The 108,038-nt window shown below is 33.0% G+C and overlaps 1 protein-coding gene and 1 long non-coding RNA gene across 4 annotated transcripts; both read left to right on the plus strand.

Annotated features, from left to right (window-relative positions):
* The first annotated feature begins 14,376 nt into the window (after nt 1-14,376).
* Nucleotides 14,377-65,928, plus strand: LOC140435585 (uncharacterized). 3 transcript variants are annotated; one of them, XM_072524332.1, is made up of 3 exons: nt 14,377-14,530; nt 27,968-28,212; nt 28,323-28,696. In XM_072524332.1, exons 1-3 carry the CDS (start codon nt 14,476-14,478, stop codon nt 28,614-28,616), a joined length of 594 nt encoding a protein of 197 aa, XP_072380433.1. In that variant the 5' UTR covers nt 14,377-14,475; the 3' UTR covers nt 28,617-28,696. The 3 variants fall into 3 exon arrangements, with proteins under 3 accessions (XP_072380433.1, XP_072380435.1, XP_072380434.1); XM_072524334.1 differs by lacking the exons at nt 27,968-28,212; nt 28,323-28,696 and adding exons at nt 61,240-61,457; nt 65,572-65,928 and having other exon boundaries at nt 14,390-14,530; XM_072524333.1 differs by lacking the exons at nt 14,377-14,530; nt 27,968-28,212; nt 28,323-28,696 and adding exons at nt 46,424-46,539; nt 61,240-61,457; nt 65,572-65,928.
* A 15,683-nt stretch (nt 65,929-81,611) lies between these two features.
* On the plus strand, nt 81,612-98,355 carry LOC140435587 (uncharacterized). Its single transcript, XR_011950180.1, has 3 exons — nt 81,612-81,675; nt 97,949-98,100; nt 98,157-98,355. It is a non-coding gene; the product is annotated as an uncharacterized lncRNA (long non-coding RNA).
* The last annotated feature ends 9,683 nt before the right edge of the window (nt 98,356-108,038 follow it).

Consider the following 108,038-nt stretch of genomic DNA (forward strand, 5'->3'; position numbering starts at 1 on the left):
ATATACTTACCGGAAAATGTATTCCTTGCTTTGCCTGATATACCGGCTACTACACACTGGGATATTTTTCAGCCATCAGTGTACCAGGTAGCTTCTGCTTGTATAAGTTCACCCTCCTTTCAGTCTTTCCTGCCTGGTATATTAATTTTAAATTTATTGTCAAAGCTATGTCTCGTAGCTGTTTCATCGATGGGTTGCCTTATTATGATATCTGCTTTTAGCTCATTTATTAGTTTTCTATTTTCAGCACTATACGCCTAGCTTATGTGTTGCTGACTATTAATAGTCTGTGCATCACAGATTTGGCTTTGTTCTATATAAAGATACGAAGTGGTGGAAGATTAATTAGGACTTCCAACGCCGCTCTAGGAGTTATTTGTTACTTGCTGTATTTTGTCCACCAAGTCACAGAAACATAGATTATCATTGGTCTAATATCTATTGTGTATAACTAAAGGGTCATTTTGGTTGAGCCCTAAATTTTTACCACACATTCTTATATATCTACCCAAGGAAATAGTAGCTTTCTGTGAATTTTCAATATGTGAGTATTAGAAGTTAGCATATGATCAAAATATACCCCTAGATACTTTGTTTCTTTAGCAAATAGAATCTCTGTTCCTCATGTCACTGGCGGGTTTAGGTCTTGTATTGCTGTCTTTTTGTGTTGGTGATTTGTGTTTTTTGCATAGAGTCTTCTTCTTGCAGTACCGTCTCCTATCAGGGGTTGTCTACCATCACAGCAATCTTTACTTTGTTGGCTGCAGCTCTGAACAACTGTATTGAACTGCACCCATACCAGTCTCTTAAATTTCGCAACCAGGAAATCCTCCTACGTCCTACATTTCTCTTTTCCGAGATTTTTCCTTGGATTATTAATCTAAGCAGAGAGTACTTTTCTCCTCTCATTATGTGTCCGAGATATTTCAGTTTTTTCATTTGTATGGTTTTTATGACTTCGCATTCCTTCCCCATCTTCAGCAGAACATCTTAATTTGTTATTCTTTCTGTCCATGGTATTTTCCACATTCTCCTGTAACACCACATCTCGAATGCCTCAATGTTTTTGATGTTTATCTTTTTCGGTGTCCAGGCTTCTATACCGTACAGCAGAACGGAGAAAACATAGCATTTTAACATTCTCGTTCTTAAGTTTATATTTATGTCCCGGCTGCATAGGAACTTTTTCATTTTGACAAACAATTGTCTCGCTATCTCTATTCGCCTCTTGATTTCTCTTGTCTGGTCATTAGTATCAGTGAAGCAAACCCCTAAATATTTGTAGGGACGTAACTCTTTCAACTGGCTGATTATTTATGGTTAAATTCACATTGGTGTATAGCTTCTTTGTTACAATCATGAAGAGTTACATCATGCTTAGAGTAGGTATCAACTATATTTATTGCTACTTGCATTCTTTCAGATACAACCTGGGCGAATTGATAGAACTCCTCCTTGTGGACAGCCTTCACTTGCTCTGGCTTTGATGGTAGCTATACCCAGAGTTAATATTAGTATCTTATTTTCCAGAGATGCCCTTATCACCCTGTATATTACAACGGGTGTGCCTCGTCTCTGTATTGTTTTAACCAAAGAGTTCGTGGTAACATTAATAAATGCTCCTTTAATATCCAAAAAAGCAGCCATTTCTATCTATTTGTCTTCTATTGACTTTTAGATAAGCCTGTTTAGATCATCCAACGCTAAATCCGTAGATTTAGCAGGTTGGTATACATATTGACGATTGCATAAAAGAGTATCTTTTAGCACTTCGGCTTTTATGCACGTATCTAGAAGTCTTTTCAGCGTTTTTAACAACTGTGACTATTTTCTAATCTATAGATCTTGGCTTGGTCAGCCTTTGGTTTATGTTGGTTGGCTTATTTGTACCATACAGAATGTTAAGGCCGAATAGTGGGTGTTTATAAATTCTCCAAGATTTTCCTCTTTGATCTCCTTAAATTTGCCAGTTTTAGGAAACCTTCGAGAGCAAGTCTAAAACTCTGTAATTGCTTTAAAAAACTCTTTTCATTAATTCGTTATAGAACTGCATATTAAAAACAGAAATAATACCCAAAAAAATGGCTCCAATCGACATTTATATTGCTTCCCAAAAAATCCAATGGAAATAAGTGCAATAAAAATCGCACCATAGGCCTAAAAAGTCATGTTTTGAAATTATGTTTTTAAGTAATTCACAATAAATAACATAGGATAATACACGAAGACGTAAGTCATTCACAAATGTATTTTAGAAAAGATCTGGGGACTCTGTTTGCAGTGGGTATTCTTTCGCAGAAATGCCAAGATATAAATCAGGGATTATATGCCTGTTTCTGTTATTTCGAGAAGTCTTTTGACAGAATGTAGCATAATCGTCTTAAAGAAATTTTTTTAATTAAAAACATAGACGGTAGAAATATTAGAATTTTATAAAATCCAAACTGAAACCAAACATCGAACGTGAAAGTTTAAGATGAACTAACTGAAAACATTTTTGCCGTGGGGTACTTCAAGGGTATATTATATCAAAATTCTTGTTTAGTTTATATAGTGAAACCACATGTGAATATGCACTGGTCCAAGTCAGTAAGGACCAAATAATAAACTGGGAGCTACTTAATAACATAAGATATGCGAGAACACTGGAAGAACTGCAACACATTGCTTAATAACACAATATGGAATTACAATAATAATGAAATTTAAATAAATACAAAGCAAAGAAACATAAGATAAAGAAAAAATATCCTTGTACAAATACTTTTCGAAGGAAAAACAAAAAACAAAACACAAGAGACGCCATATACAGTGTGGCGCACCGAAAACGAAACAGAGGCATTTACTGGCAGATGATTCCTTTTTTGAAAAAACGCTCGGACCCGTCGATTTTGTTTTCGAGGGGGACACAAAATTGGCATAAAATCACTTTAACATTTGCAGCCCCTTAAGCGGGGGTGGCATCATCCCTAAAATCTTAAATGAAAAGGGGGGTCGAATGATCCATTATTTGAAAGATCTTTCAACTCCTTTTATATTGATGTAAAATTCATGTATTCAATTTAGTAGTTTTGGAGATTTATTGATTTAAAGTTTAAAGTAGACTTTAATGGGTACATCAAATTAGTTTGTACTTCTTTCAGAAGAAATTTGAGTAAAAGCATTTTCTTGATAAGTAAATGCTTTTATTTACTACGCCCATGGTTTATTAATAATAAAAATAGCAATTGAAGTGTCCTTTGTGACAAAAAAAGTTGTTTCTTAAAGAAAGATAAGTAGAAAATGCCACGTACTTATTTTAAATAGGAAATAGTACATTAGTTTGCGATTGATTTGACCAATCTTTGTTGTTAAAATATCATTTATTGCTTTATACATAAATTAACCATGGTATATTCCACGGCAGATAGGGTTGAAATTATTGAAATATTTTTCGGAAATAATCAGTGCGCTAATAGAACAGCACAAATTTTTAATGAGCGACATGATAACAATAATGTGCACCGAAAATATGTTCTAGAACTTGTACCTAATTTTCGTGAAACTGGATCAGTCGCCAATAAAAAACGTAATATTGAAAATCCTATAAGGAACGAATCAACAGAAGTGGGGGTTTAGGGCAAGTTATTGTAGATCTTACATTCTTCTTCTTCTCGTGCCACTCCTAGCGGAGATTGGAAATCATCATGGCCACTGCGACTTTGTTAACAGCGCGCCTAAAAAGTTCAATCGAACTACACCCGAACCATTCACGTAGATTACGAAGCCACTATATTTTTCTTCTTCCCACACTTCTTTTGCCCTTAATTTTGCCCTGCATGATATTTCTTAAAAGTTCGTACTTTTCACCTCTCACAATGTGCCCCAAGTATTCCATCTTTCTAGTTTTTATCTCATTTAAAATTTCGCATCTTTTGTCTAAAGTTTGGAGTACTTGCGTGTTAGTGACGCGGTCCATCCATAATATTCTGAGAATGCGCCTATAGCACCACATCTCGAAAGCTTCGATGTTTTTTGTGGTCAACTGTTTTAGTGTCCAAGCCTCTACTCCATACAACAGGGTAGAAAAGACATAACACCGCAGCATTCGTATTCGTAACTTTATATTGATATCACGATTGCAAGATCCCACATTAAGTACCCGCAAATTGCAAACTTCGTGTGGTGTTAGTCGACGTACTATCCAACGGATTCTAAAGGCCCATAATTTTCATCCGTATAAAATTCACCTTGTACAAGAACTTAATGAAGACGATTTTGATAAGCGATTAGAATTTTGTGAAGTTATGAGTGAACGAATTACAAACGATGAACAATTTTTATTTAACATTTGCTTTTCCGACGAATGTTCCTTTTTTTTAAATGGCGAAGTAAATCGTCATAATTGTCGATATTGGTCGGACTCTAATCCCAGAATTTCCATGAGATGCACACACAGCAGCCACAAAAATTAAATGTTTGGGCTGGCATTTTTGGCGATCATTTGGTTGGTCCTTTTTTCTTACCTGGAAATTTGACTGGTGAAATGTATTTGGAATTACTGCAAAATGCCATAGATCCTGCGCTTACAGATATAATTGAAAATCAGAATGATGGTCGATACGTTGAGAATATGTTGATGTTCCAACAGGATGGTGCCCCACCTCATTACGCATTAAGAGTTGGGCAATATTTAGATCAGACCTTTCCAGGTCAATGGATTGGTAGAAGATGTGCCGTTGAATGGCCCCCAAGATCGCCAGATTTATCACCTTTGGATTTCTTTTTGTGGGGTTACTTAAGAAGCAAATCTATGCTACTTAGCTAACATCCTTAGAAGATTTACGACAAAGAATTGTGAATGAGTGCCATCAAATTACTCCTCAAATATTGCAAAATGTCCGGCAACGTTTTCAGCAAAATCTTTATTATTGCATGGAAAGTAATGGTGGTCATTTTCAACATTTACTCGGCTGACAGGTCAGTTCATTCTTTATTTTTTAACAACTTTGCTGCTATGTATTGATCTCCTCTTACGATGATGTATTTAAACTTTAAATCAATAAATCTCCAAAACTACTGAATTGAAGTACATGAATTTTACATCAATATAAAGGGAGTTGAAAGACCTTTTAAATGATGGATCAATCGACCCCCCTTTCCATTTAAGATTTTAGGGATGGTGCCACCCCCGCTTAGGGGGCTGCAAATGTTAATGTGATTTTATGCCAATTTTGTTTCCCCCTCGATAACAAAATCGACGGGTCCAAGCGTTTTTTTTTTTAAAGGAATCATCTGCCAGTAAATGCATCTGTTTCGTTTTCGGTGCGCCACCCTGTATATAATTTGCACGGTAAACTTCTAATAGAATGAAAAAACTTTTTTGTGATCTAAATGTCAATATAATGAGAGAATGCTACGATGTTGTATTTTCTCCACATTCCTATAGAATTAGGGCTTGAACACTGAGACAATCAAACATTAAAAACCTGGAAGCATTTGAAATTATGGTGGTGTTATTAATGTATTCTGCAAATATCATGTACGGATCGCAAAACCAACGCACAAGCTATTTAACAACTAGGAAAATAATATAAAAGATTGAATGGAAAATACCAGTACTTTAAAAGTGTGGAAAATTCTATAATTCCGAGCTAAGCTCTTATGGCTCCATCGTCAGAGCAATGGTCAAGAGTTTTAAAATTACTCTTACTAAATATAGATCCCATTGGTTAAAAAATACAAAATTTCTTTAAAACTTAAAAACCGTCGAAAGTTTGGTTGCAACTATGCAACCATCTGGATGTAGTTGAGGCGACAGACGGAGATGTACGTACTAGGGAAATCTAAGTGACACATTATGAGAAATGAAAAATGTGAACTGTTAAGAAGTACAATACAGGGCAAGATCAAAAACAAAAGTAACGGCGAAAAAGTAGGTAACTAATTTAAAAGGATAGGGTATTTTCTTGCGTTTTTTTAATTTTTTTTATTCAATAGTATATATCTTCAAAAGTATTCAGTTAAAATTTCAGAGTGATGGGAGCAAAATTAATGAAGTTATAGGCATTTTTATAGACATAGTGAGTGAAATAAGTTAATAAGATGGATGATTGGGGTGAGTCATTGAGGTGAGTGATTGAAGTGAGTGAGTGAGTTGAGTGAGTAAGGTAATTGAGTGAGTTGAGTGAGCTTGGTGAGTGAGTGAGATAAGTGAGTGAGATGGGTGAGCAGTCGCATAGAAGTTGGAATAAAAACAGTGTCAAATTCTGATAATTATGCACTTGCAGTAGATAAACAATCGAATTAGCAGAGGTGATAAAATGGCTGCAGATGAAACGAAAAAGGCAAAGTTCATTAAAAGCCGGAGCAAAAACATGCTCTAGATATTTTAGCTATAGTATTTTTCATATAAAAAAGCGTGCACGTCATTCAAGATTTACGACGTCAGAACCCCACAGCGTTGTCAAAACATCAGAATAGTTAGTAAGTGAGGAATTTTTAAAATGTCAACTATTTGTCAAACTATTATATTAACAGTAAATACACTTAGTTTTAAGATTACTGCAACACACTTAAATACATAAGAAAACATTTTAATACAAAATTAGTTATTCTAAATTTTAAACTTACCACTTTAGAGCATTAATAATAAAAACGTCCCGCCATTATTTCTTGTTCAAAATAATCTATCTTATATGAAAGCCTATCAGCTTTCTACAGAATATTTAGTTGTTTTGGCATAGCACAATCACAATACACAACAATAATTAGTTTTTAACGCTATTAATCTAAATTTAATATGTATTTATAAATACAATTTATTAATATATAATATATTATGTACATGGCCGTATTATATTAACTGTTTTGTTTTTATGTCATCAACTATTGTATGCTTGACTCCCATCATTTCTCGTATTCTCTCATTTGGTATCCGATCTCTTCTTGATTTGCCTGCTGCTCTTCTCCAGAAGTCCATTTCTGTTGCTAGTAACAGTTTCTCTGTTCTTTGTTTCATTGGCCAAACTTCACTGCCATATGTGATTACACTTTTAAGTATGGTGTTGTATATGAGTTGTTTGTTCGCTTTAGATATTGTTTGGTCCCACAGAATGCCGTTCATCCTGGATATGGCTTTTCTATCCTGTATGTTTCTGTCTTTTACAGCAGCATCGAGTGTTCCTTCTTGAGTTATTTTCATACCTAGGTACTTGTATACATCACAGTGTCTAATTTCTACCCCATCGTCTAATATAATGGACTGCTTTGTCCCTCCTTTCAGTTTTCTTAATGTTGACTTCGAGACCACATTTGTTATATTCTTCTATTAGATTCCAAGGCATTTAACTCAAGTCATGATTCTGAGCAATCAGTATTTGGTCATCAGCGAAACATAAGGTGTACAGTGTAGTCTCGTGGTTGAGAGAGATTCCCATGCCATAACATTTTCTTTTCCACAGCTTGGGTGCTTGTTCCAGATAAATTTTGAAAAGGGTAGGCGAAATACAGCAACCCTGCTTTAGTCCTTTCGTGACCTTTAATCCCTCGGATATCCTTGATCCAGTTTTAATTTTTGCAGTCGTTCCATTATACAGACTTTGAAGTGCTTTGATAAGACCACGCTTAATATTGGTTTGCTGTAGGGTTGACCATTGTTTACTGAGGGGTACACTGTCATATGCTTTTTAACTTAACATAACTTCTTTATTGACGGCTGTTTTTTTCTCAATAACTTGCGTAATAGAGTACAAGTGGTCTACTGTGGATCGCCCAGCTCTAAAACCAGTTTGCTCCTCTGCTTCGTAATCTCTATAGTCATTTTCTATTTTGTTCTTAATAAGTTTCCCATACATCCTACTTATTGTGCTGTTTAGCGCAATTCCTCTGTAATTTTTACACTGATCCTTACTGCCCTTTTTGTGGATAGTTGACATGATAGATAATTGCCATTCTTTTGGTAATTCGGCCTCGTTCAAGCAGTTTTGAAAGACTGTTTACTTAACTGTTCCTGGAGTTTGTCTGTGCCGGCTTTCACTAATTCTGCAGGGATGTCACTAGGACCAGGGGATTTTCCATTTTTGAGGTATTTGGTTATTTCTTCCATCTCTGATTTACTTATTTGTAATGGTGATGAATTTATACGTATACCTATCGTGTTGTCTTCCATGTTAGTAAATACTGGTCTTTGTTCTGTTAGTAATTTTTTGAAATATTCTTCCCATTTTTCTGTTGTTATTGGTGATATAACGTCTTTTTTCTTATTATTTCTCATACTTTTAATAAATCTCCAACTCTCTGTGCTTCTTCTACCTCCTACGTAGGTGTTGATCTTTTGGCAGTTCTGTTTCCATGATTCGTTCTTTTTTTGAGTTATCTTTTTCCTTACTTTGGCTTGTGCTTCTTTGTAAATTGTTTTATCGTTTTCTGTTTTTGTTGTTAATAATGTTTGGTATTTCTGACGTTTATCTCTAATTTCCTTCCTTATTTCTTCATCCCACCAGTACGATTTTATTCCTTTATGGTTTTCGTCACATTTCCCCAGTGCTTCTTCTGCTGCTAAATAAATCGACCTTTTGATGTGTTCGTAGTGTTCTTCGGTATTTTCAAAATTACCCATTTCTTATTTTTGGTCTAATCGTTTTTTATACAGAAGCTTTACACTGTCATGGTTTAAACTGTCTAGGTTGTACCGTACTTGTTTTATTAACTGATTTAACTCGATGTGCTCTTTTTCTTTTTCGTATCTGTTTGGGAATACCGTTTAAACTTTTAGCAGGTGATGACCGGTGCCACATGATGGCCCTCTGTCTACTCGCACATCTTGTATTTTAATTGTAGTTCTCTGTCTCACAATGCTATAATCTATTATAGATTTCAGATTTCTGGTCTGTTGTATCCACGTGTATTTGTGTATATCGCGATGTGGATAAAATCCATTTAATATTTTCAAGTTATTTTGTGTGCATGTTGTTACTAATCTGGTTCCATTATCATTTCTGGTATTTTCACCGTGTGCTCCTACCACTTTGTTGTTCAATTTCCATCCAACTCTGCTGTTGAAGTCTCCTAGAATAATGATCTCCCTTGATGTTCCTACTTTTATAATTTCATCGTTTAGTTGTTCAAAAAATGCATCTTTACTGTTGACCAATGCGTCCTCAATAATTCCATATACACCTAGTATGGCTATTCTGCTTCCTTTTATCGTGATGTTCATTTTTATCAATCTCTGATTAATTGCTTCCCAAGGGGTAATTTGTCTTCTTAAAGTTTTGCGAATAACAATAGCAACACCTTGTTGTGCACTTTGGTCTTTAGTTACTCCACTATAGAACAGAGGTCATAGTGACCCCACTTTTCAGAATCTATACCCTTCTTTTTAGTTTCTGTAAGCACCGCGATATCTATCTCTGCATTTTTGAGTTCTAACATGATTTCTAGTGTTTTTCGGGAGATACCTTGCACATTCCATGTACAAAAATTCATTAACCGTTTTCTTTGCTGTTTTCCTCTACTCTGTGTTTCCAATCTTTTGTTCCGAGGCTTTGGTTAGGCTTCTTAACATTGTACGTGTTTTATGAGTACCAAGGAGTTGGCCCGGTGCTTCATCCCTCAACCTAGAGGGCCAGGGATTTTACATCAGAGTATCCTTCTCCTATGCGAGTTGCTTCCCCTACAGCTAGAGAGTCTCACCTACCCTTCGATTTTAAACAAGCCCTAAAACCAGGGGCTGCCACTTCCGTCCTCCAGATCGTTGTGAAGATCTTCTTCTCCGCCCTGGATGTCGTTGTGCACTTCATCCGTGACCCTGGACAATGAACCCTTAGCAGGTACTAGTTTCCCGGGTAACGAAATACCTGGAATCTGCGGAAGGCGGGGATTGATTCACTTTCCCTAATAGGACTATCCAAAAAGGAGTTCCTACCCGTACCCGTATTATGATTAAATTGTATAAGAAGTCAAAACATAAACAAAATTCTCACACAATACAAATAAACACATAAACAAATTTTACCACACGCTGAACTGTCAAAAAATTTGAAGTATTCCCGTACCAGTTGCATACAATTGCGTCTAATATATTAAATTAAAGTTATTATTTTGTGGAATATTAGACTTAAAGAGTTATTTAATTTATATTATTAATAATAACAAATGTTTTTGGTTATTTAATCAATATAATTCTAAAATTCCCAATATAATGATGAATACATTTTTCTGATTATTATACCATGTTGACGTCTATGACAGATTTTTTGAGAAAATTTTTCTTTAAAAGTTAGAAACCATCAATTCCGTGCGCTCACCTGCCATAATACATGCCCAAAACAAACACTTCCACCAGCGAAAGGATGCATGGGACGGGCATGTGCTAGTTGGGCAGCTCATGTTGGCTCTCGACAAACACGAGTTCGTCAGTTATTACTATTTAAAGAGATTTTGGTCTCGTCTGAAAAAAGTAAAAAATTCCAAAACTGTTGAGGGAGCTGTATGTATTTTTGGGTCAGCTGCCTGAAGGCGGTGCAAATCATATATAGGTTGTAGCTGAGGAACTCTTATTAATCGACGACTCCTCAAACCTCACACTAAACTCCTTCTTCCTATTGTAGCCAACGATACTCTGACTTCTGTAGGCTTGAAGTCTCTTTGGAGGACTGGTACAGACATAGAAGAATTTTTTCGAAAAGAAATGTCGATATATTTATTTGATGGCTCATTGGTACCTCGGGGTCCACCAGAGCGAGCTCTATTCTATATCGAATTTGTCTCCAGAAACCTAAGGTTTCTGGGTAAAACAAAAAGGTAATTTATATGAAAAAAGCCTATTAAATACTAGTATATGATAAGGACACAGATTTATAAAAGTATAAAAATCGTTAATATAAGGGGTGATGCATAACTTCTGAAACCACGTATATTTAAATAAAACGTTATCTATATCCTTCCTACTCGTATTGGAGAGACGGATAACGCAAACATTTTCTCAACAAAATTCTATTGTTAAGACTTTGAATAAATGACCCAGGTGTGTTATCAGTCATTTCAAGTGTAACTTCCTGTTACATTTTATTCAATCCAATGCAAAATCAATAATAAACTACGGAACTGGTTGAAGTACACTAATCTATTTTATCTTATAAGTGACATTTTTAAGACTATTAATTTACATATAAATATGAATATATATAATCTCTCTGATGCACAATTCAGTATTAATTTGTACATTATTTATTAAGATTAAATAAGATCCGTTTTAACATTTAACAACGAAAAGTTTGATTTAACAAAAAGTTCCGCATGAAGTAACATACTCATTGGTTTTTAAAAAATTTATGTTTCCTTTTGTAACAGTACAGGATAAACCTCGTACAGCCCCGGTGATTTATATGGTTTGTTATATCGTTGTCCTACACCGATATCTTATGGTGTCTTGTCCGTGCTGCTGTTCTGAGTCTGGTATTATCAATTTTGCTAGACCCTTGCAAGTGAACCCTAAAGACATCCTTTAAAAAGTGGCTGGAAGCACTCACCTGCAGAACAAACAAAAAATAGATCTTAATACTTTACAACAAATGACTGAAAACAGAACAAAGCTAGCCGACTTTGAGTTAATTTTAACTCTGGAACAAAGATCACAAAAATATATTCGAATGCATATTTATATTAAATAAAAATAAAGGACAACATTCACAGTAAAGGATCGACTTAAAACACATACAACGCAATATCATAAACACAGTGTAATTGAAGACAAAGTGAGAAGAGCTCCTTATCCTTCCCCAAAAAAGAAAAAAAAACCTCAAAATTGATCTATTATCCAGAACATTCTCAGAAGTATAGTAATCTCCGTGCGGTATAATAGTACGTAGGATAGGATATATAAATCAGTAATTATTATTAACATAAATTGTTACACTTTTATTCGCTAGAAAGACATTGGGACTATTTGACAACATAGGAAAAAGGTATGGACATTCTCATATGCGTTTAAAATGTATTTTCTGATATCATATAATTAACGTATTTTGTATGTATACTTTCCTTTGCAAAAACTACTCACCATTATTGGCGATATATTGATTTTTAATTTACAATTTGTGAAATAGGTAAATTTCTTTTAAAAAATTTAGAGTGTATTGTTTATATTAAACTACTTGTCTTATAATGTTTTTATTATCGAAATATTTGTGATTAGATTATTTTTGAATAAATTTTGAACAGCTTAACAAGTGTTTTACGTTAAGAGTTGTATTAAATGGCAAAATGGTTTAATTTTTTTAATCGAATAATTTCAACTACATTAATATTTTGTGAACTAAATATTGTTGACTGTATCTTTGGCACAATAATCTGTTTCTGTGTCTTTTCGAATACCTTCGTCCAATTTAACCCAAAGTATTATGATGCTTGTGTTTTTTATCTAAAATATTAATTTGGCTTTCACGGGGGACCTGCTGAATCGTCTGAATGGAACTTAAAGAGTTGCAGTTGCAGGTTGCAGATCTATAATTACCAGCGTGTCATTACTCATATTTACAAAATTATAAATTTTGATGTTTATTTTTCTTCTCTGCAGCTATTGATTTTGGAAAAAAAATTAAGAATAAAAAAGTTTTAAATAAAACAAGAATTTTCTCGAAAAAAAGTCTTGACATAAAATAAAGTAAGAGTTGCTAATTTCACCCCCCTATAATGTTACAAGAATATTAAAAAAATACCCGTAGTTAGTCCTTTGCGACTGTACCAAAATTAGAGAATTTCATGTTCAGCTATCTCCAGGATTTATTATGATGGGTTGAATATCAATATCAACTATATTTTGCTCTCGGACACACCGCTTTTGAATAATTTCATGAGTATGTCTTACACATTTTTCCCAAATGTCTCCATTACATTGATTAAGCGCCTCTTTCCACATATTTATAACAGCTCTATCAGAATAGCCGTCCCTACCAATATGCTTATTCTAATATGATTTGCAATTTGTCCAAATTAATTCAATAGCGTTGAATTCGCAATTATAAGGAGGTAGTCTCAACACTTCATGACCATGCTCTCTTAGTAACTCATCAATAACATACACATTTTCTTTTTTAATAATTTGTGCAACTTGTAATAATTCAGGTTTTGTAAATTTTGGGTCAAATTGGATGTTATTTGTTGTCAGCCAGGTAACAATTTTATCTTTCTTTGAAACAGTGGTAGGTTGCTTTTCTATCTTTGCCTTATCCACTTAGTTGCTTTGCCTTATCCACTTAGTAAAAATGTCGTTGTTCATTTTCCATGGTAATTAATATGTTTAGACTTAGAAAAAAACAATAAACTTGCTTCGGAAACAAATCCTTTAGAAGAACCAGCGTGAACAATTATGAAACGTTTACCATTAAAACCTTCTGGTTTACGTACACTTTTGCTACTAGTGTCTTGCCAGGAAGTTCTTTTATTTCCTTTTGAATAAATCCATGTTTCATCCAAAAAAAAACCAAGTTCTCTTGGATGCACACTTTCCAGGTTTTCAAAGTACTTACCAAAGAATTTTGCTCTTAAAGCGGCAATATTGGTTCGTTCGAATAATGATCTTCGATTGTCATTCTTTTTATATTTTAATCCTATATTTCTCAGTACAATGCTCAAGGATGTTTTTCCCATAATAACAACTTCTTTTTCCTCTAATTTCTATTTCAAACTTCGTAGACTAACATGCTTTTCTAAGAAAAAAGATAAAAACTAGTAATAATAGTTAAAACTTTATTTTAGAAGTGTTAATTTTGATGTGAAACACCTATTGGCTGGGGTATAATCCAGATCGTTTTTATTTTGTACAATATCAACTTATCTACTCCTGATACTTACTTTGTAGGTACATATTGTACACAGTGTTTCGTATTGCCATTTTAGCTCCTTCAGGCAGATCAGTTGTCTTGCTTTTACGACGACGTCGACAAATTTATCACAAACTGTTGTTATATTACTGTCTTTGTCTCATGTATTATTAAATTTTGGACAAGCGGCTTAATTTCAACATTTTATATTCTGTAAGTAGAAATGAGATAAAATTAAAAAATAGTTCGTGAATAATTTCATACATGTGCAAAAATACAGCGAACGAACTGTATGTATGTTTTATTTTGTTTCTATATTAGAATTGTTAATTGTTTACCACTTTACCTAAAACCTTTTATTACAATAACAGGTGCGCCATTTATATACAAATTTATACAAAATATACCAAAAAATGCATTTGGCATATATTCTGGTCTATATTTATCAAGAATTTTAAGTTAATCTATATTTTCAATCTAATACAAATTCAATAGTAAACTGCTAATCTGATTAAAGTATACTAATAATATATCTTATCTTATAGGTGATATTTTGAAAAATAATAATTTGCATATAAATATCAATCCTATATGTGCTCTCTGATGCTGCAAAATTCAGTATAAATTCATACGTTGTTTGATTAAGTAAGATCCGTTTGAATATTTAACAATGAAAAATTTTGTGGTTCTAACAGTAGTTTTTGCACTTGCTTATGCTAACCAAGGTTAGTATAGATAATAGAATTTTATTTGTCATTTAACGTATTACTAATACTTTCTTAAAAAGATATTGTTCTATCTTTGCATAATGGTGTTTTTTAATATATTGTTATTATAGATCTAAATTTGTTGTATTTACCATTTACTACTAACACCACTCTAAAAGACTAAAATAATGAATAATTATATTTAAATATTGTTACTACATATCTCTATTTTAAGTTTCTAATATTATTTTGAATTAACGATATGGTTGTTTTGTTTTGCTTCATTTTGCTACATATACAGTACTTTTTAGATAAAACTATCCACCGTAAATAACTTTTGAACTTCTTATTTTTAGGAAAAACGCAAAAACACGTCAATTAATATTTGAAGGGGGAGACATTATGTCATATTTAATGTTGCTGGGAAATGCACCCTCTCAGCCCCTGTATCATCCCTTTATTGTTTTTTAATTACTTCCCCCTCTTTTTATTTTATATTTGGTTTTTCTTTTTCGTACCAATTTCAAAAATGTTTAATACATTCGGTTTGAAGTGATTAGTTTATGAGATAGACAATGTATCTTTTAACAAGATAATATCTCTCTCACCTTAATTAAATCTAACAAAATAGATTGTTGCGTAATTTAAACTTTTTAAATATTTAACCGTACTATTTGTAGTACCTTCAAAAACCAATAAACAAAAAACTTTACTTTTGATTAAAGTTTTATCAAAGGTTTTCGATATTATTTCGACATTCATTTTAATCGTTTAATAGCCAATGACAATTTATTATAACTTGTAACAGACTATTTTGATACGTGTGCAATTTGATCGCTGAAATGGTTTACACTTTGTAAGAAAGAATCGAAATTGTACGTTTATACTACAAAAATAATAATTATGCAAGAGCTGCTGCTCGAGTTTTTAACGAAACACACCACAATAGGCTTTCGGGGGTAAAAGTGGTAAACTTTCAGACGACTGGACTACTTGTAAAATAAATAACGAAGCAATCCAAGTAGCCGTTTTAGGGCAAGTTAACTTAGAGGTTGAGCAATCACTTTTATCTTCTACAGCCTTTCGAGTCCTCCATAAATTAAAGTTTCATCTATACAAAATTAAATTGGTACAAGAGTTAAATAAAGAAGATTTTGATCGTTGTCTCGAATTTTGTGAATTAATGACGAAATGATGATAACCTTTCTGAAGATTTGGTTAAATTTCAACATGATGGAGCTCCACCATAATTTGCTTTACCTGTGCGACAATTTTTAAATGAAACTTTTCCCGCTCATTGGAAGGATTGAAGAGGACAGAAGATGGATTGCCACCTATACCCGGTTCCCAATTTGTTGATAGCTCACTACAAGTTTAACCCTAATTAGAAAACTGAAATATAGAGAGGATAAGTAATACGATATAATAGTAAAAATCAACCTAAAACTGACGGTTTAAGACGTTTTCGACTAACCCACCTTATATCTGAAGGAATACAATACCTAATAATCCTATTACGGGGGTATTTTGAATGGTTAGATATGAACGACCAGTGTCGTAGAGTATATGATTGAAACATTTATTTGAACTAAATAAATATATTTTTTAAATTGTACTTATGTAAATTGTATTTTTTAATAAAACTTATTTATTTTATTCAAAAATAAAAAGTTTCTTTCCATTTGTAAAAGATACATTTATTTAATTAAGGAAAAAGGCGCCAAATGTCGCCTGGCAAAATTTCCAATGTGTTTTAAATGTATCCATTATTTTCGAATCCGTAGAAAACTAATAAATATTTTTGAAAAATTTAAACGCAGAATGAAAGATTACATTATTACTCAGGGCAGAAAGTCTCTGAAAACTTCTACAGTGTTTATTTTAATATTTTATGTAACAGGTGTGAAAATAAAAGAGAAAATATAGTATAATTTTTAATTGAAAATATTGCATGCAAAAGAAACTTTTTATTTATTCTAAAAAATATTTCATTCTGCTTTTAAATTTTTCAAAAATGCTTTTTAGTTTTCTCAGGATTTGAAAAAAAAAATGGATACATTTAAAACACATTGAACATTTTGACAGGCGACATTTTGCGCCTTTCCCCTTTAATACCTTACGATTACAACTACTATTACTTACCTTATATAATTACGATTAGAAAACTATTTAAATTCGAAATAAATAGGATCAACTTCGGAATCCGAGTCGTCTTGAGGGTTAATAATTAGGTTAATAATCTCTACGGTCGCATCAATTATGTTATCAAGATCCCACATTTTATGTTCTTCTTCTATTACATGTCTTACTGCATCTTTCCAGTTTTGTTTTGTAATATGTTATAGAGACTCGTATAACAATTCACGTACAACTTGTATTTTATATGACTTATTTTTTCTAGCCACATAACTTTTCATTTGTGCTCAAATGAGGTCAATTAGATTTATTTCGCAGTGGTAGAGTGGAAGTCTAAAGACTGTGATGTTTCGCCTTTCCGCCATTTTGTCAACTACGTATTTCTTGAACTTAGATTTGTGTTGCCGGGCAATTTTTAAAAGTTCTGCTTTTACCATTCCATCTTCGTAAGGCAGATACTTATTCCGCAGCCAGTCAAGAATATTCTGTTTCTTCCACGCGTTCGTTAGAAGTCTTTCTACTAGTCGTGAATGATAAGGTGCATTATCTAATACTATAATTGAATTTGGTGGTATGTGCTCATTCATTTGCTCAAAATACTCTTCGAAAACATCAGCTGTCATCTCCTCGTGATAGTCTTTTGTGCTTTTGGAATGAAATTCCAACAAACCATGCTTAACAAATTCTTTTTCACTGCCAATGTGAGAAATTATTAATCTACTGCCTTTACCAGAAGGTGGGGAAATACCAGTAGACCAACCTTCCATAAAGGCTTGCCTGGAGCTTAATATATTTTTATCTGACCAATTTTTTTTTAGAGTATGACCTGAGTTTACCCACGTTTCATCCTGGTAGAAGATGGGCCTTTCTTCAGCCCGCAATTTTCGTATGAATCTTAGATAATTTCTTCTCCAACATCATCTTCTCCTCCCGGTCAATCAAAAGTGATTTTCGGTCTGATTTCTTCCACCGGAAATTTAATTCTTTTTAAAACTTGCCACAATTTAGTTCGTCCGATATGAGGCAAATCCGGGTAGTCTGTAACTTCTTGTAAAATTTTTTTTAGGTTTGGTATTTCTTTTTTGAAAAAAAAAATCCATGAATTTTCCTTCGAATACCATTTTTGGCAAATTCATCAATTTCAATAGGCTTTTTCCCGCTCTTTAAGTGTTCGTTTGTGTTTAGGTTAGCTATACCGTGTTTTTTTTTCTTTCTGATATGAACCTATATAAAGTTGACTCTCCTACGCCAGTCATGTTGGCACAACTTTCGACTATGTTGCGAACAGTGTTTGTGGGATTCTGAGAAACCAGAGCATCGTGAACATTCAGGACAATAGTCTTCTCTCTTGGTGAATAGACAGACTTACTGACTGTACGCAACAATACCGGTGTAAAACTTGATGATGAAGCCATCACAAACAATCCAACAAAACGAGCACGAGCGAAAGGTACGTATATGTTCGTAGGTATATGGAATAAAAAATCACTCATGAACTGCATATAATTCGCAAAAGAAATATTCGAGACGCTAATTACTGCCGTAGACGCGAAAACACCGACGAGCCGTAAATTACATGCGATCAAAAACGTACTAAATAAAAAAATTGTTTTCGTTCGTAATAACTTCACCCTTTCAAGTTAAGTTTCGAATATAATTATATTATTAAAAATCTGGGGAATTCCATCTTAATTATCTTGCAACGAATAGTACCTTCGGATATGAATTCCAGGTTTTCTAGTAAAGTGATTAAACGCGAAGATTAGTATTGAAATATCCAAAGAGATAAGGTATTCTTATTAACAAAATTGTTAATGGTTAAATATTTTTATTAATATAATATAATAACCAACATTAGTCGTGAAAGTTTTAATTGTTTTTTTGCTAAATATATTAGTATTAAAATATTATCAATATTATATAACAGTATTAAAACATTATATTATTATTTAATGAATAAACACCTTAGGAACGCCTATGGTTTACGACCGTTTTATGAGTTTGAGGCATATTTCGTGCTCTCAACAATTTGTGAAGGAAGAATAGTTCATCGAATTTAACACCCCTAGACTTCTTCTTATGGGGTATTTAAAAACAAAAAATTAATCAACAATTGAATGCGGACGTGTTAAGCGATATCAGAGAAGAATTTTAAAATTGATTGTACCATTGTATGGAAGTGAATGGCAGTCATTTTGAACAATTATTGTAAAAAAATTTAGAAGTGAACTGTTCATTCTTAATGTTTGTAAACAAAATTGTTAAAAAGTAATTTTTTGTTTTAAGTAAGTCTTCTTGCTTTTGTATTTATTTTTCTCATAAACTTATCACTAAAAGTATTATGTGTTATACATTTCTGAAATCACAAAGAGGAGAATCCGAATGTCAAATAAAAAAGGTAGAGATAATTAAAAATTATTAAGGGATGATACAGGGGTGAGAGGAAGCCTTTCCCAGCAAGCTTAAATATGACATAATGGCTTCTCCTTCAAATATTAATTGACGTGTTTTGCACTCTTCCTGAAAATTAGAAGTTTAAAAGTTATTTAAGGGGGATCATCAATTAGCCTATATTTGTCCACTGCTGAACGTAGGCCTCCCGTAAAATTTTCCACCTATTTCTATTTGAGCTTCTTGCATTCAGTTTGTGGTGATGCGCTTGATATCATCCGTCCATCTAGTCGGTGGTCGTCCTCTGCTTCGATATGCCTCTTGCCTTGGTCGCCATTCCAGAATCTTTCTGGTCCATCTATCATCCGTTAATCTGGCAACATGTCCGGCTCAAGCCCATTTAGCCATGGCTATTTTTTCAACTGCATCTGTGACTTCTGTTCTTCTTCTTATTTCTAGGTTTTAAGGGGGATAGTTTTCTCTAAAAAGCAACTGTATATTCCACCATTTTATTCTATATAACAGGAATACATAACAGGGAAAAGTTAAATAAAATGTGTATACTTACAAATATTTATGTGTTCGCCAAAAATCTCAATTAATTTTTAGCTTATATTTTATTGTTTTTATTTTATATTTAATTGAAGCTTCTTCTTCATTTCTTAGTAATTGTCCCTGCATAGACGGTTATAATTTTATATTTCTGAAGTTACGTCTTACAGTAATAAATTCTTAAATCGTGCCGACAGTACAAAACATGAACTCTAGTGATCGCCCTGCCAATATTGCGTTGTAGGCGAGGAAATAAAGCTCTTAAAAGCACTAAACCTACCAATTTTCCACAGCAATATGAATCAATATCCAACTTTTTTTATACGATTTGAAAACGTGTCAGGAAAGTTTGTGAATAAAATTCAGAGTAGTAAAATAAAAATTGCATTTAAAAAAAATGCATTTTCAAAGTACATTGAAAATGAAAAAAATTTTAAACTTTTTAAAATTCTATTTTAAATTAATTTCAAAATCTAAAATTTTCTAAAATTTTCAAAACTAAGAAAATGTCGATAGGAATCAGTTCAATTTTGTTATACAGGAGTTTTCAGGGTCGTTGAATACAAATATAATAACAAAGATGGTCTTCGAGCCACCTGAAGCTCAGGATGGACCTCGTCTCCTGGTGTATGTCAATTTCATTCTAAATCAGTCGTTACTCGTGGGGTTTTCGAGGTCACTGAATACGAATATGATAACGAGATAGTCCTCGAGCTACCTGAATGCGAATATTATGACGGCAATATTTCTCGAGCTACCTGGTGGAGGATGGACCTCGTCTTCTAGAGCTTTATGTTATTTTTATTCAAAATCAGTCAAAAGTCATTACTCTAGGGTTTTATGGGTTGTTGAACCAAAATATTACGACGACGATGGTCTACAAGGCATCCGGTGGCCAGGGTGACATCGTCTTCTGGAGTTTCGATAATTTCATTATATATTAGTCAACAGTCATTAATCGGGGGTTTTCATGGTCGCTACGAATATTTCGTTATTAAATCAAGCTACTCATGCGACTTTATGTACACACACACACATAATCGTTTCTCTTCTACCGTTAGATATCACGGGGGGTAATTCTAGCTTTTAATAAACTTTTTGTTCATGCTTTTCTGTTTTTCTCCAACTGTGTTGCTTCTTGCCAAGATTTGCCCTTATTTTGTAATATCTTTCCTATGTCGCTGTTACACTCTTATATTGGTCTGGTTTTTCTGTTTTTTCCTAGTGGCTTAGCTTCCCACACTCTTTTTACTTATCTGCTATTGTCCATTTGTGTTATATGACCGAACCATGCTAATTTTTTATTCTTTATTGCGCCAACTAACGGTTTAATTTTAGGCCTGTTTCTTATTTCTTCATTTTTGAGTCTGTCTGTCCTTCTTGTCCCGATCGTTCTTCTGATATATTTCATCTCTGCTACTTATATCTTGCACTGGTGTCTTCTATTTAAGATCCAGTTCTCTGCTCCGTATGTCATCGTTGGCCTATATATTGTTTTATATATTGTCATCATTATTTTCTTTGATAATTCTTTGTTGTTGAAAAATTCTCTATTTAGTGCCTGGAATAGTTTTCCTGTACTATCTACTCTATTGTTGAGATCGTCCTCGATGCTTCCTCTGTTGTTTATTACTGTTCACAGGTATTTGTATTTGTATGTTTGCTTTATTTTTTTTATCTATTATCACTTTGATTTGGTTATCCGCGTCATTTTTATTGTTATTTTTATTATCTCTCTCTTCTCTTTATTTACATTTAGGTTGTATTTGTTTGGCTCCTTAGTTCCATTTCTTTAAATTGTGAGTTTTTTTGCTCTTTCAGCAAATAATACTAGGTCATCTGCAAATACGCATATCTCTACATTTAATATTTGCATTCTGATTTATATTCCATAATTCTTTTATATATTTCAATATATCTGGACACTCCATAGTACCCAAGAGCTTTTCCAGTCTTTATCTTTCACATTGCTTCCTCTAGCTCGTCTTCCTATATAGCTCCTTGTTTCTTTCTGATCCATCAATTACGTTGTTTTTATTTTCCTTTGCTTTTCCTTGCTCTCCGTTTAATAGTTGTCCTCTCCGTTTTTCCATTATATCCTTGTCATAGGTTAATTATTCAACGGGTCCATTATTTTTGTGTATATCCGTTTTTGGGCATTATTTAATTTAGTTTTATTTCTTTGTTGCTTCGTAGGTTTTTCTGTGTTCTATAAAACAATTTTACTTTTTCTTTAATATTTTTCTCCATTTGTTCTCCAAACATGTCTCGGCTTTTCCTTTCCTCATTTTTCACTATTTCTTGAGCTTTTATTCCCTGTATTTTGTATCTTTCATATTTTTATTGCATTTTGTCTTGTATGTACTTTTTCCATAATTTTTTCTTTTCTTTAATTTCGATTTTTACCTCCTTATTTTACCATAGTGTCTATTTATCTTTCCTATTATAATTTGTTGTCCCACATACTAGTTTTGATGTATTTGTCATAGCATTTTTAAATTTTCCCAATTCTTCTTCTACTATTTCTGTCATTTCTTCTTCTTTGTCCATTTCCTGCTCTAACTCCTCCTTATATCTAATTTTTGTTGATCCTTCCCTTAGTTTATGTATTTTAATTATTACCTTATATTTCTTATTCTTGTCTTTTGTGTTTTTTCTTCCTATTCCTTTGCTGTTAAATGTAGTTTCCAGCAGGCAGTGATCATCGTCTGTTTCATAGCTTCTTCTCACCCTTACGTCTCTTGTTCAGCTTCTCTCTGTATTTTTGACTCTATAGTATAGTCAATAATTTATTGTTCGTTTCTTTATATGACTTCTCTTGTGGTATTTTGCATCTCTTTGAGAATGTGTATTCATGATCATCATGTTATTATCTCAACAAAATTCAAGTAATAGTTTTCCATTATTGTTGATTTTGTCATCTCCATAATAATATGGTCCTATAACACCATTTCATTTTTCTACTTTTTTCCCACTTTAGCATTTAAATCTCCTGCCATTACTAGATTCTGTGTGCAATTATTTATTACTTCTTGCAGTTTGTCCCAGAATTCATTTTTTTTTTTTTCATTTTTTGTTGCATCTTCATCACGTTCATAGGTTTGTAATTGCTTTCTCGGTGCCCATCCCTATGTCAACTCTAACTATACAATCGTTAAAATATATCCAATTCCTCACTTTATTGATAATATTTTTCTTTACAATGCATGCAACCTCTGCATGTGCTCTCTTTTTCTTTTCTACTCCACTATATATTAGTAAGCTTCCGTTTTCCATAGTCGTGATTTCTTTTCATTTTCTTTTTTTTTTCTGTTATATCTACTAATTCAATTTTTTTGTCTTCTAACTATTTCCCCAGTTCTACTTCTTTTCCGTTATATACTTCTTACATTCCATGTTGCCATTTTTAAAATGTTTTTCATGTTTCTTAATATGTTGTCTTTTAAATGTGGTGCGTGCCTTTCTGTCTGTGTTTATCATATTTATATCAACTCATGTTCTTATTCTATACTTTTTTTTATTTCCCTTTTCATCCACTTATTTTCTTCCACTAGTTTTGTTAACTAGCTTGCACTGTATTATTTGTAGCTTTTCCTATAATGTGTATTTTTTTGGTTCCAATTCAATCTTTCTTATTATTATAATTATAAATCCATAACCTACTTTTATCCTTTTTCCATTTAATCTGGAAGTTTTCTTTGTATTTCTATCTCTTTTAGTGTCAGATCACATTCTATGTATACCCGGTGTTGTTGTTCTGTTTCTTCTTCTTCTTATGGTGCCCTATCCAATTAGTGGATGTTGGCGTCAATTTTGGCACACTCCTCTCGGTCTTATGTGGCCCTAAAGAGTGCATGGACATCGAGGTTTGTCCAATCCCTTATATTTTTAGGTCATGAGTATTTCTTGATCTGTCCGGTTCCGAGGCAAAGTTGCAGTTTTTATATCTAGTTTTTTTTTCGAGGGTGGGTAGATAACCCTCCGCTTAACCATCCTCTTTTATCCGGGCTTAAGACCGGCTACAGTAAGGTGATTTCCGAGCTACTCAATCAACCCGTTCCTCACCCTAGCCCAGGCAGTTTTTGTATAAACTGGTATGGGAGGAGATTCCCACAGGCAAAAGACCACTCGGTCGTCCCAGAATGCCAAGTCAGCCAAGACCCACACAGGGTTGTAGCGCTACGTGATGATGATGAGTATTTCTTTCTTCCGATGCCCCGTTTTCCCTTCTATCTTCCCTTCCATAATAAGCTTTAAAAATTGGTACTTGGAATTTCGAAATATATGATCCAAATAAGCAGTTTTTCTTCTTTTTATTATTGGCAGTAATTATCGTTCTCTGTCCATTCGATTTAATACTTCGACATTTGTTGTGTCATCTGTCCAGGGAATTTTAAGTAGTCTTCTAAATACCCACATTTCAAAGGCTTCCAATCGGTTCATTACATTGGCCTTTATTTGCATGTTCTTATTGTTTACTCCTATATGTAATTGCATATTTCGTGTTCTGCTAACCACCATTACCTTCGTCTTGTCTATATTAATCTTCAAGCCCAGTCGTTCTCCTTCAGTGTTTATTCTATCTATTATTAGTTGTAACTCTTCTTAGCTATCAGCTATTATGACTGTATCACCAGCATAGCAAAGATTACTAATAGTCTGTCCGTTGATTTTGATTCCATCTTCAGTGTCACTTAATGCTCTATCGAAAATCTTTTCAGAGTAAAGAATAAAAAGAAGGGGTGACAGGACACAACCCTGTCGTACACCTTTTTCGATTGAGAAATATGATGTAGATTCCAGTCCTACTCTCACAGATGCCACTTGATTCATATAAAGGTTTTTTATTACTTTAAGCTCATTCTCATCTATCGAACGTTCCTGGAGCAATGTTACTAATTCTGAATGATTAACACAATCGAACGCTTTCTGGTAATCTATAAAGCATAGGAAGACATCTTTTTGCTGATCTCTGCATTTCTGAAGTAGGACAGTTAAGCTATAAAGTGCTTCTTTTGTGCCAAATCCTTGTCTGAAACCGAACTGTGTGGGAATATGTCTCTTTCACATCTATTGTATATTCTTGTGTGAATTATCTTTAAAAAGAGTTTTTGTTCTGTTTATTTTTGTTGTTATACGCAATTCTTTGTTTGTAACATTATATATATATATATATATATATATATATATATATATATATATATATATATATATATATGTATATATAAATGTATATATATATATATATATATATATATTTATATATATATATATATATATATATATATATATATATATATATATGGTGAATAGAGTATCTCTATCATAGAATATCATCAAATCGACAAACAAGGAATGATTTGACCAAGATTGCCAACAATTAATAAAAGCAAAAACATAGCTGGGCAGAAACGTATATAATGGAATTCCCGATTGAATATATTGAAAACTAAGAAAGGATGCCAGCAGAATGTGTAGAAAGAAAAAGAGAGAAATGTTAAATAAAAAACTACAACAAAGTATAGAATATAATAACAGAAGAGAGGCTAGGAAATTTTACAAGGAAATCAAGCGATACACTTAAGAACACATGACAAGAACAACAGTGTGCAAGAACGAGAACGGGGCAATTATTAGCTAGAAAGAGAAAGTAATGAACAGGTGAAAGGAGCAATTTCAAGAGCTCTTAAACCCAAAAACAGAACAAAACCAAGAAGAGAAAAAATTCATCATACAGCGGAACAACTAGTTGAGGAACCAACATTGAAGGAAACTATTTACGTCATAAAATATTTAAAAAATAACAAAAGCGCCTGGCACATATGAAATAACTGCAGAACAAATATAGAATGGTAGACATGTGCTAGGAAAACGTATCAGTAAAATAATCTGCCGTATATGGACACTAGAAGTCATTCCAAAATATTGGAAAGTAGTATCATATTTCCTATGAACAAGGGAGAGACAAACGACTCTGCGATTAACAAAAAAAAAACGACAAACAAGTTATAGGAGCATAACAGTGTTAAATGTCGACTATATAATATTATCAGGAATTATATATAGCTTTCTTGAATCATTTTCGGAAGAAATAATTTGTGAATACTAATGTGGTTTCATACCAAAGAGATCAACTATGGACCAACTACATATGTTAACATGAAAAACGTGCTGAATGTAACAGACCAATTTACAACTTATGTACCGATTTCAAACAGACTTTACGTTTGGTGGAGTAGATAGACAAAAAATGTTAAAACAACTATCCATGTTAATAATACCAAAAAAGTTAGTTAAACTTATACAAATGACTTTGTAGGGTTCCAAGGCTACGGCGAGAATATATGGAGATATAACAGAGGCATTTGATATTAAAAATGGAGTTAGGCAAGGTGATGCATTATCAACAACACTTTTTAATTTACGTTTGGAGGATATTATCAGAAAACTAGATAGGAATGGCTATATTATTACAAGATCGACTCAAATATGTGCATATGCGGATGATGTTGTCATAATAAGCCGCAATAGAAAGGTATTAACTGAAAAAGCTATATATTTGAAACGAGAAGCAACTGTGCTTAGTTTAAACATAAATGAAATAAAAAACAATATATGGAGGGCACAAAGTCCGATTGTCATGAGCGTCAGAAGGTAGACAACCTAGGTACGGATTCTTAGAGGTAATAAATGATTCTATACATACAAAGACAATGAAAAGGAAGTAAATCTACAGAATAGTAATTAGACCAGTGGTCACATATGGATGTGAAACGTGGACCCTTTCAACCACTGATGAAAATTAATTGAGAATATTTGAGCGCAAAATATTGACAAACATATTGTAGCAATGATTCATGGAGAATGAAAAAGGACTATGAGCTGGATAAATTTATGCAGAGCGCACATATCGTTAGATTTGTAAAGTCACAAAGACCAAACTGGCTTTAAAACTTACAAAGAATGCCAGATAATCGAGTTGTTAAATTAATCCAGAGATAGGAACCTCAAGCAAATAGGACAAGAGGATTCTTCTTCTTCTTGTAGTGCCTATTCGTTTTGGATGTTGGCGACTATCATGGCAATCTGTGTTTTGCAAATTGCGGCTATGAAAAGATTTGTGATTATTGTGTTAAACCACGTACACAGATTTTTCAGCCAGGAATTTTTTTGCCTTCCTGGTCCTCTTTACATTTTACTTTTCCTTGAAGAGTTAATTGCAGCAACCCATACCTTTCTCTGTTCCTCATGATATAGTCCAGGTAGCGTCTGTAAGAGTCCACGACTCAACTCCGTACAATAGTATATGAACGATATAACATCGTAGTAACCTGATTTTTATGGTTACTGATAAATCGTGACATTTGAATAGCTTAGCCATTTTTTGAAATGTAGATCTTGCTTTCTCTATCCTAGATTTTATTTCTAGGAAATAGTCCCAATTTTCATCGATGTTTGCACCAAGGTAGGTGTATGTTTTTACTCTTTCTATTGGTTGACCATTTACACTGATTCTTTCGATTTGCTGTTTCTTCTTAGAGATCATCATACATGTTGTTTTCTTAATGTTCAGTCCATATCTCTGACTCACTTCTGTGATTCTATTCATTAACTCCTAAAGGGCTTCGTAACTGTCAATACCACCGTGTCATCCGCGTATCTCATGTTATCGATACAGTCTCCGTTAATTCGAATTCCGAAGAATGTTTCTTGAAAAATTTCCTTAGAGTATATGTTAAACAGTAAGGGCGATATTATACATCCCTGTCAAACCCCACGTTTAATTTTGATATCATCGGACAAGAGGATAGGCCCCGTAAAAGGTGGACAGACGATATAAAGGAAGATCTTAAAACCATGAACATCAAGCAGTGGCGAAGTAAAGTATCCAACAGGACTGAATACAGCACCCTCTGAAAGAGATGATGCAGTGTCGTTTTCGTGGAGAACTTTACTTTATACGCATATTGTCTCTGATATTTAAATGTTGTAACCAATTCATTTTTTCTAATAAACACAAAAAAAAACAAAACCCAATTAAAATCATATTTCAGATCTGTTAAATTAAGAACTATTCACAAAGGACTACCTTCTACTCCTTAATAACTTAAAAAGTCGATTCTTAAATTTACTGGAATCAAAACCATCTTGATTGTTGTCTTAATTGTTTTTTTTTATTTTAAAAGCCCTCTGCTCTTACATAAATAACTCACCAAAAGAAATTACTACATTGGACTACCTTTAACGGATAAATCGCTATATCTCTTCATTTTATTTTTATTTAATCCTATATTTATTTGCTTAAACAATGCAACTAATGGTTGGCAAAAATCGTCACATATTTACCTAATTTTAAATCATACTTATTTATTTTAGATGATTATCTTCGTTGGGTAAGCTACGATGGAACAATACCAAACAATGCTGTACCAGCTGGAAACGATGCTAATAACAACACTCTTTATATTGGTCGAGTCTATCTAAACACCAATCCAGACAACGACAATTGGGATTGGTCCAAAGATGCAAAAGGCTACGTTCCCGGGAATCTTAAAAAAGGAGTTGTATCTTTAGATACTGTACTGTTCCAAAAGGTACATACAGCTACAGAAGGAATTGAGGTAATTATTAGCAATGTTTTTAGTATAATTGGAAGTATAAACAATAAATGTTTTAAAGCAAGCAAATTCAAAAACAATAACATGACTAATATCCTATGTCTGTGTTTTAGATTTTAACAGTAGTAAACAATGCAAAAATAGAATGGAAATTCGTTAAAAGCTATCAGTTTCCACAACTTTTTGACTCAGAAGAATATCATGTTGCTAGAGTAGGTTGGGAATATGAAGGAATGGAATTTAATTCTACTACATATCTTGGAAAAGCTAATTTTAACGATCAACCAAATATAGGAAAAATTTTCAATGCTGCTCTTTATTGGGCAGATAACAACATTTTATATTTCCCTTCACAGGGAACAGTCTTAAGGGGATCCTCATATTATGCTTTAGTTTATTATTATTAAGCATGTTTTAAGTAAAATTGAATATTTAATATATTTTAAATGTTTAATTAAATAAAAAATATGAATATAAAATAAAAGAATTTTTAGTTACCTAACGAAACCAAAATATTTTGAAAAATCTGGCTAATAAGCTAAATCGAATATTCATATGGTGCAAATATAGAACAAGTCATAGATTTTAAACTAATTCCAATGAAGCAAATATATCGAAATTATAAATGGCATTACAAATAATATATTATGTCTGCATTATTACAGAGTTCGCTGTTTAGGTCAGTTCTCTCTACCTGTTTCGATTAAAAGTTACACTCTGAAAAACTACAAAATCACCACGAAAAGGATTTACGTGTGTTTTGACATATATGAAAACTAATACTAACCTACTAGAACAACTGTAGTTCTTGTTTTCTTCACATCTACTCTATCACAGATAGACTAGACATGAAGACTATGGCTTTAGAAATGATATGGGCACAAGAGATGCTTTGTTCAGCTGGAATGAGCTGTCCTGGAGATGCATGAATATGAATCAGAACATGTATTTGTAGATTTTGAAAATCTACATTAACATTTACTTAAACATAAAAAGCTTGTAGAAATATTAAAATGCAAACATATTGACAGTGGTGATATGAAAATTAAATCTAATCTATACTGGAATAAAACTACCAAGGTGAAAGTTGATAACCAGAACACCCGAGATATCAAAATACAGAGAGGAGTCCGCCAGGATTGCGTCACCACTAGTCTTCAATGTCTACAGTGAAGCGGTATGTAAAGAAGCGCCCTTAGATTCAATAGAAGGTAAATCTATCAATGCAAACGTTTTGACTAACTTGTGTTTTACAGACGATACAGTAGTAATGACGGGTAACAACAATTATTTATAGAACGTAATGCAATGACTAAATGAATGCTGTCATGAATGCGGACTAAGGATGACTTTTGAAAAAAACTAAATGCATGATCATGACTAAATCAGCAGATGCAAACATCGAAATGATTGTTAAGGATACTGTAATTGAGAGGATGGATATCTACAAATACTTATGAACAGGGATAACATCAAGTGTAGACCAAACTAAAGAAATTAAGACACGGATTGAAATAGCACGTGAATTATTTGTTAAACTTAAAAAGTTTCTTTGTTGTCAGGATATAAGATTATGATTACGCCTAAGAATGCTTCGGTGTTACGTATTCCCTAGTCTTCTTTATGGTTTAGAAGCATGGACATTAAAACAAGTGCATTAAAAAGTGACTTAAAGAATATCAAACGCAAAAGTTACTAGAAGAATAGGAAATAAAGCTGAAATAATAGTAACTATCAAAAGAAGAAAACTTGAGTACTTAGTCCATGTTATGAGAGGGCAAAGATACTCATTGTTGCAGCTTATGATGCAAAGCAAAATTCGAGGAAAGCAAAATGTGGGAAGACGATGAATATCGTCGCTTAAGAACTTAAGGGGGTGGTTTGAATACAGTAGTGCAGAACTATTTAGAGCGGCAGTTACAGGGTCCACATAGCCATGCTGAATTTCAACCTTCGATAGAAGATGGAACTTAAAGAAGAAGAAGTCTATCACAGATTCCCTGTAATAGATTGCTCTCGAAGTTCCTTCCTTGGTCACTTTTCAAAGGAACTAAAAATTAGCTAATGTACTCTTTGATTAACAAATATCCAATACCGACAGCCTTCTAGTCTCTAATTGCACAGATCATGACCCATTTCGTCACGTAACCAATTACGGCCGACATGTACTTACATTTATTTCCACTGTTTAAATATAGCCCAACAATGTCCAAAGGTATTTTTTCAAATGGACTTCCAACATTGTACTGTCTTATAAAAGCCTTTCTTTTTTGGTAACGAAGTAGGTCCGTTACTAGGTAAGCTTAGCATAAATAATTCCTTTCTTCCACCAGTCCTATACAGCGTGAGAACTATTCATCCAATAAAATTGTTCTCGAATCCTCTTAAGTGTTTTCATTACACGCAAATGTCCCACCTCATGGACTGTCGTGTAACTGACAAAGTACTTTTACTATTCTGCTTTTTGGAATCGCCAACTGTAGTCTCTTTTCTAAACGATCATTTTGATTATTTTTCAGTTTTCTTTTAAGCAAGCAGTCTTCCATGATATAAGAGTTTCACTGGGCACAATACGTCTTAGCTGGTGAGCTTAGACTTAATTTTTCTTGCGAAGACGGTCGATAGTTTTCTTCTTTTTATTTTCAAGATTGCTCCAAAACTGAATCCTCCTCTTGTTCTTTTCTGATCTTAGTAGGCGTCCACTCGTCATTGACCGCTATTGTTCTTAGCACTGCTGCTTCCTTGTATTCCGTTTTGTTGCAGTGATAACACTCTATAAAAAGAGAATCAGCGTTTCTGTTGTTAACTCCGGCCCGATACTCAATCTTAAAATCGTATTCTCTTCTCCTAAGGCAATATTTTGGCTCAGGTTTTGAAAATAGTTTATTAAAATATCCAAAGACTTGTTGCTGTCCTTTTTTTCTGTATCTAATATAAATAAACTCTTCTTCTGGCAGTGGATACTCTAATATTGGTGCTGTGATTAAATGCTTCTTCGAGGTTTCAAACGCAGTTGGACAGTATGCATCCCAGTAGTATTCTCTTTGATCCTCTGTAAGTCGTGTTAATGGCTTAGCGATATCTGTAAGCTTCTTAATAAACCTCCGATAGTAAGTACGAGCCCAAGAAAACTTCACATTTGATCTTTGTCAATCGGTTCTGGTCATTCCTTAATGGAATCTATTTTTTTCTAATCCACGGCTACTGAATTTTTGCTGACTATATAACTTAAATAATTACCTTTACTTTTAAATAGCTGATACTTCTTTATATGTCTAAATATACCAGGTAGGTTTTCCAACATAAACCCTTCAAACAGATTTTCCATAATATCTCAAATGTTGCAGAAGCATTACAGAGTCCAAATGGCATAACTTTGAATTGTCACTGTCTTATCTTTATCGACTGTGTTCATTTCTACCTGCCACTAACCAGACTTTAAATCGAAAGTAGAAGAGACCCATGGGCTAGTAGAAGGTTCTCTTACCCCATTTTTCTTTATTTCCTGAACAATCCTTTCAGCTTCTTTTCTCTTCGTCTGTGGTAATCGTCGACCTGTTTGACGAATTAACGTAGCATTACCAGCAATAATTTTATGTTTGATAACGCTATTTCTTCTTGTCTTTTCTCCTTTCGTTACGAAAATGTCACGAGACTGCCAAAAAAATTACCTCAATGTCCGTTTTTCCAACTGATTTCGAAACTGGTCAAAAAATGCAATTTTTTGGTCGAATTTGTCGTTCGAATTATTAGATATTGTCGTTTGACGAATTATTAAAGTCACAGGTACACTGGTTCCTTTTCTTTTCTTTTTCTTGATGGTCACTGGGTAGTCATTAATAAGTCTTACAGGAATTTTTTTAGCAGAAGTAACCAATCCTTTTCTATTTATAATTACCTTCATTCCTAATATAACATCCTGTTTAGTATCAGCAACCACGAGTATGTCAGTATGGACGAACTTTTCTGCCTAAATTCCTATTTGTATCTGGATTTCTCCACGAATGTAGGCAAAAAAATCGAAAAACTAGTAAATATAATTTAGTGATTAAATAAATTAATTCATTTAATTTATTAGTTTAAGAGTTTTTAATTTTGGTAACCTTACTCTACCTAATTACCAATTCAGAGGAGGAGAATTATTAGTTCTTAATAAAACAACATCATTTTCCTTTATATCTGCTTGTACTTTAGACCATTTGGATCTACTATATAACCTACTTAAGTATTTCACGAACCAGCGCTTTCAAAAAGATTTGTTGGACCTGAGTGCATCGATGAAAAAAAAAGTTATATTACCGAGTAAATTATTCAAAGTTTTTTTAGGATAGGGGGTAAGATTCTCGCTTATAAGAAAATGTGTAGGAGTAAGACATTGTAAGTCTGAAGGTTCATTCGATAAGAGACATAACGGTCGCGAATTGAGAATAGCTTTAATTTGTGAGAGAATGGTACTGAGTCTATTGACTGTAAAATGTGCAGAACCAAAAATGCGGTGAAGATGGTATTTGGTATTCTTAATCACAGCTTTCTAAATTCCACTCAAATGAGGACTACGAGGAGGAACGAATTTCCATTTTATGAAATTTTTCTTGACGAAGTTCTGTAACTCTTTTGTAAAAAAAGGGTTTTGAAAAAGATGTATAAATCGCGAAGTTGATTTTTGGATCCATTAAAATTTGTAGCAATATTACTGTATAATAATGAAGGAAGTCCTCGACGTGATATAAATATTTTACAGCAAAGTGTTCACTGAGAATAGAAGATACTAATTCCATATGCACGGTTTCCATAGATAAGCAAACAAATACACATATATACGATTCAATCAAAGTTACTTAATTTTGCGTAATTTAGATTTAATTAAAAACAGGCCACCAAAGGCGCGTCCAACATTCTGAAATGGCGAAAGGGAGTGACTCTTAATATTAGAAGAGCAGCCATAATTTGTTGCAAAGGTTTAGCACGAAACCTAAAACATATGTGGCAACTATTTACAATGTTTTTAATAGTTCATACACCATTTAAAGGCCAATATTTAAGCCTAATGTTTGATACGAGTAGTCTGATGTCCAGTAGCTCAAACGATTGTGTTCATGAGTGAATAATAAAGTAGTGACAAGAGAATTTGCGGGTAATAGCATAGAATACGGGTATGTTAACGTTACTTATTCGACCACTGACGCAAAGGAGGCCTTCAGAGTTTAAAAATTGATTTAGAGGTTTGGTTAGTGATTGGTAGAGGTTAGAAGTAAATGACTTTTAACTGATTTCAGATAAAAAATAACATAACAATCCATAGGACGAGGATCATCGCTGTCATAATATTCGATTTCATCGACCTTGAAAATTCCCGAGTAACGACTGATTTCGAATGAAATTAACATAAAACTTTAGAAAACTAGTTTCGCCATGGGCACCAGTTAGCTCGAGGATCATCGCCGTCATAATATTCATGCTCAGAGACCTCGAAACCCCCGAAGTAATGACTTTCGATTAATTTAGAATGAAAATAACATAAAACTCCGGAAGACCAGTCTACCCTGCGCACCAGTTAGCTCGTTATTGACGTTATCTTATTTGTATTTAGCGACCTTCAAAAATTTCTCGACTAATAAAGTTAAACTGAGTCCTGTCGATGTTATCTTAGTTGTAACGTTTTTATTTTTTAAGCACTTTAAAAATACATTTTTCTTAAGCATAAAAATGCAATTTTCATTTTACCAATATAAATTTTGTTTAAAAACTTTCCTGACACTAACCCGAATCGAATGCAAAAGTTTAAGAGCAAGTCATCTTGTTGCGAACAATTGGTAGGTTTAGTGTTTCGTTTCGTCGCCTAGTTGTCGGGTAGGTTGTTAATGTTACCTTTCTTCAGGTAATTTTATAAGGAATATATAATTTATAAAGGTATTTATAAGGAAAATAGTAAGGGCAACGGCTTTATTTTCACCTACAAACAGTTATTTTTTGCTCTTACACAAAATATTTTATACGGTCTACTGTTACAGTGGTAGTTCATTTAAACATAAAGTGATGTTTAATTACTTCAGGGCCTATTTACTTCGTTCATTTCGCTTAAACTCTAGAAAATCTGATAAAATTGTAAGGAAAATAGTAAAAGCAGTTTTATTTACTTTATTTACTTATAATATATACTAATCTATACCATATACAATCAGATATCAAATTTTATTAGTTGTATATAAAGTGTTTAAAAAAATGTGACTTTTACTCGAGCTTAAAATATTTTTGATATTGAAAATTAGTACAAAACGAAATACGTTTAGAATTAAAAATAATTTTAAAATGTTTAACATTGTTTATTTACAATAAAAAACTATTTTTTATATATTTTCTCTGCAATAAAGTTAAAAATTTTAGTTTGTGCAACTATTCAATACATAATTACTATTTAAATGGGAATAAGCCACAATTAAAGGTTAAAGTACGTTTATTGACGTTTCAATTTAATATTATTAAATTCCATTATTCCCATTTAAATAGTAATTACTTTAAAATGCCCCAAGAAAATAACTTCAGAACAATATTTAATACATTTTAATAATTATAAATTTAATGAGACAATTCTTAATAAACTTAATTTCTAAAATCTACTGAGAATGTTCAAAAATGTTTAAATCTAATTGAGTATACTCAATTTATAAAAAAATTTATATTATATTTTTATCGTATGTATGAAAAAAGTAAGCTTTTATCTCTAAAAAAAAGTATATTTTATAAAAAAATTATAATAATTTACAGTGGTTGAGTTGCACCAAATGTAGACAACTTACAGTTGTTTGCAATCTGGACAGGTGAGATATCATTTTACTTAATATTTCCTTAAAGTAATAAATAAAATTCATTATTATTTAATAATACCATCTCAAATTCAAAGTAATTATTCCAAATGAATTTCATTAGTTACTGAAAATCGAGTAACACTGTTTTGTGATTTAATATTTCAAATTATTATACAATTTCAAAAATATAAAAATTAAACTTTTGATTTATTGTTTTACGCACAGTTTTATTTTGCATGTGTTAGTAGTGAATAATTGTTTACAGGCAGACAGACAGATGAGATTAATCACCAATTAATAATTACTTAAATTATAATTGACTTCTAAATTAACTTCCAGATTCAACAGTTGTTACCAGATGATCTGGTATGTTTTAAATAAATCGACAGTATTGTTAATGAAGACGAAGCCGTAAATTATCCAAAAGAATTTTTAAATTCTCCGGATATACCGGAGATGCCATCACGAATTTCATTATATTTACTTAACTGTTAAATAAATTTCGTATTAGTAGTAATAAATAAAACATAATATTAGTCGTATAATAACCAAGTTATAGCAAAGCGTGGCCGTGATAGCTAGTTTTTGTATGAAAATGTTTCCAGTGATTGTAAATGCATCAAGAAGGCAAATGGAGTAAAACATTTTTGACAAAAAAGATAGATCCGTTCGTTTATTGTATAGAGAAGGGTGTTCTGGAAAAATACAGACCGAAATCTAGATGCATGTGGTTGTCTTTTCAAAAACAAGTCACACTCTATGATTTTTCGGAAGGGTATTATTAAGTTAAAGTTGTTTCACGTAATCGAATGAACTATCTTCCAAGTCGTTCCAAGAATGCAACTCAAAGTATTGACAATATCATTTTATCATCAACTACTTCAAAGTATATATTATATAATATCTAAATTATCAACAAACAAATAACAAAAATTTGTTTAATTTATTAATGTTTTGTATATAAGCTCTAAATTTCTTCAGAACAATATATAGGTCCGATTGTTCGAACGCTAATCAAAACTTGATTGTAATCAAATATTTAATTACAATCAAATACGTCACAGCAGCTTTCAAAATGAATAAAAAGTGCTTATTATTATTATTGATTTGTAAATAAAAACATGAAATTAACATAAAGAGTTAAATTATGGTTTATTTTAAATTAAAACGGAAAATAATAAAATTGAATAAAATAAATCAGTCAACATAACCTCAAAATGTGACGTATTTGATTTTAATTAAATATTTGATTACAATCAAGTTTTGATTAGAGTTCGAACAATCGGCCCTCAGTAATATAATTTATATACATCGTAATTAATGTATTAAAGGATAACAATTTTAAGGAAATAGTTAGGAAACTTTGTACTCGAAGTTTGAAAAGTATACCTAAAGAAATAAAGTCCAGATTGACATTAAAGTTAAATACAATCACTATTTTATATCCAAATTTATCGTTTGATTAAGATCGATTTAAAGTTGATTAGAGACAATAATTTGTATATCATATTTTGAATCTTATCTCAACATAATGAATATTATTCCGAGAATAACTTGTTAAAAACAATTGGATACTTCAACAATTCATTTTTTTATATTGCTTGATTTAATCTTAATATTTGAAGTAAAGTTTTAATAGTCCCATTCACGATTTAGTTTAGCAGTTTATCCAGAAAGTAATAAATGAAGTATTTATTAAGTTTAATATTATTTATTATTACGCGTATTAAAATAAAATAAAGAAAGCACTTTTTGGACTTTTCTTTTTTTTTTGACTCACACTATTTTTCTATTTGCAGCGGTAAACAAAACTTTCGCTTTCAAAAGTGATATATGTGCTCGAAAAAATCAGCTAAACAGCGGATGATACGTTTTGTATTTGCTGTAATATCAGTGATGAGAAAACTCTACTAGTTATTAGAAAACCCAAAAAATTCACGCTTTTTCAAGGAGATACATATACATGAATTGCCAATAGAATTAGATTAGAATTAGGTGCTTGAGATCTTCGTGACTGAGTTTACCTGAAAAGATTGCTGTCCATCTCTTTTAAGTAACTACCTGTATTTTTTATCCCCTCATTTACATATCTTTCAAATTTTCCTCCTAATCATACAAATAAGCTTAGAACGTCCTTTTCTTGTTCTTCTTCTAACAATTTTGTTTAGTATAGTTATTTTTTCAGAGTTACCTCCATCCATCCGTAACAGGTAGTTGACTCATCTCAAGCGGTTTATTATAATGGTTTTAATTATATCTGCATTACCAAAATTGTATAGAGTTAAAAACTATATCTTCTTCTCCATATGCCCTTTTCATCTACTCCTCCACATATGGTCCTCAATACTTTTAAATATTCGCAACAGCTCATCGCATGTCCTCATTGCCCAAGTTTGCGATCCATAAGTGAGCACTCGGAGTATAAATGTTTTATAAAGTTTGCATTTTGTTGCTGTTGGCATACCTCTCGCTCTTAATCAAGTATTGTTTTTTCAATTTACCAATGACCCTATGCAGTAGAGTTCTTCAGTCTCTTCGATATTTTTATGTTGATGAGCGTTGTATATAGTTTAGATTATTTTGTTGGAATCTTGATATTGCCAGCATTAAGTATATAGTGTTCTAATTTTGTGTTACTGTTAAAGTGTTTAATATTTAACTAGATTTGGTTTCTATATTTTTGCTACAATAAACAAAGTAAATTAGTAAATAAATTATTTTATGGTTTGGTATATCGTTATATCATAAAATATTTTGGTTTTATAGGTTTTTATTATATTATTATTATATATATATACAAACAACACAGTTTATTAGGGCTGCAGTTAGTAGGTTTGGCCGGGATGTTATAGAAACACTCTTTTGACATTTGGTCGAGCTTTCGGAATTCTTTTATTCCTTCTTCAAGACACTGTAATTAGAAGAAAGTGTAAATATTTCTTATATATATATATATAGTATTTCTTATATATATATATATATATATATATATATATATATATACATGCTTTTGTAAGGTAACACACTTTGGTTATAACTTCTCTATGGATGTTTGGTTTCATATTGTTCTTTTTAGATGAACTGATGATGCTTTCTGAGCAGAAAGCGAAACGTCTTCAATAAATAGATGAAGTAGCCATCGTCTTTGTCTTTTATTTCTCCACTTTGACCGAAAAACCCACCACTCTTCGAGTGTACCTTAGTTTATATATATATATATATATATATATATATATATATATATATATATATATATATATATATATATATATATATATATTTGCTATATATATTGCTTTTGTAGTGATCATTTTCCGAGTTAACATGCTCCTCTTCTAACTTGGCTGCACCGTAATGAAGACGACCATTAGTCAGAAATACGTATATACGTATAAATGGTTGCCTTCCATCTTATACATATATATATGAAAGACCGTGGCGCACCAGTACAATTCGTCATGACAACATTCTGTTTTTTCCTCATATTCCCTGCTTCATCAGTTATCCGGGAAAGATACAAATTCATTCACCAACGGTCGGCGAATGTCACTGCTTGTTTTTCGTACAAGTCGTGGAACCTACAAGAGGTGCCACCTATTGTGGTGATGATGAACGAAACACGATTTAACAAAATCGGTTTCTATCCTTTTGAGCTATTCGAAGAATGTGAAGTTTACACTTCAGCAAAAGCTTTGCTATCGCTATGATGATTTGAAAGGCCATATGGCCATATATATGGCCTATTGCCCCTGTTTATATGGTCTGTTGCAATTAGATAATTAATTTTTACTTTTGAAGTAAGACAAAATATTATGTTGAAGTAACACGATTTCCCCTATATTTCATCAGTTTTTTCGTAGAATAAAAATAGATATAACCAGTGGTACAATTCTAGGCATCTATGTCATAGATCCGTTTCATAATACAAGAAACTAACAAATGGTTTTAAAGCTCCAGCTACAAATCAGCGCTGATGAAAACCTATTAAGTTGGATAAAGCCCATAAACTCCTCTGCAGAACTGTATATTCGTTTTTCTTTGAAAATAGGGCTCCAACTCTCAAATCTACCTGAATTATTATGAAAAGCATTATAAGATCCTAACTTTCCATATACAACACGATGCCAGAATTCCATGATAACAGATCAGAAGGAAATTACATCATGGCGATGTAATTATCTATCTATTGGCTACTTTACTTAACGCCGGACATGGAGTCGCTAAAGTTTGGCAAGATAGAACAGTAACAAATGCACAAAAATCATTTATTAAATCTTTATTGACAAGATTGCGAGCGCCGTCAGGAAAGTGCCAGCGTCTAACTGTCGCTCATATTGGCAGTGATACTGGTTTTTTGCAAAATGATGTTCTTGTTTTTATATCGAAGAAAACTGGCAACTATTATGAAGACATGAACTTCATATGATTCGAGAAGTGGTTCGAAAACATTCTCCAGGGTGCAACTAGTAACTCTGTCATAGTATTGGATAATGCATCTTATCACAGCCGCCTTGTTAAACGCATTCCAACGATGACTGATAGAAAATCCATCATGCAGAGTGGGCTACGAGAAAAATGTTTTTCATTTACAGAGGATATAGTCAAAGTAGAACTAATGACAATAATCAAGGAGCATCGTGGTAGATATCGTAAATATGCTGTTGATTTAATGGCTAGACTTTAAATTTCTGTTTTGAGACTTCCACCTTCAATTGCAAGTTGAATCCAGTTTGATTAATTTTTGCTCAAATGAAGAGATATGTTGCTCGAAAGAATGTAACATTCAAAATTAGCGATGTTCGGCGCCTATTACAAACCATTATAGATTGCATACATCCTACAAATTGAAAGAACGCTACTGGCCATATATTAAAAATAGAAGAGAAAATGTGGAAGCCGGATGGTATAATGGAAAATGTTCTTCTTCTTCTTAAGGTGCCATGCATTTCTGCGTAGGCGTCCACCGTACATCGTCTTGTCAGGTGAGATGTTAAATATTCTGGATTAAATAATTCTGTTTTTAGCAGCATTGCGAAGCATTTCATAGCTGTGGATTCCTGTCCATTGTCGAATATTGCGCAGCCATGACATTTTTTTACGTCCGAGACCTCTCCTACCCTCTATTTTCCCTTCGAGTATCAGTTGCTGAACAGTGTATCGTTCTCCTCGTATAATGTGCCCCAAGTATGCAGTCTTCTTACTTTTTACATAATTAAAAAGTTCCCTATCCTGTAAGCCCGCTCTTCTGAGTACTTCCTCATTTCTGACCCTGTCCGTCCATGATATTCTGAGCATTTGACGCAGGCACCACATTTCGAACACTTCAAGTTTGTTAATGGAACTGGCCTTTAACGTCCATGCTTCCATTCCGTACAGGAGAACAGGCCACACGTAACACTTAAGCATCTTGTATCGGAGGTTGAAGTCCAATTTGCGATCAGTCAGAAACTTACGAAGCCTCAAAAAAGCATTTCTGGCTTGTTCAACTCTGCTCTTTATTTCATTCTCGGGGTCCCAACCCTCATTCAGCAAACATCCCAAGTATTTGAATTGCCTGACTTGTTCGATTTCTTCTCCAGAGACATATATCTTTGCGTTGGGGTAATCATTTCTACTTATAATCATTGATTTTGTCTTCTTGATATTTATTTTCAAACCCCGAGCTTCACTTGCAAGAGTTAGATCATTCAAAAGGCACTAAAGATCTTCGATGTTATCTGCCACTATGGCTGTATCATCGGCATACCTGATGTTATTAATAAATATGCCGTTAACTTTAATACCCTTATTAGAGTCTTCCACTGCTTCTGCGAAGGCTTTTTCTACGTATAAATTGAACAGCATTGGAGACAGTATACAACCTTGCCTTACTCCTTTTTTAATGGAGAAATCTTCTGTTTCGTTGGAATTTTGAAGACGTACTGTTGCTGTCTGATTCCAATACAGATTGGCAATGATTCTTATATCCTTTGCATCCAATCCCAACTCTTGTAGGTATTTTATCATCATTTTTATAACATGGAAAATGTTATTAAACTTTTAATAGTAAGGATCGTTGCCAACGAGTCAAAAGACTCAATGAATTCTCAGGATTCTGATGATTTATAAACCAAGCTGTAACTAATAAGTTTAATGGGGCTATCGGCTATCAAAGGGGAATCTAACAATCCATTTTTCTGCGGTGAACCAAACATTGCCTCATGAGAGGTTCTGTTTCCTCATGAGGGGTTCTGTTGATCTAACTGTGGTAACTGTTGTGTTCTTAGTATTTTGAATGATCCTGAGACTATTTGCCCATCCTGAGGTGTTATTATCAGCCATCCAAGCCACAAGACTATCTCGAACGTCTGGATTGGCCTTTTCGACAGACCCTTGACTCTACGAGTATCTCGGTTTTGCAAGTACTAGTTTAGGAACAAATGGCACTCCATTTATTGGCTAGGTTACCGTATCATTACTTAATTAAAAAAAAAACAAATTTACCCACTCTTTACAGATGCTCATATTGGAGAGGCTCAGAGTGTGATGTGACTTGGCTTTCGGAAAATCAAAAGACAGGAAATATTCATGACCTATTTTATATACCGGCTACGGTCAGTGAATCTTTAAATTTTTACTACAATAATTTGTTTTTACCACTTACCCGGTTACCAAATTTCCGTCCATTGCTACTGTGAAATATGTATGGAGCCCCAAATAAGCAAAATACATCCAAAGGGATGTCGGATACTTCTTCAGCAGTTTTAGTTTTAAAAAGACGCAAAACTAGATCCACTTAAAATACAATAAAAATACAAAAATCGGATTATGGTATAAAATGTGACATGATATGATATCTTACCTGCCAACGTGAATTTAATGGTGTCATAAAGATGGAATTAACAACTTGCCATTTACTTTTTGACTTTTTGTTAAGTGCGCAAGGTTCGCAGATATCCAAATATATTTTAATTACCTTCCTGGTAATGTTACAAAATTTCTTTTTTAGCTCGGCTTCCAAAGCATTTTCTTTTTTATGACCAAGTCGTAAGTGGGCTGAATGAATTGTGTCACAAATTTGATCAATGCGACAGAAATATTTTATATCTGTCAATTCTCCAGTTGCTTTTTCAATTAACGTTTCTTTATCGCCAATGTTTATGACATCAAATTGATTGAACAGGAGGTAATCTTTAGACATTAAGGACTGACCATTTTCCTCTTCTCTTTTGCCTCTTCTACTTTTTTGATAATTTCTTCATAACGTGGCTAGTCGATAATAAAATTTCGACTTGTGTGACCATACTTCTTGGTCTTCTATTTTGGTGTCAAATGATTTCTTCGTTTAAAAAAAAATCACAAAACACAACAGCACTTTAAATCCACACACACCACTTACGCGCATAACAAAGAAAAACTTAACTGCTGGACCTGCACGTCAGAACCGTGAGCAATAAATTTCGGCGTTTGCGCAAACTAGAAATACCCACAACCCAACACGGGTAAAATTAAGTAATTTCGTTTACCCACAACGCGTTCTGGATATTTCATTCGGCCAATGTCCTAATAAAATGCTCACTCCACGACGTGGGTATATAATTCAAGTTGTCCACATAGCGAAGTGAGTAAAAATTCAGGACGTTGTCCGAATTCGGATGTATGTATACAATTATTTTTTTAATATAACCTCAATAGTTTCAGTTCATTTAAAGAGTACACATTTCTATAAACGACCAGTATTTTATAGCTTTTGTATTGACTATCCTTGAGAAGTTTTACTGAAGAAATCAATGTATATATATAATAAAAAAATATATATTAAATTATATTTTATCAAAGACCATTGTATCTAAGCCAACAAACTTTGACAGTTTAAAATCATTTTAATCCTTTGTTACAACTAATTAATAATTACGCACGCACGAAGGGGATTTCCAAATGATTTATCCGACAGCTTGTGTCCCGATGATCCGGAATGTTAAATACCAAATCTGTTAATACTCACAAGCTATGCCTGACAGAATGTGGGACTGTTCGTTAAGTTGTTAACTGTAGAACTGTAAAAGCTTTTATTTGGGTTATTCAATCAACGCTTTTATATTATAAGATAATTGATATGCAGGTGTTATGTTTTATGTCCCTAAATTCGTGATTATAGACTATTTGTTTGTTAAAAAGAAAGACGTTTTCAACAAAAAAAGTAAGAAAAAATTTAACATTTTCGAGTTTATATACGTTGTAAATGATAAAATCTAAAATTACCTGTAAATAGAACTAAATGAATTAAAAACTGTGAGTTGACTAGAAAACTATTAAAACACGTATTTTCAAAATAAGACAAATACTTTTTGAAAAAAATTTTTAAATTAATAATTTTAGATAGCTTTAAAACCTATTTTGTGTTATTTCATTTGGTTAAGAATGTAATAAAGTCACTTTCTACAATTATTTTGTAAACAGGGATCTATGTAGATACAATCGAGCCATAAACGTATTACTTGGAACTGGGGTATATGGAGGGAAACCAAGGCTAAGCCTTAATGAAAGCCTAGTTAATCACTCTACTATTTTCCAAGCTAAAATTTAGGCTATAGGAATGTGCGTAAATGAACTAATCACAAGAAACTGCAGGGACAAAGCTGTCAAAGTTATTTCTGATAGCCAGGCGATATTAAAGGCACTGGAATCAAATCGGATTGACTCCAAATTAGTTTGGTACTGTCTTTAGAATTTGATTCGGATCGAAAAAAGTTCTAAAGTAAGGTTAGTCTGGGTGCCCGGCCATAGTGGTGTTAAAGGTAATGGAAAAGCGAACCTACTTCCTAGAAGAGGGGTAAATCATACATTCATATACCCAGAACCTGTCTTAGGCATAGCAAGAAGCATAGCCTGGGTGGAACGGATGAAACGAATTACGATACATTAACCCCGATTGTCAGCGGTATTGCAGTTTAATAGTCTAGCCGATCAGCAGTTTCGACACATTGCAGACAGGTTATCATCAATTAATTTCTTATAATTACTATAAATTTTTATTTTAAAGTCAGTTGTAATTATTATTAAATAAAGTGCTGTGACTTTGTTAGTTGTACCTTTAAAAGGGCCTTTTAAAAAATACCTTCGGGAGTGACAATGCTTAAGTAACGTAACTACTGGTACAAACAAGTGGTCCCATACTAGAAGGCTTTTACACATTAACCTTATAAAGAGAGACCGAAATATCTACTAGATATGAATAGAAGTTATCTGCGCATTGTCGTAGGTCTTCTAACAGGACACTGTCGCCTCAAGGGGTACATGAACAAAATCGGACTAGCAAAAAGTGCGAATTACAGATTTTGTTAAACTGATAACGAGACGGTGGAACACGTTCTGTGCAACTGCCCGAAGCGGGATAGGATAAGGCTCAATCTATTTAAGCATTATCAACTAGATCACCACGACTTCGTAGAAGTGTCATCTAAGGTCATAATAGACTTTGTTAAAAAGGCTGGTCTAAAAGGACAACTTTAACCTAGGTATGAGCGACAATAGATCTCCTAGGTCAAGTAGAAGAGTGGTAAATCGTCCACTCATATTTACCAGAAATTCATTATTTAACGTCGTAAATGATTTATAATTAAAAAAATATTAATTATTATTTTCAATATTATTGTTTAGATTTTCACCATTTATCTCGATCCCTTCTGTACAGTTGTTAAGAGCTTGTATAAAAAACTCTTTAAAATATATATTAAATAGTAATGGTGAATTACTATTTAATATAGCTGTGTTATTTACATCTAATGTTACCACAGCCTGTTAGTGCCAATAGAGATTCCTCACTATGTTAATATCATATTTGTCGAGGCCTTTTTGTTTTAGACATTCCATGTAAATATTATGTTTAACTTTGTCGGAAGCTTTCTCATAGACTATAAATGCGATGAAAAGATCTTTTTGTTGGTCTCGATACTTTTGAGCAAGAGTTGTGAAACTATAGAGAGCTTCCACTGTTCCAAAGCCATTACGAAAGCTAAACTGTCTATTAGTCATATCTGCTACACATTTTCTGAATATTATTTCATGCATAACCTTTAAAAATAGTTTCAAGGGTTGTGGAACTAAGCTGATTAATCTATAGTCATTACATTGTTTGGGATTTTTGGTTTTTGGTAGTCAAGCAAAGCTCGATAATAGCCATTCTGTAGATATCTTACTAGGTGTCGTTTTCTAATTTTTTTATTTCTAAATATCTATAAGCCAACCACTTTTTTATTCACTCGTATTTTTTAAATTTTTTATTTTATTTCCCTTTGTTTTCTTTTATGTGCGCCTGTTTGTCCTTGTACTGTCTTCTTTGGTCCGTGAGGTCTAGTATTTCTTCCATTATCCATTGTTGCCTCTTAAATCTATATGTCACAATATGTGCTTCTATTATCTTGATCACTTCTTCTTCTTCGTGTGCCTCATATATTAAGGACATTGGCCATTATTACAGTCCATTTTATTCTGCCTGTCGCAGTTCTAAAGAGTTCTATTGTTGCTTTACCACTCCACTGCTTTAGGTTTTTAAACCACGACGTGGGTCGTCTACCCGATGCTATTTTTCCTTCTACTTTACCTCACACAACGAATCGCATTACCCCATATTTTTCATTTGTTAGTGTGTGATCCAAGCAGCTCATTTTTCTCTCCTTTATGGTGGTGAATATTTCTTTTGATTTATGTTATTAATTTCTTAATCACTACTACTACTACTTGTCGGTTTATAACGTTCTCCGCCGTTTTCCGACTTCCAATCGCCACTTAGACCGGTCGTTCCATAGATCTTCTTCTATGGCCCTCTCTCTCAGTTCTTTATTTATTCCTTCGCTCCAACTTTTCCTCGGTCTACCTCGTTTTCTCTTTCCTTCTGGTTGCCACTTTAGTATTTCTTTTGGCATTCGTTGTTCGTCCATTCTTTGTAAGTGTCCGAACCAGATAAGTTGTTTTGTTGTTAGGTCATCTGTGATTGTTCGTTTGATTCCCATTATTTCTCTAATGCGTTCGTTGGTAATCCTTTCTCTTCTTAATCACATGTATACGAAAAAACTTTCATGTTTGCTTAACATCTTCGTTTGTTCTAAATTTTTTCATGTAATTGTTTACACCATTTTCTACTTTATTTGTGTTACCTGCTATTCTCGGTGATGAATTGATGTATGTTCCTTTAGGTAGGAGATTAACCAAATTGTTAATTTTAATTCCGGAGACTAGTTACTGCACGTCCTTATAATTAGGTACTTCTTAAATACGATTGTCATATTCATTAATACATAGTTTAATAATTAACACTATAATTGAACATTTAAGGACATTATATGAATTTAAAAGATCTATTTGAAGTGACAGAGATAAGATTGTCGACTTAATAGAAAAAACTGATTATCTGCTTAATCGATAACATAAATTCGGTTTAAACTCCTAAACGGTAATTCCTACTTGCTGATGCAATTGTGTATTTAAAAAATGAAGACCTTTATTTTAACTCTGAGCCTTCTGGCGTTAGTCTACGGTAACCAAGGTACGTCACAATTGAACAAAGATCAATATTTTTTAAATAATTTAAATTGTTATTCTCAGTAAATCAACATACCGTTATTTGCTTTCTTCTTTTTTTATAATTTCAATAATAGACAGCATTCATACAACATGTTGATTGGCCCCCTTAATGGTATTTTATTATCAACTGTCCTATTTTCTATCAATTTGGGCATCTTCTTTTAACTGTTTCTTATTTAAATAACCAATACTTTTATTTCTGCTGTTAAAAACTAAACCTAATTGTTAAATAACCTACTGACACGGAATGATAAAAAAAACGGGTGTGGCAGTCCAGTGGAACTGCCGGTAGAAGTTATACTTCTATACACGCGTTCGTCTTTACAAATTTATATAGGACTCAATCTACACAATCATTACATATGTCATGCTATAGGTAAGAGAGAGCAGAAAGAGAAAAAGAATTAGGTATACAGGTATATGGTGCATCGTTTGCTTTATATAGTAAGTAAATTAAGGATTAAATCAATATTTTAATGAAAATATATATTTTTATTTTCATATATGTATAAAAGGAGTTGAATGCAAAAAAAATTTTTTACACGTACTCTGCAGTAAAATTCATTGTTAATTTTGTTATTAATATAAAAATACAATACAATACACTGCCACATAATTCAATATTATAATACAATACAAATTAAAATGAAATATTCATAAATATTTAAAAATGACAATATACGTAACTTACTTACGCATATGTTTAATTTACCATGATAACAATATTAATAAAAAAATATTGTTTGGTGATACAACTGTTACAATATTTAATTGTTGTTTGTTGTGTATATAAGTACACATTTGAACTTTCTTGAGATATTTACAAGTTTTAATTTATAATTTAACATGCCCAACGAGGCTTGTTACTTCCGTGCAAATTTCCGATTGACTCCTGTGCAAATTTCCAAAGCCGAACGCGCGTATAGAAGTATAACTTCAAAAACCAACAACTCGGATTATGTTGTAAATTTTTATTTTATTTTAAAATTTAGCATTTTTGCGTATATTACATATATTTAATAAAATTAACGTGGGGATTTCAAATATTTTGAAAAATAAAAAAGAAAATTCATATTGGGATTCGAACTCACATACACCAGCGTATGAACCAAACACGTAAAATATTTGCCAATTAGACATGACACAAACGTATTTCAAAATTGACAGTTCTCGGTCATACAGTGATTTATTGAGATTATTATTTTGAAATACAAAAAACTAAAATAATTATGAACATTTGATAAATAATACAAAACATATCACTTAAATAATAATATTAATAAATATTATATTATATATATATATATATATATATATATATATATATTATATATATATATATACATATATATATATATATATATATATATATATATATATATATAATATATATATATATATATATATATATATATATATATATATATATATATATAAATATATATACAAAGGGAACATTTTTATTCTAGAAAGAGAAACAGATAGAAAATATATCTTCTGTCTCTCTCTTACTCATTATCTTACATATGTAATGATTTCACCGATTCACTCCCGTACAAATTTCCAACGTGGAGCGCGCGTATAGAAGTATAACTTCAATAATAGTTTTTTATCCTTGGATTCTCTAACTTATCGATTCTCTAAAATTTGTAACACGTTTTTTGTTTTATTTCTAATTCTCCGCATTCTCGAAACTTGGCATTTTGTTTTTTTCAAGCCAAATATTCTTCAGTATAAGTTGTGATGGATTATATTCTCACTTTGTATATAAAGGGTATTTTTTTAGAGGTATAAAAGTTTAAAATAGAATAAAACAACGATATTTTTTTTAAATTGACATGAAATTGTCTTTATTCGAAAGATTATCTTTTGGCATTATAAATTAAATATGATTGCTGACATATGATGGTAATGGCTGGCTCTGAAGTAGTCTAATCTAGAGGTCCAATTTTTGATGACTTTTTTCAATATTTATGGCTGTATATTAGGATGGAGCGAAAAAATCGATATTTTTTTGACATGTAATACCTGCGAAAAGTTGACCCTACCTATAGTACACTTGCTCCTAAAATTTCAGTAGAATATAAAAATATCTTAAGGGCTCTACTGCGCATCAAAAAAAAAAGAAAAAAAAAATCAAGAAAAATTGATTTTATTTATTTTTTACTTTTAATAAATAAAAGAAACTGCTTTTATCGATGTCAAAGAAGTAAGCCAAGGAGTATGAAAGAATTTCAAAAGAAAAAGGGAAAAATTATCCTAAAGATCACAATCCCCAGTATAATGTACAAGATAATGTTACAAATATCAAGGAAGACTATATATCCTATTCATCGGATTCTGAGTTGTCGAATGAACTTGAGAATATTTAAGACAAACACGAGGTTAAACCCAAAACTTCAACAATCATATCACGTCGCAGTATCAGTCAGCAAATGAGACTATCTATTCCCAATTTAGCACGGATTTTGGATCAATCTGGCATATCAAACCGGTCCGCAGCAGCACTTGCATCTGCACTACTGCAAGATCTGAAAGTTATTTCGAAAAATGACACCTCTTCCGTTATTGACCAAAGTAAGCTCCGAAGAGCACGTCAAAAACATCGCTCTGCTCTGCAAAGTGAATTGGAATCATCCACCGCAGAAATAAGAGGATTATACTTCGATGGCAGAAAGGATAAAACTCTGTGCCAAGAAAAGGTTGGAAATAAACTTCATCGCAAGATAAAAACCGAAGAACACATTTCGTTACTTGAAGAACCAGGTTCTAAATATCTAAATCACATTACTCCAACGTCAGGTATAGGAAGACATATTGCCACATCTATATTAATTTTTTTTGAAGAATCCGGTATTGGCACAGGTAATCTTTTAGTAGTAGGCTGCGACGGTACAGCAGTCAACACTGGGAGGAGAATATGGTTTTACAGTTTTTAGAGACAAAACTGAAACGTCCTCTGCAGTGGTCAATTTGTCTGTTACACATGAATGAATTGTCCCTTCGGCCTAACTTTCAATATCTCGATGGAGAAACTTCGGGACCTCGTGAATACTCTGGCACTATAGGTAAACTATTGGAGTCTTGCGAAAATTTGCCAGTAGTCTATTTTGTTCCTATTCATACCACTCTACCACAATTAGATGCTGCAGTTATAAGGGACTTTAGCAGTGATCAAAAGTACTTATACGAAATTTGGCATTCGTTTTCTAGTGGAAAGTGCTCGATAGATTTAGCAACTCGTAATCTGGGTAAATTATTACATGCACAATGGGTTACAAACGCAAATCGTATATTGCGTGTTTACGTCGGAAGTGATAATCCGTCTTTGGTTTTAAGATCTTTGGCTGAATTTGTGGTAAAAGTTTATGCGCCAGTGTGGTTTAATATTAAAACAAAGCCATCGTGTAGTAAAAGAGCAAGACACGTCTTTAAAATATTTCAATTGTCGCGCTACCTGACTAACGAGTTAAAAGTCCTTATTGATCCTGTTATCAAAAGAAATTCGTATTTTTGTCATCCGGAGAACCTTCTCCTAGCAATGCTTTCTGATGATCGTCCTGCCATAAGACAACTTGCCTTACGCAGAATGTTGAAGACCAGCACAAAAATACCTACTTTGGACACGAATGTAAGAGAATTTCTAATTCCTTATTTAAATTTCAATGCTATTGAATATTATGAACTTATTGATTAGTAAAATTGATCTGTTACAATTGCTCCCCTTTTATGTGCTACAACTGATGAGCATATTAGAAAATGTCTTAATGGTGAAAAAAATTTTCCAACAAATTTTCTGTCATTTCCTTGTCATACTCAAGCAGTAGAAAGATGTGTGAAGGTTGTAACAGAAGCTTCCAATTCTGTCCTCGGCTATGACTCCAGAGATAAATTTATTCGGGCAAGGATTCATTCAATAACCATATTACTTCGATTTAACACTAAGGCGCAATACAGTGCATACATTTTTTAGGAGTTTAAAGACAAGTAGCAGTTTAATTTCCATTTAATAGTCTACGATATGATATTTAGTTGAACTTTTTTTTACAAGAACCTGTTTATTTAGTAAATGGTTTGGTTTTTATATTAAAAGTATTTAATAAATAAGATATTTTTATTGTTTTTTGTATTAAAAGTTTTTATAAAATAAGGGATTTGTATTTTCTTTTCCATTTAAATGAAAAAGACTTTTTAAAACTATAAAAGTTGGTAAAAAGCCTAATAATCATTAATATATTTAGCTTCTGCGCTATTACATTAGTAGATAAAAAATTTATTATTTTTTTTTGTTTCACCCTGTAGAACCCTGAAGATGAAATAGTAGAAAAAAATAAAAAAAACATGGTACTTCTCTATCCACTAAGCAACTTTTTCGCGCTATTACATTAGAAAAAAAAATTTATTTTTTTTTGTTTCATCCGTAGAACCCTGATGATTAAATAGTAAAAAAAATAAATAACATGGTACTCCTCTAAGCAGTAAGCAACTTTTCCGCGCTATTACACTTTGAATAAAAAATTTTAAAAAAATTCTTCATGATTCACTTCACCCTACTGTATATAGGCAATAACGCGGCGAGTGTTGTCCTTTAAGTGGTCAATCGTTTCAGGCATCAATCAGCGTAAACTAGCGATTTCACACATCCCCACAAAAAGTAGTCTAAAAGTGTTAAATCGCACGATCTTGGAGGACACTTCACGGGTCCGAAACGTGAAATTATGCGGTTACCAAACGTTTCCTTTAATAAATCCATTATGGTAGGAGCTCTGTGAAATGTTGCGCCGTTTTGTTGAAACCACAGTTCCTCCATTTAAAAATGAAAAAGTCAGTATTCATGGCTTTATAGCGGTCATCATTGACTGTAACGTTTTGGCCAGCATTGTTTTTAAAGAAGTGCGGACCAATGATTCTACCAACCCGTAAAACATACCAATCTCTCAGTTTTTCTAAATGTAATGATTTCTCAACATACACTTGAAGATTATCGTCACTCCAAATAGGATACTTATGTTTGTTGACTAGATATTCAACCAAAAGTGAGGTTTGTCGCTAAACAAAATTCGCTTATGAAAATTGTGATCAACAGCAATATTGTTTTGGGTCTATTTACCGCATCTACGCATTGCTAGGTCATCGTGTAGCTTCAATTTATGCACGAATGGGATTTTGTAAGCACGCAAACCAAGATCTTTTCGCAAATTCTTCCATAAAATGGATAAAAATATATCCAACTGATGTGCACGATGACCGAGAGACTGATTCGGGTCTTCCTCTATGCTACTCTATACCAGCAACAACTTCTTCTGGACGCACTGTATGACGTCTCTGTGGATCCGTATTATTATTTAGAGTAAACGTAGCGCGAAAACGTTCTATGGTTAATTGAATTAATTGCTCTGGTGGACTATTATTTTGATCATAAAATGGACGTAGTACGCAATACGTATTTCAAAAGGAACCATAATTTTCAAAATCAATTTGCATAATTTGGAAGCGTTGTTTCGGCGCCAAAACAAACTTAACAATAATCACTCGACAGCTGTCAAAATGGCCGACAGTTAAAACAGTGTTGCCAACTTACATTTCTATACCTCTAAAAAAACACTCGTTACAAAGATTTACAAAATTCAAATTGACACTAATAAAAAAATAACCAAATCTTTGCAATCAATACCTTGGGGCATATTTTTATAAAAATGGATAGTGAGAAACAAAAATAAAACACAGCATTCAACAAGCTAGAAAAATCTTGAAGAATCTTTATTTATTCTGGTGGGATAAAATTATCTCAGATAAAACTAAGAAAATAGTTGATAGAGACATCTATTAATTGCGAATTCTTAATGCTTAATAGAAAGAACAAATGTAATGAGAAAGTAAAAACTCGAATTAGAGCAAAAGAAAATAGTGATGGACGAGCAAAAAACGATCCTCGAAGTGGTTTGGACATTTATTAGCCCTAGAACATCCAAGGAACCAACGTATCCATAACATTGCATTACATCCGATTTTCTAAATACCTTTATTCCTAAAAACCCCAAATAATTAATATTTATTGGCATCTATTTATCTAATTAGCCTTCTTCGGTTCATCTTTAAACATAGGCCTCCCCAATCCTTTTCCATTCTTCTCTGTCTGTCGCTGTAGTCATCCACCTAGAGCCCACGTGCTTCTTGATATCATGTGCCCCTCTCATTTGGGCCTTCCTCTGCTTCGTTTATATTCCCACGGTCTCCAACTTATAAGAATTTTGTTCCATCGGTCTTCTTTTTGTCTTATATTGTGTAGATTGACAAATATCCATTTCAATTTTGCAACTTCTTGTTTAACACTTTTGTTTTTTCTCTTATCCACTCGTTTCTCTTTTCATCCATTAGTCTTATGTGCAACATTTGTCTTTCAATTGCTCTTTGGGTTTTTATGATTTTGTCCATATTTGCTTTTGTAAATGTCCACGTTTGGGAACCATGAGTAAAAACAGGGAGTACTCATTGATTGTATACTTTGATCTTAAGATGCTGTGAATATCTTTTGTTTTTAAAAATGTAGCCTAGTTTGCCAAATGCCGCCCATGCTAGTCTAACTCGTCTTTTTATCGCTGTTTGGTTTTCTTTGTTAAGTTTTATAGTTTGACCCAGATATATACAATCCTGCACTTGTTCTATTTCATCTTGTCCGATCCTCATTACGATGTCTTCATTGGTATTTGTTATGATTTTGGTCTTGCTGTAATTCATATTAAGGCCTATCTTTCCAGCTTCTACGTCCAGTTCTTTCATCATTTCAAATAATTCTTCTTTTTTATCGGTTATCAATGCGATGTCATCAGCGTACCTTAGATGGTTCAAGCGTTGTCCACAAATTTTTATACCTTTTTCTTCCCATTCTAATTTTTTAAAAATATCTTCCAGAGCCTGATTGAAAAATTTCGGTGATATTGTGTCACTATGTCTCATTTATTGGTATACTACTGCCCTATTAGATGCCATACTTAGCATTTGTATAATTTAATTCATCTCCTCTTACTTATATAAAAACTTTACGGTGGTCTATAACTAACCCCCCTTGGTCTATCATGGATTTTACAGTTATCTAGACTGCTATGTAGTTTAAGGCTTACAACGTTGTAAATACGAGTAAACAGTTACGTCGAAGTCGAAATTAAATTCTGCAGTATTTGAACTGCCTCTGTTAGGCTGCCGTCTTGAGCTTATATATTGTTTAACGCAGTTTAAAGCATGTTTTTATACATATATAGTGTATATGTGATAAGAAAACTGCAAATAAATAAATATTTGAGGAAAAAAAATTAGCAGAAGTGGTAGCAAACCTCTTTGATTTTGAGGTTCGGTCATAGATTAGTTCTGACAACAGTGAAAATTCAACTGAGAATAGTTCCAGTGATACAATTGATAAAAACTATGACACGCGACATGTATATATCAAAGTTAGGATCGATCCAATGTTTTAACCTTGTTTAGGCTATTGCTTCTTCAAGGAAGCGGTACTCCTTTTTTGCATAGCAAGGGGATGTGATAAACGTGATGACGAATGCTTGTAAAGTTGTAGAGGTGGAGTGCTAAAAAGCTGGGGTTCAGAAGGTGGCATGTGTGATATGGATGATATGGTATGAAGCGCAAGAGGAATTATTGGCGAAGAAGGCAAAACAAGTCAAAGGGAGGTATCTCAAGGTGTTACCAGCCATACTTGCAACGGCTCTGAATCAGCGTTTTTGGCTTGCAGTTGTTAGTTGCGATATTTAATGGGATTAATTTTAATTTATCAAAATACTTATCAAGAAGTTCGGTTCCAGTGTTCCAGTGTAGAAGTTTTGCTGGAGGGAATGGAACTTTTCTTTTAGGAACCCTGGTGTAATAGTAGTATCTTAGTATTTGTTTGGCTCGGTTGTTCGAGCCTGCAATAGTGCCATGGACATACCCCCTGCTGAGGGATATGATTCTGTCCTTAATCGGTGTTAGATTGGCTACCTGATATATGTATGCTGATGGATAGTATCTGCACTTCCTCATGCAGAATCTAAAGATTTTCCTTTCAGTGGTCATGATGTTATGTTATCTAGGTCTTATAAAGGTTTTGTAGGTGTGCAATAATGTTTTGTTTTCCTAAGTTAATGGTACTGGCAAAACCAAAAGGCCAGTCATGTTTTCTTATAGTTTCATTGTAATAATGTTTTAGTTGGCGTCTTGCCCATTTTACCGGACAGCGCTGCCAGGAGTTTAAGCCTCTTTCTTACCCTGTCTAGGATGTTTTGTATGTCAGTTTTTCAGTTGAGAGTCCTGTTAAAATGAACTCCCAAATAGAAAATTGAGTTTCTGAGAATAAGATCTTCTAGCAAGGTTATTCGGCCATGAACATCACGGCAGTTGGAAGATTTGAATAATATAAGTTTGAATTGAATAATATTTGAATAATATAAGTCAGGAAGAATCTAGTTAGCCCGCGTAATGGATGATGCGGCGAACTGTAGCAAACATTTTTTGTGAGCAACCATGACTTCGACACGAGGGCAAAGTAGAAAATATATTGCTGTAATTCAAAAAATTATTTACTCCAAAAATATTGCAAAATCTTGTGCGACATACCAATGAAGAACTGAACGTACAAACGTACCAAAAACAAACGATACCGAAATTTTGGCTTTACTTGGTATTTTCTTTTTGACGGGAACTAATGATGACACCAAATTAGATTATCACAATTTGTGGTCTAAAAAATTCAACAGATCATCGTATATTGTCGCGATTGGTCGAAACATATTCCGAGAAGTGACAAAATTTTAAGATTTGACGATAAAACCACCAGAGCCGAGAAGAAACAGGCAGACAAATTTGCACCCTCACGTTAAATGTTTCATTTGCTGAACGATACCTTTTTGAGATATTTTACACCAGGTATAAACGTCGTAATAGACGAAATGTTACCTTTATTTGTAGGCATATGCCCGTTCAAAGTTTTTATGAAGGACCTGGTAAATATGGTGTTCTTTTCCTAATACTTGCAGATTGTTTAACTCGTTACGTTTTGTGTATGGAGGTTTATGTAGCAAAATATGAAGGCAGCACATCAGCATCTAGGAGTCCACATGGAACAGTAAAATGATTGCTGTCTCCGACAGATACTACACTTCTGTTGAACTTGCACAGTATCTCCACAAAAACTTTGGTCTGACTTCAGTTGGCACTCTCCAACGCAATCGCAGGCATACACCTGAAGTGACAAAATTTATCAATAGAAAATCAATTGTATTCAAATATGTTGTTTCAGATCCTAAGTCTGGAAACCCACCAGTTACTCTTCTTCTTATGTAATACGTCGGAAGTTTACAAAGATACTTCTCTTTCTATCAACCGGGCATTCTGATGATGTAAACAGCAAATATAAAAATAAATCAGATATCAAACTTTTTTAAAATGAGACTTAAGGCGTTGATACTTTAGACCAGATGGCGAGAAAATATACGCGAAGATGACCAATCTCATTATTTTTTTTCACTTTGTTGAAGCCATCAATGCGTACTCTCTATTTATTCTCATTTTTTCAAATTGGAATAAAAATAAGAGTAATCGTCGTCGTTTATTTCTGCAAGAATTAGGACTTGTCGTAACGCTACGTCTTATTGAAAGAAGAACTGCAAATTTAAATGGATTTTAACAGTTTGTACTGCATGCCATGGAAAATATACTCGAACGCAAACTTTTCCAAGTTTTTCCTTTTGTTCACCATCCCCAAATGAAAAGGGAAGATGCCATTTATGTTACAAATTAGCAAAATCTAAAAGTTAAAAGACCAATAAGTTGGCAAAAACAACCATAGTTTGTTCAAAATGCCAGAAGAATGTATGCCGTAAGTACAGCAAGAAGTCAAATGTTTGTATTAATATAAACCCAAGCACTGTTTAGTTTTGCGGTTGGTTACGCAAGTACTCCAAAAGTAAGTAATATAAACCACATCTTTTCATCTAACAGTAAAAATGTTACACTACGTTTTTCTTAACTGAGTGGTATTACTTACTTTTTAGGTTCACTGAAAATGAACTGATTAGTCAGAAAACATTCTGAACTTCTCAATCCATTGGAATATTTTAATTAGTTTTTTAATTAAATATACCACTTACAACCGATGTTTTTTTCTTCGATGTTCGAGGTTTTTTATGGACCAGTAAAGTTGCAGTAATATTATATGTTCACCTATATTCCATATTAAATACACAGCAAAAGTAGCAGCTGTATTTAGAATCATCCGAACTAGCGTCCAAGTCATTTTGAAGGAGAAGAAATTCTAGTCATACAAAATATACTGAGTGTAGGAACTAATAAGGATGCTTATGACAGCCGTTTACGGTTTTATGGAACAGTCAGATAGCAAGCAGTGACCAATCTACAGTTTTGCTTTAATTTGTATTTCTCCGATGAATATTCTTTTTTCATGAATGGAACTGTCATCATCATCATCAATGGCGCTACAACTCTTCGTGAGTCTTTGCCGCGTTTACTATTGCCTTCCATGTTTGTCGGTCCTGTGCCAGTAATTCCCATTGTCGCACTCCCATTTGCTCTAGATCTTCTTTGACTGCATCTTTCCACCTTTTTCTAGGCCGCCCTACAGACCTTCTTTCCTCTGGCCTTTCCCAGAACACATTGTTTATAAGGCGATTGTCGTTACTGTTATTCTTTTCCGAATAGAGACTCTAGCTCGTTATTGTATCTGCCCCTCCTTTCGTTTGTCACGCTGTCTCTGCAAGGGCCATATATCATTCAAAGAATTTTACGCTCCCACACCAGCAATTTATTTATTTCTCTTTTTGTTAGCGTCCATGTTTTTTCTTTCATACGCGACTGCTGATCGTATTATGGTCTTATATATCCGGATTTTTGTACCTCGTGAAAGAAGTTTTGACTTCATTAGATGTTGCATTGCAAAGAAAGATCTGTTTCCTGCCATTATTCTCGTTTCAACTTCTCGCTCTAATTTGTTGCCATTTGTGATTGTTACTCCTAGATATTTAAATTCTTTAACCACTTCGAAGTTGTGATCATTTATAGTAATGTTTTGCCTTATTCGCCGTCGTTCTTGTTTTGAGACGACCATCTATTTTGTCTTGTCTTCATTTATTTTGAGACCGATGTTTAATGCAGCTTCTTCAAAGTTCGAGAAAATATCCTTAATTTCTAATTTCTAATGTTGATTGTGCTACTGCATCTACGTCATCGGCAAAGGCGAGTATGATTTTTGCTCCCCGAGCAGTTATGTCTGGTTTAATTTTTGGATATATTTTTCGCATGACATATTCTAAGGCCAGGTTAAACAACAATGGGGACAACGGATCTCCCTGTCTCAGTCCAGAATTTACGCAGAAAGCATTTGATATTTTTCACCCTATTCTAACTTGTGCAAAAGAGTTACTTACACACATTTGTGTTACCGCAGGTAGTTTCTGGGTACGCCGATCTCGATCATTGCCTTCTATAATGTTGCACGATTAATTGAATCATAAGCATGTTTGAAGTCTATAAAAATCTGATGCACGTCGTGATTATATTCCCAATACTTTTCAATGGAACTGTAAATCGTCACAATTGCCTTATTAAACTTTAATTTATTATATTATATTACATTATATATTAACTGTATATATATATATATATATATATATATATATATATATATATATATATATATATATACACTCAGGTGCAAAAAAATCGATCCATGGGTATTATTTGCTGAAAAAAGAAAACGTTTGAAGATATTAGTTTTAAATCAGGTATATATGTAAAAGTATATGTTAGATTAAAATAATTTTTACAGATTATCCAAAAAATCATTTATTTATAGAAACATATATACAAGAATATTTAAAACTTTATAAGAAAAACATTGATAATAAATCAATATCTAGTGTTTCACCCTAGGGCCCTTATAACAGCCTGTACACGTTTAGGCATTGAGGTAATTAACCTCTGGATACCAAATTGATCCAATTGGTCTCATATTTTTTGAAGAGCCGCTGTAAGTTCAGTCAAGTTGTTTGGACGGGGTATTCGTGCTCGAGGACGTCTTTCCATCATATCCCATAGATGTTCAATGGGATTGAGATCGGAGATCATAAAAATAAAATTAGGTCAAATGAAAGGAGCAAAAGTACCACATGCTGATCTAAAATACTTGTTATGTATCTTGCAGCAGTCATAGAACCTCTATCTACAATAACTAAATCAGTATGGGCTTCTGAACTGATACCAGCCCAAACCATAACCGAGCCCCCCCGATAACTTATTCTTTTCGCAATATTATATTAAAAATATCGTGTCTCCGTGTCTTCTCTAAACCCTTTCTCGGCCGTCTGGTGACCTTAGACAAATTCTGGACTCATCTGAAAACAATACATTGCCCCAATCTGCATCACTCCAGTTTTCATGTTCTCTTGCAAAAGCAAGGCGTGCTCTGCTATGTTCTGGATAGTATTGGAGATAGGGCTGGCTTTCTGGATAATAAATTACCTTCTACTAGTCGTCGACGAACTGTCCATCTGCTTACATTAACATTTCTCACTTCGCTCTGACGATTTGCTAGTTCAACTGAAGTTAGATGCCAATTTTTCAAACATGATGAGACCAGAAATCGATCATCTCTTTCGGATGTTACCCTTCTACGACTTGATCCTGGTCTTCTTGTGAAGTTACCGTTGTCGCTAAAACGCTGAACTACTCTTTCAACCGAAAATCAACTAACACCCAACATTTCAGCTGCATAATATTGGCTATGACCATCTTGAACTAAAGTCACCGCCCTTGCAGCATCTGTCGTAGTTAGAGACATTTAGGAAGGATAATTAAATAAAAATATAACACGTTTTGAAAATAAAATCATTACACTAGTATGGTTGTTGAATTAAAAACAACATTCAATAAATATCTACTTGCTTCAGGCTCTTTTTGACAAAAACCTGAAATAGCAATTTGTTTTAAGAAATATAAAAAGCAATATTAAAAATATTATTTTATTTCTCGTATACGAGGGTACACATAAATTTACATACGTAATTTAATGTCTCTAAAATTATACAACTTCAAATAAATAAGAAATAAGGAATGGATCGATTTTTTTGCACCTGAGTGTATATATATATATATATATATATATATATATATATATATTATATATATATATATATATATATATATATATATATATATATATATTTAATTAATTGTCTTACTAAAACCTTAGAGTTTTTCACGAGATGCATACACAGCAATAGCAAAAATTAAATGTATGGGCTGGTATTTTTAGGGATAGACTGATGGGACCATTTTGTACCTGGCAATTTGATTAGTGCGTAAATTATACGCACTAATCAAATAGTAGTAAAATACAATTACTAAAAGACGTAAATAATCAGGCCTTGACTAATATTATTAAAAATGATTAACAATATGATTATATCATCATGACAATATCATCGGCATTATACTTAACTTGTTAGTCAATATTTAGATAAAATTTTCTCCTCATAATAGCCTCCTCAGTCAACAGATTTGTCTCCTTGAATTTTTTTTTTGTGGGGATACCTAAAAAGTAAAATATATAGAGCACTACACGTATCTTTAGAATATTTATGTTTTGAGAATTGTCAACGAATCAGTACGAATCACTTCGCAAATAATTCTGAATTTGGAAGAGCGTTTCGAAAAAATTTTTATCATGGACGCCGGAGGTCATCTGTTTCACCATTTGGTCAAGTAAGAAATAAGTAACCAGTTAAAAATATTAATTTTAAAATCTATTTTTTTTAATAAATCAAAAAAGTCTTGGAATGAATTTAAAAATTTAAAAATTCATGTATAGGGAATTGCAAGAGTATTCAAACAGTACCTTATTTGGCTTCCATTGCCTTTAAAAAATGTTGAAGTGACTCTTACCCTGGCTTAGAAGTGAAAGTAAAAATAATAGAAAATACTGGAAAAATGTGCCCCTCTTTAATCAAACATTTTTCTGTCGCTGGGCTTTTCAAAAATGTTGTCGTAATTCCTGATAATGCCTGTGTTTCATTTTTGCCCGGCCAGCTTGTATATGTATAAATTTATATAAATCTTCTTATCAGCACTTTTCATTTAACCTAATTAGGGGAAACCAATTCAAATTAAAAAATAATAATAAAAAAAAACGATAAAAATCTACTCAGGCAAAAAAATAAAACAAATCGTAGTAAAAATCTGCAAAATTTTGAAGAAAGTAAATTCAATAACAAAAAGTTAAAAAATATGTTAAAAATAAAAAATATGCATAAAAATTTATTCAATGAATTTATTTTGTACAATTTCGGTATATATGTTTTTAATATTTTATACCTATTTGTATAATTTGTAATTTTATTTTGTACATTGTAATTTATTGTGAATTTTTGATATTCAGCAATTTATGACTTTTTTTGCTGCGCAATAACACTGGTTTAAAAGGTGCGAAATAAACCAAAAAAATTTAAATTCAATAAAATATTCAAGACTATAAACTACTCCAAAATATTTTTGATCATAGACAAAACCGTAAAATGTAAAAAAATTATCTGATCATATCATTTATTCATTTCATTACTTATCGTTAAAATTATTTAAAATTGGTCTTTCTAAATAATTTTAGAGGATTATTTAAAATGGGTGAGCTACAATGGAGAAATACCAGAAGGTGCAGTGCCAGCTGGTATGGATGCTAATAATAATACAGTATACATCGGACGAGTGCATTTAACCACGAATACAAAAACAGAGGGATTTGTTCCTGGAAATATTATTCCAGGTGTAGTATCTCTTGATACGGTTCTTTTTAATAAAGTTTACACAGTTACAAAAAACATTGAGGTAAGAAGATTTTTTATTTTATCTGTATTTCTTGTAACGTTGTACATTTTGTAAGTCAATACATTGGAAAATTCAAACTAAGATACCACGCAATCGTAAAAACTTCTTAATCTATTTACTAAAACGTATTGTCTGTAAAATATTTCAATCATATACCGTTTTAGGTACATTCAGGTTGTGTTCAGATGAAATGTTTTATACTAACATAAAAATTCGAACACCCATTATAAATTATTTTATTTTATTTTATTGTATTTTAGCAAATCTTAGCAGGCTTATCTTACCAAAAATAGTAAATGATTAGAACGTCAGTCATATCAGTATAGGTTTTCTCTTTGTTATTCATTTTTTTTTTCTAAATTCAATAACCAATAAAAATTTTAACTTTTAACTTTAGTACCGATCAAAATTTAGGGGTATGTGGTTTTTGAGTTGTTAAAAGTTGTTTACAATGCCTAGAGTATAAAAACGCGCAAATATCCATTAACTAAGTGAGTTTGATAGGGGGCAGATAGTTGGCCTAAGAGAAGGCGGACTTTCTTTTCGAAAAATTGCTAATAGGGTTTACAGATAGAAATTGTGTTAAGATTTATTTTATATATTATTGGGCATGGCGGCAAGAAGGCCGAACACAAAAAACGAGGGACATAGGGCCGAGCCAAAAAAAATGGAGCGTCAAGATCGTCGCCTGAAATTGATAGCTCTTAGAGACCGCATCTTCACTACTAGGTTATAAATAAAAAAAAATCTCGCATACCAAAATATCGCTACTCAATTCTTTCAATGTTTGCCCTTGCGTTATCATGAATAAGCATGAAATTCTCCCCAGTAAATGATGTAAATGGCAAGATATGTTCTTTTAAAATTTCTGTTATTAACCTTTGTGTTGTGTGTTGTAAGCCGTGCCCTATCTATTCAAATTAGCGCAGTATGAGCTTTTAAATTAATCCCATCCACACCATTAGTGAGCCGCCACCATATTGTACAGTTCCCACAATATTATACTGTGCCTAGTGTTCCTGATGTCTTTTGTATACGTTTGGCAGGTCATCAGAAAAAAAAACAAGATAGGGATGTATCGGTGCATTCGTTATATAGGTACATATAACGGAGGAAGATGATCGACTTCTTGTATCGAAATCCCTGAGAAATCAGTGTCGTTCGAAGCATTTGGACAGTGAGAAGAAGACTGAAGGCAGCCAATCTGACACCAAAAAAACAGCTACTGGTCCTAAGATAACTGCAGCCCAGAAACTTGTTCACGAACATCTGGATTTAGGCGACTATTAATGGAGTCAGGTATTATTCTTCGTCGAAAGTAGGATTTGCCTACACGGCAACTACAAAAGGCGTCGAGTCTATAGAAGACCAGAAGAGCGATTTGCTCAATGTTGTATACGAGAAACTGTGTCATACGGAGGCGGCTCTTGTATTTTTTGGGCAGGCATTTCCATGAATGAGAAAACCGAGTTGGTTTTCGTGCTTGGTGAAGGGGGTGGAGGAGGTTTAACGGTAGATCGTTACATCTAAGACATTTTGTAGGAACGTGTGGTTCCATAAGCGGGATTTATTAGTGATGCCTTTATTTTAATGCACGATAATGCACGATGCCGTACTGCACAATGTACGAGTCACCTATCTGACTGAGATCGGTATACCTACAATAAATTGGCCTGCGTTGAGCCCAGACTTAAATCCAATAGAACATGTTTGGGATGAGCTAAAACAAAGGGCCCGGGACAGAAATCATGCACCATTGAGCATAGTGGAATCGAAAGCTGCGTTTAATGATGAATGAGAAGCAACACCTTAAGAATTTTTTCGAAAAGTCATCTGATTCATACGAAATTGATTGGAAAGTGTAATTAAGAGTAGGGGTGGTTTTGTGCTTAGTTTTTTGGAGAATAACTAATTGTATATCATCTAGACCCGGAGAAGAGTTTTTTATGACAAACAATGCATCGTTCAGTTCTTCTGGTGAAATTAGAGAGGTTATGTAGTCATCCGTATTCTCAGTGATCATTATCTCCTTATTTTCATTTCTTAATTTAAATTGTAGAAAGCTTGAAGAGTAGTTGTTAGTACTAGAATTTTGTTCTTAAAAGTCAGCAAAAATGTCTGTGATTTCTTTTGTTAAAGTAATTCATTGATCATTATGTTTTAAAAACTAATTTCGGCGTTTTGATTTTTTCCAGATAGTTTACGAATTTTTCTCCATAATGCAGATAGGGGAGTAGAAAGTTGTTGATGGATGCCACGAAAGATTTCCAGTTTTATTTTTGGTTTGCTTAATCTGATATCGAGATTCAGCTCTTAGTTTTTTTATATTATATTTGATTTTGTATAGTAGGACATCGTCTGAATTTGTTAAAAGCTAGCTTGTATTTTTTATGGCTTCGTCACATTTGACATTCCACCACGATACTGGCATATAAATTTTCAGAGTTTTGGTTTTTCCGACTGCTTTGTGTCCTGCTTCTTATAGTACCTCAAAGAATTGTAGATAAGTTTAAGATATATTTGAGGTACTAGTGTCAGGGAGATATGGGAGTTGGTCTACTTGGTCTGAGAAGAGTGTCCAATTTTTCTGGGCAAATTGGACACTCCTTGGGCTATCGTTTTAGATGTTTTCCTTGATTCCGTATGTATTGTCTTTATTTTGTTCTTTGGAATTTACATTGACATTTTGATTAACTGAAGATGCTCTTATGTTTTGATTAGATTCATCATTAGACACTTGAGTGTTGGCGGCTTCTGTACATTGGGTATACATGAATTGGGTCCATATGAAGTTGGCTAGTTATGTAGTAGAAGTGGGCATACTGCAGCTAAGTGATCTGATTATTTACAAGAAAAATATTTAAGGTTGTATTTTTTATGAAAGAAGCTGATAATGTTGCATTGTTTTCTAAAGGAGTTATATAAGTTTGTCGGCGAAAACTCTTAAAATTGAATGAATTATTATTTAGTTATTTATTAATTAAAATTAAAATAATACGTTAATATTGGTGCGTACTACAACAATCACCGTCCTGGAGGCCTCTCTCCTACATATCGAGATCCACTTAGTTCTTTCAGCATAATAAAGATCCTCCTTTTTCCTTGTTGCCTTAGAATTTAGTTTATTTTTTTTGGTTGCAGTTTTTCACTGATGCACTAACAGTCCAAACCAATATAACTGTCTTTTTTTTTTAATAATTTTTTGATTGTGCGACCATATATCCTCGCTTAGAGGATATATAACATTTATATAACATACAAAACATTTATATATTTTGGGACGTAAAACCCTTCAGATAAGCATTTATTTGAAGTATTTGTACGGAATTTCCAAAATACATTTAAAGGTTACTTCACCAAATCTATAGATACGTCTCCTGAGCTTACTGCTTTACCATTTTTTAATTGTTTTGACATTTATTTTTAAATCTAACACTCTGAATGATTCTTGTTCCATGTATTTCTTCCTGCATATTTTCATCTGCATGGGTACTCTGGTTGATGTTAAGGTAACAGTTTCATATAATATGCTTCCCAGTCTCTGATGTCTATCATATTCTAGTATTGTTATTATCGTTTTTAAAGTTTTTATAAAGCAAGATTTCTTGCATGCGTATCCTACTATTGTTCCACCAATATATCGATCTAGCTCTTCATATTACTCTTTCTATTTTCCTCTTGATTTTTTCATGTTTTGATCTCATTTTTAACTGTTAGTTAATGTTTTGTATTACTTCTTTTGTACATGTCTAATATCAATATTTTTAATCTTGTTAGCTACTATCAGTTTGTATAAGAATTTTGTTGATTTATGTTTGAGACTTTGTAAGTTAACTTTTATACTTTCTAGCTTTATGTTCGGGTAATATTCCTACTTTTTCATGTATCTTTTGTACGTTACCAATAATATCACTTTTACAAGATAATGACCAGTGCCACATTCTTTTCTCATTGTGGGATTGCTGATATCCCATCGAACGCACACCCAGGTGGCAGGCGGTTGAAGCGATGGACCAGCTCCTCGTTCTCCGTGAAAAATTCATTGGCTCAAAATGTCAGTCCAAAACTTATAGTTATATTTACAATTATAGTTACTTATGTTTATTTATTTTAGATACTTATCACAGTTAACAACCCAAAACTAGAGTGGATATTAGTAAAATACTACCAGTTTCCGAAACTTTTTGACGATGAACACTTCCATGTTGCCAGAGTTGGTTGGGAACAAGAGGGTAACGAATTTAATTCTACAACTTATTTGGGGAGGATTCAGTTCAACGATAGAACAAACATTGGAAAAGTTTTCACCAGCGCAAATTTTTATGCAGAAAACAATGAACTGTATTTTCCTGTGAACGGTAAAACCAAAACGGGATACGTGTTTGAGGCATTAGTGTATTATTATTAACAATATTATAAGTAAGAGTAAATTTTAAAAGTTTAGTATATAATATAAAATATGTTTATTACATTATTTGTTGTTTCTTATGCAGCGTAATTAGAGATACAACTTACTTCAATTGATTATACAAGGGAAAATCCAAGAGAAGTGTAGGAAGAAGAAGAATCTCATGGTTGTGTAACTTGAGGGAATGGTACGGATGCACATCAATTGAACTATTCAGAGCAGCAGCATCTAAGATCAGAATAGCCATGATGATTGCCAACCTGCGTCGCGGAGATGGCACGTGAAGAAGAAGATGCAGTTATCCTCTTTTTTTCTCCATAATTTTGTGCCAATATCTTTCCTTTCTCATATCTCTAGTTTCCAAAACTGTAAGTCCAAAATGTGTAGCCATATAAAATAAATAAGGTTTGAACGCAAATTTCCCATAAAAATAATGATTTACTTTTATCCAGTAGAATAAATTTGTCATTTCAATTACCTAGGATGTGCCACAAGATTTGAGAAAAATACAGATATTGATTAAAAAATTTAAAAAACTTACAGGTTTCAATATGTCTGCAGTACAATTCACAAAACATTAAAAAGCAAGATAAGCAAAGATACAATAATAAAACTATATGGGACAGTCAGCACATCTACTATGTTCAAAGAGATATCTATAGAATCCAGGTAGTAAAATAAGATTTCTTAAAAAAGTGAAAGGAATTTGAAGACTTAATAGACATAGAAATAAATATATGACACGAGAATTGAAAGAATTAGAAAATAAAAAAATACAGAAGAAAATGAAAGAAACATATAGTCAAAATAAATGAAAATCGACTAAATAAATTGTTACTCCCCTGATCGAAATAAATTCTGTAACAAATAGCTACGAGACTTACGACTGATTTCAAAGTGACCGATTTACGACGTGAAGTAAAACATAGAGAATTAAATTTTGTTGGGAAAAAGGCTGAATTAGTACAATGGCTAAAGGGCGCCCTGAAAGATGAGGGTTTTGATCCAAAAACGTATTTGTTTAAGGACAAGGATGCTGCTTTGAATTCAAGAATATATCGTTGGAAAGCAAAGATTTCTGTTGATATTTCTAAAGTATCTACTGACATTGTTTTTTTAAAAAAATATTGTTTCTACGATATTTGTTCTCTGGAAAGCAAAGTTTCTTTGATTTCTAAGGTTTCTACGGATATTGTTTTTTTAGAAGTCTGAGATTTCTTTTCTTGCAGATAAAATATCTTCGATAGAAAACAAAGTGGCAGCCAATATTTCGTCTTTTGAAGAAAATGTAAAAGATAATTAAAAGAAGATGGAGGAAATAGCAAAAGCAGACAGAGGAATTCGATCAATTACAGAAGATATTAAAGACGACGAGACAAATTGTAATTTGGAGCCACTGCCGACATGGAAGGCTGTGGGGGTTCTGTTCGTGTGAAAGTCATAACTTTTGACCGAAAATCATTATGGAATAATCACATGTAACAGTTCAAATCAGCTGTAAGAGCGAATGGATGATACAAAAAAGAAAAAGCAGTAAATTTTACTATTGCTCTTCGAAGAGTTGTGATATGGTGACTAAGACTTGTATGTCTACAAGTCAAAATTCAAAAATCGAAGCCAGATAAGCGTCTTCAAGAATATGAGGTAGATATTGCCAGGTTAGTTTGATATCCTTAACCAACAGCTTCTTAAGATATGATGGAAAAGTTTGTTGTTCAAATTTTTACTGACGGTCTCCTTGATTAGTTAATGCAGATAACTCTGGAATTATCTTGTCATAAGATGCTAATCGATGTCTTTTCTGCCGCACTTGAATATGAATCAGCTACGCAGCATTATAAAAACCTGAATTAGGTATATTCTAAAAATAAACAAGTATTTTCTTTTTTAAACAAGAACTTGAGTGCAATGCGAGATTTCTTTGAAAGTGAGATAAGTGAACTATATTTTTGGTTTGTGCATGGACAATTAAATAATTTTCACAAGACTGTGCTACTCATAAAAAAAGTGAGGTAAGCGCAATTGATTATGAGGACTGATTTTGCCAACAAGTATTTAAGCTAGGTTATGTTATTTTAACATCCGCACATCCAATTCAATACAGCTACAACTGCAAATTTATAAATCTAACAGAAGAGGCAAATGAAAATATGAGTTACAGGTTTTTTTCCTCTACAGAATAGATATTTTAAGAGAAGTAACTGAATATTAGAATATTAGTAATTCATTAGCATACGTATGGATATGTTTTTTCAAAAACAAGAAATATTTAACCGTTATAAATATTTGTAAGATATGGCGGTATTGCATTACATTTTTAAATTACTCGATAACCATAACTGCTACGATTATACACATTCACAATGAAAAACCAGACAAAGTAATAAATTGTAGGTAGTTTATTAGATAAATTTAATAATTATAATTGTATATTATAAATCATTTACAAGAAATTAATTCAACAAATTGAAATAAAATGATTGGTGTACTTTTGCAATAAGATTTTTTTGCCTAATTCCAGTAAATGCTCTTTTGTTTTCTCTTCTACAGTAGGAGGCTTTTCGTAGGCTGGTTTTAAGTTATATTGCTCTAAAACATTATTATTATCAGAATTTTTTTCTACTTTAAGAATCTATATAGTATTCCATACTACCTTCTCGTTATCCGAATTTTTGGTGAATTTTTGCCCAAAAATTTTTGAAAGATCCTTAAAGTAAAAAAATCCTTCAGTGTCCATTTAATTTACTTTATAGGGTCTACCGTTTTTTTGGGCAGCACTTAGAGGTAGCCACTGCGATGGAACATAAACTGGGTTACTTCTTAATGCTCGCTTTTTTGCTTTCTCGATTACTGCATGCATCGAATCCCCCTCATTTCGGGTATAACCTACAGTTCAAAATTTGTGAGTAATGCTATTTATTTCAGCATGTGTAACTGCATATAAGTACATAACCAAAACCGCGTTATTCTTATTAAGGCCAACGCCATTGTCGGAATACAAAATAATATCTTTCCTGCAGGTAAATTAGATAGATAGCTATAGAGGCATGTTGCAGTTTCATTTGCTCCTCGCATAGCGATGGTTTCGTGCCAAAAAAAGCAGAAACTGATTTTCTATGCTACCTCGAAAAACGTAAAATTAAAGCAATTGAGGCGGCACTTATAAAAGAATGTAGAAATATCTCCGCAAGGTGTCGGTAATACTGCTTGCAAATCGAAGCAAGCTACTATGAGTTTATTATTTTCTTTAGCCTTAATAATATCTTTTGCTTTTGCTTCTCGGCTTCTTTCTTTACTACGAATGTGACGTGTGTATTGTCCTTGGCCTTTTTCTTTTTCTTCTTGATTGCATTGTTTATACGCCTCCCATTTGAAAAAGGAGATATTAAATTCTGTGTCAAAAATTGTTTTATATGTACATCTTTTGACAAATGGCAACTGCTTTTCTTCTTGTTCCTCTTTGTAGTATCTATACATCTGAGCTAAGGTTAATGATCCATCAAGGAATTATCTACGAGTTTGAGCTCTTAAGTTTGAGTTTCCTTAAGTTTCTCGTCAATAGTTGTGCGTTTTTGATAATTTCCTCTATTATTTTTCTGAATGATGTTATACTCTTTTGACTTAGCCCAACTTGTTCGAATAAATCGATCTCCAATATTAAGGGTATTCATAAAAAATGTTTTGCATACTCTTCTCCTTAATTTGTTTATAGTTAAATAAGCATGTAAAGTAACGTTGGTTATGATTCAGCCAATTTAATACATCTGCATTGTTGAATATATCTGAATCAGCAGTTTTACGCAAATTATCTACCAAAGCAGACTCGGGATTCTAGATAATCTAACAAAAATTCAATGTCATAAATTGACAATTGGATCAAATTCGATGGCATTTATTAACTAATAATAACAATAAACAACAAACTTTGCAAATAAAAGGGGCACTTTTAAAAATACATACCTTATAATATTATTAAAAATAATGAGTATCCATGAAAATAAAAACTGGGATGCTTAAATTATAATTTGTTATGTCATAAAATGTCGTCTAAAAAATTATTTTAAATCTTGACCCCATATCATTTTTTATATTTCACGAAATACGGTATTTACTTCTTAAAAATATCTTTTTATTACTTATGATAGAAATTTAAGTAATGTTATTACTACTTACCGAAGAAGTCAAATCACATATCGCCGTTTCAGTTTCATGCTGCAAATTTAATGGAACACCATTTTCAGGTTGAAATATAGATCTAGCACGTTTAACAATTAACTTAGATCTTTGATTCATTGTTTTTTTATAGCAAAGAGAATTTAAACACGAATGCTAAACTAATCAAACATTTTTTGTGCAAAAGTTTCTGTAAAATACCACCAGAACTCGCAACATGTGGCGATATTGCATTGAAACATATTATATATTCTCCGTGCAATATCGATACATGATACAGTTACGGCGCTATAGAAACATAAGATATATGCAAAAATCATTGCTTCTAATGACCTTGTCAGTTGTCGGCTTATTTCACTTGATAATTGAAAGTATTAAAAATGCAATACCGCAATAAAGGCAATTTTAAAAAATTTGCAGTTGTGGCGGTATTAAATTGGATGTGCCTACACTGATACACCACTATTAGAAATACGGTAAAATTCTATAGTGGACAACGGTTCTCTTACATTTTTGGCCGATATAAGACTTTCTTATTTATAATTCCATAACAATCAGGAAATTGGAATACTTGGGGCACATCATGAGAGATGAAAAATACGAACTACTAAGGAATATAATCAAGGGTAAAATCAAAGGCAGAAGAAGCGTAGGAAGACGTAAAATCTCGTGGCTACGCAATCTCCGTGAACGGTTTGGATGCAGTTCAATTGAACAATTCAGGCGCGTAACCAACAAAATTATAATTGCCAGAATGATTTCCAATCTCCGATAGGAGCGGAACTTAAAGAAGAAGAAGAAGACTTTCTTATATTGTCTTAGTTTAAAGATATATTTAACGTCATGTTTTATTCAGAGTTTGACTATTTTTGAACGAATGGATCGCTTGATGGCTCTTGGAGTATAACCATTCTGTCCCAACACGTTTTGTATGTGTTTCAAATTCTTCCCCTTAACATTTAGGTTAACATATGTTCATGTAGTATTTGCTACATTTTTTATGACTACTTTTTTGTTTAGGATGCTCATTCCTGTTGTTGTCTAACTAAACAATAGCTCGTCTGCGTAGGTTTCCTATTTAGTGAAATGGATCGTAACATTTAGTAAAGTTATCAAATTTTACAAAATAAGTTTTTTCATGGGTCCAGATTACAAAATGTTTTTTCACATAATTAAATACCACAATGGTTAATTATCTGGTAAAGCTTGTTAATTAGTTCAGGAAAATAAGTATTATTTAGGACAATAGCCAGGTATTTGAAAAGTTTCTCCAATAATAATATATACTTCCAGTAAGCAAACCTATACGTTTTCTGCAAAAATTTCGGCGTCTTTTATTAAAAATTTCGTGCAAAATTGCGATCTTTTTCGAAGTTTTGCTTGGCATTAATAGGATATCTATTTATAACATTTTATCTATTAAATTTTTTTACGCAAATGGAGAACTCATGGCTAATCTCGGTGCTTTTAACGAACTAAGAACCAATAATACATTTTTCGACCATAAGCTCCAGTACAAATATACATTTGAAAACTCCAGGGGGAACAAATTTTGATTGATTTTATAGTCAATAATACAAAAATCCATACAAAGCAGATTCTAGATATCCGAACTTTAAACTCAGCAGATGCAGGGAGTGAACATAAACTAATACTAGCAAAGATAAGAATGAAAATAACACTAAAACATTTTCTACAGGAAATCACTGAAAACTATTCAATGTAGAATCACTGTGGAATGACTCTACAAGAGAAATGTACCAAAGGAGGCTAGCACAGAAGATACAGCTGAAACAAATAAACGACATCGAAGATATAAACGCGAGCTGGGAGAAAATTAAAAACAACATTACACCATGGCTCAGAAAAGAAATAAAAAAAATGTGTAAAGAGAAACGAGAGGCATACACGAAGGAGAAAACCTCAAATACTCCAGAATTCCGAGACACCTATAAAAGAATACGAAATGAAACAAAGCAGTTGGTAAGAAGAACAAAAAACGAACACTGGAAACAGTTTACTAAAAGGATGGTAAGCGACTTCTACGATACACAAAAATAAATATGGAGGTTCATAAGAAAGGATCGGAAAGAAATGTCAGAATTTAAGGAATACAATAACATACCAGCAAACGAATGGAAAAGATACCTGACGAAACTGTTTAAAGAAAAAGAAAATAATAATCAACACAATAATGTACCTGAATTAAGACACGAAATAAAAATCGTTTTTAGGAAGTAGAAATATCCATAAATTCACTTAAAAATAGAAAGGCACCAGGACCAGACGAAATAACCAACGAGCTTCTAAAACACGGAGGAGAAAGTATAACCCTAGAGATGACAAAACTTATACACAAACTAATATTGCACTGCAAGATACCAGAGGCATAAAGAAATTTATGCATAATGATACCAATGTTCAAGAAAGGAGATAAAGAAGACCTCAATAATTATAGAGGTATAAATCTACTGAACACCGTACTTAAGCTTACCACAAAAGTCCTAATCAACAAAATCAATAAACTAACAACTTTATCAGATGAACAACAAGGATTTAGATCCAGCAGATCCTACGTAGACGCCATATTTGTACTAAGACAAATCACAGAAAAGGTACATCGAGTACAATAAACCAGCATATATGTTTTATACACCTGACAAATCCTTTCGATCGTATCCAAGTCGAAGACCACCTACTGCAAACTAACAGAGTGTATACCAGTACAAAGTGGTGTCAGACAGGGTGACTCGTTAAGCCCACTTGTCTTTAATATAATATTGAACGAAATAATAAGCAGTAAATAATACAAGCAGTACGTAAAGGTCATGGCTACAGAATGGGGAACAAAGAAATCCAAATATTATGTTATGCAGACGACGCCGCATTAATCGCCGAGGCAGAAGCAGAGCTAAAAATATTAACACATATCTTCAATACAACAGCCATGTAATACAATAAGATAATATCAGCAGAAAAACCAAATAAATGACAACATCTAAATACCCACTACGATGTAAAATCGAAATTGATGGCAAAATAATAAAGCAGAAAGCAAGGTTTGGATATCTGGGAATAGATATAACTAGTTGCGGAGATGTTAAAGAAGAAGTACGACAACAAAGCTTAAAAGCAAGTTAAGCGGCAAGATCCCTTGATGACATAATCTGGGAGAACTAAGAACCTAAGATCAGATACAAAGCAATTAGACCTATATTAACATATACGGTGGAGACAAGACCTGAAACAACAGAGATCAGAGAAAAGTCTGTTGAATAGGGAGAGAAGCGAAAGCATAAGAAGAGCATGCAATATAGAAGACACAAATGGATGGGTGACAAAACGGAAACAAGAGTGGAACGAACACATAAGTAGAATGGCAGAGGATAGGATAGTACGAATAGCACGAGATAAGTCACCAAATGAACAAAGAAGTATTTACAGACCAAGAAAAAGATGGTGCGATAATTTAAGCAATTTAGAAGACTATTATTAAAAAAAACAGGCTTTAAAGCCTACATACAAGAAGGGAGAAGAAAAAGAAGAAGAAATTTTAATAAAAATCCAATTTATATTTATACTTTACAAATTAAAGGCAGATATCGAGCATACTTTTTTATTAAATCTTGACCAAATACTTTCGCTCTCAGAGCATGTTCAGGGGCTTATAAATGGTAACTACATGTTACCCTAGAAGTTGATTGGTTAATCGTTACTCATCTTTCCCCAAGTAAGTAAATCCGTTCAATAAATATCTGGACTGGACATCAGCTGCAAGTCAGAATTTAATTCCAAACTGATGATCGTGTTTATTCGCCTTGTACTGGGTAAAACGGCATCTTGCCTTCGTGGAAAAAAGCTGTTCATCGATAGATATAATTTGACCAAGTATATAGCATAATATACAATTTTCTATAAATGGGTATAATACTCCAGACACAAGTGCAAATTTATCTGTTGATAATCGCTAATACCTGGTACTCCTCATATCAATACGGATAAAGCTCATTATTTGTGTAAATTGGTTTCTAGATATCGTCTTTTAAAAAAATTTCAGTCCCATGTACCAGACCACATCATCTTTATGCTAACATTTGTAAATTGTAATGTAAATGTAAATTTGTACAAATGTGAATTTGTACAACAAGAAGTTATAAGGACTTTTGGTTACGAACATTCATTCTGGGATTATTGGATAGAACATTGATTGTGGGATTAATATTATTTGGTGTTCGGAAATTTGTGAAGTAAGAATATCAAAGGATTAAGATATTTACTGTGAATGTTCATACTTTAAGGTTATGTTATGGTTTGATTCAAACTTTTTCATGATTGACTCACTGATTCATTCACTGATTTCAAACAAAATTATTTTTTACTGTATTTCAAGATATATTGTTGTTGTTTTTATCGAGGATTTTTCCAAATTATTCAATAAATCATTGATAAAAATCATAAAATCTTTTTTAAATGCTAGTGATTTTATCTCGTAAAGACTAAATATATTCGTTGTCTCGTAGTTTAAATAGTTAATAGTAGTTGTGTTATCAATACTGAAAAATTCAGTAATACTGTACCTATATCTTCAACACATGGTTACTAGACATTGTATGCTCATATCTAAAAAATAAACTCAAGAACTATTACAACATTCAAAAAACATTTTTTTAAACACTTATTATAGCAATTTGATAGAAACGTTACAGCAGAATCTTATATTATAACTTAAACTACTTCATTAAATAAATTTTTTGTTTTAATTTGCCAATTAGATCATAATTATTATTTAGTATTTCTTGGATTTAGGTTCAATAAATAATATTAAACTTGGAACTAAATTTTATTGTCCATTGAAATCAACGTTTCGACAGGAAACCGATTTTAAAATGTGCATGGTTAGGAACAAAAGACTATTGTAAATATATAAAAAAACTTAGCGAAACGTAAAACGGGACACTGACATTATTGAACTAACTGAAATAAAATTAATATCTAATATCTCTTGGTTTACTGTCATTAGTATATAATTATTTTGATGATCTCTCTCCTGTTGCCGACAAGAATGTAGCGTAGAATAATTTTTTAAATAATTTTAAACTGTTTGTCCTTGTTTTAGTGAAGTGTTATGTACAATTTATGTTTAATTACATGTTTATCTCATTCTGCGCTTGCTTAATAGCCCAAATTTGACGAAATGCCCCTAATGATGCTGTAGAAGGCGAAAGTACTTGTGCAAGATTTGATTATTAAAATTGTGCTCGATATTTGCGTTTAATTTTTCAAAGTTTACAAATTTTATTGAACATTGATATCACGCGCGTAACTGACAGTCAAAATCGACAGTCACTTCAAGCGTTATTTGTGAGAGAATGGTTCATTTTGCACAAAAAGTGTTAATAAACATTTTTGTTTAGAATTATCTTAGCTACATTTTTTATTTAAAACATTTTTTTCTACAGCATACAAATTCTTGGTAAATCGATTTTTTTGCGATTTTACCTCCCTACCAGGGGGATTTTAGGAAGAAACCCGCGGTAAAAGTAGTAAACTTTTTTGCATCCTTTTTGTGGTCGGTCGTTTGTGGTTGTAGAAAGCTGTAAGTTACATTTAAGGGGTCGAAAAAATGTAAAAAGAAAAACTCTGTCTTTTGCACTTTTTTTCTTAATTATCGCTATTTTTAAACAATAAACAATAAAATTTCAATTTTGAGGTAGTCAAATATTACGTAAATTTAAAAAATGAATATTTTATGTTCGATAATTTTTATTTTGTAGGATTAATATTTCTCGAGTTAAAGACTAGAATATAGGCGCCAAAAGCAAAAATTCTCGATTTTTTCAGATTTTGTTCAATAAAAAATTAATCACCAGGTTTAAGATTGGCGCATGTCATGATTATTAATACAAGGTACATCCTGATGTGATTTCATCAAAAAATAGACTTCTATGGAACACGTCCATAAATTACAATATAGATCCATAGATACAATTACAATCCATAGATACAATAGTATAAGAAAGATTTTATACCTGCAGGGCATGTTTTTAGAGGAGACCTATACAGAGTCCTTCAGCTTGTCCTCCTCCTCGATTAGGTGAACACCGTGAGCAACTCGTCCGTATATTTGATAACGTTAGGGTTTCTAATATTGCACCGCCGCAAGAAGAAGAAACTAAATTTATGCTTAATAAAAATAGTTTTCATTTTTTTTGTGGTTTTGCCGTCATTATCATCAACCTGTATGCGTTCACTGCTAAACATAGGTCTCCAGCAGCTCTTTCCATCTGTCTCTGTCTTGTGCGGCTTGCATCTAGTTATTGCTAACACGCTTCAGGTTGTAAATATATCTAGTTAGTGGACGGTCCCTGCTCAGTATTGCTTCTTGTCTTGGTATTCAATCTAAAATACGTTTTGTCTATTGTTTGTCTGATAATCTGACGTGTCCTGCCCAATTCGTTAGGGATTCGGTTTCTTAGAGAGACACCCAATATCTGGCGCTCCATAGCCCTCTGAGACACGAGAATCTTATTAGCTACCTTTTTTGTGAAAGTTAATGTTTCCGCTCCATAAGTGAGTACAGGTAACACACATCGGTCGAAGATTTTCCTTTTGAGGCATATGGTTAGATCCGAGTTAAATATATGGTTTAATTTACCAAACGCTGCCCAGGCGACGTGGGAGCTTACATGTCTGGTTATCTGTGCCCAATCGAATTTCATGTCCTAAGTACTTATACGATGTAGTCTGCACAATATCCCTTCCATCAACAGCAATATTTCAATTTAGTACCAGATTAGTCATTTTTTGCGTTTTGTTCATATTAATTTTAAGTCCTACCTCCAAGGAAGCATGATATAAGTTTTGAAACATTATTATTGCATCATCCATACGATCGGCTATAAGGACGTTGGCATCTGCAAACCTCAAATGACTGAACTTCTCTCCATACCATGCTCGTTCAGATGTGCCTTCTTACAAGTATGTTCTAAAAGCGTCGTGAATAGCTTTGGAGAGACGGTCTTTCCTTGCCGTACTCCTAGCTGTTTACAGAATTTCTGTTTCTTGTTCAGATAGTATTTTGCCAGTTGTGGCATTTTGGTAGATATATTTAATTATGTTAGTATAGCGATAGTCTATTCAGCATTCTGTCAATGCTTTTAACATTTTCTAATGGCTTATAGTATCGAATGTTTTCTCCTAGTCGACAAATATCAGTGCCAATGGTTTGTTGCATTCTGCAGACTTCTCTATAAGGTTCTTTATTACTAGTAAGTGGTGGTTAGTGCTGTATCCCGATCTAAATCCAGCTAGTTCTCTAGGCTGATAGAAGTGTAATTTAGTGTCCAGTCTTTTTTTGATAATTTTTGTGAAAGTTTATATATGTCTGAAAGCAAACAGATAGGACGGTAGTTTTTTAAATCTGTTAGGTCTCCTTGCTTGTGTAGGTAATAAAATAATGACTGCATTGTTCCATTGAGAAGGAGTTTTTCCTTGGTAGATGCATTCGGTGAAAAGCTTGGCCAACACCTGGATAATTTTATTTCCACCTAGTTTGATAGCTTCGATCACAACTCCGTCATCGCCAGGGGATTTATTATTTTTCATTTCTAAAAGTGCCGTTTTGATTTCGTATGGAGTATGGGTTATTTCTTGCATTAATTCTAATCCCTGGTTTGTGCTTTTGGACATAGGCTGATCTTGCCTTTCGTCGGTGCTCTCATACATTTCGCGATAAAAGGATTCGAGAACCTCAAGGATTTTGGTTGTATTAGTAGTAATGTTTTTATCTATGTTTTTTATTTTGTACATATTTTTGTTGCCTATGTTGTTCATATTTCGCCTCAAAACTTTTAAACTTTTGTTTTCTTGAATTATTTTAGTAATTTTTTTGTATTGTTTGCTCTTACGTCTTTTCATTGTTGGGTATTTGCCGTATAATATATTAAATAAAAACATGTTTTATTAACCTTCGCATATCTAATTAGTTATTATATGAGAACAAGACGGTAGTCACTTTCACTTATTTGATCATATAATTATGTCGTTGTTGTTTTCCTTTCTGTAAAATTACAGGCTATCAAAAAAAAAATACTATCTAAAAGAGATCGATGAGATCGTCAAATAACAGCTAAGAAAATTTCAGAAAAAAACAGTAAGAATTATTGAACAACACTGCAAGAAATCAAGTTATCTGAATATCACTTAATATGCCCCAATTTCCAGTTCTTCTAAAATCAACATTTACTTTCAAATATGTGCTTCCCCAAGTTTTTATTATACTATAAAACAAGTAAAACGATTTTAGGAAACGAGCTCACATTTATGTTGCAATTACTGAAACATTGAAATAGCACACCGGGATTTTAATTAACGTACACTCCGTTAATTTCGCCAGAAATAAAGTTAAACTTGATTTTCGGTAACCAGTTATATTGTAACTAGTTTGTAACAAAAAATCGAGTTTCCGTCTGTTAGTTACACCCCAAATAAATGGCTTTAAATATTTCTCATAAAAATTATAATTTGTGAGATTTTAAACTACATACACAAGTTTACTAATTTTTTCTCTACAACACCATGTAACATAACAACCTTACAAAAAGATGTGGAAATAAATGTTTCTACTTACAATATTTTATTTAAAAATCCACAAGGAAAATAATTCCTGAAGCTGGCTGTATACCACGTATCACAAAAAAGAGGTTAAATATTTGTAAATGGGTATATTTAAAAAACCCTTAAAAGGACTACATCAAAAACACGAACGTTTTCGGAACAACAGTTCCATCATCAGGTTAAAAATACAAGTTCACATGCCTGAGCCACCAAAATATTAGGGTAAAAACCGTTTAAAAATATAATATAAAGTTACCAAAGATTGTACATAATGTTATTATTATTATTTGATGTTTAATATTTCAATTAAATTTTACTTCAGGTAACATACACCCATGCTTTAAGTGAGTTCCAGCGTCCGGAGAGTAAACCTCTTCAAACCAGGTTACAAACTTAATACTTTATTTGGTCTTAAATAGTGTTTATTTTTTATTTAGCGCATGGCTACATCACAGGTTCATATATATATACATATATATATATATATATATATATATATATATATATATACATATATCAAACATCTAGATTATAAATATATTCGATTGATTGCCGGGTTGCCGTTATAGGATCTAATCGGGCATTCCTCTACCATGTGTTTTACTGTTTGCCTTTCGGCGCCGTAGTCGCAATTTCGTGATTGTATTTTTCCCCATCTAAAAAGTGAGTCGGAACATCTGCCACAGTTCGTCCTTATTCTATTGAGTATGGTCCAAATTCGTCTCGGTTGGTTGAAGCCCTCAGGTTTGCTTGTAATACGTGGCATGTTCCAGTTAGCTGGTGCAGCGTTATTCTCCCATTGTTCTCTTCACCGTTCAGTTACATTAAAGTTTTGATCTACTAGCCTTTTTGCTGTTTTTAGAGGCGGGTCTTGAACGGAGCCTATTTATGTCTCTGGCGGAAGTTCCGACATGGGAGTGGAGCTCAGGATCAGTATTGATTGTTGTAAATTCTCTGACAAGGGCATGTTCCCGGCGGATGGGTGGTGGAGCTATATGACTCAAAGCTGGTAACTAGTAAGTGGGCGTGGCCTTGATTGTGCCCGATATAGTTCGCATGGCTTGGTTGAGTTGGACATCAACACGGTGAGTATGTGGACTGTTTATCCATACTGATGCACAGTATTCCGCTACGGGGTATACCAGTCCTAATGCGGTCGATCTAAGTGTGGGTGCTGAGGAGCCCCATGTAGTGCCGCAGAGCTTTTGCAGGATGTTGTTACGAGTTCGGAGTTTTGCAGCAGTCTTAGTAAGATGCTCTTTAAAGTTTAGCGTTCTGTCAATTGTAACACCCAAGTATTAAATAGTGTTTTGTTTCTGCAACCCATTTCGGAATTTTCTATTTGTACTCCATCATCAAGCTTGTGCTGTGAAACTAGGAAGGATTGGATTATACGGGAGATAGAGTACGTTAAGATTTAAATTAAATATACACATTATAAATGGCAACACTGCGCTCTGTCGACTTTCAACGAACCTCCTTTGCCGCGTCACCAATAATTTGTCATTATACAGTGGTTGTTTAGAGCAATAAGAGCGTAGATTTTTAATTTATTTTTGTGAACAACATGTCTATTTACACGCCCGCAGAAAAGGTTCCAATAATAAAATGCTTTTATGGCGGTAATTCTGGACAATATGTAGATTTATTTTCTATGTTTTTGAGGGGAGACCAATTCATTGCGTACTGTCAGTTCATAATATTGTTAGAAATGTTGAGAGTTGTTATTGCCTCAAAATTGCAGAAAATCTTGCTCAAGAAGTGTCACCAGAAAAAGTTGAGGAAAGAGAATAAGTACCGGAATACACAAATTTGTGCAACAATCGAGGTAGATTGAACACATTCAAGTTGAAGGGTTGCTAGAGAGTTAGCTGTTATCAATGTTACTGTATCGAAAGTATGGAAACAGCACGGTTACAAGAATTTTATATATATAAATTCAGCAGCTTTATCCAGACGACTACTTTTGAAGAATGGAGTTTTGTGAAACTCAATGGGAGACACAATCCTTCCATTGAGTTTCACTAAAGGCCATTAACGATATACTATTTGAAGGTCAAATGTGAACCCTGTGTAGGAATTCTGTGCAAATTAATGCTTTTTCTCCTACATCTACTCCATATAGTAATGTGCAACCAAGTCCTGTCTATTTTGACAGTGCGCAACCTCAACTACTATTGAACAACAGACCACGAACAAGTCAGAGTCTCCTACCGTTTGTAACTATTTTTCAACTTTTCATAAAAATATAAAATGTACAGTAAACTGAGATATTTAAAATAAATTTTGTTTTGTGTTACAATAATCTTTCCTACTTTATAAATAATAATAAGTTTACAGAAACTTTGAAGAGCTAAAACAGCTGAACAAAATAATATCTTCTTCTTCTTCTTCTTTTTATATAGACATGACTCTGTCTTTTTTCAATGTGCGGGAACCGTCTCTTGTAGTCTTTACTACTCTATTTGTTGTCATTCGGCTCTGCATCCGTTTCATTCTACTCTTCTATTTCTTACCCAGTTTGTGATGTCTTCCACCTTGCTTCTACGTCGTATATCTATACATCTAGCTCTGTTCCATAGTGTCTTACCATCAATTTTTTAAGTGTTTTCATCTTTGCTGTTTATAACATCCTTTTTGTCCTATTTGTGTCGGTCATGTTTCTGCTGCGTAGGTCATTATTGGTCTGATGACTGTTTTGTAAATTCTACCTTTCGTTTCTTTCCCGATATTTTTATTTCTCCATATTGTTTCATTTAGGCAGCCTGCGGCTCTGTTTGCTCTATTTACTTGATCTTCCACTTCGGTTTCGAACTTTCCGTAGCTAGATAATGTGATGCCTAGATATTTAAACTTCATCACTTGTTCTATTATTTTACCTCCCCGCTCCAATTTACATCTCGCTCCATTTATCCTTTTTTAGTTCTTACTTTTTTTATGATTTCATCTTTTTTCAGGTTGAACAATAGAGGACTCGGGGAATCTTCCTGTCTTACCACATTGCCAGCTTCAGTAGGGTCGGTAAGTTCTTCTTCTACTTTTACTTTTATTGTGTTGTTTTGGTAGATATTTTCGATCATTTTGATTATTCCTAGAGATATATATCTTGCATACAGTTAGTGGATAACGTCTTTTAATTTGACCCGGTCAAATGCCTTTTTAAGGTCCATGAAACATAGATATGCTGGTTTGTTGTATTTTAATGATTTCTGTTGCACTTACAAGTTCATTCAATTTATTTGTTATCACTTTGGTTGTTAATTTTAGTGTTGTGTTTAATAAATTAATTCCTCTGTAATTTTCCGGGTCCGATTTGTCTCCCTTTTTGAAGAAAGGTATTAGGATGCTTGATCTCCATTCTTGAGAAATTCTGTTTCATTCTATTATTTTTTGGATTAGTTTTAATAGTTGTTTGGTCAGATCTGGTTTGTCAGTACAAACAATTTGTCAGTCTAAGTACATACAGGTATGTATTTAATTATGAATACAACTTGGCATTCTTTGTTCCTAAGAAGGATCAATGCCAAAAGTGTGTTGCTTTTGAACACGCGGATGAAGAAGAAAAGAAAGCGATGGAAATTTGATGGAAAGGATAAAATATCTAAATCTTATACGGTTGACTGTTTTGACTTAGAAGCTACATTACCACTTCCAAAAGGTTATGTCTCCACGTCTTAATATAAGTCAAAACTATTGCGACCTGGCGAGTAAAGGGCAATGCTCTGTATATTGTTTTATGTGGCATGAGGGACAAGGAAAACGTGGACCTATATAAATAAGGGTCATATCTCTTAAAATATCTGCAACGAAAATTCGAAGAATACGAGGGAAATAATTTGGAGGGTGTATTTTATTCAGATAATTGTTCGTGACAGCAGAAAAACAAATTTGTACTAGCAGCTTACTTTTATGCATTAGCCAATTACAGTAAAATAATAGTATATTACTTTATGAGGCGGAGAAGCACTCACTTCGAAGCGTCATGGGAATACATTCGATCAGCGCAGTAGCCCAAAAAGTAGCTAGTTATTTAAATTTAAAAGATGCAAGCGCATACACGGATCACTCTTTACGACGAACTTCAGCAACACTTTTAATTGATGGAGGCGGAAATCTAGAATGCCTCAAACGACATGGGGGCTGGAAATCAAGCACGGTTACCGAAGGAAGGATATATAGAGGATTCAATAAGAAATAAGAACGATAATGCTCAAAAAATTTTAAACCCTCATGATTCGCCAACATCGGAAATTATTGCTGAAAGTTGTTCTCGACTATCAGTATCATCAACAATTACCAATGCGTATCAAGAGTCGGGAACATTTTTGCACGGTTTCAATTTTGAAAATGCCTAATTAATTAATTGTACTTTTAATATTACTATAAATAAAAATGATGTTTAATTGTTGTTAATGACATTTGTATTGTTGCTTTGTGACATGTTTCATATTGTTGCCATGACAACATTTTTCCCTCCGCCGTAAAGAACTGGGAAAAAAAACTGCTGCCGGCGGAGACATCAAACTTTGACAGGATCAAGTTAGATAGGTAATGTCATCATTATTTGACGTTTGAAGAAAATAGTAAATTACTTTATGAGGCGGAGAAGCATGGCTTTTCTTGACGCGCCCGATATTACGCGCCGAACGAAGTGAGGCGCGTAATAGAGGGCAAGTCAAGAAAAGTCGCTTCTTTGCCGAATAAAGTATACTATTTTTTCTTGAAACGTAGCAATTTTCAACCATAAATAGTACAATTCATACGCTATTTTTACTCGAAATTAACTGTGACAACTATCAAAGTCGTCTAGATGTTAGAAATTAAAATAATTAAGTCGTCGGTGGGATTTGCGTATCCCTGGTTACAGTTGTTTGACAGTTTTTTGCAATTATTAAAGACAGCTTATTGTTGTTGCAACCGCAAGCGCAAATTTAGTGCGAAAATGGAAAACCTAAACGAAATTGAGTCCACGGCTAATGATGCAGTAGCACGTTGGAATGATTACTGAAAGTTATTCTCGACCATCAGTATGATCAACAATTACCAATGCGTATCAAGAGTCGGGAACATTTTTGCATGGTTTCAATTTTAAAAATACCTCATTAACTAATTGTACTTTTAATATTACTATAAATAAAAATGATGTTTAATTGTTGTTATTGACATTTGTATTGTTGCTTTGTGACATGTTTCATATTGTTGCCATGACAACATTTTTCCCTCCGCCGTAAAGAAATGGGAAAAAAAACTGCTGCCGGCGGAGACATCAGACTTTGACAGGATCAAGTTAGATAAGTAATGTCATCATTATTTGACGTTTGAAGAAAAAATTAATTACTCATAAGTACCTGGTTATTGAACATACTCAAAATGAAGGAGACAATATCCACTCCCTCATAGAAAAAAAAATATAAAAAGGAGTCTTAGATCAGGGCCAATTTCAACACCAGATCAGTACGTAACATTAGTGCAGACGGCAAGGAAAACCGGAGAACCTTTTACACTAGTGGAAATAAGTTAGGATGACTTTTTTGATATAAAAAAGTTGACTTTGCAAACCTCCTTAAATTTTACTAAAGACTCTTTAAATGATACTGTGAAGTTTAGTGAAGTGTGAAGTATGTGTGTTTAAAGTTGAAACAGAAACCAAGAAAAAATCTGCGAACAAGCAACACTGCCTCTCTGAATTTTAGAAACATAAAATTAGAATGTGTTTACAAAGCGCCTCTAGAGATACCTAAAAGAAAATATGAAGACCTAATGGAATTATTGAGGACCAATGCTATTAAAAAGAGCCATGCACATTTTTATAACTGTCTCAAACCCTATAAAGAATAATAATCAACAGCAACAAACTTTGCGTTGTTTGTGTTGAGATTTTTCCTATTTAAGCAGAAGAAGAATGCACTATTTTTATATTCTGTTTTCTGTTTCTATTTCTGTTATTCTGTTTTATTACCTTATTTTTTTGCAATCTATAATTTTAATGTTTTGTCGCACACTTAAAAGCCATAACAGTGTGTTCAAAATAAGTTAAGAACATATTTTAAAGGGTTGATTTAGTTATACAAAAATATTATTAGGTAGTATTTTTCTTTATAGAAACTTATAGAGTCAGTTTTTTCAAAATGTTTAGGTTTTTTATTGTTATAGTTTGTTGCTTTTTATTTTTCTAGAAATAAGGTATTTTTACAGAAACGAGTTGTAATATTTTGTCGAATAAAAATCTCAATAAAAGCATTTTTTTTATTTATTTTTATATTCTTCGTCTTCAATTTGTTACTTATTTTAATAATTGTTTTAAAGAAAATATAAATATCAATAATGACACATTTTTAATAATATAAATTTTTTTCTCTAAAATAAAGAAAAAAACAATTTTATTTTCATTTTATATGCTTTTTTTATAAATAACAAAACATGAGAAAAATATTTAAAACTGACAAAAAAATATTAACAAAAATCTCAATTTACTATTTTTAAATTACAAAACTTTTATTTTTTATAAAGTCTAATTTATTAGATGTGCCATTATTGCATCCAGTGAGCGATATAAGAATTGAAGGGCCAAGTGGAAGAAGGTGTTATGTAACAGTTTTTTAAAAACTTAGTTTTGTCATGCAAGAATGTTTTAAATATTAACGGCAATACACAAACGCATAAGGTTTTAAGTACAGTAAAATTATTAATAAATACTGGAATAAGGAGTCATGGGCACATAACGTCTTTTTCCATTCATAAGCTACCTATTGTAGCTTATTACACATCTCAAATGACAACACTGCTTCCTCTATTCATCGCCTGATGTCTCGAGATCATAATAAACGTTAAGTGAAACGGAACACAACAGAAATATTCGCGCATAGATATGTAATATACTGTAGGGTACTATAGATAAGTAATAATGCTATTAGCGTCATTCCTCTACTGAATTTAGTCGACTGTCGAGGAGTAATTTTTAACATAATTTCTCTCGCTTAGAAGGTATAAAAATATGTCTCAACGCGGAAAAAGGTTGGTTGAAAAGGCGCAAGCACAATATACTGATTTACCAGTAAATGAAATAGAAGGTGCGTATTTTTTTAATTATTACTGAAAGTAAACAAAAGTAATTATTCTACATAACGAAATTTAATTTTTAGTTGATGCTCAACACATATTACCTAATAAATAATAGATTTCCGATTTACCAATGACACATATGTATGCATCAAGTGGCATTGAATATATTTCCAGTGAAAGAGTGCTAAAAGGGGTGAAAATGGTACAAAATTCCATTAATGAAGAAGATAGAGATTCGAGTTCTTTAAATATTAACATTGAAAATAAGATGGAAGGTAATTATTTTTTTATTAGTGTGAAAGTATGAATTATTCAAGTCTTAATACTTAAGTTTTAATATTTTCAGTTTCAATACTGGTACTTTTTAGTTGACACTCAACAAATGTCTGATGATGATTGGATTCACCTGTGTCATGTTTATTTGAATCAAGTGGTAGTGAATACGTTCCAGGCGAAGAGGAATCTAGTGACAACGGTGACAGTGTAAAATTAGCAAGTATTGGAGTAAGTAGTCGGGAAAATAATAAACAGGGAGTGGGAAATCTTGAAGCAGAAGAAATTATTACAAGCGTAAACTTAGAAGAGCTCAGTTCAATGAATAATCTTTAGACATTATCTGTAGAGGCAACAAACACCGCTGAAAATATAAACATTTTTAATGCTAGCATAACGAAAAAAGGGACAAAAAGAATTAAAAGTTTTCCAATCAAAATAAAAACTATAGCAAGCTTAGGGTAAGAAATCCCGATGCATGGAAAAGAAGAAAGGCGTGACTTGCTAGAGAACAAGGCCAAGCCTACACATCCAGCACAGGTAAAATTGTACCAGAAAAAATAGCTCGTTTAGAAAATCTGTATACGGAAAAATGCAGACTAAAATGCAGCAGTAAATTTAAGGATGAAAAACGAGAATCAATATTAAATATTTTTTTCTTCAAACGCCAAATAATGATGACATTACTTATCTAACTTGATCCTGTCAAAGTTTGATGTCTCCGCCGGCAGCAGTTTTTTTTCCCATTTCTTTACGGCGGGGGGAAAAATGTTGTCATGGCAACAATATGAAACATGTCACAAAGCAACAAATACAAATGTCATTAACAACAATTAAACATCATTTTTATTTATAGTAATATTAAAATTACAATTAGTTAATGAGGTATTTTCAAAATTGAAACCGTGCAAAAATGTTCCCGACTCTTGATACGCATTGGTAATTGTTGATGATACTGATGGTCAAAAACAACTTTCAGCAATCATTCCCGATGTTGGCGAATCATGAGGGTTTAAAATTTTTTGAGCATTATCGTTCTTATTTCTTATTGAATCCTTTATATATCCTTCGGCAACCGTGCTTGATTTCCAGCCCCCATGTCGTTTGAGGCATTCTAGATTTCCGCCTCCATCAATTAAAAGTGTTGCTGAAGTTCGTCGTAAAGAGTGACCCGTGTATGCGGTTGCATCGTTTAAATTTAAATAACTAGCTACTTTTTGGGCTACTGCGCTGATCGAATGTATTCCCATGACGCTTCGGTAACACTTTCCATTTTGGTACTTGATAAAAAATCGGTTTTCTGTGAAATTTTCAGGCCGCAGTGATGCATACTTTTTATACAGTTTAATGTAGTTTTGACCAATTATCGTAAAAGATCTAATTTGTCGTGTTTTACTGTCTGAGATTTTGATAATTATTACATTTTCTTTATCCTCAATGTCCACAGTCTTCATTTTTACCATTTCGTCGCATCGATAGGCGCCGGTAACCCCAATTAACAAAACAATCTGAAATATTTTTATAATTTAGTAGAGTATACTACATGCTTTGCAATATAATTTTTTTTACCTTTAATCCTAAATACAACTTATCTGGCGCTTCAAACAAAAATTTATCAAACTCGTCTTTAGTGAAAACTTTAGACTTCTTTACAGTATATCCTTCGCTTGTTTTTTTGAGAAAGGCACGTAACCTTAAAAATTTGATTATATCGACATTTTTTCTAATAACTAACTCGGATTTTATCATAGAGTATCGTGGCCACATTGTAGAAGATTTCCATTTATTTTCATTTTCCATTATATTAAAATATGCCAGTAAAACGTCTTCGGTAACTTGCCGTACTCCTCTTGTATCGCACCACTCTTGGAAGTGCTTGTACGCTAACCGATACTTTATTCCGGACTTGGAGGGTCCCAAACGTGCTACTGCATCATTAGCCGCGGACTCAATTTCGTTTAGGTTTTCCATTTTCGCACTAAATTTGAGCTTGCGGTTGCAACAACAATAAGCTGTCTTTAATAATTGCAAACAACTGTAACCAGGGAGACGCAAATCCCACCGACGACTTAATTATTTTAATTTCTAACATCTAGACGATCTGTCAAAAAACTGTCAAAGTTGAAACACGCTTTTTGAAGTTCCTTATAATTTTTTAGAGATTTAAATAGTATTAAATACAGTTCCGTAGTAGTATTCATAGAAATTAGACGTACAATTAGAAATACAATTAATATTGTGCTTTAAATTGTGAAATTTGTTGCATTCTAACAGCAATATCGTTTGTTGAACCACCAACCATATGAGTGTCAATAGCGGGGGGAAACCCCCTGACCCCAAAAAACCCACAAAACCAGCTATATCTGGAAATATATTCGATAGTCAAAGTGATGCCGAAATGGATATTTCTGTAAGTACTCCAATTCCAATTAATTTGATTAATAATGCAAATACAATCAATCTGAATGAGACACAACAAAAAGTAATAAAACAGGTAAGGCAAGCATTTTTATTCAATAGTAATGATCTAGGCCCATATCATGTATATATCGAGAATAGCTCTACTGAGTTTAAAGGTAAACTAAATCCTTTAAAGATTGGTGAAATTATTTTGTCTAACTTTCCTGAAGCAGACAATATGATTTCAAGTATAGACGCCATTGGCCGAAATAGAATTAGAGTCAAATGCAAAGATTATAAAACTGCCAATAACCTCATTAAAAACAAAACTCTAGAAATATTTCGTTTAAATAATTTAGATCTGTATATTCCAAAATTTATTTTACACAGACAAGGAGTTATTAGGGATATAGACACAGATTTATCGGAAGAGTATATTAAAAATAGAATTAAACAGTATGATAGTCATTGCATATTTGAAATTGCAAACGTTAAAAGAATTACGCGTAAAGTAGAAAAAATTGTTAATGAGGAAAAAATTGTCGAATATGTCCCTACTAAATCTTGTATTGTGACCTTTAAATCGCAAACTTTACCTAAATATATAGTAATCAATAAGGTTATTAAAGAAGTTGAAATATATAAACAGAAAGTTTTGTTATGTTTTAACTGTCTTAGATACGGCCACTTGGGAAATCAATGTAGGAGTCAGCCAAGATGTAACAGATGCCAAGAAACCCATAATTCAAAGAATTGTACAAAAGTTGAGTTCACACAAGTATGTTTTAGTTGTAAGGGGAATCATTTGACCACAAACTTAAGCGCATGCCCAGAATTTACACGACAAAAGTTAATAAAAGAGACGATGGGTTTAACAAATGTTAATTTTTACGATGCAAATAAACAAGTGCCTAAGAATTCATATGCTAGTGTTCTTAGGACCAATACAGCCAACAATGATACAAATTTTCCACAAAATTCACAACCTTGTACTTCTTCCCAAGGAAATAATTTTGCTAAATTCATATTTAATCCTCACACAAATACCAGTAGGCCGAATAAAAGGCAGAAACCAAATAATTCAGACCCAACTGATATAGCTAGAAAAGAAATAGTATCTACAGTTTCCATTCCAAAACATCCTGAGGGAATAGTTAAAAGTCAATTTTACCAAAAAAACTTAAACATTGCAGATTCACGGTCAGAAGAGTTAAATTCTTCTGTAATAAATGTCATTTTAGATTCGGTTCTTACAATTATTAATTCAATTAAACAAAATAATAATTTTAATATTTCAAAAGCTGATGTAATTCAGATAATTAGTAACCATTTTAACCAAAATCTAGCATCAAATTCGCAGACTTAAATAAAATAAACATATTACAGTGGAACTGTCGTTCAGCAGTTGCCAATAAAGAAAATTTAGAATATTTACTTCATCAGAACGACATCACTATAGCTCTATTATCTGAAACCTGGTTCAAACCGGGAAAATATTATAATTTTAAAGAATTTAATTGTGTTCGAGCTGATCGCCCTGATGGATATGGCGGTTGTGCAATCCTTTTGAAATCCAACATCATATATGAAGAAATAAATTTTCAAAATACGTATTCGTTTACATATAAGTGTATTTCAATAAAAATTTCACATTTCAAGAAACCTTTACATATAATTTCTCTATATAATGAACCCAGGAATAAAGTTTTAATTCAACAATGGATCAATTTTTTAGAAAATATACCAAAACCATTTATAATTGGAGGCGATTTTAACGCACACAATTTGGCATGGGGCTGCGAAGTTGATGATAAATTAGGTAAAGATCTTCTAGATGCTATAGAATACTGTAATTTAGAATATTTAAACGACGGATCCCCCACTCTTGCTATTTCCAATAAACCTTCTGCTGTAGACTTAACCATTTGTTCCCGAGATATCGCCTCTCATTTTCGTTGGAATACTCTACAAGAACCTTATGGATCTAATCATGTGCCAATTATTTTTTCATCACAAAGTTTCTCCGCAGCAGAAGCCACATCCAGTAGAAAACATAGAATATGGAACCTTAGCAGAGCCAATTGGATGATCTATACCAGTACTTTGGAAACAATGAAAATACCATTAATCTACGAAGAATTGTTGACAAATATAAACCAAGCAGCCAACGTCGCTATCCCAAAACATTCTTCCATTAAAGAAAAAAACACAGGTCATATTCCGAAACCATGGTGGAACAATCATTGTCAGTTAGCAGCTGAAAATAGAAAACATGCGTTTATAAATTATAAACAAAATCCAACGCTCCAAAACCTAATGGAGTATAAACGACTAGATGCTATTGCAAAGAAAATCTTCAAACAGAAGAAAAAGAAAAATTGGATTGATTTTTGCGAAAGCCTTAACTCAAGAACACCAATAAAAGATGTCTGGAAAAAAGTTAATTGTTTTAAAAACCGCAAACAAGCCAACAAAGTACCTATTGATCCCGAAGATACATGGTTGCAGGAATTCCATAGAAAAATTGCACCGGCATGGGTTCCAAATGACGACACTGTACAAGAACATATCCAAACAGTACCCCGACAAAACCACAATTTTGACGAAAATTTTCATTTATGGGAATTGCATCGAGCCCTTGAACAAAGAAATAATACTTCTCCAGGTATTGACAATGTGTCATATTCGCTGTTATACAACTTACCTATAGAATATAAAATTTCACTAGTAAACATTTTCAACAATATTTGGAAAAATAAGACACCAGTACCAAATAGTTGGAAAGAGTACCTGGTAATTCCGATTAAAAAACCTGGCAGACCAGAACGTGATCCAAGTTCTTACCGACCTATCTCCTTATCTTCATGTGTTTTAAAAACATTTGAAAGAATAATTAAAAATAGATTTGAACATTGGCTAGAACACGATGGTATACTTCCAAGTTCCCAATATGGTTTTCGCAAGTCTAGGTCCACTCAAGACGCAACTACAGCTCTAGTTACTTCAATTCAGCTTAATTTTACGTCAAATAAGTCTACAGCAGCTGCGTTCCTTGACGTTTCTGCTGCTTTTGATAATGTTAATTTAAACATTCTTTACCAAAAAATGTTGTATATTGGAATCCCTAGATCATTTGCTCTCTTTTTAAAATCTTTGTATTCTAACAGACTAACTTTTTTAAAAATTAATAATGAGGAATTTTCATACTCTCGACTCACTAATATTGGATTGCCACAGGGGAGTATTTTAAGCCCGATTTTATACATCCTGTACAACATAGATCTTGAAGTTAGTATACCGAACCATACAAAAATTCTTCAATATGCTGATGATGTTGTTTTATACACAGCAGGAAAATTGTTAAGTACCTGTGAGGATAATTTGAAAATCACATTAGAAATCGTAAATCAGTACTATGAAGAAATAGGTTTATCAATTTCCGACACAAAAACTGAGGTGTGTTACTTTTCACAAAAACATAGAGTTCCACAAGGCAATCTTAATGTGGGAAAGTTTAATTTCCCTATAAAAAACTGTATTAAGTATCTTGGTACCTATCTAGACAGGAAATTGTTATGGAAAGATCACATTCATCAAATTGTCAAAAAATCAGAAAACGCAATAAACATTTTAAGAGCTTTCTGTAAAACAAATTGGGGAGCAGACCCAAATATTGCTTTGATGTTTTACCGTAACATGATCAGGCCGATTTTCGATTATAACTGTCATTTATTTGGATCAGCGTCCAATACACATCTAAACAAACTTGAAATTCAAAAAAATAAATGCCTGAGATTATGCCTAGGTTATTTAAAATCCACTCCAGTCCAAATAATGGAAAATGAAGCGGTGGAACCTCCATTGCATTTACGCCGCCAATTTCTTAGCGACAAATTCACAGTCCGAATTATGTCCAAAAATTGTAAATACCTTCAAGATCTTAATGAGCTATCAGTTTTAGACCTCACCCATAGGTACTGGAGAACTAAAAAATCTATACCTTTGGTAGAAAGCTATCTAAGTACGGTAAAATATAACGATATTCTCTATAAAAGCCAAATTCCGCCCTACTACGGTGAAATGGCAAAAACACTATTTTCTAGAAAGGTTAGGATATGTTACTTAAACTCACATTGACTCCCAAATATGTTTGATATAATCATTAAAGAAAAATGGACAAATTATCAGTACATTTTTACTGATGGGTCAAAAGATGCAAATGGAACGGGCTGTGCAATGTTCCACGAAAATAAAAATTACCATCACCAGTATAGCTTACCCGGTGAATGCTCAATATACACAGCAGAAATGATGGCAATAATGTTTGCTCTTCAGTATGTAGTACTGAATCCGACTAGCAACTATGTTATATTTACTGACAGTAAAAGCGTGGTCGACAGATTTAACAACATTCAAACAGTTAAACAAATAAACCACATTGAACTGGAAATTCTTAAAATTCTTTATGAAACTATACAATTAGGATTAAATGTAACAATTACATGGATCAAGGGCCATTCGGGAATAAAAGGCAATGAGATCGTTGACAATTTGGCTAAATCAGCATACATGCTTGGAGAAAAAGTAAACAGAAATTTAATTCCAGCGACAGATATTGACACCGTTAGTAGACAAAAACTTAAAAATAATTGGCATTTACATTACAGAGAATGTAAGACTGGCTTAAACTTTTATCATTGTAACACTAGGATACCCTCTATAAGATGGTTCTACACAGAATCTAATCGACATTTTATAAAGACCATTAATCGGCTGAGAGCAAATCATGCTCTTACGCCATCTTACATGCATGGAATAGGCTTATCAAATACTCCCAATTGTACTTGTGGTAAAATAGGCGATCTAACACATATTATATTAGAATGTGATTTACAAATTATTAATATAAACGAACTTTATAAGGAATTAATAAATTCTAAGTGTTGTTTTCCAACAAACCTTAATCTTTTAATATTTTCAAATAATATGGAAATTCTTCATTGCATTTACAAACATGTTAAAATATGTAAATATAAGTTGTAAATAGTATATAGGCGTAATCTGTTAATGTGGTTTGAAAAAAAAACAAAAAAAAAACAAAAAAAAAACAAAAAAAAAAGTATACCACAAATTAAAAAAAAACAAAAGAATTAAGAAAATAGAAATAGAACAAAAAACAAAAAAATAAATCCAAAAAAAAAGAACAAAAAAAAGCAAAAAACAAAAAAAAATCAAAACAGCAACAAAACAAAACAAAACAAAAAAAAACAAGAAAATAATAAAAGAATAAAAAAAAAACGAAATAAAAATATATCAAAACAAAATGTATGTACCTATCCATAAAAATATTAGCTATATGTAGTACTAACATTTGACTATGAATCTGCAATCAATAATAATTGAAATTCAGACGATTTTAACAATAAACACAAACAAGTCTGGCTAATTGGCTCTGCCAAAGCCATTTTTCAGAAAAAAAAAAAAAAACATCTAGACGACTTTGATAGTTGTCACAGTTAATTTTGAGTAAAAATAGCGTATGAATTGTACTATTTATGGTTGAAAATTGCTACGTTTGAAGAAAAAATAGTATACTTTATTCGGCAAAGAAGCGACTTTTCTTGACTTGCCCTCTATTACGCGCCTCACTTCGTTCAGCGCGTAATATCGGGCGCGTCAAGAAAAGTCATGCTTCTCCGCCTCATAAAGTAATATACTATTTATGCACTTGATATTAATGGAAAAATGCTCTCCTATTTAAAAGATTTATTCCTAAACCGGTAGCAAGCATCAGAAGAGATGCAATAAAACACAAATCTGTATCGTATCGATATACTCTTGTATTCAATAACGAAGAAATTTTTGTGTACAAAAAACCATTGTGTTCGTTATATCAAATAGGAATGAAAAAGTTAGATGTCATTAAAGGCAAGCTAGCCAGTGGAGCATCAGCTCCATCTCTCGATAAACGTAGTCGACACTGTAATAGGCCAAACAAATTAAATGATCTTGTAAAACAGGTGATAATGAATCATATTTTAGAATTCCCTGCAGAAGAGTCCCACTACTCACGCACCAGTAACCCCAACAAAAAATATCTGCCACCTAATCTTAATATGTCAATCATGTATCGATTGTATATTGCTAAATGCAAGGAAAAACAAAAACCCTAAATGTATTTTATAAAAAAATCATCATATGTCAAAGTTTTTTCTACAGAATTTAATTTATCGTTTAGCCATCCAAAGAGCGATATATGCAGTATTTGTGATTCAGGGCAAGCTAGTGAAGAACACCATGAGAATATTAAGATAGGATTCAACTTGATGTGTAATGACTGCACTAAAGCAAAAAACGATAATACTGTGTGTTACATTACAATGGATTTGCAGCAAACTATGCCTTTGCCAAAGATAACAACATCAAAAGCTTTTTATTTGCACCAAATATGGTTATATAACTTGGGTATCCATGTTGTGACAGTAAATGGGCAAAGATCTGTTTTTCAAACACGGACAGAGGATGTAGCAGGTAGAGGTAGTTCTGAAATTGGAAACTGCTTGTGGAATTTTATTCAGACATGTGATGATGTTAAATATAAACAACATTTAGTAACATGGTCGGAGTCTTGCGGTGGTCAAAATAAAAATTTTAATTTGATTATTTTGTATCAGTTAATGATAGTTCGAGGTTATTTTGACAAAACAGATCATAAATTTTCTGAAGTCGGCCACACGTATTTGGACTCTGATCGGGAGTTCGGAAGAATTGAAAAAGTGCTTAGAAGACATGGAACTATAGTTCCATGTACAACAGTACCGGGAAATAATTAAATCTGCCATTGGTAAGAATTGTATGGTTAATGATATAGAAACCTATTTTCATGGCCTTGATAAATTAGGTACTGAGCTTGGCCTGATAACCAGAAAAAAAAATTTACTTAATCAAAAGGTCCGCTTCAGAGATGGCATTAAGTGGATTCGAATCGATGAATTTGGAAGCTACCTATACAAAGAGTCATATGATAAATATACTCCATTTCATAATGTTTCAATATTTAAGAATAAACCAAAGGTACCCACAGAAAATGTCCACTTTTCTAGAATTTTAGAGAAGACTGGAAATATATTAGACAAAAAAATTGCTGATATTGTTACACAGTTGCCATATAGAACATAGGATAGATAAATAGATAGAACATCATGGATATTACGAACGTGTGATTCGTGAATATGACTTTACTTAATCAGTAGACCCATTTGTACCTTTCGGTGTTGGGCCGTTTATAATACAATTCATTAAATTACAATATTTTACAGTCTTCTGAGGTGTCCTAGCTCTTAACGAACTTTCTCCATTCCTTCCTATTGGACGCCATCTGTGTTGCTTCCTGCCAAGTCTTACCCTTACTCTGCAGTATCTGCGAGATGTCACTGTTCCATTTTTTAATGAGTCTTCCTCTTCTCTTCTTTCCTATTGCTTTGGCGTCCCACACTCTTTTTACTTGTCTATTATTGTCCATCCGGGTTAGATGTCCGAACCAGGCCAATTTTTTCTCCTTTATTAAGTCGAGTATCGGTTTGATTTTGAGTCTTTCTCTTATTTCTTCATTTCTAATTCTATCAGTTCTTTTTACTCCGATCGTTCTTCTGAGGTATTTCATCTCTGCTGCCTGAATTCTGCTCTGGTATCTTTTGTTTAATATCCAATTTTCTGCTCCATATGTCACTGTAGGTCTATATATTGTTTTGTATATTGTCATCTTGGTATTTGTTGATATTTCTTTGTTATTAAGGAATCCTCTATCTAGTGGTTGGAATAGTTTTCCTGTGTTTTCCATTATGTTGTTAAGATCGTCCTCGATGTCTCCTTTGTTGTTGATTACTGTTCCTTAGTATTTGTATGAATTTGTCTGTATTATTTTTTGTTGGTCTATCATTACTTCTATTTGATCTTCCGTCCCTTGTTTCCTTAATATTTTCATTATCTGAGTCTTCTCTTTGTTTACGTTTAAGTTGTATTTGCTTGCTTCTAGGTCCCATTTCTCTAAGTTGTATTTCAGTTTTTCTGCAGTTTCCGCAATTAATACTATGTCGTCTGCAAATATACACATCTCAGCGTTTATCATTTGTATTCTGTTCCAACCGATGCACTATTTCTTGAATGTTTTCTTACATTCTTTCACTATCTCATCTATTACATTTATGAATAGCACTGTGCTGAGACTTCCCCCTTGTCTAACTCCTTGAGTTGTTTCAAATGGTTCTGACTTTATATGAACGTACGTGAATATGAACAAAACAAAAATGCTCCAATACCGCAAAAACGTCAACGAAAATGGTAATATGTTATTAAAACATTATTTTTTATTATTTCAACAATAATCTCAATCCGTTACTGATTTTGTGAATAAATAAATGATTTATTTTGTAATTAACTCTTTATTTAGGTAAACAGTCTATTCCTTTTGGTATTTGGTAATAATAAAAAAAGGTGTTATGTACATTTTTTGTAAGAAGGAGAAACTGATAGTATTAAGAGACTTAATATATACCAAAAACTGATTACTTATGTCCTAACATAAACCATATAATGTACTATAACAGCTTATAGACAGCGTCATTCATAGACATGATTCATAGGGTCATTTGAACGATAGAGTCACAGAATGTGATTATATCAATCAAGGTTCTTCAAAATGATCAGATCTTTGTGAACGGATCGTTCGTGACTTTCTCATCACTAAGTATTAATATTTCTCAGGGAGAAAACGTCTCCCTTGCATCAGTGTATTCTTCTTCTTCAAGTGCCCTGTCCGTTGCGAACGTTGGCTATTAACATGGCAATTCTGATCTTATTTGCGGCGCTTCTGAATAGTTCGACCGATGTGAGCCCGAACCACTTCCTCAGATTTTGGAGCCACGAGTGTCTTCTCCTGCCTGGCCCTCGCTTACTGTCTATTTTTCCCTGGACAATCAATTGCAGTAGACGGTACTTATCGTGTCTCAATATGTGGCCTAGATATTCAAGCTTTCTTTGTTTAATTGTATTCACGATTTCTTTCTCCTTTCCGATTCTTTGGATTACCTCTGTGTTGGTGACATGTTCGGTCCAGGATATACGAAGAATGCGTCGGTACACCCACATTTCGAATGCTTCTAGTTTTCTCGTGAGCGTCTCCGTCAGCGTCCAGGCCTCCACACCGTACAGTAAGATCGGAAAAATGTAGCATTTAACTAGACGTAGTTTTAGGGGAAGAGACAAATCCCTGCTTATGAGGAGCTTTTTCATATTGCTAAATGCTGCTCTAGCTCGTTCTATTCTCGCCTTAATTTCTGTGGCCTGTTCCTATTTTGCATTTACGTTGGTGCCAAGGTACACATAAGATTCTACATGGTCAATTAGTATGTTACTTATCCGTAACTGTCGAGCAGGCTGTTGCTTCCTGCTTATCAGCATCCACTTTGTCTTCTTGAAGTTGAGGCTCAGGCCGTATTACGCATCAGTGTATATTCAAGTTAAATTTTAATTTAATTTGTATTTTTAACAAATATTTCAGATGATGTGGTTCCTGTTAGAAGAAAATGCTACTCTCCTTCTTCCCCTGCTGGCAAGGGTGCTAGATGGGAATGTTCAGGAACAGAACACAGTCAAGAATGGCATCCTTTTGATATGGATATACAGTGTTTGATTGAGGAAGCTTGGGCCACAGTAAGCCAAAAAAAAATAAGCTTATGTAATTTTTACACATCTTTTTTTATTTTAAGGGTGATGAAATGTTGGATATGAGCAAAACACACCTAGGCTTTCCGTACCTCATAAATTTTAGTAATTTGACTCAAAGATGGTTAAATAATGGATATCTAAGAAATGTGAGAAGAATTAAGCAGGCTACTTACCCTTTGGTTAAAGTAAAACTTGAAGAATTGGCTCCTGTTACTAGTAAAATAAATTTTCCAACTATTCTAATATTAGGTTTTAAGAAAAAAGGCGTTGTTGATTTCAGATATCTTAACAACTTGCCATCGTTATTTAAAATTTTATTTAAAAAAATTGCAGTGGAGACTGTTGTAAAGTAAATATTCTGAATGTGTATTCTTTATTTTTCATCCAATATTTATAGTTAGTCCTAGTATTTGTTTTTCAGCATCACTAGGGACTTTATTCTATTATATAAGTCCTACTGAATCTACCACCATTGCATATGTTTATACAAGGCGAAGGCAGATCAGTGATGCACAGATTAATCCATAGTCAGCGACATATAAGCCAGATGCATGGTACTGACAACAGAAAACTAATCGAGGAGCTAAAAGCCAATATTGTGATGGGGCAACCTATCGATGCAGCAGCTACGATATATAGCTTTGACAATAAGTTCACAATTAAGATACCAGGCAGGGAAGACTGGAATAAAGGTGTACCCATACAAGCTGATGCTACCTGGTACAAGGATGGCTCAAAACATCAGAGGATGTGGGAGCCGGCATAGTAGGGACAAATCAAGGGATACATTTCCCGGTAAGTCTATCTAAAGATGTGACAGTTTTCCTGGCGGAAATAACGGCAATCCATCAATACGTGGAAGAAATAGAAAGGCAGGAAAGAATGTTCCGTTCAGTTGCCATCTTCACAGATAGTCATACACTCAATTCTGTAGAGGTAAGTTCTAAGCTAGTATGGGATTGTGTGTGTATATAAACTAGGAGACCGTAGCAAGGTTATGGTAGCCTGGGTACCGGGGCACGAGGGTCATAAGGGCAATGAAAAAGCAGATAAAATGGCCAAACAAGGTTCATCAATGTTATCAATTAGACCGGAACCCCTCTGCGGCGTTGCAAAGACAGTAACAAGAACGGCTACAAGGAAGTGGGTAGCTCACAAATCTCTGAAATGGTGGAGGAATTCACCAGGACAAAGACAGGCGAAACAGTTCAGAATAGAACATTCGCCAAAATTTACGACAGACCTAAGTTGATGGGATTATCAGATGATGACCTGTGCAGATTCTGTCACCTCGAAGAAGGAACATCAGAGCACATTCTATGTCGGTGTGACAGTCTGGCAAATGAGCGGTTCTTTGCATTAGAAGAAGAAAATCCACCGGCAAATAGCTATATGGAAGGTACAGTCTCGAAGCTATTAGACTTTTTAAAAAGGGTCAGGCTAGAGCATGTTATCTAGGACTAGAGGACCACAACAGATCTGATAAGGTTGCAGTGGAATAGGCCAAAAGGACGCCTCTCTAAATCTATTTATCTATCTATCTAGTATACAGTATTTTCTGATGAACATGATCAAATGCCTTAGAGAAATCGGTGTAAATGGAATCAGTTTGCTTCTTGCTTTCAATGTAGAATCTCAAGTTGATAGGTTAATAGATTAGTCAAAGTTTATTTGTCTTTGGAAAAGCCATGTTGCTTCTGGTATATAAGATATTATTATATTAATATATTCTTAAAAAGAAAAAGTGGAACGATTAAATCATTTTAGATCATTTTTTACACATATTGTAAGAAAGCAAAATATTTGTATTGTTTAAAACTCTTCTACATTATGTTTTCATTATTATTGTCTTATTAAACTTTATTTTTAGTTCCATTTTTCTGGTTTCAGTAATATTTTTTCTCTGTATTACTTTTTAAATAAAAACTGTTCTTCTTCCCATAATAAATCATTGTAACACAAAAATCACTACAAGTTTGTCATATATAATTTTTTTCTTTTATAAAAAGATTTCTGTAAAACAAATGAAGCCGATTTTGCTTTAACAAATCCTCTTGATTGAATCTTCTCACTTCTATTAACAATTATTATCTACTAACAATATCAACATTGTGGTATTGCATTAAATTTACATTTTCAGAGTTGTAAAGGAGACTGTTAGAAAGTTACTCTTTTACAGCCAATTGCACAACCCATAATAAAGTTTGAAAAGAAAAGAAGAGACAATTTTCGTCCCGGTTTATTGTACTATAACCTACGTTGTATTTTGTTACATTGTTAGGTGATAAATAGTTACCAAGATTACTAATTGCTGTGTATGACAACGTTTTATTTATAATTCTGAAATAATTGAGTTATAATAAGTAAAATATTTGATTTTTAACCACGTTTATTTCTCATTTTTCATCCATCCATCAATGTTCATTTGGGATTAGGGTAGGATTTCTTTATTCGGGGGGATTGAACATGGGTGTCCCTGATTAGAATTTTCATCCTTTTCGGGGTTTGTCTTGTATGTGGTTTAGGTGTACAAGCGCAAACAGCTTCGAAAAAGTCATTGTGGCAAGTTGTCGTCGCGTGTGGGTTGCGAAGCACATTAGAGGCTGTTGAGATGTAGCCGATTTTATCGAATCAAAGGTGAAAGGTTCTGACTGGAATTTGATGTTTTTTTTCAGATTGTGTGAGCGTTTAGATTTTAGAGTTTATTTATTTAACTACATAACAAATACAAATATTGTTTGTAGCAAGTCAAAAAAATACATAGTATGTAAATAATGAATATAAAACTTAACTTAAACAAACAAGAACACATATTAAACAGAAAAAGAATTATGGCAAAGTTACGGTAAGCAGTTCAGTAGATGTTCTGCAATGAGTCATATATTTTTCTGAGCAGTAAAAACGGTATTTCAGAAGATATTTTTTTATAACTTTTTCAAAACTATTACAGCTGAGCTGTTTAATACTTTTTGGTAAAATATTCTGATAGTTATAATTAAGGCACTTTTTATCTGAGATATGTAATCTATAACGATTTGTTCGTAGGTAGTGACAGTTGCCCGTATCGTGGACGTGGACATCAGACTACTTTATTAAATAGGCACGTTTTCTGTGAATTTCAGTTAGAACTTAAAATATGAACAGAGTAGGTAGCGGCATAATTTTGAACTTGATAAAGAATGGTCGGCAGTGTTCTAGATAACTAATACCTGCTAAAATACCTTTTTTTGCATTCTAAAAATTTTAAGTGCATTTGTTAAATTACCCCATATGATTACACCATAGTTTAGGTGAGAGTGGAATAAAGAATAACATGTCATTATTAATGTTTCAAAGTTGACAACCTTTGCTAGTTGGCGAATAACAAATAATGAACTTGATAGCTTTTTCTTAAGTTGTGAGGTATGAGCCAACCAGTTCAGTCAATTATCTATGGTAATTTCCAATAGTGTAACAGTCTCCTTGTTATCTGAATTATTGTGTAAATTACTTGCAGATATAACCAAATTTTGCGTTTTTTTAGAGTTAAGTTTTAGTTTGTTTGCAGCAAATCTTATGCTAGATTTAGTAGAAATTCCTCATGAGACATTTTTAAATCATCATTAATTTTTCCTGATATAACATATATCGTGTCATCTGCGAATTGTATGGATTTGTACGGAGCTATGAATTTAGGCAAATCGTTGACATAAATAATAAACAAAAGAGGTTATTAGACCGAACTCCCCTTGTGAGACTCCATGTTTTACAGATAGAAAATCGGAGAGATGACCTTTGTGATGACGGTGTGTGTGAGAGAGATGACGGTGTGTGTGAGTGTGGACATATGTATGACAAGAACTATGTCTCTAGTTACTAGTTACAAGCCGTTTTTACGTTTTCAGTTAACTTCAGATCTAGTGTCTTCTTCTTCCTATGCCGTCCCCATTAACGGAGGTTGGCGACCACATTTTTAAAAGCTTCTCTGTCTTTTGCAACGTGGAATAATTCGTCTACAGTCATGTTTGTCCAGTCTCGAATATTTCGCAGCCATGACTTCCTCTTTCTACCTATTCCATTTTTGCCATCGACTCTACCCTGCATGATGACCTGCAGAAGACTATATTTATTATTTCTTAGTATGTGTCAAGGTATGCAGTCTTGCGTACTTTTATCGTTCTCAACAATTTTTTGTCTCGACCCATCCTTCTCAGCACTTCCTCATTGGTGACCTTGGCAGTCCATGGAATTAACATTCTCCGGTATATCCAAAGTTCAAAGGCTTCAATCTTTTTAACTATTTGCGCTTTTAGTGTCCATGTTTCTACCCCGTACAATAGTTGTGACCAGACGTAACATTCAACAAACCTCAGTCTCAGCGCAGTATTCAGATTTTTGTCACAGAACAATTGTTTGAATTTTAAGAACGCTGCCCTTGCCATTTCTATTCGTACCCGGATCTCTTGGTCTGGATATAATTCTGTGTTGATGTAAGCTCCCAGATATTTATATTTTGTCACTCTCTCTATTTGCTGTCCACCAAGAGTTAGTTGTTCATTATTTATTGGACTCCTTGATACTATCATAAATTTGGTCTTATCTGTGTTGATGTCAAAGAAATGGAAATTTTAAATTCAATAAAAACAAAAAAATTTGAATATCTCGGACATATTACACGTGGAGAGAAATACACCTTGCTCCAACTGATCATGCAGGGAAAGATCCAAGGAAAGAGAAGCATAGGGAGGTGTAGAATGTCATGGCTGCGCAAACTGAGAGAGTGGTACGGATGTACATCAAATGAACTTTTCAGAGCAGCCGTCTCAAAAGTTCGAATAGCTATGATGATTGCCGACCTCCGCCGCGGAGATGGCACTTGAAGAAGAAGAAGTGTTGATGTCAAGTCCCATTTGAATGCATTCACTATTTATTGCATCTAGTAAAGTTTGTAGTTCTTCTATACTCTCAGCCATAATTACCGTGTCATCTGCAAATATCATGGTGTTTATGATTTCTCCACCAATTCTTATTCCCTCTTTTCTTTCCCATAAGGCTTTTCTGAATATGACCTGTGAGTACACGTTGAAAAGCGTCGGAGACAAGACGCATCCTTGCCTAACCCCTCTCGCAATCGGTATATTATTTGTTTTCTAGATCTAGTGTATTGCATTAAAATTCCGTTGTTGGCTGATTGCGTTAACGGCCAGGCCTCGTCAGCTTTCGAGAGGCAGCCCTGTCACAAACCAGCTTATGAATTAGCTGTTACGCTAATTCGTTTACCTTTTTAAAAGCACTTCAGGACTTTAGGTTATAATTACTTTTTAGTATCATATTTTAATTTGTAAATATTTGGAATTTATATAATCTTTATGTATATAATATTTGTCTATTGATTTTACTTTTTAAATAGTTTTATATAGTCGTCTTGCTTTTATTTTCTTTGGTAATATACATACCCAATGCGAAAGGTAGAAAATTAGCGAGTTCTAGATTGATAATAGACATGTTCCTCCCTTTCTGGTGACTTTATATGTTATATAAAGGTCATCGTATGTTTAAAAGGCAACAGTTACTAATAATCATAGTTTGTTACTATATTCAACTCATCAGCGAACGTCCGTATATGTAGGGACCTTTATTATTAAACTGTGGGATTTTCTGTATTTGCTTTCTAGGCGATGTTCTCCATAGGGATGTAAAAGACAAAAGACTAGTGGAGACATGGAATCTTCCTGTTTAAGGTCAATGTACATTTAAAAATAAGTCTACAGCATTCCTTCAAGTCTTACTTCACTTGTAGATTACTGCTTGTTAAATTAATTATTTCTTAGGTAAGCCTAGTTCTGTCATGGAATTTCATAGTTTCAATATTATGATTATATCAGGCGTGTGTTTAAAATCTATAAATAACTAGTTCAATGTTTTTTTTTGTATTCCCATCACTTCTCATTAACTGCTTAATAGTGAATATTTGATCAACGGTTTATTAAGTTTTTCTAATTCCAAACTAATAGTCTCCAATTTGATAGTTCAACTATTCACATTTATCTGATTATTATACCATGTTGACGCCTATGAAAGATTGAGCAGTTCCGTATGGGTTTCGTATTATTAACTGTGTTAGGAAAATTTAAGCTCTAAAGGCGGCTACAGACACTCATGCAAGCTTGTCCAGCATGCTTGTTCAATCTTTTTGTACAAGCCCGTTTGAGTGTCTGTAGGGAAATGTGGTGCAAGCTTTGTGATTGTACAAGCGGCTTGAGGATTGAAAGGATCTTAATTATGCATGCTTGAATTAAGCACGCTTGCGCAAGCCAAACGGTACGTTTGTACCCAAGATTTTCATGCTTGAACAAGTTGGCGTCCGTTGTGTTGCTTTGTGAGGTAGCATTTGAGTAATTTTCGTCATGACTAGTGATTAAAAGATTAACCGTGAATAATTGGAAGAGTTTATTCAAGAATGTCAAAATCAGCCATGTCTTTGGCACGTTAAATCCAAAGATTATCATAACAAAGCAAGGTGCAGCATAAAAAATATTATTAGAAAAATATAGGTTAATCGACGTTAATGCCGACAAGGTTGCAGTTGTTAAAAAATATACTTTTTCTAGACTAATTATAGAAGAGAAAATAAAAAAGTTGAAAATGCGGATCACTCTGGAATGGGTGCAGATGAACGTTATGAGCCCCTTAGACCATTAAAACCTATAGATATGCCTTGTACCGAATCGTTGAAGCAAACACCTTCTGCGCAAGTGACGTCAAAATATGGCAAACGTTAGATTGGATTTTTTGAAAAGCCCTAATAAAATTACCTAATTTTAGATGAATTTTAATAAAACTGCAATATTTTGTAAAAGATATGGAAGATAAATCATTTAGCAAAGGAATTAATGAATATTTTTGAATTAAAGTAATTTTGTAAAAATAAATGTTTAATTTGAAAATCCACCTGCCTCTTCTTGTTGGATAATGAAAAATAAATATAAAGGATAGAAATTTTACTTGTGGATGGAAGTTTCATTTTAGTGAAAAAAATTATGTAGGTATATAAATCTATTTATTGACCACAAAATAAAATAGATTTGTTAACTTACTTTTAAGTCTATTGACATTATTATTGAAGTTTTTACCTTTATTGCAATAATGAAAATAAATTATCTTTATTAGATTTTTATATTATTTCCTTAAGATGTTCTAGTAATGATTTTAAGGTATTAACTTTTTTAACAAGCCTTCTATTTTGTTGTTGCAACATTTTGATTTGTTTGTTTTTCTTTTGAAATAATTTGTTTACTACCACTTTATATTCCTGATCTCTGTTAGATGATTTTTGTTCAACAAAGTCACCAAGATAATGTCTTCGCTTTTTTAATGAAGGATCTTTCTAGGTAGTCTTAGAGTCTGTATGGTAGTAGATTCACTCGTTGTTATATTTATATTTTTACTTTTAGAGCCTGTTGTTTTGTCTAAGACAGTTTCTTTTTATACTGAAAATTTTCTAGTTTTAACTTGCTTAATTAAACGGTTTGGAAAATCGAAAATTCTGGGTACATCATCTTTTTTGAGTTGTTTTTTTAACTCCATCCGCTAGTTGGATGCTAAATGGGTGCTAAATTTCTGGTAGGTTTTCCAAGTTTAATTTATGAATTTTATTACCCATTAAATGATATATCTGTCCCCCTTTGGTGTTGCTGCGTACAATTAAATGCTCTGAAAGATAAGATGATAATTAAAAAAAATAATGTATTAAAAAAGTTTTAAATTGGAACTTAACACTTAAACGAGGAAAAAACCAACATGTTAGCATCTATTCCAAATAACAGAGATAGAGCTAGAAACGCCGAAGAAAACTTCAGTATAGACCAATATAATTTTGAGGTAGTAAATAAGTTTACATATTTGGGTTCTCTCATAACAAACGATAATGACACATCTGAAGAAGTAAAACGGAGGGTACTGCTAGCAAACAAATGTTATTTTGGACTAAGCAAGCAGCTAAAAAACAGAAATTTAAGCCAGAAAACCAAACTAATAATATATAGAACACTCATCCTACCAGGGCTGACATATGGGTCAGAAACATGGACCATCTCCAAAACAGACGCAAATCTTCTGCTCGTCTTCGAAAGGAAGATACTAAGAAGAATAATGGGCGCATTCTGTGAGAATGGTATTTGGAGAAGGCGATATAATTTCGAATTGTACGAGAAGTATAAAAAAAAATAGTAAATGGTAGAGATGTAATATCCTTCATAAAAATAGGTAGGCTTAGATGGGCTGGACATGTGTCAAGAGCAAATGAAAATTACCCACCCAGACGAACTCTATTATCGGTCCCAGTGGGAAATAGGAGTAGAGGCAGACCACGACTGAGATGGAGGGACGGTGTGGACGAGGACGCAAGGAAAATCGGCGCGGCAAATTGGCAACGGTTGGCGATGAACAGAACGACTGGCGAAATAGACTGGGGAAGGTCAAGGCTCAACTAGAGCTGTAGCACCACTGATGATGATGATAACACTTATAAAAAGTTTGCAAATACCTATAAGCACTTCTAGTTTCTAACGTTCTCTGCCATAAACTGACGTCACGCATAGCTGAGCAAAGCAATTTATGTTTGCTTCACTCTTGGAAACGGGGGGTATAGCATATGGCCTATAAGCTTTAATGGTCTAAGATGAGAACACACGTTCTAGTGTCTAGTCTAGTCTAAGTCTAGTAAGCTAATGTGAGAATAGGTTTTTCTTTTCATCAACCATTGTTTACACCACACCGTACGCATTTTTTCATTATTTTCTTTTTTTGTTTTTTTTTTTCACAAGAACAAAAGCGACCAAAGCGAACGTATCGTCGTCCGAGCTCGACATATTTTATTAAACTACCTCAATTTTTATCAAGCATGCTTGTACGTGTGGTGCTAAAGCCAAATTGTGCATACTTGTACAAAAAGAATTGAACAAGCATGCTGGACAAGATTGCAGTTGTGTCTGTAGCCGCCTTAAGGTTGAAGTTCTGGAAATTTTAAATATAAGTGATGTTACTTTATATAACTTGGGACGTGCAACGTTTTTACTTTGAAAAATGATATAAAAGAACATCGATACACAACAATAATAAAGTTGAGACGATAAAAGGAACCTATTACGTTACCATCGTTAGTTTTCTAAACATATAAGGCGTATTGCTTGCTGTGGATTTACATAAAAAACCCGGGTTACATAGGAAATATTATGCAGCTTATATAATATCGCAAAAATGCATATGTGGATCAATTAATGGGATAGCCAAGTCACCGGAAAACAGATATATCTATTGTATCTTACTTATTAACTAGGTTTGTTAATTTTCTGATTTATGGACCGCTATTAAAAAGATCTAATAATCAGTAAAACTTGTGTAAAATTTTCAGTGATATTTTTGTTAGGCCGCGTATTTTCTAATAATTACCATTTAAACATCGAAAATTGAAAATCGATAGCGATCTCTACTGTTTACGACAACGTGCGTATAGGTACAAGGTGTTATTAAAATTTACATGAATAAAAAGATTATATTTTTATCGAAAAAATACACAATTGTTGTGCATTAAAATCATATGAGTTATTATTTAAAAATTTTTACATCTCTTTCCAAGACCTACCCAAGAGGCAATAAGTCAACATTATGTGACATATTCAAGAATATGCCATAGAATATTGGCGTATTGGAGATGTTTTAAGGCCTTGTTAAGATTCCCTGCCACTAGTCCCTGGAACTAGCCACATTTTGAATTTGTCCTAACAACTTTGCCATATTAACATCTGAGCTATAGTATATTTTTATGTATGAGAGAGTAATAAAACAATAAATTATGTATGCAAATCCCTAAACTGTTGATACGGGTGACTCAATGAAAAACAGATATTTGTCAACAAGTTTACAGAAGTATATAGGAAAACAAT

Source organism: Diabrotica undecimpunctata, chromosome 3, assembly GCF_040954645.1.
Source record: "Diabrotica undecimpunctata isolate CICGRU chromosome 3, icDiaUnde3, whole genome shotgun sequence".
Lineage (NCBI taxonomy): Eukaryota > Metazoa > Arthropoda > Insecta > Coleoptera > Chrysomelidae > Diabrotica > Diabrotica undecimpunctata.

Excerpts from the sequence above, each read along its gene's own strand:
- LOC140435585 (XM_072524332.1), top strand. The coding sequence starts at position 14,476 with ATGAAAAATTTTGTGGTTCTAACAGTAGTTTTTGCACTTGCTTATGCT. Across the intron at positions 14,531-27,967 it reads ACTTGCTTATGCTAACCAAG|ATGATTATCTTCGTTGGGTA; the intron begins GTTAGTATAGAT and ends TATTTATTTTAG. Across the intron at positions 28,213-28,322 it reads CAGCTACAGAAGGAATTGAG|ATTTTAACAGTAGTAAACAA; the intron begins GTAATTATTAGC and ends TCTGTGTTTTAG.